At 43.1% G+C, this 144,179-nt stretch overlaps 7 protein-coding genes, 3 long non-coding RNA genes and 1 pseudogene across 11 annotated transcripts; all 11 read right to left on the bottom strand.

The window, feature by feature from the left end:
• Positions 1–3,644: 3,644 nt before the first annotated feature.
• On the bottom strand, positions 3,645–6,559 carry LOC127295990 (uncharacterized). Its single transcript, XR_007848209.2, has 3 exons — positions 5,981–6,559; positions 5,781–5,893; positions 3,645–5,285 (listed from the first exon to the last, which is right to left on the bottom strand). It is a non-coding gene; the product is annotated as an uncharacterized lncRNA (long non-coding RNA).
• A 29,715-nt stretch (positions 6,560–36,274) lies between these two features.
• On the bottom strand, positions 36,275–37,728 carry LOC127295986 (avenin-3-like; annotated as a pseudogene).
• A 20,605-nt stretch (positions 37,729–58,333) lies between these two features.
• Positions 58,334–59,819, bottom strand: LOC127295988 (uncharacterized). Its single transcript, XR_007848207.1, has 4 exons — positions 59,700–59,819; positions 59,227–59,589; positions 58,880–59,102; positions 58,334–58,798 (listed from the first exon to the last, which is right to left on the bottom strand). It is a non-coding gene; the product is annotated as an uncharacterized lncRNA (long non-coding RNA).
• Positions 59,820–69,808: 9,989 nt separating this feature from the next.
• Positions 69,809–71,396, bottom strand: LOC139830136 (uncharacterized). The gene has a single exon (XM_071819294.1). It carries the CDS (start codon positions 71,390–71,392, stop codon positions 69,977–69,979), a length of 1,416 nt encoding a protein of 471 aa, XP_071675395.1. The 5' UTR covers positions 71,393–71,396; the 3' UTR covers positions 69,809–69,976.
• Positions 71,397–73,563: 2,167 nt separating this feature from the next.
• Positions 73,564–76,373, bottom strand: LOC127295987 (uncharacterized). Of its 2 annotated transcripts, none has more exons than XR_007848205.2 (3): positions 75,513–76,373; positions 74,798–74,954; positions 73,564–73,889 (listed from the first exon to the last, which is right to left on the bottom strand). It is a non-coding gene; the product is annotated as an uncharacterized lncRNA (long non-coding RNA). The 2 variants fall into 2 exon arrangements; XR_007848206.2 differs by having other exon boundaries at positions 74,798–74,893.
• Positions 76,374–82,079: 5,706 nt separating this feature from the next.
• On the bottom strand, positions 82,080–83,525 carry LOC139829985 (uncharacterized). Its single transcript, XM_051326011.2, has one exon. It carries the CDS (start codon positions 83,484–83,486, stop codon positions 82,395–82,397), a length of 1,092 nt encoding a protein of 363 aa, XP_051181971.2. The 5' UTR covers positions 83,487–83,525; the 3' UTR covers positions 82,080–82,394.
• A 10,648-nt stretch (positions 83,526–94,173) lies between these two features.
• LOC139830678 (uncharacterized) lies at positions 94,174–95,652 on the bottom strand. The gene has a single exon (XM_071819292.1). The coding sequence runs from the start codon at positions 95,611–95,613 to the stop codon at positions 94,342–94,344; it is 1,272 nt and encodes a 423-aa protein (XP_071675393.1). The 5' UTR covers positions 95,614–95,652; the 3' UTR covers positions 94,174–94,341.
• A 3,168-nt stretch (positions 95,653–98,820) lies between these two features.
• Positions 98,821–100,282, bottom strand: LOC139830677 (uncharacterized). Its single transcript, XM_071819291.1, has one exon. It carries the CDS (start codon positions 100,216–100,218, stop codon positions 98,989–98,991), a length of 1,230 nt encoding a protein of 409 aa, XP_071675392.1. The 5' UTR covers positions 100,219–100,282; the 3' UTR covers positions 98,821–98,988.
• A 3,146-nt stretch (positions 100,283–103,428) lies between these two features.
• On the bottom strand, positions 103,429–104,145 carry LOC139830198 (avenin-3-like; the record flags this gene model as incomplete). Its single annotated transcript, XM_071818206.1, has 1 exon — positions 103,429–104,145. A coding segment is annotated over one exon (549 nt), but the record flags the coding sequence as incomplete, so codon positions are not given.
• Positions 104,146–104,148: 3 nt separating this feature from the next.
• Positions 104,149–105,017, bottom strand: LOC127295984 (uncharacterized). Its single transcript, XM_051326009.2, has one exon. The coding sequence runs from the start codon at positions 104,950–104,952 to the stop codon at positions 104,149–104,151; it is 804 nt and encodes a 267-aa protein (XP_051181969.2). The 5' UTR covers positions 104,953–105,017.
• Positions 105,018–108,163: 3,146 nt separating this feature from the next.
• LOC127295983 (uncharacterized) lies at positions 108,164–109,717 on the bottom strand. Its single transcript, XM_051326008.2, has one exon. The coding sequence runs from the start codon at positions 109,682–109,684 to the stop codon at positions 108,332–108,334; it is 1,353 nt and encodes a 450-aa protein (XP_051181968.2). The 5' UTR covers positions 109,685–109,717; the 3' UTR covers positions 108,164–108,331.
• Positions 109,718–144,179: the final 34,462 nt, after the last annotated feature.

Below are 144,179 nucleotides of genomic sequence, written 5' to 3'. Positions count from 1 at the left end.
CACAACCAAAGTACTTTGCCCCAACGAAACAGTGAGGTTGTCAATCTCACCGGCTTGCTGTAACAAAGGATTAGATGTATAGTGTGGAAGATGATTGTTTGCAGAAAACAGTAAAACAAGTATTGCAGTAGATTGTATTTCAGTATAGAGAATTGGACCGGGGTCCACAGTTCACTAGAGGTGTCTCTCCCATAAGATAAACAGCATGTTGGGTGAACAAATTACAGTTGGGCAATTGACAAATAGAGAGAGCATAACAATGCACATACATATTATGATGAGTATAGTGAATTTAATTGGGCATTACGACAAAGTACATAGACCGCTATCCAGCATGCATCTATGCCTAAAAAGTCCACCTTCAGGTTATCATCCGAACCCCCTCCAGTATTAAGTTGCTAACAACAGACAATTGCATTAAGTATTGCGCGTAATGTAGTCAGTAACTACATCCTCGAACATAGCACCAATGTTTTATCCCTAGTGGCAACAGCACATCCATAATCTTAGAGGTTTCTGTCACTCCCCCAGATTCACGGAGACATGAACCCACTATCGAGCATAAATACTCCCTCTTGGAGTTACAAGCATCTACTTGGCCAGAGCATCTACTAGTAACGGAGAGCATGCAAGATCATAAACAACACATAGACATGAATTGATAATCAACATAACATAGTATTCTCTATTCATCGGATCCCAACAAACGCAACATATAGAATTACAGATAGATGATCTTGATCATGTTAGGCAGCTCACAAGACCCGACAATTAAGCACAATGGGGAGAAGACAACCATCTAGCTACTGCTATGGACACATAGTCCAGGGGTAGACTACTCACTCATCACTCCGGAGGCGACCATGGCGGTGAAGAGTCCTCCGGGAGATGAATCCCCTCTCCGGCAGGGTGCCGGAGGCGATCTCCTGAATCCCCCGAGATGGGATTGGCGGCGGCGGCGTCTCTGGAAGGTTTTCCGTATCGTGGCTCTCGGTACTGGGGGTTTCGCGACGAAGCCTATTTGTAGGCGGAAGGGCAGGTCAAGGGGTGTCACGAGGGGCCCACACTATAGGTCGGCGCGGCCAAGACCTGGGCCGCGCCGCCCTATGGTTTGGCCACCTCGTGGCCCCACTTAGTCTCCTCTTCGGTCTTCCGGAAGCTTCGTGGCAAAATAGGACCCTGGGCGTTGATTTCGTCCAATTCCGAGAATATTTCGTTACTAGGATTTCTGAAACCAAAAACAGCAGAAACGACAAGCGGCACTTCGGCATCTCGTTAATAGGTTAGTTCCAGAAAATGCACGAATATGACATAAAGTGTGCATAAAACATGTAGATAACATCAATAATGTGGCATGGAACACAAGAAATTATCGATACGTCGGAGACGTATCATTGCACACTTAGCATCTTGTCAAGTGCGGATTTCCCTTCATGACGTTTTTCCAAGTCTTTCTTCAAAGAAAGGACTTGGGCCTCGAGCTCTTTGATTTCCTCTACATGGTTAGTAGGAATACAAGTACTAGAGGAAGTAGAATCTTCATTGTTAGAGCAACAAGGCAAAGCAAGTAATCCAAAACAAGGTCTATCACTAGTTTGACTAGATGGATTACTAGGACTAGCACATGGCAATATAGCATTTTGAGTAGAGGTTGTGCTAACATCCACATGAGGCTCACAAGATGTTACCTTAGTGATACTTGCCTCATGAGCAAACTTTAGCCCATCATAGGAAATTAGAAGATCATCATGAGAGCCCGAGAGCCTTTTATGACATTCTTCCAATTCCCTATAATTGCTAGTTAGCAACTCAAGTTGAGCCCTTAGCTCAACATTCTCCTTTAAGATAGATGCTTCACAAGAAGTAGAGTTAGTAGCACAAGCATCAACAATAGATTTTTCATTTTCAATCTCATAGGATTCAAATTTTTGTGTAAGCATAAAATTAGTATGCTTCTCATCTTTTAGCTCTTGCTTGAGGACATTGAATCTCATTCTCCCATTTTCAACATGGGACTCCAACTCCACTATGGTTTCCTTGTATTTATTCAAGGTTTCCATAGAGTTTTCGAGATTAGCACGAGCTTCTTTATTACCATGAAGAGAAGCGTATACCATTCCCATATCATGCAACAAGGTATTATATTCTTCATCATTATCATCATCATCACTCTCATCGTTAGAGGATGTGTTAGGAGTCAAAGTAGGAGATACCTTTGATCCATTTGCCATAAGGCACATGTGCATACCGGAGAATGAAGATGAAGATATTCTTGAATCCTCATTTGAAATCATGTCTTGATCCATAGAGTGTTCGGTTTCCTCTACATTGTTAGTCAACAACCAACTAGAGGGAATAGTAGCATTTTGATTATGGGACCAAGACAAGGCAAGCATATCATCATGAGTACAGGTGGCGATGGGGACGGGGATGGCCGGGGATGACTCCACTGTCCCCGCCCCGGTACCCGCCAATACCCATCCCCGCCAATCCCCGCCAGGCTACCGGGGAGGAAACTGTCCCCGTCCCCACCAATGTCGGGTATCCGCCACCCGCCGGGTATCCATGGGGACCTCGACGGCGATGAGGGAGAGGGCGAATTCTGATGCAAGAAGACGACGGAGATGAGTTGACTTTGATGTGGGACGTCGCCGGAGATGGGCCGATGCGGGACGACGCCGATGATGGGCTGAAGATGATACAGAAGACGCGCCCTTGCTGATGTGGAAGTGCGGAACGACGCCAGCGTGCTCTTGCCGGAAGCGTCGAGCACGGCGCACGCGCGCGAGCTCGTAGGTGCGGCCGCGCTATACTTGTTTCCCTGGAGAAGTGAGATTTGGGATTTGGGGAGATATTGAGGGAGTTGCGGCCGGGAGAGGTGGGGGTCGTGGTCTAGAGATTCAGATTGAATGATTGGAGTGGGCAGGGACCACGTGCAGGCAACTAAGCTACATTTTATGTCTCCCTAGCCCACGTATATGAGATTATCGGGTATCCACGGAGTCCCCGCGGGGGGAAATTGATCCCCGTACCAGCCCCGCCAGACTATCAGGTATCCGCCAGCCAATCCCCATGGGTAGAATTCGCCCCCCGTCCCCGCTTCGAGGCGGGTAAATCCCCGCGGGTACCCGCCCCCACGGGGAAAATTGCCACCTTGAATCATGAGATCTATGTAAGGAATCCACACATGATATGCAAGGACTATCAACACAAGCATGTAAATTATTTTCAATGCTAGATGTGTTTAAGTCCAAAGAGGAAGCATTGCAATGGGATAGAGATGAAGAATCATCACTGTTGAGCACAATATCAACATTACAATTTTCCTCACCACTCACCATATCATTACCTCGTGTCTTGCTACACGTTGGTGAAGTGGAAGAAGATGAGAACTCATCACGTCCGGAGGTGGAAGAAACTTGGAGCTCTTCATGATGTGAAGAGGTAGAGAGCTCCTTGGAGACACCACCGACCAAATGAGAAATGGATCCACCTGTGACGCCCCGGAACCGGTACCCTGAGGATTCCAGCGATCCCGCCGAAATCCGCACGATATCGATCCAGAGACGCCCTCCGACACGACGTGCGCGACAAATCACACACGTGATGCCAGAGGAATTAACACGAGCGGTAACATTACAACAGGATTACAATAGAGCCCACAAGATACATATATTACATCAACGACTCCAACGAGTCAAGATACAAATATACAATACAAAGATCCAAATCATACAGAAGATCGATTACGTCCGAGTACGGACAAGACGCAAATTGGACTAAGAGTCCTGAAGATAACCAGTGGCGTCCATAACCCTGCCCAGGCCAAGCCGGAAGGGTAACCTTGCTAACGTCGTCTTCATCGAGCATATCTTCATACCTGCCCGGTTATGTCCCGTAGAAGCAGCAATAAGTACGGGTTCGTACTTAACAAGACTTCAAGACGTATAAGCATTCGTCAACCAGTCGTCCTTTGTACTTGAGGCACGCAGGGGACTTAGAGGACGCAAGAGGAACGTCATAGGCAATATGGTGGAGTTAAGCGGCAGCGCAAGCACTAAAAACCTATAGAGACACTCTACAACATTCGTCTATTCAGAGAAGGTGAGAGAGCGCATAAGGTAATAGATAAATACTACACAAACATAACCCAGCCAGATACACATATCCCCTTCAACAATTGCGAAGAGGCAATGTAAAAGGCACTCAACGGTGGACAAGTTTTATTAGGTATCGGTTGTAGTAATGCTATATTACTACGCAAGTTATTAGCAGATTATTAGCAACAAGATAACGGTGTAAGTTGTTCTATGATCAAGCTATACAATTCCAAGTCGTCCATAACCGCGGACACGGCTTATCGATAAGATGTACACCCTGCAGGGGTTGCCCAAATGTAACCATACGCATGCTCGACCCACTTACGACAGGTGGATGTCTCACAACAAGACCGTTCCCAGTTCAACAAGAAAGTCTAGGGGGCCACCCGACTAAGCTACCCGTGACGAAGTCCGGCCGTACTCCGAGACGGACTCAGGGTTTGCGTCGGCAGCTAGGCGTGCAAACCACACGCTTCGCTAAACGTCCCGCGGGGTACAGTACAGAATATAAACACCCAAAGGCAACAGGAAGTAAACACCCGAAGGCAACAGTATATAAACATGCATGCGCCAAATAAAACCAAGGTTGTGGCCCCCTTTTCAACTGACTTGAGAAAAGGTAATGGGTGAGGGGGGTCCCAATAATCGTCCCCACGCATGGGTAGAGCGCTCAATCTCGGAACAGATAACAAGAACTCGGGTCCTAGGGGACATTAGCGAGTCAAAGTTCCGATGCTTTCGCAAAGGGGCTCACAGATGCCTCTGCTTACAATTTTAGTTGTTAACAATAAAGTAAAGCATGTGTATCTCCAACAACTGATATAGCATGTGATAACCGCCCAACAACCCAACATATCCCGATAAGATAACAACAACGGTAACGAGATAAAACAGCACTAGCATGCACTACGACTCGCAAGGCGGACCCGATAACCAAACAATAGCTGTAGGTGGTTGGTGGAGTCAATATAGGCTGCTTGAGGTAACAAGTGGAAGGGACACGTGACAAGAACGCAACTTAAGGATAGCATGAGAGAGAAGGCAAAATAAAATAGGTGAGCGACTCCTGCAGGGACAGGAGTATAAGGGAAAATGCTTGCCTGTTAAAGCTCGCCGAGGAACATTCGGAGAACTTGCCGTATCTCACCACACCACTTCGTGATCCTATCCGGGAAGAAGCAAATGCTACAACAAACATCGGATGCAAATCTTACTACTACGGAGAAGAATCGGCATGCTCCAGATATAATATGCATGCTGGACATGGCAAGGATGATGCGATGCACTTATCCAATTTAATCGGAGTCGGAACCCCAGACAAACAAATTAGGTTAGAGTTGCATTTTCTACCGGCAAATTTAAGTGTTGATTAGCATGGCATAACATGGCAGGGGTGCGCTACTTCAATATTAAACGTAGCGGGGAAGACCTAATTGGAATTCCGAAATACTCCGCATATATGTTAGGTGATTATGCAAAACTACCACGACGTGTCATGATGCGTGATGCAAACAGATGTATGGATGACGTATTTATGATCCTCATATTTTTCTGATCAAAATTCATATAAAATACATTTTAATCCGAGTTACGGTTTAGAAGATATGATTTTTGCAAGATTTTAACATATTCTGCAATTTTCCAGAAAACAGAAAAGGGGCTGGGACGAACTGGCTGAACCTGCGATATCTCTGGGCCGGATCTGGCCTGGAAGTGGCGATGGATAAGAGCTGGGCGCACGGGGAGACAGGCTGGGTCGGAGGATCTGGGTCAAGGCCCATCAGGCGCCGGATCTGGTCAAAGCAGAACAAAAAGGTGGGCTTAGTTGCAGCGGTGGGAATTGAACTCAGGATCTCCACATCCTGGAAGAATGGACGAACCAACTGGGCTGATGCATCTGCTGTTGGTCGAAAGGAGGTGTGCAGCCTTTTGAACCAGGCCAACGCGGAAGCTCCTGGAAGAACAGCCATGGTGGAGCTCGCAGTCGAGCGTCGATCTGGGAATTCCGAACGAACCAGGACAGGGCGAGATGGCGTCGGGGGTGCGGATTGACGCGCTGAACCTGATGGTGGTGGTGCCGGATCCAGGGGCTCGTCGGAGCATCGCCGGCGTCGAGCTCCTGCGGAGGTTACCGGTGGTCAACATCGGTAGAAAATAAACGAGGACGAGAACTAGACGGGGAAGAGGTCTAGAAGAACGAGCACATCACCAGGGAGCCGTGGATGAGGTCGGAGAGGACGGGGGAGGTCTCCAGCGGTCGTAATCGACGATGAACTCGCCGGAGTTGGAGAAGGGAACGGTGATTTTGTCGTTGATGGAGCCAGCCCCGGCTCGATTCCTTGAACCAGGTTAAAGAGGAGGACGAGGCGCATCCGCCGGTGCCCTCGGAACGGCGGGGGATGGTCTGTGGAGGCGGAGCCATGGTGAGGACGGTGGTGGCAGTGGGGGTTTCTTCTCCATCTCGTTTCTCTTGCAGAGGAAGAAAAGGGAAGGCGAGAGAGACGTGAGGGAGGAGGATGGGTGGTTGCAGCCTTGCAAAGAGGATAAGGGAGAGAGGGGAGGCGCAGGCGAGGCTGTGGGGCGTCGGTGGTGGAGGACCAGAGGCTCACGCAGCTCTCGTGAAGGAAGAAGACGACAAGGAGATCTTTCTCCTTTCGCTGAATGGGTACGGCGGGGTTGGGCCAGAGGAGAGAGATGGGCCGCCGGTGGGGGAAAAAGAAGAGAAGGCCAGGGAGAGGAAGGCTACGGGCCAAGGAGGGATGGCCTGGTTAGGTTAGAGGGAGGTTTTCTTAGATGAAAGAAAAAGAAGGGATTTTATTAAACCATATGAGAAGGAAAAGAAAAATAGTTTTTGTTTAGAAATAAATTTTATTTGATAAAATCTTGTGCATGATATGATGCATACACCATGATGATGCATAAAAGGAAAGCACAAACAAATCTAATTGGGATGCTACCCGGGGCCGTTACACCACCAAACATTTCCTTAAGCTTGATCCACATCTCATGAGACGACTTTCGCTTTATATATATCAAAAACCTACGAAAATCTGGTCTCAAGGAGAATAAAAGCTCATTAGATACTTGAGCTTCAAGATGTAAGTTTTTCTCATCCTCTAAAGATAGATTTTGAGGGTCCATCGGAGGAGAAAAACCTACATCTAGAAATCGCTCTATATTTGGACACAGGGTCCGAAGATTACAAAGCAAGAAATTTCTCCACAAAAGATAATGTGTGCCATTAAAGATTATTGTGTCATTGTGCACTATATTACTAGCCGACATCTTTACTCTCAAGGCGGTGAAGCCTTAAACAAGGAGAGACCTTGCTCTGATACCAATTGAAAGGACGAGATGTCGCCTAGAGGGGGGTGAATAGGCGTTTAAAAACTCTTGCGGATTTGCCTTGTAAGAATGCGGAATTAAACTAACGTTTAGTTTACAAGCACAACTCCTAAATATGCTAGGCTCAACTAAGTGCAACAATAACAACTAGAGCTAAGCAAGATAGGCACAAGATATATGAAGCACAAGTGATACCAAGATATATGTACTTCAAGCACGATGGCTATCACAAGGAAAATAAGGTCGGGTATAGAAATAACCGAGGCACGCGGAGACGAGGATGTATTCTCGTGTTCCCTTTCCTTTGCAAGAATGTACTTCACGTTTGGAGGAGTGGAGGTCCCACGAAGGAATCCCCAACGCCACGAAGGCTCACCCTACTCTCCGAGCCACACCCACGAAGGATAATGGACCTTTCCTTATGGTTAGCTTTTCCTCCACTCCGGAGATGGCAAGCTCCACAACCACATCACAAGCTCCACGAAGGAGAAGCTCGCGCCTCTTCACAATCTTCCTTGAAGAGATCACCGGAGAACCAACCGCCAAGCCAACTAGGAGGTCTCCCTCCAAGAGTAACAAGCTCACGGTCTCTCACTCGAACTAATCGTGGTGGAGAGCTCAACACTATGCAATGATGCAAAGCAAAAACACTAGAGGTGTTCAAATCCTTCACACTCAAATCCCACCCAAGCAACAAATGCTAGGATGATATTAGTGAGGAAGAACAATGGAGGAAATCAACAAATGACTCCAAGATCTAGATCCCAAGAGTTCCCCTCACTTAGAGGAGAAATGGATTGGTGGAGGTTGTAGATCTAGATCTCCTCTCTTAGATCCCTCAAGAATGAGCAAGAATCATGGGAGGGAAGGGAGAGGAAGCAAGCTCAAGAGGTTCAACAATGGTGGTCAAAACATGCTCAAGAACCCTAGAAAACTGTTGGGGAAGAAGCCCCTTTTATAGCCAAACGAAATATGACCGTTTGGGGCAGATCTGGGAGTTTTTCGTGCAGCCTGGCGTGAGAGCAGGTCGACCGGGCCAGGGACCGGGCCGCCTGGCGGGAGAGCCGGTCAGACCGGGCCAGGGACCGGGCGCCCCTGAAAGCCCCCTGGAAACCGTCCGGTTGGCACCGGTGTGGGAGCCGGTCTGTGCCGGACGAGCCGGTGAGACAGTCGGCGCCACCGGGCCAAACATGAAAACATGGTTTACAAAAACCATGATAACTTTTGCGTCCGGACTCCGATTTCGATGATCTTGGGCTTGTTGGAATGAGAACAAAAAGTCCTACAACTTTATGCATAGAAACATCACTGTCCACCCACGGAGTAAAAATCATAAGATGAATGTTTGGCCTATCTATAAAAGAGACACCGGTAAAACCTCCAAGCTTGAAAATGCAATAGAAGATGCATATGGATTCCGTTTTCGATGAACTTGGGCATGTTGTAAAGCTAGCAACAAGCTCAAGAACCTCACATAGAGAAACACCAAGAAGAAATAAGATTTATGGAATGCAAAGCATGCAAAGGGTTGAGCTCCCTAAGATGATGTGATCAAGTTACCCAACCGAAAGCCCCTCTTGATAGTGCGACTATGTATCCTATAACCCGGTCTCCCAACAACCACCTTGAGACCGGTAAAAGGAAAACCTAGAAAGGTCATACCTTTTCCTTGCGCATCCCGCTTGATCTCGATGATAGCTCTTCAAGCTCCACTCAAGCCGGAATGCCTCACTTGATCATTGTTGCTTCGTGAAGACTCACAAATGCTCCCCCATACACCATGATGGGAAAGCTCCATTGATGCACATCTTCACATGTACATTATCACCAAAATGGACGGCAAGATTCAAGCATATGATCCTCTTGAGATGCTCAATCTTGAACTTGCCCAAATCAACCTTGATGACGATCACCACTTGACGTCATCCTCTCATGGGCTATATGAGATCTCACTTTTGATGCATGCCCATGGAAAGATACCTAACCCACATAGACAACACAAGGGAACATATATGATGGGTTAGTTCATAAAACATAATTGACACGGCTTACCCTACCACATGACTTCTCGTGGCACATTCTTCATGCTTCATGTGTTGACCAAACTTGAATCTATTCTTCACTCTTTGTATTGGTCAACCTTGTATCTTCTCATGCTCTATCATACTATCTTGATGTGTATATAGAATTCTTCATTTGCTTGCATGCTCTAAATCTTAGTCAACCATAGCTCAACTTAAGAGACTATCATGACACTGACTTAGATCCATAACTTGAATTCTTCACTTGGAATCAAGCACTCATGATCTTGATCATTCATTGCTTATCACATAAGCTAGAGCATGGCTAATATTGAGTTCCACATAAGAACTCCATCTTCATTTCTTCTTCTTGATCATATCACATATATATCTTTAAATCGATGATCTTGATGCCAATACACAAGGTATATCTTTATCTTCATGGCATCCATACTTGAATCCAACACATGGACTACAAGTAGTACCTATGGAATATTCCTTCATATAAACTCAATGAAAACATTAGTCCATAGGGGTTGTCATTAATTACCAAAACCACACATAGGGGCAATATACCCTTACAATCTCCCCCATTTTGGTAATTGATGACAACCACAATAAGAGGGTTTATATAATGAATATTAGAAAAAATTATGCAACTTATCCGAGAATAAGTTGTATACAAGAGGTTGTATTTGATATGGTCAAGTAACATGAAGCTACTAGCCCATATCAAAACCAGCTCTACTCACACAACTACAACTAATGCAAGGGATGTGAGTAGAACAAACATATATAGAGAAAACTCCCCCACAATGTATGCACGTATGATGAACATGAATACATTGCATACATTGTCAAGATTAACCTTCAGGACAGTTTCCACTATATATATACAACCATGCAAGACATATAAATATGGAATGCGTGAGAGGAAAAACACTTAAGCACAAACCAAACTTAAGTATAAAACCATTCCCTTAAACCCTCTAAACTTTTCCCCCATTGGCATCAAGTGCCAAAATGGGTGAAAATTTTAGAAAGCCAATATAATGTGAGTTCCTCCCCAAGTGTGCACTTCTCTTAATTTGAGTAGAGTCAAATGCACATATCCAATGACGAATACTTGAAGGAAGTCAAACCATATTGAGGATCAAGGATTGCATAAAGATAACATGGTGACGAAGGCTTCAACAAATAAAGCAAGCAATCGAAGATCCAATTGGACAAACAACGATATCATGATAAGAGAGATATAGTGCTTTAAATAAAATAAGGAATCTCCCCAAGGTTCGTGCATAATTTATAGTGTTTGCATTTGAATACAATATGCACAAACATGGAATCCTTACTCCCTCTATATCATTTAGAACACAACCAAGATAAAGATAATATGCTTATCAAGAATAACTTGAGTCCAACAATTACGAGATATGAGTGCATGAAGAAAACAAATAAACCAAGCACTCATAAATCTTCTTTACCAACACCAATAAGAAACAAAAGGATAAAAGATGGTCGGCAAAGAACAAGGATATCAAGGTGATGGATTAACGCTCTTATGTATATAAGTTTCTAAAGTGGACAAAGTGATCCATAAAGAAACATGCACACACAAGAGGTTAACAAAATAGATAAGACAAGATATCCAAGATGAAGTCATAAAATATACCAAAGGATGTTTGTTTAAGAAGCATATATAGCCTATGGCTCCAATTTTCACTTATGTTATATGAATGAACTTCAACCAAGTTAAATCTCAAAGACATCACAACTAACAATAAGGGAAGTAAAGCTAGTTGGAATGTTTTGAGAGAGGCAACAAGTATCACAAATAGGGGTTTATTTCGTAATTTTATCAAAATTGCACATAAGTGTTCTTTGAGGAATTGATATGCAATAAATTGCTAGAGGGCATATTTGGGTAGGTGAATCATAAACATGATTTTATATATATTCTCAATATATGCATCTTCTCAAATTACTCAAATGTACAATAAGAAGTTTTATTTAAAAGGATTTTTCAATAACCTCAATAATTTCAAAATAAATAACTTCATGCCAAGATGCAACCTACAAGAGGTTGGATGCTATATGAGTAATGGCATGATGTAGTAGATAAGAGTTCATCGATCATTCTAGCTTGTATCCAATTCTCATATGGTGACAACACCTTCCTTATAGATGAGACAAGCCTCCATTGCATCTCCAATGTACCTAAAACAACATGCAAGTACATCTTGGCCCCAAAACTCATTGGGTCCAACATGGTTAGACTAACCACAATATATAGGACATACTCCATATAAATATGTGCATATTTAGATGAAATTTGAATTTCATGCACATCTTAGCCATTTAGGATTTGATGGAGTATACCCTATATAATGGATCAAAGAAAGAAAGCATGCTATAAATATAAATAAATTACATATAGGCATGCACAAAGACTTTTAAAGATCCAAGAAAGATACACTTTGGACAAAACACCAAATAAATTCAAGAAGACATAAAGATGTGACCAAACAAATTTGTTGTCCAAACTATATCAAAGAAGCAAATCACAAAAGATTTGTTCAACCAATTTCAACAAATGAACTAAGTAAAGATCATTGAGCATAAAAGATGAATAAAGCCACACATGCTCAAAGATTTATCTCATTAAAGCAAATAAAACATGTAAGAAGGAATGAGATAGCAAACACCCAAAAGAGCAAGGTTCGAACAAATAAACCAAACCCTCTACACTTTTCACAATGGCACAATGTACCGTAAAGAAAAGGTTTGTCTTCCAAAATGAATACTTGATATGAATCAAAATAATTTATCAAAAGATTTTTCAAAGGGACAAGGAAGACACATGGGAACAACCACTACTAGGAAAAGGCCTAGCCGTAAGACTGCCATCAGTGGCGCACCATGACTGCTGTGCGCCACTACTACTTAGCAGTGGCGCACCACAAAACGGTGGGCCACTGTTACAAAAGTAGTAGTGGCGCACCTTGATTCTGGTGCGCCATAAGTAAGTGGTGACAGGAGGCCAGGTCCTCCCCCAACCTAGTAGTGGCGCACGTCTCCGGGGTGCGCCACTGCTACATTCCTTACCTATGGCGCACGTTGTAGAGGTGCGCCACTGCTAGGAGGTGTCCAGAGCCCGTTTAGAGATGATAGGCTTAGCAATGGCGCACTGCTGTGGTGCGCCACTGCTACGTAGGTTACCTATGGCGCATGTCATTAGGTGCGCCACTGCTAGGGGGTGGCCAGAGCCCCTTTAGAGATGAGAGGCATAGCAGTGGTGCACCACTTTGTTGGTTTTATGCTTTGTGTGTGACCGGTTCCGATCGTCTTGCACACACACGTGTGTGTGCACATATATATGTTATGCGATTATTCTACACCGAGGAAAAGGACATGAAGAGCGATTATCAGAACTCCGGGGTAACGATGGAGTCCTACACCGGCCGGTGACGTCAAGCAGAGATACTACGGAAAGATCGAGGAGATCTGGGAGCTGAGCTACGCCGGAGAGAATGTGCCGATGTTCCGTGTCAGGTGGGCCAAGAACGTCATAAAAGAAGACCGGTATTTCACTACCATGGTTATATACCCGAAGCCAAATCCAAGACAGCGGGCGCAAAGGTCACCGCGAAATATGAGCCATGGGTACTAGCTTCCCAAGTGGACCAATGCTTCTTCATTACCGACCCGCAAAATTAAGCCCAGCCGTGTTGTCGTGAGGAGAGGCAAAAGGAGCATCATATCGGAATGGATGGAGCCGCCAACGAGCTAGACTTGACCAGTACGGCGATCCGAAGATGGAAGATGACGACGACGATGATGAAGAACCATACACAACAAGAAGAAGCGCGCAGGACCACCCTACCTAAAGGCCGTCCATTCAAGAGAAGAAGTCTAGGAGTTCCGGGGCTAAATTATTCAACCGCGAGAAAGAAGGGCAAGAAGATTGTGAAAAGATAATTATGTATCATTTTCTTGTATGAATAATGGATGTCATATTGTTAATCTACACATTGTACCAATCAAAATAGACATATAATTTATATTTTTGGATATTTTCTAGATTCTATAGTATTTTAAATATTCTACATAATTATAATTATTTATGCCTTTTATTTTGGTGTATTATGCTATTTTGGATGTTTATTATAGTGTTAAATCAATTTAAAAAGAAAAGTAAAAAAATTGGGGCCGCCAGGGTTCAAACCTGGGCGGCAGGGTTTGGCTCAAACCAACCAGGGACAGAGCCAATGCGGTACGATTCGGGATATGTCAATCCACCCAACGTTTTTCTTTTGACAAAACCATAAAGTGGCAGTGGCGCACCTCTAGAGGTGCGCCATTGTTAAGCCTCATAGTGGCGCACCACTAGAGGTGCGCTATTGCTAAGTGTGTCTGGGGACTTAGCCAAAATTCCCCTTCTCTTCCCCGTCCCGACCAGATCCATTCACTCCTCTCCGCCGGCGACGCCCATTCACCACTGCGGCCTCCTCTCCGACGCCACCTCACCGGCGACACGAGCGACGCCCTCCTATCCTCGCCACCCCGGCGACGCCCTCCTCTCCTCGCCACCGACGCCGACGCCCTCCTCTGCATCGTCACCGATGCCCCCTCGATCTTGATCTCCGACGTCGCGCAGGTACGTCCCCCTCGACGGCGGCCGCCTCCCCCTCGATTCACCTCGATCCCCACCCACCTCACGTTCTCTCCCCCACGCAGATCCTCTCAAGCTCGCCGCGGAGCAGGAGTAGCACGTCGGCGACCTCGTCTGTGACCCCCTTCGAACTCCGCCCCATCGAGCTGCTGGCCAACCCCGTGCTCACCTGCGCCACCGCGACCGACGCCGGCTACCCCAGCAACTTCTTCGCCAACCTGTTCCTCTACGTGCAGGTGAGCCACCTCCTCCTTCTGTCATTATGCTTCTGCATCAAATGCCTCTCCTTCATAGTTTAGATGAAACAATATAGCTTACTAAATTGACTAGGCAAGATGCTCTGTATATTTTTGAGAGAAAAACACAAACATTTGAGTTTAGCTTAGTTTTCTTTATATGACTTGAGCACTGGCATTCATTGATGCAACATAGCTTGGCCTAATCATTTTGTGATTCCTATTAATTTTCCTTAGAGGAGCAATACTGCTAGCATTACATTAGGATAAGGTGAATATATGACTCTGTTTAAGGTATTTTACATTAATATATCAAGTAGTATTGAGTGATTATTGAACTTGTATTCCACTATAAGAAAATAGGAGGAAAAGGTGAAACCATTCTTGAATGTGGGCATGTTCATATCTAGTTTTGTGGTTCTGTTCATACAAATAGCACACTTGCTTCATTTGGCTGATCAAAGAAATTCATGGTAAATATGTAGTTGGTGTTGTGTCTGTATTTGGCTGCTATAGTATATATCTTGCAAGGTTTTGTTTTGGAATGAACACCGTAAACTGCAGCATGAGGATTTCATCTGTATTCTAGGTACTATGTGCTTGCTAGGTTGCTTGCTGCTGCTGCTATGTGCTTGCTAGGTTGCTGCTATGTGCTTGCTAGGTTGCTTGCTTGCTGCTGCTGCTATGTGCTTGCTAGGCTGCTGCTGCTATATATGTGCTTGCTTGCTGCTGCTGCTGCTAGGTTGCTTGCTTGCTTGCTTGCTGCTGCTGCTAGGTTGTTAGGTGCAGGAATACTCTCTGTAATTTTGATTTCACAAAAGGAGTTCATAGGAATGCAGCTAGTTCTTTGTAGTTTAGTTTTACCATTTATTTTGTTGCAGATGTAGCAAGCAAGGAAGGGGGAAAAGATGTTTTAGTTCATAAAAAGAACAAGTTCATTCTCTGGTTTAGTTCATTCTCTGTTGCTGCTTGTCATATTCTTGTGCAGGGATCGACAGAGTTGCCCATTATCGCCGAAATGTTGATTCATTTCCGTTTCGGCGAAAATGGGGCACTCATATGTCCATAAATTAGCATAGGTCATGCCCAATTTTTCCGTGAAATCTTGCGCTAATTTTATGCATTTTTTCCTACTTAGTTCGAACATGGCCAACAACGAAGAGGCCGGCGGCAGCGGCAGCAAGCCGTTACGGATGCTAACCGATGAAATTGAGGTGATGGAGTCACAACCTCGCCGCGACGACAGGCGAGGATGATGGCCCCGATCCAGTACCGAGCGGACGATGCCGCCGAGGATGACACCAGTGATGGTGCCGCCGAGGATGACACCACGGATGGTGCCGCCGAGGATGACACCGGCGCACCGAAGAAGCTACGGAGGGAGCGTCGCCCGAATGTGCTCAGCACCGTGAAGCAAGCATTCACCAAAGTGAACGCCACTGGGCATCCAACGGCGCCCCCTGATTTAGTCAAAGGGTACTCTGCCCAACTCGGGTGCATCCTCCGGAGCACGGTCTCGATCAACACCGAGAACCTCAGGCATCCTGACCGAGCGAATTTGCGCACCCTCCTCTTCAAGAAGCTACACGAACGATACGAGTTCCCGGTGGACTGCTCAGAAAAGCGTCTCATGCGGAACAAAGTGCACAATGCCGCCCTCACGAAGATGAGCACCGCCCTCGCTAGTTGGAGGACCCGAGTGAAGAAAATGATTAATAATGGTGAGAGTTACGAGAAGATCAAGGAGTCAAATCCCTCGATCACCGAGCAAGACTACGCTGATTTCAAGATCAAGTGCGAGAGCGAGTCAACGTCGGATTCTAGTCAGTGGGGGAAGGACATGCGAAAACTGAACTTAGGCACCCACAAACTTGGTCTGGCGGTTTTAGGGTGGCGCAACCGAAATGGGACGCCGCGGATGAGGAGCGTGTGAAGAACGGCCTCGAGCCCCTCCTCCCGCAATACACAAACAAGCAAACCAGGAACTTTCTCCTGCCGGTGCACCGGATTGACCCGAACACAAAGGAGCTCACCACCACTCCGGATGTGAAGGAGTTTGAGGCTCTTCTGGTAAGGAATGCACCCGCTTAATTAGCTCCTTTATGGTTGCATTCTTATTGATGAATCCAAATTTCTAAATGGTTCATGGATGTTCCTCCCGTAGGCTAAGGAGATCGCTACGGAAAGTGAAAAGGAAGCTAGTAGCGGCGCGGGGTCCACGAGCTCCTCGCAGTGTGCCCCTTGGGACAACCCTTTAAATAGGGCGTTGAATGCCCACAAGAAGAGGGATCCATTGAGTAAGCCGACGTCGGCTGGTCGTGTGGTCGGCGAAGGATGCTCTATGAAATGGTCAGAATACTATAAGTCGGGGAAAAAGGAGAGAAAGGCCACCATCGATGAGAAGGAGGTCGCACAGCTCAAGGCACAAGTTGCGCAGATCCCGACATTGGTCGAGGAGCAAGTGCGGCAACAAGTGCAACAAATCGTGGAGACCCAACGAGAGGACGCAAAGACGGCAAGTGGAGGACCAAGTGGGCACGACGCTTAGCTCCCTCATCCCTACCTTGGTTGCCGGTCTGGACGCGTGGTATGAGGGAGGAAAAAGGGGCCTCCCGGTTCCCGGTTTCACGGGCAGCAACTCCCACAGCGTGGAGCCATCGGTGAGTCCGCAGGCGGCAACAATGGTGTCTCCGGCGGCGCCAACATTGGTGGCTCCGGCGGCGCCAACCTTGGTGGCTCCCGCGGCGCCAACCGTGGTGGCTCCCGCGGCGCCAACCTTGGTGTCTCCCGTGGCGCCATTACTTCAGCTCAATGCACCCGTCGCTGCGGATAATACGCCGCCCGGCACCGCGCCAACAAGCGGCCACTCCATCAGTTGCACGCCCGCCGCCGGCGTGCCTCGACCTTAGCCGAGCTGGACGCCATCACGGTAACCAACCCTTGGCCAATGACTTCCATATATATCCTTGCCTTTGACTAGCTAGCCATCCCTAACGCCCTACATGTTTTCCGCAGAGCTCCGCCGTCGACGTCCCATGCACTCTCCTGCAGTTTGTGAACGGCGAGTTGATCGATGTTGCCAAGGCCAAAATTGTTCAACCGAGCAACCGTCAGTTACACGGTAAACCCATGCAACCCGACGTGTATAGGATTCAACTGGCTCGGGTGCTTAGCGGCTACGACGACGTGCTACCTCCCTTTCAACCCCATGGTGCCGACGAAGATGAGGTCCTTACCCTCCAGCATTGCTTCAATTGGTCCATGGTTTGGCCAAAGAGCCAGATTCGTTTGGGGGCGAGGGACACCACCCCACGACAAGCACCCCCAGCCGTGCCGGTGCCAAGCCATGGCAAGACCACCCCAACGGTGCCGCAATCAGCTGATGTGGACATGCAGATGGCACAGGATCCGAACGATGGTCCGGACGAGGACAGTACGTTCGCCAACCTGGACTGCAACTTCGATTTTGGGGTGATGGACTACGATCTCAGTAGCCAACCCTCTCAAGCTGCCACCGAGGGGAAAACCTATTGCAACAAGCGGCGCCTATTCTGTTCTCAGGAGACGCCTCCAGCTGCCGATTTCACCGAGACTCAGCCGATAGCCGAGGTGAGAAGTGTTATCAGTCCTAACACACTGAAGAAGGCTTGCGAAGAGGAGAATGCAGTCCCAGTAAAAATGAAGCCGAAGGGACGGAAAAGAAAGAAGAAGGATGACAAGTCTGCCAGCCAGCCGTTACCTATCCGTGCTCAGGACGGGCCACCAGTGCCCAAGAATATAGAGGCGAGGGTGCATGTGTCGGGTGAGCGGATGCTAGTTCAAAGATTGTACGATGCTGCACCCGGTCCTATGCGATCTCTGGTTGACGGTGTTATGTTTATGGAGGAGCGGCGTCTCAGGGAGAAAGATAATGGATACCCAGTGTATGTTGCCAAGGTGCCCTCGGGCCATGGCTTTGTCGATAGTGGCTCCACGGAGAATATCTTCCTGCGGTATGATGACATCTTCGCCATGCTGAACAGTTATCCGCTGCACTACACCTTCATTCGCCTATACTCGCTCAGCAAGGCAATGCGGATCATTAGAAACAAGATCCCGGACATCGCGATAGCCGACCCCTTCTACATGCGTGCCGTCCACTTGGCCACCGCCGGAGACCGGGCAGTCGCGAGTGGATACCTCAAAGACTTCTTTCTAGCGAACCAGAAGAAGTGTAACATCCTCCTGCCTGTATTTCCCGAGTAAGTCACCCCCTCACCGTACCGTTCTTAACTCGTGATTTTTTTAGATTTCAATCGTCATGTTCTTAAACATTATGTGTTCTACGCAGAGACAAAACCTGCACACTCATCTCCATAACCCCGAAGCATTCCGTGGCCACATACCTCGATGCGGACGGTAAGTCAACCACGGACTACACGAATGTCAAGGCCGTACTTGATGATGCTCTCAATGGCTACGTCAAAGCGAAAGGCAACATGCAGAGGCCAAATGTTAGGTACGGGAAGCATGTGTTCAAGCACCAAACAAAGTTTCCCTGCGTCAAGAAGCCGCCTTCTAGTAACAAGGATGCCTACTACGCCCTCTATCACATGGATAAGTTCATACGGGACCAGCAGCAGCTTACGCTACCTGAGCATCTCAGAGACTTGTAACACCGTAACACTTGTCTAATATTTGAAATCTTGTGAATCATGGAGGCTAATGTGAAGAACTATGTATTGGTATACTGTGCTGTTGTATATATGTGTTATATATTCTGTATCTGTGCTGTTATACTGTGCTATACAACCTGTACAAATACATGCCAGAAATACAAAAAATGAAAATGAACTACTAGTAGTGGCGCACCAAAGCTGCCAGCAGTGGCGCACGTCTGAGATGCCACAGTGGCGCACCTAAACAAGCAGCAATGGCGCACCAGCTCGCCTTAACAGTGGCGCACCAAAAAGGCAGCAGTGGCGCACTGCTGCTGAACAACAGTGGCGCACCCCTTTGGAGTAGTAGTGGCGCACCAGTGTACCTATCAATGGCGCACGGCGCAGTGCGCCACTGTTACTTAGGGTAGTTGTGGCGCACCAGTAGTGCGCCACTACTGAGACTTAGCAGTGGCGTGATAGTAGTGGCGCACCAGCAGTGCGCCACTGATGGGGAATAGTGGTGCGCCACTGAATAGCTTTTTCCTAGTAGTGAACAAAGATTTCTTGGAAATAAAGTAAATAAATAAGAAGCAATCCAAGATGAAGATGATCCATAAATTCAACCACATACAAGGTTATCAATTGTCAAAGACAATGAGAATATTGGAATTAACTTCCGGTGATATATTTCAACAAGGATAGAAAGGATCAACTTCACAATAAAAGGCATAGGATCAGTATATAGGATTAAGCACTATGCACGGATGAAGATTCTTGATAGCTTTAGCTAGTCAAACAATCACGCACGGAAATGATTAGGATAACTTGAAGCAAACAGTGTCTCAAATAAGATATAGAGATATGTATTTGAGGAAAACCGTACCAAGAATTTCTTGCTCAAACAAGAACCATAAGATGAGCAATAAAAGCTTTTTTAATACAAGGAGAGCTTGTTTGAGCAAACATGCCACCTAGGATTAAGGTAATTAAGAGTTGTAGGGATTCGTTGCATAGAAAACAAAAAATTTCCTACCGCGAACACGCAATCCAAGCCAAGATGCAATCTAGAAGACGGTAGCAACGAGGGGATTATCGAGTCTCGCCCTTGAAGAGATTCCAAAGCCTACAAGATGAGGCTCTTGTTGCTGCGGTAGACGTTCACTTGCCGCTTGCAAAAGCGAGTAGAAGATCTTGATCACGGCGCCACGAACGGGCAGCACCTCCGTACTCGGTCACATGTTCGGTTGTTGATGAAGACGATGTCCACCTCCCCGTTCCAGCGGGCAGCGGAAGTAGTAGCTCCTCTTGAATCCGACAGCACGACGGCGTGGTGTCGGTGGTGGTGGAGAAATCCAGCGGAGCTTCGCTAAGCGTGCGGGATGTGGTGGAGGAGAGAAGGCCGCTAGGGTTTGGGAGAGGGGGGCGCCGGCCACTAGGGGGTGCGGCCACCTTGTGGTCTTGGGGTGGCCGCCCCCCTCCCCTTGGCCCCTCATTATATAGGTGGAAGCCCCAAGTGTTGGACTACAAGTCTTCGAATAAGACCCGAACCCAAAACCTTCCATGTGATAGGGAAACCTACCCAAGGTGGGAATCCCACTTGGGTGGGATTCCCCCCTTCCATGTGGGGGGGTGGCCGTCCCCCTTGGTGGAGACCAAGGTGGACTCCACCCTCCTAGGGTTGGCCGGCCATGGGAGGTGGAGTCCCTTCGGGACTCCGCCTTCCTTAGTGGTTTCTTCTGGACTTTTCTAGAACCTTCTAGAACCTTCCATAGAACCTTCCAGATCATTTTAAATCTTATAAAATGACTTCCTATATATGAATCTTATTCTCCGGACCATTCCGGAACTCCTCGTGATGTCCGGGATCTCATCCGGGACTCCGAACAAATATTCGAACTCCATTCCATATTCAAGTTCTACCATTTCAACATCCAACTTTAAGTGTGTCACCCTACGGTTCGCGAACTATGCGGACATGGTTGAGTACTCACTCCGACCAATAACCAATAGCGGGATCTGGAGATCCATAATGGCTCCCACATATTCAATGATGACTTTAGTGATCGAATGAACCATTCACATACGATACCAATTCCCTTTGTCACGCGATATTTTACTTATCCGAGGTTTGATCATCGGTATCACTTCATACCTTGTTCAACCTCATCTCCTGACAAGTACTCTTTACTCGTACCGTGGTATGTGGTCTCTTATGAACTTATTCATATGCTTGCAAGACATTAGACGACATTCCACCGAGTGGGCCCAGAGTATATCTATCCGTCATCGGGATGGACAAATCCCACTGTTGATCCATATGCCTCAACTCATACTTTCCGGATACTTAATCCCACCTTTATAACCACCCATTTATGCAGTGGCGTTTGATGTAATCAAAGTACCTTTCCGGTATAAGTGATTTATATGACCTCATGGTCATAAGGACTAGGTAACTATGTATCGAAAGCTTATAGCAAATAACTTAATGACGTGATCTTATGCTACGCTTAATTGGGTGTGTCCATTACATCATTCATACAATGATATAACCTTGTTATTAATAACATCCAATGTTCATGATTATGAAACTAATCATCCATTAATCAACAAGCTAGTTAAGAGGCATACTAGGGACTTCTTTGTTGTTTACATATCACACATGTATCAATGTTTCGGTTAATACAATTATAGCATGGTATATAAACATTTATCATAAACATAAAGATATATAATAACCACTTTATTATTGCCTCTAGGGCATATCTCCTTCAGTCTCCCACTTGCACTAGAGTCAATAATCTAGATTACATTGTAATATACCTAACACCCGTGGCATTCTGGTGTTGGTCATGCTTTGCCCTAGGGAGAGCTTTAGTCAACAGATCTGCTACATTCAGATCAGTATGTACTTTGCAAATCTTTACTTCTCCATCTTCGATATATGTACTCGCGAATCGAGTGATAACGCAGCTTGATATGCTTCAGCCTCTTGTGTGACCTTGGTTCTTGTGCATTGGCGATGGCACCCATGTTATCACAGTAGATGATTAATGGGTCCAATGCACTAGGAACCACACCGAGCTCTACAATGAACCTCTTCATCCATACCGCTTCTGATGAAGCCTCTGAAGCCGCTATGTACTCTGATTCTGTTGAAGACTTCGCCACCGTGCAATCGCTTTCGAGCTTGCCCAGCTTACTGCAGCACCATTCAATATAAACACGTACCCAGATTGTGACTTAGAGTCATCAGGATCAGTGTTCCAACTTGCATCGGTGTAACCGTTTACAACGAGCTCTTGGTCACCTCCATAACAAAGAAACATATCCTTAGTTCTTTTCAAGTACTTCAGGATATTCTTGACCGCTGTCCAGTGTTCCATTCCTGGATCACTTTGATATCTGCTAGACAAACTAACAGCATGTGCTATATCCGGTCTAGTACATAGCATGGCATACATGATAGATCCTACTGCCGAGGCATAGGGGATATTACTCATCCTTTCTCTTTCTTCTGTCGTAGCCGGTCCTTGAGTCTTACTCAAGACCTTGCCTGGTAACATAGGTAAGAACCCTTTCTTACTTTCGTCCATTCTAAACTTCTTTAAAATCTTGTCCAGATATGTACTCTGTGATAGCCCTATTAGGCGTCTTGATCTATCTCTATAAATCTTGATGCCTAATATATACGATGCTTCACCAAGGTCTTTCATTGAAAAACTATTATTCAAATAACCTTTTACACTGCTTAATAGTTCTATATCAGTCCCAATCAATCATATGTCCTCTACATATAATATCAGGAATGCTACAGAGCTCCCACTCACTTTCTTGTAAATACAGGCCTCTCCATGACACTGTATAAACCCGAAGTCTTTGATCACCTTATCAAAGCGTCAGTTCCAACTTCTTGATGCTTGCTTCTGTCCATAGATTGAACGCTGAAGTTTGCATACTTTATCAGCATTTTTAGGATCGACAAAACCTTTGGGTTGTACCATATACAACTCTTCCTCAATGTCTCCATTAAGGAACGCCGTTTTGACATCCATCTGCCAAATCTCATAATCGAAAAATGCAGCTATTGCTAACAAAATCCTCACAGATTTTAGCTTCGCTACAGGTGAGAAAGTCTCATCGTAGTCAACTCCTTGAATTTGTCGGAAACCCTTTGCGACAAGTCTAGCTTTATAGACAGTAATATTACCATCAGCATCTGTTTTTCTTTTGAAGATCCATTTATTCTCGACAGCCTTGCGGCTATCAGGTAAGTCTACCAAAGTCCATACTTTGTTATCATACATGGATCCCATTTCGGATTTCATGGCTTCTTGCCATTTGTTGGAATCTGGGCTCATCATCGCTTCTTCATACGTCGCAGGGTCCTCATCATTGTTATCCACAATCATGACATTTAGACAAGGATCATACCAATCAGGAGTGGCACGTTCCCTTGTCGATCTGCGAGGTTCAGTAGTTTCCTCGTTCGAAGTTTCATGATCATTATCATTAGCTTCCTCTGTTGCCGGTGTAGGCGGTACAGGTACAACTTCCGGTACTGCGCTACTCTGATCAACGAGTATAGATTCATCAATCTCATCGAGTTCTACTTTTCTTCCAGTCACTTCTTTACTGAGAAATTCTTTCTCAAGAAAGGTTCTGTTCTTAGCAACAAAGATTTTGCCTTCGGATCTGTGATAGAAAGTGTACCCTATAGTTTCCTTAGGGTATCCTATGAAGACGCATTTCTCCGCTTTGGGTTCTAGCTTGTCCGGTTGTAAATTCTTTACATAGGCTTCGCAACCCCAAACTTTAAGGAACGACAGCTTAGGTTTTTTATTAAACCATAATTCATACGGTGTCGTTTCTACGGATTTTGATGGTGCTCTATTTAAAGTGAATGCGGCTGTCTCTAATGCATAACTCCAAAATGATAATGGAAAATCAGTAAGAGACATCATAGAACGAACCATATCTAAGAGAGTTCGATTACGACGTTCGGACACACCGTTTCGTTGTGGTGTTCCCGGCGGTGTCAATTGTGAAAGTATTCCGCATTTCTTTAAATGCATGCCAAACTCATAACTCAGATATTCACCTCCACGATCAGATCGTAGAAATTTAATCTTCTTGTTACGTTGATTTTCTACTTCACTTTGGAATTCCTTAAACTTCTCGAAAGTTTCGGATTTATGTTTCATGAAATAGATATACCCATATCTACTCAGATCATCTGTGAAGGTTAGAACATAACGATAACCACCGCGCGATGCTACGCTCATTGGTCCGCACACATCGGTATGTATGATTTCCAATAAGTCAGTAGCTCGCTCCATCATACCAGAAAATGGAGTCTTAGTCATTTTTCCCATTAGACATGCTTCGCATCTATCAAGTGACTCAAAGTCAAGTGATTCAAGTAATCCATCAGTATGGAGTTTCTTCATGCGTTTCACTCCAATATGACCAAGACGACAGTGCCACATATAAGTAGAATTATCATTCAATTTAATTCGCTTAGCATCAATGTTATGTATATGCGTATCACTACTATCGAGATCTAACAGAAATAAGCCATTCTTTTCAGGTGCTCGACCATAAAAGATATTATTCATTAAAATAGAACAACCATTATTCTCAGACTTGAATGAATAACTGTCTTGCATTAAACAAGATCCAGATATAATGTTCATGCTCAACGCGGGTACAAAATAACAATTATTTAGGCTTAAAACTAATCCCGAAGGTAGATGTAGAGGAAGTGTGCCGACAGCGATCACATCGACTTTGGATCCGTTTCCAACGCGCATCGTCACTTCATCTTTCAGTAGTCTTCGTTTATTCTTTAGTTCCTTTTTCGAGTTACAAATATGAGCAACCGAACCAGTATCAAATACCCAGGTACTAGAACGAGAACCAGTGAGACAAACATCTATAACATGTATATCAGATATACCTTCTTTCTTCTTCTTGACAAGGCCGCTCTTCAGATCAGCCAGATACTTGGAGCAATTATGCTTCCAGTGTCCCTTCTCCTTGCAGTAATAGCACTCAGCATCAGGCTTAGGGCCGTTCTTAGGTTTCATAGGAGGCGTGGCAGCTTTCTTGCCATCCTTCTTGAATTTTCCTTAGACGTGCCCTGTTTCTTGAAACTGGTGGTCTTGTTGACCATCAACACTTGGTGCTCTTTCTTGATCTCAATCTCAGCAGCTTTTAGCATGCCAAAGAGTTCAGGTAACTCCTTGTTCATGTTCTGCATATTGTAGTTCATCACAAAGTTCTTGTAACTTGGTGGCAGTGATTGAAGGACACGATTAATCCCCAGTCTGTTAGGAATCACTATTCCCAAGTCACTGAGTTTCTTCGCATGCCCGGTCATGGTGAGCATGTGCTCACTAACGGAGCTGCCTTCTTTCATCATACAGCTGAAGAAATGTTTCGATGCTTCATAGCACTCCACGGCCGCATGAGTCTCAAAAATAGCTTTCAGCTCATTCATCAACTCATGAGGATCGTGGTGCTCAAAACGTTTTTGAAGATCGGATTCCAGACTGCACAGGATGGCACACTGAACTTGAGAGTACCGAGTTTTCCGAGTCGCGTAAACAACTTTTACTTCATCGGTTTCAGTTTCTACAGGAGGGTCACCTAGCGGTGCATCAAGCACATATTGCAGATTTCCGCCAGAGAGGAAGATCCTCACATGACGGAACCAGTCGGTGAAGTTGCTACCGTTGCTCTTAAGTTTTTCTTTCTCTAGGAATTGGTTAAAATTGATTGGGGACGCCATCTCTACAACATATATTTGCAAAAGGTTAGACTAAGTTTATGACAAATTGAGTTCAAATTTTAATTCAACATAATTAAAAATCTAGGTGAACTCCCACTCAAAACAATATCCCTCGCATTGTCTTAGTGATCACACGAACCAAATCCACCGCACCTAAGTCCGATCATCACGAGACAAGGTGTGATTTCAATGGCGAACACTCAAAGTGTTCATCATATCAACCATATGATTCATGCTCTACCTTTCGGTATCACGTGTTCCGAGACCATGTCTGTACATGCTAGGCTCGTCAATGCCACCTTAGTATCCGCATGTGCAAAACTGTCTTGCACCCATTGTATGCACTTGTTGATTCTATCACACCCGATCATCACGAGATGCTTCGAAACGACAAGTCTTGGCAACGGTGCTACTAAGGATGAACACTTTATTATCTTGAGATTTTAGTTAGGGATCATCTTATAATGCTACCGTCGCGATCTAAGCAAAATAAGATGCATAAAAGGATTAACATCACATGCAGTTCATATGTGATATGATATGGCCCTTTTGTCTTTGCGCCTTTGATCTTCATCTCCAAAGCACGGACATGATCTCCATCATCTTCGGGCATGATCTCCATCATCGTCGGCGTAGCGTCAAGGTCAATAGCGCCGTCTTCATGATTGTCCTCCATGTAGCAACTATTACAACTACTTTGAAATACTACTCAACATGAAATTTAAAGACAACCATAAGGCTCCTGCCGGTTGCCACAATACAATAATGATCATCTCATACATATTCATCACCACATTATGGCCATATCACATCACCAAACCCTGCAAAAACAAGTTAGACGTCTCTAATTTGGTTTGCATATTTTACGTGGTTTAGGGTTTTCGAGAGAGATCTAATCTACCTACGAACATGAATCACAACGTTGATACTAATGTTGTCAATAGAAGAGTAAATTGAATCTTCACTATAGTAGGAGAGACAGACACCCGCAAAGCCTCTTATGCAATACAAGTTGCATGTCGAACGAGGAACAAGTCTCATGAACACGATCATGTAAAGTTAGTCCGAGCCGCTTCATCCCACTATGCCACAAAGATGCAAAGTACTCAAACTAAAGATAACAAGAGCATCAACGCCCACAAAACCATTGTGTTCTACTCGTGCAACCATCTATGCATAGACACGGCTCTGATACCACTGTAGGGATTCGTTGCATAGAAAACAAAAAATTTCCTACCGCGAACACGCAATCCAAACCAAGATGCAATCTAGAAGACGGTAGCAACGAGGGGATTATCGAGTCTCACCCTTGAAGAGATTCCAAAGCCTACAAGATGGGGCTCTTGTTGCTGCGGTAGACTTTCACTTGCCGCTTGCAAAAGCGCGTAGAAGATCTTGATCACGGCGCCACGAACGGGCAGCACCTCCGTACTCGGTCACACGTTCGGTTGTTGATGAAGACGACGTCCACCTCCCCGTTCCAGCGGGCAGCGGAAGTAGTAGCTCCTCTTGAATCCGACAGCACGACGGCGTGGTGTCGGTGGTGGTGCTGAAATCCGGTGGAGCTTCGCTAAGCGTGCGGGATGTGGTGGAGGAGAGAGGGCCGCTAGGGTTTGGGAGAGGGGGGCGCCGGCCACTAGGGGGTGCGGCCACCTTGTGGTCTTGGGGTGGCCGGCCCCCTCCCCTTGGCCCCTCATTATATAGGTGGAAGCCCCAAGTGTTGGACTACAAGTCTTCGAATAAGACCCGAACCCAAAACCTTCCATGTGATAGGGAAACCTACCCAAGGTGGGAATCCCACTTGGGGTGGGATTCCCCCCTTCCATGTGGGGGGGTGGCCGACCCCCTTGGTGGAGACCAAGGTGGACTCCACCCTCCTAGGGTTGGCCGGCCATGGGAGGTGGAGTCCCTCCGGGACTCCGCCTTCCTTAGTGGTTTCTTCCGGACTTTTCTAGAACCTTCTAGAACCTTCCATAGAACCTTCCGGATCATTTTAAATCTTATAAAATGACTTCCTATATATGAATCTTATTCTCCGGACCATTCCGGAATTCCTCGTGATGTCCGGGATCTCATCCGGGACTCCGAACAAATATTCGAACTCCATTCCATATTCAAGTTCTACCATTTCAACATCCAACTTTAAGTGTGTCACCCTACGGTTCGCGAACTATGCGGACATGGTTGAGTACTCACTCCGACCAATAACCAATAGCGGGATCTGGAGATCCATAATGGCTCCCACATATTCAACGATGACTTTAGTGATCGAGTGAACCATTCACATACGATACCAATTCCCTTTGTCACGCGATATTTTACTTGTCCGAGGTTTGATCATCGGTATCACTTCATACCTTGTTCAACCTCGTCTCCTGACAAGTACTCTTTACTCGTACCGTGGTATGTGGTCTCTTATGAACTTATTCATATGCTTGCAAGACATTAGACGACATTCCACTGAGAGGGCCCAGAGTATATCTATCCGTCATCGGGATGGACAAATCCCACTGTTGATCCATATGCCTCAACTCATACTTTCCGGATACTTAATCGCACCTTTATAACCACCCATTTACGCAGTGGCGTTTGATGTAATCAAAGTACCTTTCCGGTATAAGTGATTTATATGATCTCATGGTCATAAGGACTAGGTAACTATGTATCGAAAGCTTATAGCAAATAACTTAATGACGTGATCTTATGCTACGCTTAATTGGGTGTGTCCATTACATCATTCATACAATGATATAACCTTGTTATTAATAACATCCAATGTTCATGATTATGAAACTAATCATCCATTAATCAACAAGCTAGTTAAGAGGCATACTAGGGACTTCTTTGTTGTTTACATATCACACATGTATCAATGTTTCGGTTAATACAATTATAGCATGGTATATAAACATTTATCATAAACATAAAGATATATAATAACCACTTTATTATTGCCTCTAGGGCATATCTCCTTCAAGAGTATCAACTCTAAGTGGCAAAACCTCAAATGTTCACATTTTCTAGGCTTGTGATATGTACAAAACATATTACTCCCCCATAATGTGATAAAACATTTCTTCTAGTTAAGAGACAATTAAAATTTGATTAGAGATAATTAAATGTACATTAGAATTTGAATTTCTCATGAGTATGACACACCACATAGTGACTAGATAATCTTGCAATATCAATCCACTAAGTGGTGATACCCATGTACACACATTTTAGAGAAAGAGAGATGCACAATGCATATCACTCCCCCAAAATGGGATGTTCCATTAATCACTCAAAGAGAGCCAAATAAGATGTCATCAAGATGCAATAGGCTGACAACAATACACAAGTATATGATGAGTCAAATAAACATACTTGAATATACAAGATAGGTAAGTAAGACACAACACATACAAACACATATTTGGTACAAAACCAAACATGCAAAGGGGCAAGTAACTTACAATAAATATGATGAGTTGAAGTACAAGTTACCGCAAAGAGAAACATTGGATATAAGATATAGATGATAATCCTTATGACTTGGCTTGATAAAAGTATAATATATGAAGATCCCTTAATTCTTCATGAAGTAGCCAAGTCTCTAATGCCCTCCACATGCACCTATTGATCAAGTTTGAGCTTGTTGGTCCCCAACAAAGTTGGGTCCTAAGAGGTTAGTCACAATAGGCTTGGCAACCCAAATGGTTCTTTTCTTGAAGCCACTTTGAGTTCCAACAAACTTGGCAAACACATTGCCATCCTTATCCTTACCAATAGAATAATCATTATCAACAATGATAGGGTTGGATAAGGTACCACTTAAACATGAAGAAGCAAAGTGCCCCTTCTCACGGCATAAGTAGCAAGTGTTCCACTTTCTCTTCTTTATTGATTTCTTCTCTTGGGGAACTTTATCTTGATTCTTCTTGGGAAGTGGCCTATCTTCAACTTGAGGTCGAGCATGAGCTTGACATTGACCTTGTGACCATTTCCCTTGTTGTTTCTCACTCAAGTGCTTCTTCTTCTTCAATGTGCGTGATCTAACATGATGCCCTTCAACTTTGCTATTGAAGCAAACCAACTTGGCCGGATCCTTGACTTTGTCTTGGCCCTTCTTCTTGTTGTTCATGCCTTTGGACTTGTTCTTGTTATTGGAGTTGAATCCAAGTCCACTTTTGTCATTGGGGGATTGTTGCACACTTAGCATCTTGTCAAGTGCGGATTTCCCTTCATGACGCTTTTCCAAGTCTTTCTTCAAAGAAAGGACTCGGGCCTCGAGCTCTTTGATTTCCTCTACATGGTTAGTAGGAATACAAGTACTAGAGGAAGTAGAATCTTCATTGTTAGAGCAACAAGGCAAAGCAAGTAATCCAAGTCTTTTCTGTTTTTTTCGTTCTTAAGATTTAATTTTTAAATTTAAATAATATTTAAATGTAAAATGTTTTATCTTAAATATTCGAGAAAATTCAAATTCAAAAATTGTTCAAATAACAAAATTGTTCAAATGCAAAAATTGTTCAAATAATTTTTTCCAAATTCGAAAATTGTTCATATAAAAAAATAATAAATTTTGAAGTTTTTTGTTGCATTTTAAAATTTGTTCCAATTTAAAATTTGTTCCAATTTGAAAATTGTTCCAATCTAAAAAAATGTTCAAATTTTAAAAAAATTAAATTTCAGAAAAACTAAAATAATTTTAAAAATTGGGTCTAAAAAGAATTAGCTTTTAAAAAAATAAAAATAAATAGAACAGAAAAACAAAAAAGCAAAAGAAACAAAAAAAGAAAGAGTGGGAATGTTGGGCCGGCCCAACAACCCGCCTGGGTGTGTGCGGCGCCTGGTCCTCACCGACCAGGTCGGCGTATAGCACCCGAAATTCCTATACACCGACCAGGTCGGCCGTTACCGCGCGCCGCATACCCCCGCGCGTGCGGTATGGGCATGCCTGGTCACCCAGTTCGTAGTGTACTTCGTTTTCTGTTTCTTTTTTTTTTTTTTTCTGTTTCTTTTTCTTCTTTTTTGTTTCTTTTTATTTTTTGAGATCGAAAAATTAAGATTTTGAAAAGTATTCATATTCAAAAAATTGTTCATATTTTTAAAAATAGATTTAAAAAAATGTTCAAATCTCAAAAGATGTTCAATCCCAAAAAATATTCACAGATAAATATTCATATTTTGAAAAAAATCAATCTAAAAAAATGTTCAAATTTAAAAAATGTTCAAATTTTAAAATGTTCAAACATCAAAATTGTTCAATTTTTGAAAAAAAAAATCGAAAAAAATTCAAAATATAAAACTGTTCAAAATTTAAATATTCATATTTTGAAAATATCTGAAAAATAGTTTCATAAATAATGTTAGATTTTGAAAAAGAAAAATATTAGTAACAGAAAGGAAACAGAAAAAAGAAAAAAAATCCTACCTGAGCTGCTGGGCCGCGGCCCAGCCTACCCAACCTGGTCGCTGGGGTGTGCGGCACCCGGAACGAGCCAACCAGGTCGGCGTATAGCAACTCCCGGAGATCGTGGCGAGCAGTTGGGACGAAGGAGTGGAGCGGCTGGGCCGATGGGGGTGCGGCTCGGCCGACTGGGCCGCCTTGGCCTGGTCGGCCCAGGGGGGAGAAGGGGAGGTGGGCGCGGGGGTGGCCTGGTGGCTGGCTGGGCCGCTGGGTCGGCCCAGTTGGGCCGCCTCTTTTTTTTCTTTCTTTTCTTCTATCTCTTTCTCTCATTTGAAAATGCATTTGAGGCACCAAAATTAAGCGAAAAAATACAAATGAGATATCGTTGGATTCCTTGTGAAAAAGGCCGTTACTTTGAAACCACTTTTTAAACAAAATAAAATCTTTTATAAAACCAAAAATTGGCATACATGCCTATGTGGCTATATTGCCATTTTAGGGTTCGGGGTTTTGAAACGAATTTGAATTTAAAATTTTCACTAAAAAGAAATGATGACATGATGCAATGCATGCAATGCATGAAGTTTAAAATTTTAAAATTTGGGATGTTACATTTAGTGTATCCATTATTATACTATATGTCTACAGTATTCAGGACAATGTCAGCAATATAATTCTCTTCAACATCTCATGATGAGTCCTAGCTTGCCAAATAAATTTTGACACAAGATATGGCTTAAATCATTTACATATACTAGCAGGAATGGGCACGGCGGCACGCCGCGCCGACCGTGTAATGTGATGGTGTTAATAAATTTAAGACCACACTTGAATTGATAAAAGTAATTAATACTTGTTTTTTAAACAATGGGTTTTAAGGTGGTTGAAACAAAATTTGATAGAACATACATCGAAATAATATGCATGAAAAGTTAATGATTCCGAGAATCAAGTAAATAAGCGAACATCAGAAAGACACAAAAATTAAATCTAGTAATAATAAGTCTCTTGTATATTGATCATCGTACTGTACATAAGAACATGTACTGTACGTAAGCACACCACTCCCCTGAGGCAGCATTGGTGGTTATGAGGAGTTTGTCACAACATTGGTGAGGGGTGACACATAGGAGGGAAATCCCACTTATAAAATAGAAGTTAGCCTCCGTGTTAATATATACTTGGAACTTCATTACATAGTTCATGGAATTGTCCTGTATAGACCATAAATTCTATTTAGTATACATGATAACATTTTTCTAGCGAGAACAGCTAAGCAGAGATGCTAAAGTGGCACCTATGGTGGGTCTTGTCAGTGTTCCCATGTCTTTGGGTCGTTAGTGCTCAGCGCCGTTAGCTTCATGGTTGGAGGAGGGGATGGTGAGCTCTTTCACTTGGTGCACCATCTTCTTTTTTAGTAATGTGATAAGCACTTCTTAGGTAGACCAGTATGTGTCATATTGAGAACCGATAAACAGACCAGTTGATGCAAAAAAAAAAAATCCTTCTCAGCTCCTAGTGCCTTTATGATCTTTTCATCCGTAGACAAATGAATGGTCATATCACTGGAATAGATTTGAATTAATGTACAAATTGAGAGGGGGAGTCGACCACATAGCGTTCCTGACTCATAGCCTCATACTTGGCCTGTACAACAAAAAATATAATACTCCATATGAAAATTTAGATTGTGTGTGAAATGGAAAAAAGGTAGTCGAATTCGAAGAATTGAATAAGCAGTAAAGAAAAAAATTGGCACAAACAATTTCAGGGCAGGGGCATCAAAGTAGTAAAAATAATAATCTAGGCATATGACAAACATTTAAAAAGTATAAAGGAACAATTGTTCTTATGAGGGCGTGAAGCAAATCAAAGTAGTATGTACATGCCTGGAGTACAATTAAGAATAGAGTAAAAATGATGAAAGACACGGGTTACATATTAAGAAAAAGTGATTTAGCACCATTGTAGTGAAGCAATAAAAGATGTAGGTTGCTTGCTGAATAACAGCACAATGTATACAAAAATACCTTGGCTCCTCTCTTGAATTTGGGCAACTGACGTCTAAGGCCAACATATGCATGTGGTGTGCACAACGATGTGTTGTTTTGTCCTGTAGAGCATTGGACATGCAGCTTGCCACTCCCAGGCGTTGAAGGTCACCATGGCTGCAGGCCTAGCACTGGTGCTCTCCACATTTCTTCTTTCTTGTTCATTCCTGCAGTTCACTCAGATCATTTCAGCTCAGCTAGCTAATAATCAAGCTCCCATGGAAATGGTTCATCTGAGCAAGTGTCTTTTCCACAGTTTTAAAAATCGTACACATCAGGTTCTCTTTAATTACCAAACTCATTGGATTAGCATATGCCGCAAGAGAAAAAAATTCTCTTGCTCAATTAGCCAATTTAAACATAAAAAATTGCACCCATTGCGCACAATTGCTAAGGTTGGTCACACTTCTAGTGTATCAGTCCATCACAATGTGACTGTAAATAATTAACTATTGAAGATGTACCAACTGAGGCTGAGCTCAGTTTGAAGATATTGACGATTTTCTGACACTAATTCCCAGAAGCTACACACAAAAAATTAAAGGAGGCGGTGTTCAGCTAGACATAAAAACAATATGTATGTTCACATCAAATAACTCAGAATCATTATAGTGATTAAATGTTACACCAAGAGAAAATCTAATGCATAGCCACTGGAAATACATACAACGCTTGCAGACAAATGGATATAAGAGGAGCTATTACACATGAAAACTTGGCTATATTAAAAATTTGAGTAAATAACAAAGTACATAGAAACCTGAGTGTGTTAACATGAATATAAGAGCATTGCATATCCAACTTTCAGAAGAAGAAACACTTTAGCTCTTATTTGCCAGGAAAATGGCTGATCACACTATGGTTCTATCAACCAACAACTTATCTCCTCATGATGTAACTAATTTTTGAGATAGAGAAGTATAAAGCGTCAGTGGGAAACAACCTGGTGAAAAGTCATGTTAGTCAATCCGTGAATGTCTAAAAGCCAGGGTAAATTTATAATATTTTACCTTGCCTTGTCATGCCATCAAAACTCAAATGAACCTTACTGGAGAAAAAAATGGCCGGTCTTGACAGTTCTGACATGTATATTATCATACGTTCAGAAAATAAGTTTGGCACAATCAAGACTGGATTTCATAATTTATCTGCATGCAGTACCACCATATGTAATGCCCCAATGGCCCCAAGAGCCAGTGTGATGACCAAAAGAAATACCAGACGCCAACCCTATAAGTGCCAATATGACGACTTGGCACAATTTAACCCGGACACACATTGCTCACATATTTTGTATCGAAATGACCAACCATTGGACTTGAAATTAGGTACTTCTCTTGACAAACAACTAACACTGCAGGATTCCCCACAGATAGGTATTAAAAGGAAGCAAAACGCCAAAACCTGATATATATCTGAACATTGTATAATTTGACATGTAGCTGTGATTTTTGGCTGTACAAACCTGAACATGGTATAGTACATGCTGCTGTGATCTTTGGCTATATAATAATGTCTCGAATTTGCCATCAATCAGGATGAAGACCACAACCTGAAAAAATTACACCTGATTTGAATGAAGGAACTGACCACAACTTTTTACTATCAAGGACTGTTGATGTGAATTTGCAAAATTAAGGTAAAAGTTCATCAGAAACTTGATCTAAGATTTCAAGTAATAAATGGGAAGAGCTTAGCTACCTTATGCAGATCTTCCAATTGCACAACCTCACTGCCCAACGCCTGGGTGGAGATGCTCTGCACCGGCTGGGATCTCTCACGGGAGCCCTACAACGACCGGCGCTCGGTCTTCTACCTCCGCGGTATGCTTCGTCGTTGGACGCTGAGTTCGTGCAGTACGTCCTGCTAGTGTCCCCGGCGCGCTCATCGCCGCCGCCCTCGCGCGCATCCAGCACAGCCGCCGCCGCGTCCGTGGGCAGCTCGGAGAGAGGAGCTCGCGGCCAGGAGGGCTCGGTCGATGAGAGCTCGGGCAGGGGGATCGAGTAGGGAGGAGATCATGTGGGGGCGGGAGAGGCCGGTGGAGATGCATATCCGCCACTGGTGGCGATTGGCCGCTCCGCCGCTGACATCTTGGTGTCGCTGGGATGCTCCCGGCTCCTACATCTCCCCTGCTTTCTCATGGTGGCGGCCGTTCGTCGGAAGGCTGAGTTGCTCTATCGAGGGGAAACTCGAGCATGGAGCGGAGGCGCGGCCAGGTCGGAGATGAGCATGGCCAGACAACTCATCGGCGGCGACCTCCACTCAAATCCTAGAAATTGAAGGACTGTGGACCTCTAGGATGCCGAGGGTCACGCGCGTGGAGATTTCATTGGGGCATGGAAGATATGGTGGGGGATTTAGGAGAAGGAAGATGGTGATGAGCTGTCTGGATTGTCCGCCAAAATATGCGAGACCGCTTTAACTAATTCCCACAAAACCAGGATGTCCCACCACCGCTCAACCTATCTCTCAGCTACAGCCACCCAAGTGATATACCAGGACAGCCAACCATCAAAGAAATACTTTAGCCGAAATTGCTATGCAACACAGAACTGCACACAGAAGAACCACCACAGTAATTCAGAGGAGGTCTCAAAATTCTGAGAAAAAAGAAGTTTGTTGCTTTTTAATATAGTAGTTATGTAAAGTCTGGTTAACGAATTATTTATCAAACAACGAGCAGTTTACACGTTGGAGGCATCTCGGTACATATATACGGATGTGTGGGTATTCCATATATCATGTAATATGTTCGGAATTCCTCGTATAGTATTTTCATCCGTATGAAAATTATGTGCTTATATTTAACTTTATCATAAACTTTGAAGAATGGAAAGAATCTTGTATGAATTTGCAATGCATGAAAATTTCATATAATATTTCCTTATCTTGTGTGTAGCTTTCGCTTCTTGTTGCAAATAGGGAAAATAACGAGTTATCAGATAAATAATGGGTGGAAGCGCCTGAAACGAACACAAACAAGTGATCTTATGCAGAAAGAACTTTATTTTTCTTTTATTCCCAAGTTTGAACTAGTACGGGTCGGGGTCATACATGACGGTGCATTGCACTTTATTTCTCACCACTACACCAATCGGTCCATCCTCTATATAGTGATGGGCCGTATAATGGTGCCCGAATGGCGTAGTGTTGCTTTAATAGTATGGTGGGACTTGCACTTTGCATATTGCCGGTAGGGTCTTTAGCGCTAAAGCCCTTATTGCCTCTAACTGAGCTAGCTGTTGCGGCTGGAGTATACCCTGAATGAGAATGTATTGTTGTTGTTGCTGGATGGACAAACCCTAACCGCATTGTTGTTGAGGATGGAATAAACCTTGAACAATCTGATGCAGCTTCTGAGGTTGCAAGAAAGCACCTTACTTCTGTTGTTGTTGTAGGAAGATTGCTTCCACAACACCATGGATTGCAGGTAACTGGGAATTCTCAGGGATCTGCGCTAGCTGTTGGCAACATTGTTGTCGCATCACTTGGCAACTACTCTGCTGCAAGATCCACGACCGGAGGAACGTCACCATTGTTACTGGGTTGCACTGTTGTAGGACGAAATCCCTGCATGGGTTTAATTGTTGTAATTGCGGAAATGATTGTTGTTGCATAGGAAATGGTTGTTGTTGCCAGGGAAATTGGTGATGTTGCCCGGGAAATTGCAGTTATTCCCCGGGAATCCGATGTTGGTCAGGAAATGGTTGTAATTGCCCGGGAATTAGTTGTTGTTTCCCGGGAAATGGAAATTGTTGACCTGGATTTTTTTGTTGTTGCTCAGGAAATGGTTGTTGTTGTCCAGGAAACGGTTGTTGCTCCCCAAGATATTGCAATTGTTGCCCTGGAATTTGTTGTTGTTGGTCGGGAAATGGTTGTTGTTGTCCAGGAAATAACTGTTGTTGGCTGGGAAATGGTTGTTGTTGCCCGGGAATATGTTGTTGTTGGTCGGGAAATGGTTGTAATTGCCCAGGAATTAGTTGTTGTTTCCCGAGAAATGGTTGTTGCTGCCCGGGAAATGGAAATTGTTGCCCGGGATTCTGCTGTTGTTGGTCGGGAAATGGTTGTTGTTGCCCAGGAAATGGAAGTTGTTGGCCGGGAAATGGTTGTTGTTGGTCAAGAAATGGTTGATGTTGCCCGGGAAAAGTCTGTTGTATCCAAGGAAATGGAAATTGTTGGCCGGGAAATGGTTGTTGTTGGTCGGGAAATGGCTGTTGTTGCCCCGGAATTAGCTGTTGTATCTCAGGAAATGGAAGTTGTTCCCCAGGAACTTGCTTTTGTTGGTCGGGAAATGGTTGTTGTTGCTCAGGAAATGGTTGTTGTTCCCCGGGAAAGGGTTTTTGTTGCCCAGGAAATAGATATTGCTGCCAAGGAAATGGTTGTTGAGGTTGATACTGGCAACCATGTTGAAATTGCTCATTGGCGGTGGCAATGGTTACCACCATGGCAAGGAGGGTAAAGATGAGAAAGGTCTTCATGGTGGATTTCTGTTTACTAGTGCTTGTGAGGCTTTGATGTTTGTGTTGTAGTTGATGGAATATGATCATCCTAGTGCATGCCTATTTATAGCTACCATGGCATGGTTTATTTTCATCTTTGCATAAGCTTTCTCTAAAAGTGCTTGGACTCTTGTTGAACTGATCATTTGGTATGTTGTGTTTGGTGACACTACTTACAACATTTAATTTTGGATTAATGATGAAAGTTGTTAGGTCCTTTCATATCATTCGATTCTTAGATAGGCTTCATAATTGGTAATGACTCATGTTCTTAACTTTACATGTCAACTATTATCTAGATTGCGTTGTTTTCCTAAAATAAATTTCTATAGATCTACAAGATTTCAGGTAGAAACAAGATAGCCGTGACCTATTGACGAGGGATCACCTCGCCAATGCCTACGTATTGTAGACTTGGGTTTCGGGAGAGTGCGACGATGGAGATTCCGGGAGCGAGATTAGGCACACGACGTACCCAGCTTCGGGTCCCCTCGGTGGAGGATCCATACGTGCTGTTAGCAATCTAGTATATGATCATAAATATGTTTACAGGGTGCCGCCGTAGGCGGAGCAATGTTGTCTATCTGTTGTCCCCTTCTCTCGGATGCCCTGGCTGGCTTGATATATGCAACCAGCCTAGGGTTTTACAAGAGTCCTAGTCGACTACTTCTTCGGGTTGCCTTGTTGGGCCTTCTCCATATTGGGCCGAGCCAAACCAGGCATACTAATAATGGGTACCCGAAGGATATGCGCATGACAATTGCCCTCGAGTATGTAGGGAAGTCGAAGACTTGCGTAGAGACTCCAATCATAATCATCTCCGAAGTCGAAGAAATAAAAGGCGAGGCCATTGATCCGGAAATATATCATGTCAATGTCGTAGATCACGTGTAGCATAGATGATGTAGACGATTCTCGAAGTTATTTTTCTATCGGGTGCACGGTCAGCGCTCCCGATGGGAGTAGCCCTCGAGTCTATGGGCAAGTGCTTGCACTTGGGCATAGACTCAAGTAGTACTACTCGATGAAGAACTTGACTATATTTCTGTGCGCAACCCCTCTTTTTATCGACTCCTGTTGGAGGACTTAATGAAATCCGTGTGCTCCAGATGGGAATAGGCTCTACTCGAGTCGCAGAGTCGAGTTGAGTCTACAAACCTTTACATATTTACAGAGTCGAATGAAATTTCCATGCTTTTTCTACTTTTCGAATTCTTCGAGACCAAAGAGACACTATATTTTCTTCGTCAAATATATTGTATAGGGATATTGGTAAATGTGGCTAGTTCATCTGACGGATCAGGTACCAGTTAATTGCTCTAGTGGCAAATCCGGATAAACCTACTTCAAACTCGCGTCCCCGGAAACAAATTCGGGATACTGGCGTAATTCACAACGTGCCGCTTTAGGACTTGTCAAAACTGAATTCCAGCAAAAGTATCGGGTCCACAGCGCGTCCGCCGGGATTTTTCTTCACATCTGTTGATGTGGAAAAAAGTGGTAGAGCGCATTCGGGTGCGATGCCACACCATAGGATGGATCCTGGGGTCTAACCTTCGTGACCTTTTTACGAGTCACGGCATTCGGAGTTTTTATCGCGGCGGACGCGCTCCTAGAATATATTGTCTAGTGCCTTGTTCGGCTGATGTAATGCCCCATTTTTCGGGCTCTTCTATATTTTTCGCGGCGTGATGGGATAGCCGAATATATTGGGTTCTTCTATATTATCGCCAGGTACCTCGCCAATTGACGAGGGATCACCTCGCCAATGCTTTTGTTCGGAATAAATAACGAGTTAATGAACCCGAAGATTTTTCCACCCTTTTTTTTGGCTTTCTCCTTGATGAAAATTTCGTCGAGTTCTCCTTGAGAACAATTCTTCGGGTCCTCCCTGAGGATAATTCTTCGGGTCCTCCTTGAGGACAATTCCGATGGGAGTAGCCCCCGAGGCTATGGTCGGGTGCGCGCATCCGGGCATAGGCTCAAGAACTTGTATACTTTGAAATTTGCTTTCTCCTGCAAAAATAAACCAACCTTTTTCTATCTTTTCCTTGACTCCCTTTTTTGCATGTGGTGTGAGATGCTCGGATTCGATGATATGTAAAGTAAATTTATGCCGCACAACCCCTGAGTGTCGTGTGCGGCAAAAGTAAATGATAATCAACTTTTGTAAATTAAAAGGAAACACTTAGCTTATTAGATACAACAGAGTCAACGCGCAATAAAGTCTTCGACTGCATAGAAGAAGTCGGGCCGAAGTAGAAACCACCAAATATCGATAATAGATGCCGCCAAATTGTTTGATGAAGAAATAGCCGATCCCCCGAGCGCTGTTGGGGTGATATCATGATTATTGCTTATACGCCGTGTTCCAGTTGTGACCCGGGGCGAAGCCATTGTCGAGCCCCCGAGTGTTAGCCATGATGTCGTAAGAGGTTGACGGAGTCACAGCGTCATATAAGGTGAAACAATTTATGATGAATCCATTGACAAATATGAATCCAGATGAATCCAAGATGAAGTATTTGAGATGAATCCACATTGAAGATTACGCCATTAAATATGAAGCATATATTGAAGATGAATCCGCCGATATCATAGAGGATGAATCCATTTACCCGAAGAAAATAAATCCAGTAATAACCGTAGAAGATGAATCCATTGACCCGGAAACGCGCCGGGTAGTAATTTTATAAGAGTAAACCAGTAATATCCATATAGATGAATCCGAATAAAATAAATTCACTGACCCGAAGAAAATAAATCCACTTGCTTGTGACCCGGGAATGCGTTGGGTAGTATTATATTCGAGGAAATCAATGATAACCTTATAAGATGAATCCGACGAAGACAAAATCCAGTCAACCGAAGAAGATGAATCCACTTAGCCGAAGAAGATAATTTCACTAAGACGAACAAAATAAATGCACCGAGCCGAAGGAGATATATCTAGAGCCGAAGAAAATAAATCTATTGGTGTATTTGCGGTAACGATGTAATGGCGCAACCCCTAATGTCGGGTGTATTTGCTGTAATATTGCAATGGCACAGCCCCGAGTATTCAGGTATGACGAAAGTAAATAAATAATTGAATCTTGGAGTAAGAGGAAAACTTAGCTTTTTATCCAGTGCGGCGAAACCGATGTGGACGCAAGTCGTGCCTCGGACGCAGTCTGTAGTCACGCGGCGCCTAGCCGGAAGTAGTAGATGTGGCTGATACGCGTACAGCACGCGTCCGTTGGGAACCCCAAGAGGAAGGTGTGATGCGTACATCGGCAAGTTTTCCCTCAGTATGAAACCAAGGTTTATCGAACCAGTAGGAGCCAAGAAGCACGTTGAAGGTTGATGGCGGCGAGATGTAGTGCGGCGCAACACCAAGGATTCCGGCGCCAACGTGGAACCTGCACAACACAAACCAAGTACTTTGCCCCAACGAAACAGCGAGGTTGTCAATCTCACCGGCTTGCTGTAACAAAGGATTAGATGTATAGTGTGGAAGATGATTGTTTGCAGAAAACAGTAGAACAATTGCAGTAGATTGTATTTCAGTATAGAGATGTTATCACCAGATTTTGGACAAATCCAGAGGTGGGCCGTAAGAGAGATGGGCTTGGAAGACTACACGTGGAAGATCTCTGAAGCGGCCTTGTACGGAGAATTTGGGCTAGTTTGCCCGTGTATCTTTAATTATAGTAGATTATATCTTAGATCAAGATTTAGAGTTTGTATCGCACACGGTGGGATATTCCCACGTTAGAAAGTCCCCTGGACTATAAATATGTATCTAGGGTTTATGGAATAAACAACAACTCACGTTCAACCCAAAACAAACCAATCTCGGCGCATCGCCAACTCCTTCGTCTCGAGGGTTTCTATCAGGTAAGCGACATGCTGCCTAGATCGCATCTTGCGATCTAGGCAGCACAAGCCCCACGTTGTTCATGCGTTGCTCGTACTGAAGCGTCTTTGATGGCGAGCAACGTAGTTATCATAGGTGTGTTAGGGTTAGCATAGTTCTTCATATAACATGCTTACGTAGTGCAACCCTTGCATGTCTAGCCGCCCTCACACCTATCTCAGGTGTGGGGGCGGCACCCCGCTTGATCTTTATTTAGTAGATCTGATCCGTTACGATTGCTCCTTGTTCTGCAAGGATTAGTTTAATATCTGCAATAGTTAGGCCTTACAAAGGGGTGGAGGATCCAGCGGCACGTAGGGTGGCGTTCGCAAGTCCTAAACAGGATGTTCCGAGGATCAACTTCATGTTGGTTTTTAGGCCTTGTTTAGGATCGGCTTACGATCACCGTGCGTGGCCGCGAGGCCCAACCTGGAGTAGGATGATCCGATTATGCGGTGAAAACCCTAAATCGTCGTAGATCTAATTAGCTTTATCTTGATCAAGCAGGATCACCATATATTCGTGCACCCCGTACGAATCATGGGTGGATCGGCTCTTTGAGCCGATTCACAGGATAACCTGAGAGCCGATCGAGGCTCGTATTTAATGTTTACGTGTATGCCCTGCAGGAAACTAAGCGAGGCATCCCCATCACCTTCCTGACCAGGTATAGGTCAGGTGGCACGCCCTTGCACTTCGCATCGCCGCGTGTGACCAGAAGAGCATTGCGGGCCGTCGCTCGGAGGGGTCTCAGCCAGCCGCAGCTCTAGGCTCTTCCCGGCTCTACAGTGTTGACAGGTCGCTGCCCGCCGGTGGGTTTTGGCAGTCAACACATTTTGGCACGCCCGGTGGGACAATCGTCTACATCAACCACATCGCCATCTACATCTGAGATGGCGGACGGCACGCCAGTCACCTACGAGGAGCTGCCTGACGAGCTCAAGAAGAGATACGACGAGATCAAGGTCACCCTCGAAGCCGACCTCATCGGCTCTTTTCAGAGAACCCGTTCCCATGGCATCAGATGGAAGGGATTCTCACCGCAAGGTGCACTCGATGGGATAGACCTCTCTGCCCCGTCGGAGGAACGCACCAGGGGCCTGCGGCAGGAGATCAACTACTTGGTGGCTCACTCGCTACACCGCCACTCTGAAAACTTGGTCAACGTGTTGGAGCGTCTCGCTCTGCGCGTGATCCAGGAGATCATGAGCCACCAGTACTCGCCGTCAGGACCAGCTCTCGGGACGCATCAAGGAGAGTTACCACTCCAGTCCCGTCCACCGCTGCCATATGCGTTGGCAGCACCAGCTGAAGTGCCGGCTACACTGGCATTCGTCGTCTACAAGATCGGTGGTGACCCCAGTGACTACCAGTTCTTGGCTGAGGCGCCTAAGGAGATCCCTCCAGGATACGCGTGCACGTATGTGCCAGATTGTGGCAACTGGGCACTCTCAAACCAGGCCACAACATCAGGGACTCCGGCGAAGACAGGAGGAACGTCGCCGACGAGCTTGAGAAACGGACGTGGCTAACTAAGTACGCCACCCCGACGAAACTCGAGCCCAGCTCCTGCAGCTTGGCTCAGTAGCTGGAAAAGCAAACATGGCTGGCTAAGTACGCCACCCCGGCGAATCTTCGTAGTGCAACTCCTGCAGCCCAGCACAATGGATCAGATCAGTACCATACTGAGAGACCAGTTCGGCATGGTGCCGAAAAGAAGGGCAATCGGCTATTCCAAGCCGTACCCCGACGAGTACGAGATGATCCCGCTGCCACCTAAATATCGGCTCCCTGACTTCTCCAAATTCAGTGGATCAGATGGCTCCAGCTCCATCGAGCCCGTCGGCCGATATTTGGCGCAACTAGGACCGGCTTCAGTGTCGGATCAGCTACGCGTGCGGCTCTTTTCACAGTCCCTCACGGGATCGGCTTTTGGATGGTACACCTCTCTGCCAGCAAACTCCATCCAGTCTTGGAAGCAATTGGAAGAACAATTCCATAAGCAATACCATTCAGAAGCTTCCGAGTCTAGCATTGCCGATCTAGCACAACTACGTCAGAAGCGCGGAGAAACGGTGACAGAGTACATCCAGCGCTTCAGGAATCTTAGGAACCGATGTTATTCGGTTCGTATCACTGAAAAGGAAACGATCGAGTTGGCGATAGCTGGCCTTGCAACACAGCTCAAGGACATGGCCTCCCAAGCAGATTATCCCTCGCTGGCGCACATGGTTCAGAAACTATCAGCATATGAACAGCGCCACCCGGACCTGTACCAAGACAAGTTCAAGCGTGCAGTAGTCCTGGTCGATGCGGAGGAAGACGAAGTTCCGGTGGGAGACCAAGAAGTAGCAGTGGCTGAGTGGACTCGGGGAGGAACCCCCGTGTCCTGCGAATGGGTAAAGCCACCAGGGCCGCCCAGGGGATTTGATTTTGACGTGACCAAGACTGAACAAATCTTCGACCTCCTGCTCAAGGAGAAACAGTTGACGATTCCTGAAGGTCTCAAGTTCCCCACGGCGCAAGAGCTAAACGGAAAGCCGTACTGCAAATTCCACAACTCGCTCTCCCATGCCACCAACGACTGCAGGGTGTGGCGTCAGCACATCCAAGCGGCGATAGAGAAGGGGCGTTTAATTTTCAACCAGTACGCCATGAAGGTCGACACCCAACCCTTCCCCGCCGTTAACATGGTGGAAGTCACCTACCCTGAGGGTTGCCAGCCAGGTCCCTCGTTCAGTATCAACATGGTAGGACCTGGAAACCACTCTGGCAAGGATGGAGATGAGGGCAGCTGCTCTCATAGCAAGGACACAAAGGAGGCCGCTCCACGCGATCGGCTCCATCATGATGGCAAGCGCTACGTCACAGAGGGAGAGGTGAAGAATATAAGATATCAACGACCTCTCTCTGATCACCTCCTCAACAAATATGTGAGTCAGTATGACCAACGCCGACGGTCCAACTATGATGATGAAGGAGATCGTCTGGCTAGAGAAGCCAGAAGACATCGTCGGCAGGATCGCGATGAGGAGGAGTGCGAGCGCCATGCCACGGACAGGTCAAGGGAGCAAGATGACAACGCCAGACACTGGGACTGCCCTTTCTTCAGACACTGCTGGGATTCAGGAATGAGCCGATTGCCCACAATCGGCAATTGCCCAGAATGCAACAAGAAGAAGAAGGAGGCAGCCAACGTGTCTGTGTTCGAGCGATTAGGGCCTCTCCCGCCACAGAGCAAACATGCTGAGTCACCTCGTTGGGCAGATCTTGAGGATTCCGAAGACGAGGGACTAGAAGAAGAAGAAGACAGGTACCACCGTCCAAGGTGGTGCCCTGACGGACTCAGCCGTTCACAAAAACGCAGGGTTCAGCGGTTGCGCGGCCTGGAGGAAGCCGAAAGGTTATACCTGCATACGTTAAGGAAGGCACGGCCTGATCTGGCTGCAAAGGTTCAGCGAGCCCTGGATGAAGAGGGTCATCCACGGAGAATGGAGTGGCGTCCCAAGCAAAAGAAAGCCGATGATGAAACATCGGCTGGCACAAACATGGTGCTCGTCTTGCCGACAGAGCTTAGCGCTCCACGAGTCTACGATGCACTCAAGGTGGACGACAGCAGGTGCATCAAGTCAGAGGTTGGGTTGGTTTTATCCAGCCTGACCGAGTAGCAAGATTAAACCAATGAGCAAACTGTGCGAGGCTGATCCTTGTGATCGGCCCCAAAAAAATTTATGGAGGAACATCACAAAACCTTCATCGAACAAGCAATGTGGAGGCCGATTCCAGCAATCGGCCAAAATTATTCTCTGCACATATTCTGCTTGTGTTCAGCAACGATCCACTGGGCGGCGGCCACGTCAGCAGATGAAAGTCAGCATGAATCTTTGCGAAGCCGACGCGCAAGAGGAGTGCCCTGACTAACCATGAAGCCGATATCTGCAATCATTTGGCAAATATTGGCTCGGGGGCATATAGTCAGATAAACATGTGCAAACGTGCGTGCAGTGGAACATTGGGGGCCGATTAAGAAAAAGTCGGCCAAATAAAAAAAAAAATCCCACGAAGCGAAGCCGATGCGCGGCCATCGACTAGTACAGTCACACAAGACCAAGACCGGCTGGTTATATGCTCAAAGTTCACATCGACATCAACGGTCAGTGCAGGGAAGGAGCCGACCTGGCCTGCAAGGCGCGAAAAGTAGACTGAAGAAGCTCGGGGGGCAGCTCACCCTGGAGGTTCTCTGCTTTGGGGAGCCGATTTTGTTGAAATCGGCTAACTCTGCATAGGCGGCACATTCGGCTGATCCATTACCGTTCTTGCCTCGACTGAGACTCGGGGGGCAGCTGGCTTGGTGGCTGCTTTGTTTTGGAGAGCCGATTGAAGTCGCATCGACTGGCCCTGCATTGTGATCTCCTCTGGATCGGGTTAGAAGGCCGTCGGCTTTTTGCAAGTTGGACCGTCCTGTCGCTGCAAAAGGAAGAAAGGGACTAGATTCTCAAAATAGCCGATGAGTAGTCATCGGCTAAGGGATTGCGAAAAATTGTGGTCGTATACCAAATCGCAGCCTGAAATTGAGAAGTTTTTGGCCTACGAGCTAACTGACATGGGGTCCGGCTTCATGGGCGTCCAAAAGAAGAGAAATCCGATACGCTACTATCGGTCTTGGCATGACAGGCGGGAGGAATGAAATTGGAATAATTGAAGGCTGAATCAAAAGACCGATTTCATTAATTCAGAGGAGCGGCTTTACAAGAAAGAGCCGATGGCTCTCAAAAGAGGGATCTAGTGCCTAGTACACTGCTACTACTAGTCCTATTCTACTAGTCGTCGCTGTCCTCGTCATCACCGCCGTCGATGTCGTCGGCGCTGCTCCCAGGGAGCTCCTCGTCGCTGCTGCCCCAGCCCGTGGCCGGAGCCTCTTCCTCCTCGTCATCATCATCATCCTCGCTGTCCGCCCAGGAGCGGAAGCGCTTGGTTGGCGGGTACCCGGCGGAAGAGGAAGATTCATCTTCCTCCTCTTCTTCTCCTTCTTCCTCGTCATCTTCGTCCTCGCTGTCCGCCCACATACGCGAGCGCTTCTTCGGCGGGAGCTTGGTGGAGGGAGAGGTCTTGGCCTTCGCTACTTCTCCTTTTTTCTTCTCATTATCGGAGGAGAGGGGGTTCACCTCGGAATGAGGCTTGTCTTCGTTCTTCTTCTTCGGCGAGAATTGGGGGAAGAGGTTTGAGAAGGAGGAGGAAGAGGAAGACATGGCTGAGGGAGAAGAGGGTTTTTTGGGTGCCGATGGCTGGAACAAAGGAAGGGGATGAAGAAAGCTAATCGGTCGGCACAGTTAAATAATGAGGAGCCTGGTGGAAATTTAATGTCATTACGCTTTCCAAGGAGATGACGCGTAGCTATCGAATTTTGCGAGAGAAGCTGAGAAGACGGGCGTAATGATAACGGATACCGCAACAGCTGCTTCGCCACGACATGACCCGACGAAGGAAGGCATAATGATTTTGGAAAAATTATTTCCAAAACCAGGGGGGCATGTGTTATCACCAGATTTTGGACAAATCCAGAGGTGGGCCGTAAGAGAGATGGGCTTGGAAGACTACACGTGGAAGATCTCTGAAGCGGCCTTGCACGGAGAATTTGGGCTAGTTTGCCCGTGTATCTTTAATTATAGTAGATTATATCTTAGATCAAGATTTAGAGTTTGTATCACACACGGTGGGATATTCCCACGTTAGAAAGTCCCCTGGACTATAAATATGTATCTAGGGTTTATGGAATAAACAACAACTCACGTTCAACCCAAAACAAACCAATCTCGGCGCATCACCAACTCCTTCGTCTCGAGGGTTTCTATCAGGTAAGCGACATGCTGCCTAGATCGCATCTTGCGATCTAGGCAAAGACAAGCCCCACGTTGTTCATGCGTTGCTCGTCTTTGAAGCGTCTTTGATGGCGAGCAACGTAGTTATCATAGGTGTGTTAGGGTTAGCATAGTTCTTCGTATAACATGCTTACGTAGTGCAACCCTTGCATGTCTAGCCGCCCTCACACCTATCTCAGGTGTGGGGGCGGCACCCCGCTTGATCTTTATTTAGTAGATCTGATCCGTTACGATTGCTCCTTGTTCTGCAAGGATTAGTTTAATATCTGCAATAGTTAGGCCTTACAAAGGGGTGGAGGATCCAGCGGCACGTAGGGTGGCGTTCGCAAGTCCTAAACAGGATGTTCCGAGGATCAACTTCATGTTGGTTTTTAGGCCTTGTTTAGGATCGGCTTACGATCACCGTGCGTGGCCGCGAGGCCCAACCTGGAGTAGGATGATCCGATTATGCGGTGAAAACCCTAAATCGTCGTAGATCTAATTAGCTTTATCTTGATCAAGCAGGATCACCATATATTCGTGCACCCCGTACGAATCATGGGTGGATCGGCTCTTTGAGCCGATTCACAGGATAACCTGAGAGCCGATCGAGGCTCGTATTTAATGTTTACGTGTATGCCCTGCAGGAAACTAAGCGAGGCATCCCCATCACCTTCCTGACCAGGTATAGGTCAGGTGGCACGCCCTTGCACTTCGCATCGCCGCGTGTGACCAGAAGAGCATTGCGGGCCGTCGCTCGGAGGGGTCTCAGCCAGCCGCAGCTCTAGGCTCTTCCCGGCTCTACAGTGTTGACAGGTCGCTGCCCGCCGGTGGGTTTTGGCAGTCAACAAGAGAATTGGACCGGGGTCCACAGTTCACTAGAGGTGTCTCTCCCATAAGATAAACAGCATGTTGGGTGAACAAATTACAGTTGGGCAATATACAAATAGAGAGGGCATGACCATGCACATACATATTATGATGAGTATAGTGAGATTTAATTGGGCATTACGACAAAGTACATAGACCGCTATCCAGCATGCATCTATGCCTAAAAAGTCCACCTTCAGGTTATCATCCGAACCCCTTCCAGTATTAAGTTGCTAACAACAGACAATTGCATTAAGTATTGCGCGTAATGTAATCAATAACTACATCCTCGGACATAGCATCAATGTTTTATCCCTAGTGGCAACAGCACATCCATAACCTTAGAGGTTCTTGTCACTCCTCCAGATTCACGGAGACATGAACCCACTATCGAGCATAAATACCCCCTCTTGGAGTTACTAGCATCAACTTGGACAGAGCATCTACTAATAACGGAGAGCATGCAAGATCATAAACAACACATAGATATAAATTGATAATCAACATAACATGGTATTCTCTATTCATCGGATCCCAACAAACACAACATATAGAATTACAGATAGATGATCTTGATCATGTTCAGTAGCTCACAAGACCCGACAATTAAGCACAATGGGGAGAAGACAACCATCTAGCTACTGCTATGGACCCATAGTCCAGGGGTAGACTACTCACACATCACTCCAGAGGCGACCATGGCGGCGTAGAGTCCTCCGGGAGATGATTCCCCTCTCCGGCAGGGTGCCGGAGGCGATCTCTTGAATCCCCCGAGATGGGATTGGCGGCGGCGGCGTCTCTGGAAGGTTTTCCGTATCGTGGCTCTCGGTACTGGGGGTTTCGCGACGAAGGCTATTTGTAGGCGGAAGGGTAGGTCAGGGGGCGTCACGAGGGGCCCAGGAGACAGGTCGGCGCGGCCAAGGGTGGGGCCGCGCCGCCCTACCCCCTGGCCACCTCGTGGCCCCACTTCGTTGACTCTCCGGTCTTCTGGAAGCTTCGTGGCAAAATCGGCACCTGGGCGTTGATTTCGTCCAATTCCGAGAATATTTCCTTACTAGGATTTCTGAAACCAAAAACAGCAGAAAACAGCAACTGGCTCTTCGGCATCTTGTTAATAGGTTAGTTCCAGAAAATGCATAAATATGACATAAAGTATGCATAAAACATGTAGATATCATCAATAATGTGGCATGGAACATAAGAAATTATCGATACGTCGGAGACGTATCAGCATCCCCAGGCTTAGTTTCTGCTCGTCCCGAGCAGGTAAACGATAAACAAAGATAATTTATGGAGTGACATGCCATCATAACCTTGATCATACTATTGTAAGCATATGTAATGAATGCAGCGATCCAAACAATGTAAATGACATGAGTAAACAACTGAATCATATAGCAAAGACTTTTCATGAATAGTACTTCAAGACAAGCATCAATAAGTCTTGCATAAGAGTTAACTCATAAAGCAATAAATCCATAGTAGAGGTATTGAAGCAATAAAAAGGAAGATTAAGTTTCAGCGGTTGCTTTCAACTTATAACATGTATACCTCATGGATATTGTCAACATAGAGTAATATAACAAGTGCAATATGCAAGTATGTAGGAATCAATGCACAGTTCACACAAGTGTTTGCTTCTTGAGGTGGAGAGAGATAGGTGAACTGACTCAACATAAAAGTAAAAGAATGGTCCTTCAAAGAGGAAAGCATCGATTGCTATATTTGTGCTAGAGCTTTGATTTTGAAAACATATAGAGATCATAAAAGTAAAATTTTGAGAGGTGTTTGTTGTTGTCAACGAATGGTAGTGGGCACTCTAACCCCCTTGCTAGACAAACCTTCAAAGAGCGGCTCCCATTTTATTTTTATTTTTGTGTGGCACTCCTTCCAACCTTTCTTTCACAAACCATGGCTAACCGAATCCTTCGGGTGCCTGCCAACAATCTCATACCATGAAGGAGTGCCTCTTTATTTTAGTTTGATTATGATGACACTCCTCCCCACCTTTGCTTTCTCAAGCCATGGCTAACCGAATCCTTCGGGTGCCGTCCAACAATCACATACCATGGAGGAGTGTCTATTTTTATTAATTAATTTGGGACTGGGAATCCCATTGCCAGCTCTTTTTGCAAATTTATTGGATAAGCGGATGAAGCCACTAGTCCATTGGTGAAAGTTGCCCAACAAGATTGAAAGATAAACACCACATACTTCCTCATGAGCTATAAAACATTGACACAAATCAGAGGTAATAATTTTTGAATTGTTTAAAGGTAGCACTCAAGCAATTTACTTTGGAATGGCGGAGAAATACCATGTAGTAAGTAGGTATGGTGGACACAAATGGCATAGTGGTTGGCTCAAGTATTTTGGATGCATGAGAAGTATTCCCTCTCGATACAAGGCTTAGGCTAGCAAGGTTATTTGAAACAAACACAAGGATGAAGCGGTGCAGTGAAACTCACATAAAATACATATTGTAAACATTATAAGACTCTACACCGTCTTCCTTGTTGTTCAAACTCAATACTAGAAATTATCTAGACTTTAGAGAGACCAAATATGCAAACCAAATTTTAGCATGCTCTATGTATTTCTTCATTAATAGGTGCAAAGCATATGATGCAAGAGCTTAAACATGAGCACAACAATTTCCAAGTATCACATTATCCAAGACATTTTAGCAAATTACTACATGTATCATTTTCCAATTCCAACCATATAACAATTTAACGAAGAAGAAACTTTCGCCATGAATACTATGAGTAAAGCCTAAGGACATATTTGTCCATATGCAATAGCGGAGCGTGTCTCTCTCCCACACAATGAATGCTAGGATCCATTTTATTCAAACAAAACAAAAACAAAAGCAAACCGACGCTCCAAGCAAAGCACATAAGATGTGATGGAATAAAAATATAGTTTCAGGGGAGGAACCTGATAATGTTGTCGATGAAGAAGGGGATGCCTTGGGCATCCCCAAGCTTAGACGCTTGAGTCTTCTTGATATATACAGGGGTGAACCACCGGGGCATCCCCAAGCTTAGAGCTTTCACTCTCCTTGATCATGTTGTATCATCTCCCTCTCTTGATCCTTGAAAACTTCCTCCACACCAAACTCAAAACAACTCATTAGAGGGTTAGTGCACAATCAAAATATACATGTTCAGAGGTGACATAATCATTCTTAACACTTCTAGACATTGCAAAAAGCTACTGAAAGTCAATGGAATCGAAAAATCCATCGAGCATATCAAAACATGCAATGCGAAATAAAAGGCAGAATCTGTCAAAACAGAACAGTTCGTAAAGACGAATTTTATTGAGGCACCAGACTTGCTCAAATGAAAATTCTCAAATTGGATGAAAGTTTCGTACATATCTGGGGATCACTCACGTAAATTGGCATAATTTTATGAGTTACCTACAGAGAATTTTGCCCAGATTCGTGACAGCAAAGAAATCTGTTTCTGCGCAGTAATCCAAATCTAGTATGAACCTTACTATCAACGACTTTACTTGGCACAACAAAACACTAAACTAAGATAAGGAGAGGTTGCTACAGTAGTAAACAACTTCCAAGACTCAAAATAAAAACAAAGGTACTGTAGTAAAAACATGGGTTGTCTCCCATAAGCGCTTTTCTTTAACGCCTTTCAGCTAGGCGCAGAAAGTGTGTATCAAGTATTATCAAAAGATGGAGCATCTACAGCGGAGTTTGGAGTTTTCTCAACCATGCATAGTATGTTGGATACATAAGTTTTAGCGGCTCCCTTTTCATTAGTCTTGGGCTTGCTACTCTCATCAAACAAATTTCCAGGAACAAGCCAAGCATAGTTATTTCCTAGTGCGTCATTCATCGCTAGGAGCTTACATGGTATTGGTGCTTTGATCTCCCCACCATCATTAATATTATTAGTGTACCTTACTCTCTCCATGTCCATCTTTCCAAGGAGACTAACAAAATTGGTATAAGAACCAAGCATCTTATATTTAATAAAGACCTTTCTAGCCTTTCTTGCTATTCCACCAAATTCTCTAAGAAGGGTTTCTAAAACAAAATCTTTCTTTTCCCCTTCTTCCATATCACCGAGTGTAAGAAACATGTGTTGGATTATAGGATTGAGATTAACAAATTTATTTTCCAACATGCGAACTAAAGCAGCAGCAGCAATTTCATAAGTAGGAGCAAGTTCTACCAAGTGTCTATCTTCAAAATCTTCAACGGTACTAACATGATTGAAAAATTCTTCTATATTATTTCTCCCAATTATAGACCCGCGTCCTACCGGCATGTCTTTTACGGTAAAATTAAAAGGAAACATGTTGAAATAAGTAAAGTAAATGCAAGTAACTAATTTTTTTGTGTTTTCGATATAGCAAACAAGATAGCAAATAAAGTAAAACTAGCAACTAATTTTTTTGTATTTTGATTTAGTGCAGCAAACAAAGTAGTAAATAAAATAAAGCAAGACAAAACAAAGTAAAGAGATTGGGATGTGGAGACTCCCCTTGCAGCGTGTCTTGATCTCCCCGGCAACGGCGCCAGAAAAAGATCTTGATACGCGTACAGCACGCGTCCGTTGGGAACCCCAAGAGGAAGGTGTGATGCGTACAGCGGCAAGTTTTCCCTCAGTATGAAACCAAGGTTTATCGAACCAGTAGGAGCCAAGAAGCACGTTGAAGGTTGATGGCGGCGAGATGTAGTGCGGCGCAACACCAGGGATTCCGGCGCCAACGTGGAACCTGCACAACACAAACCAAGTACTTTGCCCCAACGAAACAGCGAGGTTGTCAATCTCACCGGCTTGCTGTAACAAAGGATTAGATGTATAGTGTGGAAGATGATTGTTTGCAGAAAACAGTAGAACAATTGCAGTAGATTGTATTTCAGTATAGAGAATTGGACCGGGGTCCACAGTTCACTAGAGGTGTCTCTCCCATAAGATAAACAGCATGTTGGGTGAACAAATTACAGTTGGGCAATTGACAAATAGAGAGGGCATGACCATGCACATACATATTATGATGAGTATAGTGAGATTTAATTGGGCATTACGACAAAGTACATAGACCGCTATCCAGCATGCATCTATGCCTAAAAAGTCCACCTTCAGGTTATCATCCGAACCCCTTCCAGTATTAAGTTGCTAACAACAGACAATTGCATTAAGTATTGCGCGTAATGTAATCAATAACTACATCCTCGGACATAGCATCAATGTTTTATCCCTAGTGGCAACAGCACATCCATAACCTTAGAGGTTCTTGTCACTCCTCCAGATTCACGGAGACATGAACCCACTATCGAGCATAAATACCCCCTCTTGGAGTTACTAGCATCAACTTGGCCAGAGCATCTACTAATAACGGAGAGCATGCAAGATCATAAACAACACATAGATATAAATTGATAATCAACATAACATGGTATTCTCTATTCATCGGATCCCAACAAACACAACATATAGAATTACAGATAGATGATCTTGATCATGTTCAGCAGCTCACAAGACCCGACAATTAAGCACAATGGGGAGAAGACAACCATCTAGCTACTGCTATGGACCCATAGTCCAGGGGTAGACTACTCACACATCACTCCGGAGGCGACCATGGCGGCGTAGAGTCCTCCGGGAGATGATTCCCCTCTCCGGCAGGGTGCCGGAGGCGATCTCCTGAATCCCCCGAGATGGGATTGGCGGCGGCGGCGTCTCTGGAAGGTTTTCCGTATCGTGGCTCTCGGTACTGGGGGTTTCGCGACGAAGGCTATTTGTAGGCGGAAGGGTAGGTCAGGGGGCGTCGCGAGGGGCCCAGGAGACAGGTCGGCGCGGCCAAGGGTGGGGCCGCGCCGCCCTACCCCCTGGCCACCTCGTGGCCCCACTTCGTTGACTCTCCGGTCTTCTGGAAGCTTCGTGGAAAAATAGGCCCCTGGGCGTTGATTTCGTCCAATTCCGAGAATATTTTCTTACTAGAATTTCTGAAACCAAAAACAGCAGAAAACAGCAACTGGCTCTTCGGCATCTTGTTAATAGGTTAGTTCCAGAAAATGCATAAATATGACATAAAGTATGCATAAAACATGTAGATATCATCAATAATGTGGCATGGAACATAAGAAATTATCGATACGTCGGAGACGTATCAGTGGCCGACATAGTCGATGAAGAGGACGCAGTTGATGTGGTGGATCTGCGGCTGGTTAACACACGAGTGTGTTGGGTCCATGATGTCGAGTCCGCGACAGACGAGCCCCCGAGCATGGCGGGTGCGTGATGGCAGACACAGTCAGCCTGATCTGTAGTACAAAGGCGCAAAAACTGCCCGCAAATAACAGCACAAGCCGAAAAAATAGTTAAAACATAAATTTTGTGAGTAGAAATTAATTGGAAATATAACACCTGAGACATGTAGTAAAGAGTAATCCTCGATGTGTCCCGCATGTATGTTGACTGTAATAAGTGCACCCGCACTGATATCCGTGTAGTTGAAGTAGAACGCGTCGGCCGTCGGGTCATTGAACCATGTGCGTGTCTGCTGCCATGAACGTGGTGTTTGACGGAAACATTTGCTAATAATCTCCGCACGGCAGCTGGCTCTCTCATAGTTTTCCGGCTCTGGCAGGCTTTGCCTTCGAGCTAAATTTTTTTTAGAGCAGCCGGCAGGAGCACTGCCTTTTCATTAAGCAAGAGGGAACAACAAGGTCCAAACTGTACAAAGAGAGGGCATTTTTAGATTAAGGTGGTAAAATGCCCAGAACCCACCATGAAGGAGAAAACTAATCCGGATCGGCCGGGATGGCCGGGCCGAAGCCATTTATAGCACGATCCCTTTGGAGGATATCCTCGTTTTCTATGCTTGCGACCTCAAGGTAGGTAAGACGTTGCCCAGTGAAAATGCGCCGGTTTCGTTCCTTCCATGCGTTCCAGAGTACATATAAGAACCGGCCGCTGATGCGCTTCTTTTCTTTCTGTGACTTTTCCTTTATCATGTCGTTCCACCAGTCAGATATGGATTGGAAGTCAAGGCGTCGGTCATCAGAGGAGTCGCCATCGCAAGATTTGACAAGGTTCCAGACAACCGCCGTGAACGGGCAGTTTCTGCAAAGGTGGTCAGCTGTCTCAGGCTTGCTGAGGCACAATGGGCATCGATGGCCGTGAGGCCATCCTCGGATGGCAAGCATATCGGCGGTAAGGAGCTTTCCATGAAGGGCTAGCCAGCCAAACAACTTGCATTTGGACTCGGCGTGTGCAAAAGCAAACACGAAACATCGATACGTGTGGATGAAGAATCAGATCCAGACAAAATAAAGAATCCATAAAATAATAAATGATAATTTTTTTTGGATGGCTAGCAAGATCCTGTAGGAGGCTGCCAACTCCAGATTTTTCTTGGGACTTTTTCTTACGACACAACTGCGACACCTCGGAAATCATGCATCGCGGCGAACGATTGTGTGGATACTACCAATTAGTTCGGATCAACCAGTCGCTGATCCATATGCTAGCGCAAGCCTTTCATCCCACCACGAATTTGTTGCTGTTGATGACGGAGTAGGATCTGCTGAAGAAAACGAGTCCGCCAGATGTGATCTGACCGCCATTGATGAAGAGGGGTCCCGCCCGGATGACAAAATCAAGTCGCCGCATTTTCCACATATGGCGCCAATTGACGAGGGATCACCTCGCCAATGTCTACGTATTGTAGACTTGGGTTTCGGGAGAGATCGACGATGGAGATTTCGGGAGCGAGATTAGGCACACGACGTACCCAGCTTCGGGTCCCCTCGGTAGAGGATCCCTACGTGCTGCTAGCAATCTAGTATATGATCATAAATATGTTTACAGGGTGCCGCCGTAGGCGGAGCTATGTTGTCTATCTGTTGTCCCCTTCTCTCGGATGCCTTGGCTGGCTTTATATATGCAACCAGCCTAGGGTTTTACAAGAGTTCTAGTCGACTACTTCTTCGGGTTGCCTTGTTGGGCCTTCTCCATATTAGGCCGAGCCAAGCCAGGTATACTAATAATGGGTACCCGAAGGGTATGCCCATGACACCTATGTGGTACTGATTTTGTAGTCGTGTATGTGTTGTTAAGGTAGATCCCACTAGTACATGATAGGGTTGTTCTAGAGTCTGTTTTCTTTAGCTAAACTAACTAACTTTGTAGTGTTGTACATGATACTAAGATGAACTAGTAGATTGTTCACTTTCTTGAATCATAGAATTCCATTTTTACTTCCATAATTGTAGTGACGTATATGTTATTAATACACATCTGATTAGTATGTATTTATGCAACTTCGCTTAGCTCACTCTTATTAACTACATACTAGATGACCCGGTGCGCCCCGGCGCACATGCAAAAGCAGGACAGTAATGTTCAAGAACAAATGGCAAAATCAAAACCAATTGTTCAAGAACAAATGGTAAGGACGAATGTTCAATAATTGGTCTTAAACATTGTAAACTGATAGGGGTACTTTATGTACATGGATGGGAAATGCCTTTCTTTAATATTATTCTATATTTTTTTGGAGGTGGATTGGAGATAATATTCAATTTATTTGTTGTAACAATACTGATTTAAACCTTACTTTTGACAATTGTAATCATGCGTTGTAAAAGTAAGGATATGGAATTGGGAGGTATATTCTCCCTGACTTTTCCCTAACTCTGAGTCAATTGACACAGCCCTCGCCTGCAGGTGAGCTAAAGTAACCGGTATGAATCATATATGCTGTTGGAAAACAAAAATAAAATAAAATACAGTTGGGTAGCTGATATATTGCACATAGGTCAAGTGTGCTAGCATGGATTTCCAAATAGATAAACATGAGTAGTCCGTAGCAAAATATTACATAACATGAGTCACAGGGAACCAAGGTGCTTGTACAGAAATATCTTTAAGTCTTATTGATTCAGTCTTACAACTAACATTATTCCATTGATCGACCAGGATGCATCTTATTCCGATACAGAGCAAAAGAAACGCGGGAGTTCGCCTACATAGTTTGCAAAATAATCTAACTCAGTCTAGAGCGATAAATTTATAACAAATTCATGTACATTATAACAAATTTATACCAGGAAAGTAGACATGATGCATCTTATTCCGATACAGAGCAAAACAAAGATGGAACATCCACTACTCTGAAATCTTATTTATTAATATAGTTAGCCAACATGGAGCATGGAATAACTAATTTGAACACGGAAAAGAGATAGCTTAATCATTAAAGAGGCAAATACTGCCCACACAAAAAAAGGCAAATATTGAAAACACAGTGATTATTGTAGGATTCTATTTCTCTGCTGAAAATCTTTATGGACTACAAAACGTATAGTGTGTCATGCTGCCATCAAAGTCCACCCCCTGCTAATGTCACCATTTAAATGTCTGAGTTAGTTGTAAAAATTTATTTAACAACAAGCTTTAACCCTTGAGCAACAACAAAAGGTATGTCTGACTAAAAGCATAAGGAGCATAGTGCTGTTTTTTTGAAAAGAGAATGTAATAAAATATACTAATGTCTCTGTCTGCCATCCTACCGCAAAATGGTACGAAAAATTAGAGACACTAAATATGAAGCAACTCTTATGAGAAATAGAGGAGTTTGCATGAGCTAAGAAAATGCAATCAAATCCATAAAGAAATGTTCACATGAGTGGATTGACTTAGTACACCTTATATTTTGGAGTTCCTTTTCAAAAAACTATACACCTTATATCAAGAAATGGAGAGAGTATTAAGCAACTCCAACCTAATATTATGACTGCTACCCATTTGCTTTAGATCCACTCCGCGAACTGCTCCTTCCGGAGTAAACCGTCAAGCTGGATGCAAGGAGCACACAAAAATGCAAGAAAATCACTGCAAGCAAGGGCTAGAAATCAATAACAAAGCATATTCAAATATACAGTTTGACCACAATTCATGATAACGTGAAAGCATCGTAACTGAAGATAATATAAGCTGCTGCTATTTCGTAGAATACAGAACCCAACGACTGCCAACATCTTGTGACCCACTAAAATCATCACCAAATATATGCAGAGCCAGAGAGCTCTGCTGTTTGGTAATATCATACAATCATTTCATCAAACATCTCGTGGGTCGCTAAATAATCATATATAGACAACGTCCGACAGCAGCACACCTTCTATAATCTGTAGCTGTGCTTATTCTCTTCTACTTGCATCAGGTAGGGTGAGATTTGCGGCAGTAGAGGGAGATCAAATACATATGCCTAGATAACAATGAACTCGCTGGGCATTATTGGAGACCATCAGGAACACCAAAGAAAGTAAGCTAGTGTCGTCTAGCACCACCCAGCTCGCATGCGCTTGCTCCAACTTGCGGCCACCACGTCACAAAAAGGCGACACCTCACACCGCAATGATCCTGACGTTCACGTCTATCTGCAGTGGATTAAACAGCATGAGATACTAAAATGAAGAAAATTTAGTGGATGGAGTAGAGTAACAGCTGAAGTGGCAAACCACTGCTGGCCTTGCTCGGGTCCTAGAGGTCACGGAGGCTCAACATCATCAGTGCGCACAGCCGGATACGTCTGATGTGTGCACCGCCGCCGCCCCATGGCCGCATCACGCAACCCCTCAGGAACAGCGGGAGTCCCCATGACTTTTTGCATGTCGATGTGCCATCTCGTCAAGCTCGTCGATGCGCCATCGCGGTCGCCACCGCCAGTCTGGAGGATGTGTTCTGAGTTATGACAGCAAAACCAACATGTATATTAACACTACGAAATTACTGAAGGGAGAGCCGCTATATTTTAGAGAATAAAAGTGCAATACAACAATTGATACAAAGGTTTTGTAAAGCATACCCCAAAATCCATCTTCTTATGTGCCACTATCTTGGCGTAATTATCAATTTCATTGCTGATCCCTTGACAAAATGATAGGTAGAAATGGCCGAGTTCCCTCATTCTAAAGGCTTTAGAGAACAAACTTCTTTGCAATGTGTCACCAGCCCCTGTCTCATTCCCAAAGAGCATGATCATTTTGACATAGCCCACCATGGAACGGAGCTCTCAGCGATAGTGGATTGTACTGCATCATGTCATACGTTATTCAAGGGCCAGCAGCTTGTGCACTTTAATCCGGGTGGAGTACAAACTAAGCACATAGCACACAAAATTCTACCATTTGTCCCCTTCGTATATCTCTGAAAGAAGGGTGTAAGCCATCTACAAAGAGAAAGTATTGTTAGCAAATGAAACAGAAGGAAATGAAAAGGCAAGGCACAACGTACAGAAAAGATGCACACAATGAGAGCTACTAATGTCAGAAATTGTACCTAGTAATACATACGAAAGTAGTGCGTAAAACAAGAATATATCCTCCATTACATATCTGTCCATGGTAGAAATGAAGAGATATACAATGGTAGTCTGATCAACAACAACAACAACACATGCATCTGCAAGGACATACAATCGAATAAGCTTTGTCTCCTTCAATCAAGTAAATTTAGAGGATATGAGAAGTAACTGGAATGCAAGAGAAAAGATGCATTCAAATACATTTCTTGAAATACTAAGGAAACAAGACAGTGCATATTTTAATATACTCCCTAGAAGTGTGGAGCCAGCTAGACCATATGCTTATCACACACTTAGGAGTAAGTACCAAACGATATGCCAGCAAATTAATCGTACAAAATAGGAGACGCGTGACTTTAGGGCTAGTATAATAAATATAGGCAAAGTACTAATATATCGTATCTAATGTGGTAAAGAAAATTTTCAAATCAGAAAGAAAATATCGAGTACTATAAAAGTGAGGTCATTTCTTTAATGGAGAGCAGAGTGGCTAAATAATTGTTTTATCATCAATTTATTTATGTTTGACACTGTATTTACCAGATGGAATCTCTCCAAGATATGTTTTGCCAGTATTGTCCAAACAAGCAATGTATCCACTAAATCCACCAGACCTACAACAAGAAAAGTAGAAACTGGTAAAATAGGCAACTGGAAATGTGGATTAGCAAAGAGCAGCTTGACGTGACAATTCCAATGTCAAAAAAGCTACAACCGATTAAAGCTCAATCCTCTCAATTACAGCTATTGATGTGTTTTCTTTGGTAACAACCACTTTACTCTGCCTAAAAAAACCCTGCTCTTTACCTTACCAAAAATACAATTCTGCAGAAAAAAAGGGGAGATGTACCTTGATGCCTTAGTGGTGCTTGATGGGAGGGAGGCGTGGTGGTGCTCGATAGTTCCCAAGAGGAAGCAACTATGTTGATGTGGTAACCAACCCACGACAGCAACAATCAAACCGAAAAACAGGACACAAATTAAAGCAGATGAATCTCGGGATCAAGAAATCAAAGGGGGAAGTAGGAACTCACCAATGGTTTGGGGCATTTTTCTAGTGTGCTTTCAGTGGCCTTAATCCCGCCGCACGGCATCCTCCTCCTCTCGCCGTGGTCGGGACACCCGGCCTCCTTTGAATACCTCCTGGACGAGGTCCTGAAATTTTTTCGGGCGAGGTGGATGCCTCCTTCAACCGGTCCCTCCAGATCCTGCTTGTCCACGGCTTCCTGCAGCGACGCCGGCTGTCGGCGGCTTCAGCAGCGCATGATTCCGGTGAGCAGCGGCGCCTAGGGCGAAGACCACTGAACACCACAGCCGTTTCCATGCACCGATGCAGCGCATCGCGGATGAAGGCCCACAGTGGCTCGCGTCACCTCTTCCGGTGCATCCTGCTGGCTGGAGACATCTCACCGGCGTTCAGCTGACCGCATCATCTTGATATGTGCTGCGCCATTCCTACCGGTCGATCTGGTGTGAGATGCTCGGCAGGGAGCTGGGGACGGCTGGGGAAAGACGGGATGGCTCCGGAGGGGCCGGGGACGGCGGCGGATTCGGGAGGAGGCGGGCGGAGGCGTGGATTGGGGAGGAGACGAATCACGGGATTGGGGAGGAGAGGATGCTCTCGTTGGCTAGGTTTTCACCGTGTTTCACTTTCTCAGCGACGCAAAGATGGACGCTCGCCGTGTTTGACAACCTGCCCCAAGCACGCATGGACCCATATGTCATGCACTCAAAACGAGCAGCTACAGGTGACAAAAAAAACAACCGCATCGGACGGCTCAAGGTAAAAGCGGGGTCGAAGTTTTACCGTTACGGGGTAAACGTGCGATGCAGATTCATTTGCCCCCAGCAGAGGCCTCCAATGGGCGGGTAGTGCAGCAGCCTTTTAGAAGAGAAATGGAGTTTCATTCTGAATTTGTTTATTATTGAACTACTTAAGTTAGTTTCTACCTATAGCAGAAAAATTATTCAGATAATCTTTAGTTTTCTTACGCTAAAATTATTATAGAATAAATAAATAGTTTCCGTAGCATGTACACATAAGAGAGACCCATATAGCAAATACTAAAATGAGTATATTTGTAAAACTCGTAAAAATAGCATTTGCACACATAGTAAAATAGCTTTGTACACGAGCAGATTAAATATAAACCTATGAAATCCGTAGTAGAAATAAAAACAAAGATAAGCCAATATAGCAAATGTTGATCCTTTGAATCGGGTCTTTTTGCAAAGCTTGTAAAAAATTAGCATGTGCACGCGTAATTTGTAGTTTCTCTTGATATTTTAATACAATTATTGTAAATATTCGGTAAAGTCAATTATAAAAGTCAAAAGTTAGGAGGATCAGAGCTCAAGCTCCCAAAAAATGTTTTGATTTTCATCCTCGGAACTAAACTTATTCTATCTTTCATGTTTTTTGTATTTCAAAAAAGTCAATTAAAATTGATTTGATATTGTGGAGTTGGTGATATATACATGTTATTCTACATCTTGAAATATTTTTAAAAAATACTCTCATGAAAGACAACAGTGGTCGGATGCAACACATCCTGAAATTACGTCTTTTATATCCTTTTTTTTGAAATATTAACACGACGGAGCTAGTTATAGAGGCTCGGGCGGTGCCCTAGTATGTGTACCTAGTTTAAGTGGGGAAGTATATTCGACACTAAGAAGGATATGAGGGCTAGATGCGGGACGACCCGCAATTCTCTTTTATTTTTGTCGATGCACCATGGGTGCCCGCATATGTAATTAAGTGGGCTTGATTTTGCGGCGCCGCAAACTTCCCCCTCCGTTTGCACCCTGAATCATACCAAGTGGTCTCTTCTATATATAGAAATTATCAGTTAACCATGCCCAAGTTCTTAGCTCAAGTAGAGTTTATTAGAATTTACATGTACATAAAACTGCATCCTAGCCTTCCCTCATGGAGAGAACGAGGCACACAAATTGGCAGTTGGTTGGCCAAGTAGTCTGTGCAAAACCCAACCACCTCCTCGGATGTATAACCTTCGAGAATGCTGGCCTCAGGTTGATATTGGTTACGACAATAGTGCTTCAGTATTCCCATGTACCGCTCGAAAGGGTACATGTTGTGGAGAAACACGGGACCAATATAATGTATCTCATACACAATATGTACATGAGATGAACCATGATGACTACCGGAGAAAGGCTTACCAGTGACGGATTTTACTGGCTCACAGCTAAAGAAGATGCTGACAAGTTGGTAAAAACCTGCCGAGGTTACCAGTACTATGCTACTCAACCAAATGCTCCAGCCCAAGAGCTGAAGACCATACCTATCACCTGGCCGTTTGCGGTCTGGGGGCTCGATATGGTTGGTAAGTTAAAAAGATCATCTCCTGGCGGTTTTGAATACCTTTTGGTCGCTGTTGACAAGTTCAGCCAATGGATCGAGGCTAAGCCAGTGAGAAAAGCCGACGGTGCTACGGCACTAAAATTTGTCTGCAGCCTCGTGATGAGATTCGGCATCCCACACAGCATAATCACAGATAATGGCACAAACTTCGCTCAAGGAGAGTTGAGGGATTATTGTGAGACAGTAGGGATTCGGCTGGACCTTGCATCTGTGGCTCACCCACAATCCAATGGTCAAGTTGAAAGGGCTAACGGCCTAATATTATCAGGAATTAAGCCACGCCTTGAAGAACCGCTGCGACGAGCAGCTGGAGCTTGGGCTGACGAGTTGGAAGCTGTATTGTGGAGTTTGCGAACTACCCCTAACAGGTCAACAGGGTTTACCCCATTTTTCCTGGTATATGGATCCGAAGCCGTGCTTCCCTCCGACATCATTCACGATTCACCGCGAGTTTCCGCCTACAATGAAGAAACAGCTGACGAGGCCAGACAGCTATCTGTGGACCTGATCGAGGAAGCTCGGAATTTAGCTGACCAGCGCTCCGCCATCTACCAGCAGAAGCTCCGACGCTATCACAGTCGTCGAGTTCGGAATCGCTCCTTCATGGCAGGAGACCTGGTCCTCCGCCTTCGACAGGTGAAAGACCATAAGCTGCAATCTCCATGGGAAGGACCCTTCGTCGTTAGCAAAGTGCTTCATAACGGGTCATACTACCTTGTTGATTTCCGCGAGCTGAAGGATAGACCTGCTAATTGGCACCGGAAACGCAAGCGTGAGGATCCGGATGACATCTACGACGAGACAGATCGCCCTTGGAACATCGCACAGCTACGTCCTTTCTGCACTTAGCATATTTTTTCCGGGTTACAAACTCTGTAATAGTTATACATGATCAATGAAATAAAGCTTATGGTTCACTCTTTGAGTCTTTTACCTCCTTTACTTGTTCATTTTAGATCGTGTATGTTTTTCCGACTAAAACCGCAGAGCTGGATGTTTCCGCCTAGGCGTGTATGAAAGTTGTGATTTTCAAAATCGTCCTTTAGGACGTAAGCCTAAGTTTTCTGGTGGAAATTTTTTTTGTTGCGAACTCGTGGATTCCTGGTAGCGACTTCCGGCACCTAGGCTGGGGGCTTGTTTCCGCGGTTATGGACGGACGCCATTGGGTTTCGTCACCGCAGGCGAGCGTTTCCGGCCAAAGGTTTTCCGGCTCGTGGAAGGTCAAACGAGTAAGCCGGAAAATTAACAAACCAGCACTTGCTTTTAACAAACGAGACATGCAAATAATTCTAGCGGATAGCAGGATAAGTTTTCCGCCCACGCATAATTGTTTCGTCCCTACATACTTAAGAATTAAAGTTATATTACAAACCCTCGCTGGGGCCAAAATGATGCATTGTTTTTTCGCAGGACTAAGTTTTTACTTCTCCTTAACCGGAGAAATTTCCACGTTGGCATCAGCTCCCCCTGCGTCAGTCGGAGCTTCCTTCTCTGCGTCTTTGGCAGGCGAAGAGACATCTTCATCTTCTTCCGCTCCAGCTGCAGTCGGAGAAGCAGCGCCACCTTGGTTCTTTGAGCTTGTCCACGTATACTGGCTTCCGGATTGGGCGGGTCTGTTTTCCGCTTCGCGATCCTCCAAAAGCTCAGCTTCGAGAGGTTCGTCAGCAGGAAGAACCACCTTCTCATAAAATTCATCATGGCGGATCCTCCGAGCAATGCATGTATCATAGCCGCTAACCGCGTCAAGCAGCGCATTGACATCACATTCCGGAGGAACGCCAGAAGTCACCCGGTCCAGGTTTAAACTCGGATTATGCGCTAAGCACATAGCCAAGGACATGGCAGCTGCACCCCGTGCTGAAGAGGATTGCAGGTCCACAACCAGCTCCGGAAGCAAATCCATCCTCTTGATGAGCTTGCGCACATCGCAGGTTCGGCTCTTCTTGATGTTGAGGTTGTGACAGATTTTCCTAGAGGCGGAGATGAGGTCCTTGCAGTCTTCTCCGGCCAGCTGAAGCAGGTCATCGCGCGGGAACTGGCTCCGACGTTCCTCGTCATATCCGAGTGGATCTGGAAGATGCAAATTTTGTTAAATACAACAAGTTACACATATGCTATCGTATAAGTTTCGAGGACGTACCCATGACGTCGGAGTTGAGCAGGTCCCAGCAGCTCTCTGCTGTTTCCATATACTTGCGAAGACCTCCAATTTCTCTTTGCTGCTTCTGGATGATGTCGCTGTCAGTTTGTCTTTTCAGCTCAAACTCACCAGTTTTCCGAGCAAGCTCCGAGTTCTTCTCAGAAATTTTCTGTTCTGCCACTGCGAGTTTTGCTTCGAGATTCTTTTGTGAAGCACGTAGAGTCTCCAGCTCGGAGGAAGCTGCAGCAAGAGAAGAGGAGGCACCTGCTCATAGTTATATAAAGCATCAAGGTCGGAAAGTGCGGGACATAACCCACAATCGTCAGATGATCGGAAACCAACCTTGAGCTTCTGAAAGTTGTTTCTTCAGATCCGCATTCTCCGCCTGAAAGCACTGGATTTTCTCCGCCTGGCTGATGGTCACACGACGCTGCAGCGCAATGTTTTTGTGCAACTCGTAATGCAGGGCTTTTTGTTCCTACAAACACAGTCAGAAACGGAGTGAATTCCGCCATCATGGTTTAAGTCTTTCTAAAGCATTGTCGCTGGAAATTCTTTCCGCCATCATGTTTGGGGGCTACCATGACTTTTAAAACTTTCCTTTCAGATTGAGTTCTCTAAAAGTATTCAGACGCTAACTGATAGAGTTTCCGCCTAAATACTTGGGGGCTACTGGGGAGTTACCTTTTGCTTGCAAACAAGCTTGTCGAAGAATTCGCCAATGTTTTTCTTGACGTCCTGGATCTCCGACGTTTCAACGTCCGGTTTGCCCCAGGCATTGTTTAGCATAGCATTGAGCAAATCTTGCTCCAGCTCCCACTTCTCTGCCTCCGTTAATTTGTTAAAAAACTTCGTGGCATAGGCTTTCGGGGTGGAAGTAAGATCAGCCGGATCTCCAAAGTTTTTGGGGAAAATGACCATATCACCTGTGGTGGCTTCAGCTTTGCCAGAGGAATTAACTTCTGCCTCCCCCTGGTTTCGTCCTTCAGTTTCATCGTTGATGGGACCCTTGCCGCCGGAACCATCTCCGCTCGCTCTGTCGCTGCTAACCGGAATTACTTCCGGTGGAGTGGGTGCGGCAGGAGTTGGAGACTGGTCTGCGGGAGGAGGAGAAGGTTGCAGGGGGGCTTGTGGAGCGCTCGGCGGAGCTGGCGTCAAAGGGCCAACGGCGGGAGATTTCTTCTGCATATACTTAGTGATATGCTCCTAAACATTGGTCCGCGCGGTGGTAGGGTTCGGATTCCTGTGAGCAAGTAAAAGAAAAGTATACATAACACAGCTTACCAAGATAAACAACGCATGTTACTCGGAAGGTTACGCTGCGCCCGGAATGTTGGGACGTGAGGGTTTCCCTGCTGTCGAAAGCATCTTCAGGCGCTGGCGCTCCGCCTTCCTGGAGTCAAGCGGAGGTGGTTTGATCACCCTGGGTTTCTTGGCGGAAGCCTCGCCACTACCTCCGGCATCGGAGCCAGAGACTTTGGCGCGGGAACGCATTGTAGGTCGAGGAGCAGCCTTTCGGGGCACTCGTTCTTCTTCCTCCTCAGGGTCTTCCGGATCCTCTTCCACCGAGTCACCGCTAACGGGAACTCGGAGTATGGCGCGTAGGTTTTCCTCCGCCAGAGAGTCAAGCTGCGAAAAGGGTGAGCAGAATAAGTTAAACACTTAGAAAATTGTGAAAGGATAAAGGAATGCGAAGGATTAAGTGCTTACCGGAGGACATTTGTCGTGTGTGCTAATATCCTTAATCAGTTCCGGGACCTGTTGGCCCCTAGCAATTTTCACCAATGTCTTGAACCTTCTCTTGAGGGAGTCGGCCGGAAGATCGTGGCGAGTGACTCGGAGGAGATCGTCCGCCCCAGTGTAAGCGCACATCAGGCGTGCGTTGTAGCGCAGGGGTTGGATCCTCCGGGTAAACCAGCTGAGGGTGAGCTGGGCCCCGGTTAGTCCATCATGAACTAACCAGGAAATCCTCCGCGCAGCCTTCTCCAGTATGGGTGATTGGGCAAGCGAGGGGATGAAGCTCCAGCTCGCCAATTCTTCCGGAGGCGTGTTGCTGAAGGGCGGGAGTCCATCGTGGACGCTCGGAACTGACGCGTTCTTCACATAAAACCATCCGGCGTTCCAGTACCGGACGGATTCGTGGGAGTCATGAGGAGGATACATCCGACCAGAGCGGAGCATGAACGTCATACTTTCGCAGTTTAGCATAGCCTTGTCCTTCGTCTCTTTCTTCACTCGGAAAAAGAATTGCCATAGTTTGATGTCGGGTCGGATTCCGAGGTGCCCCTCGCAAAGAGTTGCGAAGTTCGAGAGCAGGAGGTAGGAGTTGGGGCAGATGTTGTGGGGCTGGAGCCCGTACGTGTCGAGGACGGAGAGGAAGAACTCCGAGCAAGGGAGTGATAATCCGCGCTCGACCCACGCCTTTGTCATAACGCGTTCATCCGCGTCGGGTTTGGGAACGTCGGAGTCGCGCGTGAAACTCCAATGCTCGGAGATCATGCATTCGTTTTGAAGCTCCCGGAGCTCCGCGTCAGTTGTCTCGCAGAGCCACCATTGACCCCGCACCCCTTCACGGCTCCGGGCCTTGGAAGCTTTCTTGTTTTCCGCCTCTTGTACCTTGGCTGCCATTCTAGCTTGGCCTTGTAGCTCCTCTTCGAGCTCTTGGGCTGTTGGGATCCGGCCTAGTAAAGTACTGGAAGAGGCGGAGAACGGTTGAGCAAGCCTAACGTCGGAAACATATGGTGGTAGATACGCAATGGGATCCGGGCAAAATGGTTCCACGGCACTGGGATCCGGGCTACTAGGAGAACTACCAGTGCAGTGAGGAGAACCATGAGGCATGCTTCCGGCTGCACCCATGCGAGCTAAGTTGAGTAACCGTAAAATCTACACTACAACTACTTTTTCTTCTACGAGACCGGTGCACGTACCGGCAATGGCGCGACGGTCCAGCGAAGCTCCGGCGAAGTAGAGGTCGATGAGCTAGCAGTTTCGAGCCTCCGATGACCACGAATCGGCGGCGGAGTTGATTTCCTGGTCAACCGTGGCAATCTTGGTTCGAGGAGAGGTTTGGGATGGCGGCGCGCGAAGCTCGCTGTGGCAAAGTTCGCCGGAGTTGAGATCCGTCGGGCGGCGCGGCGCGAGGAGGAAGATGAAGTGATGAGGAGCGGTGAAAGAATGAAGGGTTACCGCGGGCGAGGGTTATATATAGACCTCGCGCGGAGATTCGTGTTTCGGATCTGACGGTAGAAACTGAACAGTCACGCCGTTGGATGATCGACACGTGTCTTAGGTCAAATAACGGTAAAATGACGTGGAGGTAACTTAACTGTGCGCTCCCGAAATTTCCGGCTAGAAGATTTGTATCTCCGAAAATTAGCGCGGGAAAAAAGGAAGTTGTGCGCGGGAAAAGTGGGCTTTCCGTTTCATTACCAGTCCAGAAGAAAGGAAGATTTCCGAATAGATGATACCGGAAACAAGTAAAGGTTTTTGAAGCTTTCCAAGATTCTCTTCGGATCCAAGCTGAAGGAAGTCGGAGGAATGATGAATCTCGGAAAACTTCGGGGGCTACTGTTGTGGGTATACTTTATGGGTATATCGACGACATGGCCCGGATCCAGGCCATGTCGTCGATATACCCATAAAGTATACCCACAACATCTGACTTACCTCACCTAGTTTGCTTAGTTACATTTAGATTTCCACAAAGCCTTAAATTGCAAAACAATTTAAAGAAAACTATTAGAACCTATTGACCCCATCTAGGTTACATTCTCTATCCTTTCGCCTGCTGCAACTCTAATGTTCTAACGGGTAAGTAACGAGTTGTAACCAACCAAGAATTTAGCTAATAACTATAGATCGCATAGCATGTGCAATCATGCACGTTTTTTAATTCTACCTGAACTAATCATCTGATGGTTTACTTACTACTACTGATATTGTTTATTTACATGATGGCGAGCAAAATTCGGTGTTACAAATGAAAGCAATATGAGATGCTAAAGCCGTCTATCTACCACCCTTTTTTCGTACTAGATTGTTTCCATCCCAGGTTTTAGTGTATCCATTATTATATTGTATGTCTACAGTATTCAGGACAATGCCAGCAATATAATTCTCTTCAACATCTCGGATGATGAGTCCTAGCTTGCCAAATAAATTTTGACACAAGATATGGCTTAAATCATTTACATATCTATAAAGTATGGTTAACAAAAATTTTATCAAAAAACAAGCAGTTTACACGTTGGAGGCATCTCGGTATCAATATATATACGGATGCGTGGGTATTTGTATATCATATAACATGTCTGGAATTCCTCGTATAGTCTTTGTCATCCGTGTGAAAAATATGTGTTTATGTTTAACTTTATCATAAACTTTGAAGAATGGAAAGAATCTTGTATGAATTTTCAATGCATGAAAATTTCATATCATGTAATATTTCCTTATCTTGTGTGTAGCTTTCGCTTCTTGTTGCAAATAGGGAAAATAACGAGTTATCAGATAAATAATGGGTGGAAGCGCATCAAACGGACACAAACAAGTGATCATATGCGGAAAAGAACTTTATTTTTCTTTTATTCCCAAGTTTGAACTAGTACGGGTCGGGGTCATACATGATGGTGCATTGCACTTTATTTCTCACCACTACACCAATCGGTCCATCCTCTATATAGTGATGGGCCATATAATGGTGCCCGAATGGCGTAGTGTTGGTTTTAATAGTATGGTGGGACTTGCACTTTGCACATTGCCGGTATGGTCTTTAGCGCTAATGCCCTTATTGCCTCTAACTGAGCAAGCTGTTGCGGCTGGAGTATACCCTGAATGAGAATGTATTGTTGTTGCTGGGTGGACGAACCCTGACCGTATTGTTGTTGAGGATGGAATAAACCTTGAACAATCTGATGCAGCTTCTGAGGTTGCAAGAAAGCACCTTGCTTATGTTGTTGTTGTAGGAAGATTGCTTCCACAACACCATGGATTGCAGGTAACCGGGAATTCTCAGGGATCTGCGCTAGCTGTTGGCAACATTGTTGTCGCATCACTTGGCAACTACTCTGTTGCAAGATCCACGACCGGAGGAACGTCACCATTGTCACTGGGTTGCATTGTTGTAGGAGGAAATCCCTGCATGGATTTAATTGTTGTAATTGCGTAAATGATTGTTGTTGCACAGGAAATGGTTGTTGTTGCCCGGGAAATTGCTGATGTTGCCCGGGAAATTGCAGTTCTTGCCCGTGAATCTGTTGTTGGTCAGGAAATGGTCGTAGTTGCCCGGGAATTAGTTGTTGTTTCCCGGGAAATGGAAATTGTTGACCTGAAATTTGTTGTTGTTGGTCAGGAAATGGTTGTTGTTGTCCAGGAAATGGTTGTTGCTCCCCGGGATATTGCAATTGTTGCCCTGGAATTTGTTGTTGTTGGTCGGGAAATGGTTGTTGTTGTTGTTGTCCAGGAAATAACTGTTGTTGGCTGGGAAATGGTTGTTGTTGCCCGGGAATATGTTGTTGTTGGTCGGGAAATGGTTGTAATTGCCCAGGAATTAGCTGTTGTTTCCCGGGAAATGGTTGTTGCTGCCCGGGAAATGGAAATTGTTGCCCGGGATTCTGCTGTTGTTGGTCGGGAAATGGTTGTTGTTGCCCGGGAATTAGTTGTTGTTGCCCAGGAAACGGAAGTTGTTGGCCGGGAAATGGTTGTTGTTGGTCAGGAAATGGTTGATGTTGCCTGGGAAAAGTCTGTTGTATCCAAGGAAACGGAAGTTGTTGGCCGGGAAATGGCTGTTGTTGGTCAGGAAATGGTTGATGTTGCCCGGGAAAAGTCTGTTGTATCCAAGGAAATGGAAATTGTTGGCCGGGAAATGGTTGTTGTTGGTCGGGAAATGGCTGTTGTTGGCCGGGAAATGGTTGTTGTTGCCCGGGAAAGGGTGTTTGTTGCCCAGGAAATGGATATTGCTGCCAAGGAAATTGTTGTTGAGGTTGATATTGGCAACTATGTTGAAATTGCTCATTGGCGGTGGCAATGGTTACCGCCATGGCAAGGAGGGTAAAGATGAGGAAGGTCTTCATGGTGGATTTGTGTTTACTAGGGCTTGTGAGGCTTTGATGTTTGTGTTGAAGTCGATGGAATATGATCATCCTAGTGCATGCCTATTTATAGCTACCATGGCATGGTTTATTTTCATCTTTGCATAAGCTTTCTCTAAAAGTGTTTGGACTCTTGTTGAACTGATCATTTGGTATGTTGTCTTTGGTGACACTACTTCCAACATTTAATTTTGGATTAATCATGAAAGTTGTTAGGTCCTTTCGTATCATTCGATTCTTAGATAGGATTCATAATTGGTAATGACTCATGTTCTTAACTTTACATGTCAACTATTATCTAGATTGTGTTGTTTTCCTAAAATAAATTTCTATAGATCTACAAGTTTTCAGGTAGAGACAAGATAGCCATGACCTATGTGGTACTGATTTTGTAGTCGTGTATGTGTTGTTAAGGTAGATCCCACTAGTACACGTAGGTTGTTCTAGAGTCTGTTTTCTTTAGCTAAACTAACTAACTTTGTAGTGTTGTACGCGATACTAAGATGAACTAATAGATTGTTCACTTTCTAGAATCATAGAATTCCATTTTTTACTTCCATGATTGTAATGACGTATATGTTATTAATACACATCTATTTAGTATGTATTTATGCAACTTCGCTTAGCTCACTCTTAATAACTACATATGGAGTTTCATTCTGAATTTTTTTATTATTGAACTAATTAAGTTAGTTTCTACCTATTGCAGGAAAATTATTCACATAATCTTTAGTTTTCTTACGTTAAAATTATTATAGAATAAATAAATAGTTTCTGTAGCATTTACACATAAGAGAGACCCATATAGCAAATACTAAAATGAGTATATTTGTAAAACTCGCAAAAATAGCATTTTCCCACATAGTAAAATAGCTTTGTACACGAGCAGATTAAATATAAACCTATGAAATCCGTAGCAAAAATAAAACAAAGATAAGCCAATATAGCAAATGTTGATCCTTTGAATCGGGTCTTTTTGCAAAGCTTGTAAAAAATTAGCATGTGCACACATAATTTGTTGTTTCTCTTGATATTTTAATACAATTATTGCAAATATTTGGTGAAGCCAATTATAAAAGTCAAAATTTAGGAGGATCGGAGCTCAAGCTCCCCAAAAAAGTTTTGATTTTCATCCTCAGAACTAAACTTATTCTATCTTTCATGTTTTTTATATTTCTAAAAAATCAGTTAAAATTGATTTGATGTCGTGGAGTTGGTGATATATACATGTTATTTCTACATCTTGAAATATTTTTTTAAAATACTCTCATGAAAGACAACGGTGGTCGGATGCAACACATAGTGAAATTACGTCTTTTATATCCTTTTTTTTTGAAATATTAACACGACGGAGCTAGTTGTAGAGGCTGGGGCGGTGCCCTAGTATGTCTACCCAGTTGAAGTGGGGAAGTCTATTCGAGACTAAGAAGGATATGAGAGCTAGATGCAGGACGACCCGCAGTTCCCTTTTTTTGTGTCGATGCACCATGGGTGCCCGCATATGTAATTAAGTGGGCTTGATTTTGCGGCGCCGCAAACTTCCTCCTCCGTTTGCACCCTGAATCATACCAAGTGGTCTCTTCTATATAGAAACTAGTTAATTGCCCATGCGTTGCAACGGGTGCATAAAATATTCTTGTGGTTTATAATAATATGTCCAACATGTAATTTAGGTTCCTCCTGTAATTCAGTTATCAGTGTCACGTGTGTTGCTACGGTTCACGTAATGGATTTAATATTTTCACTTCACATGATTCAACATGCATAAAAAAGGACTTAGCAAATCATCTCTTATTAACTAATTCAACATTATGGGAAGGGACTATTTTTTTTCTTTGGCTCCATCAGATGAGTTTGGTCACTCTAAACTTACATAATCACAATATCAAAACCACATACATTATATTCAGCTCCACATTTGTAATATGTAATTCTGCGACATCACAATTAGTTGTCACTCCCAACAATATATGATGCTCTTATAAAGGAATAGATGATATTTTCTTCGACTGTCTTGATTTAGCATGGGCATTATATACGAACATAGTATAATATTACATAAAAAAATATGGCAGCATAACAACCATTTATGTTAGATGGATTTATTCCATTAAACTGAAAGTTGATAGAGAAAAATAAAATCTCTTAATGTAAGGTCATGCAACACTCAAGAAACGGCCATACCAAGACGAATTGATAAATAATATTTACTCAATCATGCATACATCTTGCTGGTGGGAATTTGTTTCAACTACAGACTAACAGTATGCATTTTCTTTGGAGAACAAAGCACTCTATTTTTTCCAACAAACAATACCACAGTTTCAAATGTCACGATACCGCAGTTTCAAATGTCACGATTCCTAACAAATGCCAAAGCCAGGGGTAGGTTCACCATGAGCATTTATAGGAAGAATAATAGAAGATGCATCGTTCATTATCTCAATAACATTTTTTACAAATAACTTCCTGGCCAATTGTTCCCTTCGCCCTTGTTCTCCCCTTTAATCTAGACCAGTGTGGGTCTATTTCCCCAGCAGAGAGGTCCCTAGAAATATAATAGTTGAAAAAATAAGTAAAGGGTCCAAAAATATACAATACATTGTGTTTGGTACCAACTACAAGCATAGAAAAATCTCTGTATTATCATTAAGTAATGGTTATAGAAGTGAAAATTATACAACTTCCTTGCCCAGGTCAGAGAAACTGGAAGTGGAACATCAAATATCGTCAACACTGATCACACAAAAGCATGTATCAACACATAGAAGTTATAGCTTGCAACCTGCTAACCAATTATTTTTGGGCAAAAAGATGATGTAAGTAGGATGATGAGATCAGTAGTTTTTGTAGGAGGCATGGGCCTAACAAATTCTCACAAAAACAAGTGTGCATCCAGCATCATGAAGCATGTGAGGTGGGTCAAATAGGTGATGCACATTGACAGTGCAAGTTCGTAAAAGCAGTTGACATTGCACTTGGTGCACGCGTGCACGGACGCGCGCACACACATAGCGCAAACCTTCTAGCACTCCATATTTAGCTGCAAATCCATTTTTTAATGCAAAGGCCTCAAACATTCAGGTTTGCACTTGTAAATCAGGGAATGCATCCTTGCAGATTAACATGATAATCACTAAGCTGTTCTTGTTAAAGGAATCATGGCACCAGTTGCATTCAAGGCAATAAATCTTAACTTTCAAATAACCGACATGCTTGATAGTGATCTAAATAACATCATTTGTTATATATCTGACCAAGTTAACTTTCAGAAAGCAATGATGATCTGAATTGCATTCTTTGATATATCTGCCAACCATAATAACATAAGAACTGATGACATAATTATCCTTTCATATATGTAGAACCACCTAAAAAGATGATTGGCAAGTGCTACTGCATAGGATGAATGCAAATCGAACAATATTGAACATGTGAGAGCGGAAGAGTCAATACCATGCAGTCTTTACGTTTCCATCTCAAAGGGAAAATAGTCCTTTAAGATGTGCCAGGGCATATCGTCAAATATGCGAAAGGTCCTGGTATACGCACCTACAACATAGTTTAATCCACGCCTAAATATGCAGCAAGTTAAGTCTCGGGTGACAAATGTCTGTCAACAAATTCAGAGAGGACAAAGTCAGCAGTACTGTAGCGTTGCTGATTTATCTCTTTCAAGTCAGCGAATTCCAAGGTCTTCATACTCAACTAAAAATTCTTTCAGAAATATTATTGGTTTTAAGATATCCATGATGTACATGAACAAGTCCTAACACCTGAGGACTGTTTGAGGACTGTTTGCTGCAGATACAGAATTACTGCTTCAAAAAGAAAAACAAGAGGATCTTATTTGTAGAAAAGAGGACGACAGAAGATAATTCATTTCCAAGTTACCCTTACATTTGTAGAACACTTCACTGTAAGTATTACCTAATTATCTGCATTGACGTCAAATACCATAAACTCTAATTAGGCGAGGAGCCTAATTGTCTGCTTATACTTGCTATAGGAAGTACCCTACAGCAGCTAAGCGGCCTCTTGTACTGAAAACAGTGGCGAACTCGGGAATAGTGTGTAATCATTGCATAAAGAAACCTAGAGAATTTGTAGGTGTGTAAAAGCTAATCGTACTTCAATATCATACAGCCACTACATCACAAGATTTATTTACCTTGGAGAAAAAGTTCATAAACAGATGCAAGCAATCTGCTAGCCGGCTTTCTCATCTGCTAGTTGTCCACATTGCTCCGCCTTAGAGATCCGCTGAAACAAAGAACGAAACCAAGTAGACGATGAACCCTTGCAGCCTTCAGATGTGACAAATTGTATAATATTATTTGCAATTCATTTCCATTGAGATTTTTTGCATAAAAGATTGAATGGAGTGGCAGAAAGATTAATAATAGCTTAATATTGTTGTAACCAATATCATCCGAAGATTGGTAAAAAACAACTTATAATTTCAATGGCATGTAAGCATAGAATCAGAATTTCAGAGTAGCAGTCCCACTGAATAACAATAAGAGATATGTAGGATGCTGCAGTGAGCCAGAGGCGGCTGCATTAGAGCATGACCTATACTTGCAGCGATTCTGCGCGGCGAGATCGTCCTCCTCCGTATATGCCCTTCTTCCCCATGTTCTTGCGCTGCTTTTGCTGCTTGGGTCAGCCATGGAGGAACTGAGGGAGACCACAACGGGGAGGCACGGGTCGGATAGCAGAGTGGCGTGCAGGTCCAACAGAGGCAAGAGCAGATCGATTATGGCCGGGGATTCGTGGCAGTGCGACGGGTACATGGTGCCGTCGTGGCTGGAGCAGATCCATTATGGCTTGAAACCATGGCGGCGCGGCCGAGAGGAAGGGTTGGGGTGGCCGCAACAGAGTTGGTCGGGATTGGTCGCCGCGCATCCGGATGAGTGGGGGACGCGACGAGCTCAAGGCGTCGGGATGAGCTGAGGTGCTAGCGGTGGCCGGGGAGCGGCAGAAACCTACCTTCGTCCGCCTCTCTGCACCGATAGAACTGCTGAGGAAGACAAACGTCGGGGAAGGAAAAACTGTGGGTTAGTTTCCGAATTTGTAAGGGACCAAAATGCAAAAGGCACAGAGACGCGCGACGAAAAGTCGGACGAAGAGGAGCAACGGACCGATTGACGACGGAACAGAGATTATCAGTTAACCATGCTCAAGTTCTTAGCTCAAGTAGAGTTTATTAGAATTACATAAAACTGCATCCTAGCCTTCCCTCATGGAGAGACCGAGGCACACAAATTGGCAGTTGGTTGGCCAAGTAGTCTGTGCAAAACCCAGCCACCTCCTCGGATGTATAACCTTCGAGAATGTTGGCCTCGGGTTGATACTGGTTACGAGAATAGTGCTTCAGTATTCCCATATACCGCTCGAAAGGGTACATGTTGTGGAAAAACACAGGATCAATATAATGTATCTCATACACAATATGTATATGAGATGGACGATGATATAGAGATAGAAGAGGGGAAAAACATGTCTAGCTGGCATATGAACTTTACAAGACCACCGAAACGCTTCTCCCTTTATTATTAAGTATAGATTTAGATATAGAAAAGGACAAGGATGGATTTTATAGAACCATATGAGAGGAAACAACTATATAGTTTTATTTGCAAATAAATTTTATTTTTGTCAAAACATAATTTTTATGATGTATGCATGATAGTGATGATTTTTGGAACGGCGCGAAAAAACGAGTAGCGGACGTTTGAAATGCCCATCACTGGTACACATTACCAGTGGTTGTATACTCGTGACGTCAACCTTTAACGTCAGCAGTGTGGACAACACATCCGTCACCGGTAAGCCTTTCTCCAGTAGTCTACCTTTTATCATCATCTGACTTACCTCACCTAGTTTGCTTAGTTACACTTAGATTTCCGCAAAGCCTTAAATTGCAAAAGAATTTAAGAAAATTATTAGAACCTATTAACCCCATCTAGGTTACATTCTCTATCCTTTCACCTGCTACAACTCTAATGTTCTAACGGGTAAGTAACGAGTTGTAACCAACCAAAAATTTAGCTAATTATTATAAATCGCATAGCATGTGCAATCATGCATGTTTTTTAATTCTACCCGATCTAATCATCGGATGGTTTACTTACTACTACTGATAGTGTTTATTTACACTAGTCAGCGACCCGTGCAACGCACGGGCTAGTTGTTTTGTATATACTACTTAACATTAGAAAAGAGATTATTACTCAAGACAGGGCATGTTGTTTTAATTACCCTGTTCCATAATAAACATTTGAAATACTTTAAAACACCATAGTGTGTTTTGCTGGAATACATTTATATTTTTTTCATCTGATGAAATATAGATAAATTTAAATGCTAAAACTAAGTTTACAATGTTGTTATCGAATAGGCAGCAGAATTGCTCTAATAGACATATAATTTGTGAGTCCGTGACATTCCAAACATTCAGATATCCCTTGCTGCATGCTCTACTCGCTAGTGAAACCCATCCCATAGTACTTCCGAATTTTTTGTGACAACAATCCTTGAGTTGTCTCTGCAAATCCTCAATAACTCAAGGTGCGGCCATGCTTATTTCATAATATAAGTTTAAAACTGTGCCGGAAAAGAAAGGAGCCTACTATTAAGTTTTTGATTCATCTAATCTAAGAAACACGTAAAAAGAGAGGCAAGAATGCGAAGTAAGTACAAAATGTAGTGATTTAATAACGTACAGAGTTATCACATGTCAGGACTAATTAGTGACACTTAATAGTTTGTCACATATAATAGGATAACACTCGTTCATTGACATGTGCTCACTTTCCATTAATTATATATGAATAAGACCAATTTGAAGAAAAAGGAAAATATATAGGACTAATGTTTCCAAAAACTAAAAAAAAACACTGTGGAATCAGCTATTATTCAAATAATGCAATGGATTGCAAATAAAAGACTGCTAAGAGGATATGAATATGCATAGCTTCAGATGTTTGGAAGAACTAACTCTTTCAGAAGAGATGCATGATTCAGCAATCTGAGTATGATCTCCCACTGAAATATATACACATCTAGTGCATCACACGAATCTGATACAAACCATGTTGGGAGTAATGTAGAACCATCTAACACAGGACATATGAGCTTACCAAACATATTTATAATCTGAAGCAGACATGTGGTACCTGCAAGAGAATCAAAGACTGTAGAATCAAAAACTCAGCACCTAATCTACGATAAACTTTGGCCTATCCATATCACAAACCATTTTTTCTTGAAAATTATTTGTTCTTAATAGGCTAACGTTTTGGCTCTAGTCTAGAACACCATGTTATTTATGGGTCAAGCAACTTTTTTTTTGTTACTGACAACCATATTAGAGTCTGAAGAAGGTGAACAAAGGTATCCCAAACTGCCAAAATATTATCAAGTAGAGATGGGAGTTTTTTACTTGAACCTGCACTGGAGAGAAGGGCAGACTGTAGTTTGTATCAAGTGTATCACCAGTTGTTGCAAGGCAGGGATCCGATCAATTCATTGATATAGATAAATATGTAAATCGACATGCTTCCAGCTGTGTCACCTTTAAAGTACGCATAACTGAGGGAAATACCATAATATTAATTGTATGAATAGAGGACCTAAATTCTGCAATTACATTCAGTAGATATGGCTTCAGTTTTTTACTACAAAATTGTGTGTTAACAACTGCATACATGTTTGCTAAGTCGAGCCAATATCAATCTTTACAAACCAAACTAAGTAGTTTAGATATTAGAAAAGAATAATGAAAACAGAAAGCATTGCGGTAAAGCAGCCAGATCGATTCTGCTGTCCAATCAGTCACAGTCTCTAGGACCTGGTCATCAACACACGTAATGACTGAGTATATGACACCATGATGAGAGAAAACCAATCGGAAGAGTAGTCATGTGAAAAAATCAGTTACCGTTAATGCCTCCCACTATCCAAGCCATCTGATTGTCTCAGATTTAAACCTCGGTGGAAGCACTGCCGGTGAAGCTATTAACAATGGTGGTGGAGATCCTCACGAAACAGATTGAAAAGGAAAAAAATGAATACTTACCTGAGACCGGATGAATGCTCCCAAAGCAAATTCCAGCCCTGTGGTAGGTCACTAAAGCAGATGGATGCACGATCTTGGAATTGGCCGGCTCCTCTTCAACCTTTGGCTGTCGCCCGAGTAGTGGGCTATCCAGACGACAATGCAGCTGCTGGCTGCACGATCTTGACATTGAACGCCTCTCCTGCAACTTTCAGGTATCGCTGTGCAGAAGGTTGCACGATCGGTAGAGGCACCGGAAGGCAGGAGGTGGAGGCGGCAGCGACGGCCGAACTTTTGCCGTCTAGATCAAGGAGGCGGCGGTTGAACTTGAGGCCACATCGATTGGAGACGATGGTCTTGTTTTTTTTTTTCACAGGAGTTCGCTTCATGTAGGGTGGGGTTAATTATCTAACGACTAAATAAACCTGTTCAATAAAACAAATCGATGGACTATATTGTTTAATATGTAGGATTAACCTGGTGCCTATCTTAAGACAAAATTAAAAAAACCAAAGTAAACATTGGAAAAGGCACAATATGAGCAGATCGACGCTCGGAGCAACCAAGCGTTTTCCCAACATGCAGCTCTTTCAAAGTAAAACATATTTTATTGTTTGTTCCCGTGAGCCGACAATGAATTTTTTTATACAGAATATATGGAAGATAAGAAAATTGTTGGCAGTGCTTCATGGTAAGCGTAACATATTTACGTCCGATTCAGTCTCGGACTGACTGGAAAAGTAATACTCTCTTCCCGGACTGACTGGAAAAGTAATACTCCCTCCGTTTACTAAAATAAGATATTTTAGCATTTTGTAGATTCATCTATTTTTGTATATATCTAATCTACTTTTAGTATCTAGATTCACTCATCATGGTGTATATTTAATTCAGTTTAAAATATCTAAAACATCTTATATTTGTGAGCAGAAAGAATATTTCTTAAAACAAAAGAGCTGCATAATACCAATGAGCTCTTCTGCTCATCATCAGAAAAATTCTGACGTTACAATAGTATTAAGGCATTTGTAGAATTACCAAACAGAAGATACAGTCAACTCACCCGACCCTTTTCTGGTTTGAAGCAGTTTGTCCTACTGAAGAGAAAAAACCACATGAGCGATCCGCAAGTGAGTCAACGATTATTCTCATGTGCATTTCACCGAACAAATGCATACGTATTTATTGTAGTAGAAAACATCAGTGCCTAAACAAAGCTAGATTTTCAAGATAATTATTTTTAGATGTATATTTTTCTATCAAAGAATAAGCTTGTCATTATTTATGTGCCTTGCACAAAAAAGAAACAGCAACGCAGCGTATTGGATGAGTAGATATCAGAAACATGACCGGAACTTACAGGGCATATTGCAGATCCCCAGACCCTCAAAGGTTTTATCGATCTGATCACAGATTTGAAACCTTGTGTATGTGAGCAATTCATTCGTACGAACAAACCTGAGAATCTCCACTTAGTGTGTTTTCTCTCAATCAAACCATCAAAGCAAGAAACCGATCTGACAGGGGAGTAGGGAGAGCAGATTACATGAGATCAGACACCTGGCTAGAGCCAAGTATAGAGAGCACGATGGAAAAGAGGATGGCTGCCACCTGAAACGATCTTAGTGCCGAGGAAGCCACGGCGCCCTGTGGACTCGCACGATTAATATGATCCGGCGAGGCTGCTACGCCCCGCGGACGCTGCACACACGATTAATATGGTCCGGCGAGGATTTCGTAGCTAGAGGCGAATTACCACCATGCATCAGCACAACGTGATTTAATCGGACGCAAAGTCCAGGGTCAGCTGCCTCATTGATCACCTCCTGCTAGATTGAGTTAGATGCGGCAATTAGGGAAATCTATTATCCTTTTCTAGTTGGCCAGCGAAGAAAGAAAACGAACAGGATTTCTGTGGGCCTCACACGGGTTGGGTTGTGCGTCCTAATTAATCTGACGGTTATAGGTGGATTTTGATTCCATCCAATGGGTAAAAATTGTTAGCCTCTAGGATTAACGTGGTAACTCCTAGGGAGTCTCCAATTAGTAAATATATATATATATATATATAAGATGGTGGCGAGCAAAATTCGGTGTTACAAATGGAAGCAATATGAGATGCTAAAGCCGTCTATCTACCACCCTTTTTTTCGTACTAGATTGTTTCCATCCCAGGTTTTAGTGTATCCATTATCATACTATATGTCTACAGTATTCAGGAGAATGCCACCAATATAATTCTCTTCAGCATCTCGGATGATGAGTCTTAACTTGCCAAATAAATTTTGACACAAGATATGGCTTAAATCATTTACATATCTGTAAAGTCTGATTAACGAATTATCTATCAAACAACGACCAGTTTACACGTTGGAGGCATCTCGGTATCAACATATATACGGATGCGTGGGTATTTGTATATCATGTAACATGTCCGGAATTCCTCGTATAGTCTTTGTCATCCGTGTGAAAATTATGTGCTTATGTTTAACTTTATGATGAACTTTGAAGAATGGAAAGAATCTTGTATGAATTTTCAATGCATGAAAATTTCATATCAAGTAATATTTCCTTATCTTGTGTGTAGCTTCCGCTTCTTGTTGCAAATAGGGAAAATAACGTGTTATCAGATAAATAATGGGTGGAAGCGCATCAAACGAACACAAACAAGTGATCTTATGAAGAAAAGAACTTTATTTTTCTTTTATTCCCAAGTTTGAACTAGTACGGGTCGGGGTCATACATGATGGTGCATTGCACTTTATTTCTCACCACTACACCAATCGGTCCATCCTCTATATAGTGATGGGCCGTATAATGGTGCCCGAATGGCGTAGTGTTGGTTTAATAGTATGGTGGGACTTGCACTTTGCACATTGCCGGTAGGGTCTTTAGCGCTAAAGCCCTTATTGCCTCTAACTGAGATAGCTGTTGCGGCTGGAGTATACCCTGAATGAGAATGTATTGTTGTTGTTGCTGGATGGATGAACCCTAACCGCATTGTTGTTGAGGATGGAATAAACCTTGAACAATCTGATGCAGCATCTGAGGTTGCAAGAAAGCACCTTGCTTCTGTTGTTGTTGTAGGAAGATTGCTTCCACAACACCATGGATTGCAGGTAACCGGGAATTCTCAGGGATCTGCGCTAGCTGTTGGCAACATTGTTGTCGCATCACTTGGCAACTACTATGTTGCAAGATCCACGACCGGAGGAACGTCACCATTGTCACTGGGTTGCACTGTTGTAGGAGGAAATCCCTGCATGGGTTTAATTGCTGTAGTTGCGGAAATGATTGTTGTTGCACAGGAAATGGTTGTTGTTGCCCGGGAAACTGCTGATGTTGCCCGGGAAATTGCAGTTCTTGCCCGTGAATCTGTTGTTGGTCAGGAAATGGTTGTAGTTGCCCGGGAATTAGTTGTTGTTTCCCGGGATATGGAAATTGTTGACCTGGAATTTGTTGTTGTTGGTCAGGAAATGGTTGTTGTTGTCCAGGAAATAGTTGTTGCTCCCCGGGATATTGCAATTGTTGCCCTGGAATTTGTTGTTGTTGGTCGGGAAATGGTTGTTGTTGTCCAGGAAATAACTGTTGTTGGCTGGGAAATGATTGTTGTTGCCCGGGAATATGTTGTTGTTGGTCGGGAAATGGTTGTAATTGCCCAGGAATCAGCTGTTGTTTCCCGGGAAATGGTTGTTGTTGCCCGGGATTTTGCTGTTGTTGGTCGGGAAATGGTTGTTGTTGCCCGGGAATTAGTTGTTGTTGTCCAGGAAACGGAAGTTGTTGGCCGGGAAATGGCTGTTGTTGGTCAGGAAATGGTTGATGTTGCCCGGGAAAAGTCTGTTGTATCCAAGGAAATGGAAATTGTTGGCCGGGAAATGGTTGTTGTTGGTCGGGAAATGGCTGTTGTTGGCCGGGAAACGGTTGTTGTTGCCCGGGAAAGGGTGTTTGTTGCCCAGGAAATGGATATTGCTGCGAAGGAAATTGTTGTTGAGGTTGATATTGGCAACTATGTTGAAATTGCTCATTGGCGGTGGCAATGGTTACCGCCATGGCAAGGAGGGTAAAGATGAGGAAGGTCTTCATGGTGGATTTGTGTTTACTAGGGCTTGTGAGGCTTTGATGTTTGTGTTGAAGTCGATGGAATATGATCATCCTAGTGCATGCCTATTTATAGCTACCATGGCATCGTTTATTTTCATCTTTGCATAAGCTTTCTCTAAAAGTGTTTGGACTCTTGTTGAACTGATCATTTGGTATGTTGTCTTTGGTGACACTACTTCCAACATTTAATTTTGGATTAATCATGAAAGTTGTTAGGTCCTTTCGTATCATTCGATTCTTAGATAGGATTCATAATTGGTAATGACTCATGTTCTTAACTTTACATGTCAACTATTATCTAGATTGTGTTGTTTTCCTAAAATAAATTTCTATAGATCTACAAGTTTTCAGGTAGAGACAAGATAGCCATGACCTATGTGGTACTGATTTTGTAGTCGTGTATGTGTTGTTAAGGTAGATCCCACTAGTACACGTCGGTTGTTCTAGAGTCTGTTTTCTTTAGCTAAACTAACTAACTTTGTAGTGTTGTACGCGATACTAAGATGAACTAATAGATTGTTCACTTTCAAGAATCATAGAATTCCATTTTTTACTTCCATGATTGTAATGACGTATATGTTATTAATACACATCTATTTAGTATGTATTTATGCAACTTCGCTTAGCTCACTCTTAATAACTACATATGGAGTTTCATTCTGAATTTGTTTATTATTGAACTAATTAAGTTAGTTTCTACCTATTGCAAGAAAATTATTCACATAATCTTTAGTTTTCTTACGTTAAAATTATTATAGAATAAATAAATAGTTTCCGTGAAATGTACACATAAGAGAGACCCATATAGCAAATACTAAAATGAGTATATTTGTAAAACTCGCAAAAATAGCATTTTCCCACAAAGTAAAATAGCTTTGTACATGAGCGGATTAAATATAAACCTATGAAATCCGTAGCAGAAATAAAAACAAAGATAAGCCAATATAGCAAATGTTGATCCTTTGAATCGGGTCTTTTTGCAAAGCTTGTAAAAAATTAGCATGTGCACACGTAATTTGTAGTTTCTCTTGATATTTTAATACAATTATTGTAAATATTTGGCGAAGCCAATTATAAAAGTCAAAATTTAGGAGGATCGGAGCTCAAGCTCCCAAAAAATGTTTTGATTTTCATCCTCAGAACTAAACTTATTCTATCTTTCATGTTTTTTGTATTTCTAAAAAATCAGTTAAAATTGATTTGATGTTGTGGAGTCGGTGATATATACATGTTATTTCTACATCTTGAAATATATTTTTTAAAATACTCTCATGAAAGACAACGGTGGTCGGATGCAACACATCCTGAAATTACGTCTTTTATATCCCTTTTTTTGAAACATTAACACGACGGAGCTAGTTATAGAGGCTCGGGCGGCGCCCTAGTATGTCTACCCAGTTGAAGTGGGGAAGTCTATTCGAAATTAAGAAGGATATGAGGGCTAGATGCAGGACGACCCGCAGTTCCCTTTTACTTTTGTCGATGCACCATGGGTGCCCGCATATGTAATTAAGTGGGCTTGATTTTGCGGCGCCGCAAACTTCCTCCTCCGTTTGCACCCTAAATCATACCAAGTGGTCTCTTCTATATATAGAAATTATCAGTTAACCATACCCAAGTTCTTAGCTCAAGTAGAGTTTATTAGAATTACATAAAACTGTATCCTAACCTTCCCTCATGGAGAGACCGAGGCACACAAATTGGCAGTTGGTTGGCCAAGTAGTCTGTGCAAAACCCAGCCACTTCCTCGGATGTATAACCTTCGAGAATGTTGGCCTCAGGTTGATACTGGTTACGACAATAGTGCTTCAGTATTCCCATGTACCGCTCGAAAGGGTACATGTTGTGGAGAAACACATGACCAATATAATGTATCTCATACACAATATGTATATGAGATTGTTGCGGTCAGAAACCCACCGGCGAGCAACGACGGACAACACAGGAGAGCCGGGAGCAACTTAGGGCTGCGGCTGGCCCTGGTCCCTCCGAGCGACGGCCCGCAAAGACTCCGGCACGCACGTCCGATGCTGGTGCAAGGGCGTGCCACCTGACCTATACCTGGTCAGGAAGGTGATAGAGATGCCTCGCTTAGTTTCCTGCATGGCATACACGTAAACATTAAATACGAGCCTCGATCGGCTCTCAGGTTGTCCTGTGAATCGGCTCAAGGAGCCGATCCACCCATGATTCGCACGAGGTGTACGAATATATGGTGGTCCTGCTTGATCAAGATAAAGCTAAAACGATCTACGACGATTTAGGGTTTTCACCGCATAATCGGATCATCCTACTCACGATTGGGCCTCGCGGCCACGCACGGTGATCGTAAGCCGATCCTAGACAGGGCCTAAAAACCAACACGAGGTTGATCCCCGGAACATCCTGTCTAGGGCTAGCAAACTACACCCTACGCGCCGCTGGATCCTCCAACCCTTTGTAAGGCCTAACTATGCAGATATTAAACTAATCCTTGAAGAACAAGGAGCAACCATAACGGATCAGATCTACTAAATAATGATCAAGCGGGGTGCCGCCCCTACACCTAAGATAGGTGTAAGGGCGGCTAGATGTCTAAGGGTTGCACTACGACAGCATATGATACGAAGAACAATGCTAACCCTAACACATCTAAGATAACTACGTTGCTCGCCATCAAAAAGGCTTCAGTACGAGCAACGCATGAACGACGAATAAACTTGTACTGCCTAGATCGCAAGATGCGATCTAGGAAGCATGATGCTTACCCGGAAGAAACCCTCGAGACGAAGGAGTTGGCGATGCGCCTAGATTGATTTGTGGTGAACGTGATTGTTGTTTATTTCATAAACCCTAGATACATATTTATAGTCCGTAGACTTTCTGACGTGGGAATAATCCCCACCGTGCACGAGACAAACTCTAACTAACCGACACGTATCCTACTATATTACATATACACGGGCCAACTAGCCCAAACTTCGCATAAGAGGCCGATTCACGTATTTCTTCCATGTATATTCTTCAAGTCCATCTTGATCGCGGCCCACCTCTGACTCGGTCAAATTCTGGTGATAACACATGCCCCCTGGTTTTGGAATTGATAATTCCAAAATCACTCTGCTTTTTCTCCGTCGGGTCATGTCGTGGCAGAGCAGAACCGTCGCAGTATCCTTCATCGTGATGCCTTGTCTTCTCAACTTCTCTGCAAAATTTGATAGCTTTAGCATCACTTCCTCGGAAACTGCAATGGCATTAAATCTCCACTAGGCTCCTCCTTATGTAACTGTGCCGATTGATTAGCCCTCTTCATCCCCTTCCTCTGTTCTAGCTATCGGCACCGAAAAACCCTCTTTCCCTGTAGCAATGTCTTCCTCTTCCTCCGTCTCCTCCGGCCTCTCCCTCCAGTCTTCCTCCTCGAGCGAGCCGGAGTGGAACTTCGATCATGTGCCAGACGGCCCACCCGAAGCACTCGTCGGGTCAGATGGCGACCTGCCTCTGACCGATGGGGAAGACGACCTCAAGTTCCTCATCGAAGGGGAGCTGATAAGCGAAAGCGAAGACGACCTGCATCCCTGGGTGAAACCCACCTCCTCCGACGGGAAGGAGGAAGAAGAAGAAGTAGAGGAAGAAGAGGAAAAGGAGGAGGATGATTCCTCCTCCCCCGCTAAGCATCCGCCGGCAAAGCGATTCCGCGCTTGGGCAGACAGCGAGGATGATGATGATGACGAGGAGGAAGAGGAGGAGGATGAATCCTCCTCCTCCGCCGGATATCCACCGGCAAAGCGCTTCCGCTCTTGGGCGGACAGCGAGGATGATGATGATGACGAGGAAGAAGAAGCTCCGGCCGAGGGCTGGGGCAGCAGCGACGAGGAACTCCCTGGGAGCAGCGCCGACGGCAGCTACAACGGCGGCGATGAGGACAGCGACGACTAGTAGAGTAGGACTAGTAGTAGCAGTGCACTAGGCATCAGATCCCCCTTTTGAGAGTTATCGGCTCTTTCCTGTAAAGCCGCTCCTTTGAATCAATAAGAATTGTTCTTCTAATTTGTCTTTCAATTAATCCAATTTCAAGCCTTCCGCTCGCCACACCAAGACCGATAGCAACATATTGGATTTTTTCTTTAGACGCCCATGAAGCCAGACTCAGATATTGATTAGACCGTCAGTCAAGCACTTCTCAAATTCAGACTGTGATTTGATACCTGACCATAATATTTCGCAATCCTATAGCCGATGGCTGTTCATCGGCTATTTTAAGAATCCAGTCTCCTTCATTTTCTTGCAGCAACAGGACGATCCAACCCTGTAAATGACGACGGCTTCCCTTTCCGGCTCCTCTCCGTAGCTCTAGCAGTCTTCTTCTGCAACAACTCACCGCTTTCGGAGAGGGTTATGATGCAGGGTCAGCCGATGCAACTCCAATCGGCTCCCAAAAACAGAGTGTTTACCAAATCAGCTGCCCCCCGAGCCTCAGTGAGAACAGTGGCGAGGATGCACAGTTCAGTCCAAGGGCCCTGAACTCAGGCCAATTGAGACAGCCGCCATGCAGAGGTCCTAACCACGCCTACGAGCGCAGCTGGGAAAGTGGCCAACTTAGCCAGGTCGACAGTAGACGCACCAGAGCCGATCACCCTTCCTCCTTCGAAAGCCGATATTGCAGATGAAGTACCAACGGCTTAATGAGCAAAGAGCTGCCTTGTGCGAAAACTGACATTTCTGCTAGTACTGCTGAACTGGTGCAAAGGGTTTGGAAGCCCTCGACGAGAAGGCTCAGGCACCAACATCGGCTCATTGCAGCTGAGGAAGCTCTCGTTGTTCACTCCCTCGAGGACGCAGAAGGCCTCACAGCTGAACTGGACTTGGTGAAGATCCGTGTCTTGAACAAGCCGCAAGTAGATCATTGTAGCCGCGTCTTGAACTAGAGTCGATGGCTGTGCATCGGCTTTGTTTCTTAGCTCTAAAGTCGATGTCCTTGCATCGGCTGTATACCCACTATGAGAATTTTTTTTTTACTGGCCGGTTATTTCTATCGGCCCCCAATATTTCGCTGCACACATGTTCATCTGCACATGTTCATCTGACTAAGTGCCCCCCCGAGCCGAATCTGCCAGGTAACTGCTGATATCGGCTCTGTAGTTAGCCAAGGCACTGTTATTCGAATGTCAGCTCCGTTAGGACTAATGTTGGCTCTCGTCAGCCGACGTAAAAACGCTGCCCATCAGATCGATGTTGAACATGGGCAGAATGTGTGGTGAAGATAATTTTGGCCGATTGCTGGAATCAGCCTCCCTATTGATCGAAGCGCTCAATGAAGGTTTCGTAATGTTCCTTCATAGATCTTTGGGGCCGATCCCAAGGATCGGCCTCGCCATGTTTGCCCATCGGTCCGTTCTTGCTACACGGTCAGGCCGGTGGATAAGACCAGCCTAACCCCATCCTTTGTCACGTCGATGCGCTCGCCGTCGTCCAAATTGAGCGCATCATTTAATCCTGGAGCTCAAAACTCCATTGGAAAGATGAGTACCATGTTTGTGCCAGCCGATGTTTCATCATCGGCTTTCCTTTGCTTGGGGCGCCACTCCATTTTCTGTGGTCGACCCTCTTCATCCAGGGTTCGCTGAATTTTCGCGGCCAGATCAGGCCGCGCCTTCCTTAGCGTGTGTAGGTATAACCTTTCGGCTTCCTCCAAGCCGCGCAATCGCTGAACCCTATGCTTTTGGGAACGGCTGAGTCCATCAGGGCACCACCTTGGCCGGTGGTACCTGTCTTCTTCTTCTTCATCGTCTTCCAAATCCTCGAGATCTTCCACCCGAGGGGACTCAGCGTTCTTGTTCCGAGGCGGGAGAGGCCCTAGACGTTCGAACACGGACACGTTAGCTGCATCCTTCCTCTTCTGTCTACATTCTGGGCAGTTGCCGATTGTAGGCAATCGGCTCATTCCTGAATCCCAGCAGTGTCTGAAGAAGGGGCAGTCCCAGTGCCTATCCTCGTCGTCTTGCTCCCTCGATTTCTCCTTGGCACGGCGCTCGTACTTCTCCTCATCGTGATCATGCCGACGATGTCTCCTGGCGTCCCTAGCCAGACGGTCTCTATCATCATCGTCGCTGGATCGTCGGCGTTGGCTATATTGACTCACGTACTTATTGAGGAGGTGATCAGAGAGAGGTCGCTGATATCTCACGTTCCTCACTTCTCCCTCTGTGATATAGCGCTTGCCATCGTGCCGGAGCCGATCGCGTGGAGCAGCCTCCTCTGTGTCCTTGCTACGAGAGCAGCTGCCCTCGTCTCCATCTTTGCCAGAGTGGTGTCCAGGTCCTACCATGTTGATGCTGAACGAGGATCCTGGCTGGCAACCTTCAGGGTAAGTGCACTCCACCATGTTAACGGCGGGGAAGGGGTGGGTGTCGACCTTCATGGCGTACTGGTTGAAAATCAGACGTCCTTGTTGTATCGCCATTTGGATCTGCTAACGCCACACCCTGCAGTCGTTGGTGGCATGGGAGAACGAGTTATGCCATTTGCAGTATGGCTTTCCGTTCAGCTCCTGTACCGTGGGGATTTTGAGGCCTTCGGGTAACTTCAACTGCTTCTCCTTGAGTAGGAGGTCGAAGATTTGCTCAGTTTTAGTCACGTCAAAATCGAACCCTCTGGGCGGACCTGGTGGCTTCACCCATTTGCAGGACACGGGGGTTGCCCCCCGAGTCCATTCAGCCACTGCTACCTCTTGATCTCCCGCAGAGCCTTCGTCTTCATCTGCCTCAACCAGGACTACCGCACGCTTGAATTTGTCCTGGTACAAGTCCGGATGGCGCTATTCATATGCTGACAGTTTCTGAACCATGTGCGCCAGTGAATGGTAGTCTGCTTGGGAGGCCATATCTTTGATTTGTGATGCAAGGCCCACCACTGCCAACTCGACTGCTTCTTTTTCAGTCACACGAGCAGAATAACATCGGTTCCTTAGATTTCTTAAGCGTTGGACGTATTCTGCGACAGTTTCTCCACGCTTCTGACGTATTTGTGCCAGATCGGCAAGGCCAGACTCGGAAGCCTCTGAGTGATACTGCATGTGGAACTGTTCTTCCAACTGCTTCCAAGTCCGGATCGAGTCCTGTGGCAACGAAGTGTACCACCCGAAAGCTGATCCCGTGAGGGACTGTGCGAAGAACCTCACGCGTAGTGGATCCGACGCTGAGGCCGTTCCTAGCTGTGCCAAATATCGGCTCACATGCTCGATGGAGCTAGAACCATCTGATCCACTAAATTTGGAGAAATCAGGGAGCCGATATTTGGGTGGTAGCGGGACCAACTCGTACTCGTTGGGGTACGGCTTGGAGTAGCCGATTGTCCTCCTTTTCGGCAACATGCCGAACTGGTCTCTCAGGATCGTACTGATTTGATCCGCGGTGCTGGCTGCAGGAGTCGAACTCTGAAGATTCGCCGGAGTGGCATACTTAGCCAGCCATGCTTGTTTTTCCAACTCTGAGCCAACTGCAGGAGCTGAGCTCTGGAGGTTTGTCGGAGTGGCATACTTAGCTAGCCACGTCTGCTTCTCAAGATCTGTTCCCGACGTTCCTCCTGTTGTTCCAGAAGTCCCTGCTGTTGCGGCCTGGTTTGTGAGCGCCCAGTTACCGCAGTCTGGCACGTATGTGCACGTGTACCCGTGAGGGATCTCCTTAGGCGCCTCATGCAAGAACTGGCAGTCACTAGGGTCACCACCGATCTTGTAGACGACGAATGCCGGTGAATTCGGCACTTCTAGTGCTGCCAACGCGAATGGCAGCGGTGGACGGGACTGGAGTGGCATCTCTCCTTGGTATGTCCCGAGAGCTGGTCCTAACGGAGAGTACTGGTGCCTCATGATCTCCTGGATCACCCAAAGAGCGACACGCTCCAAAGTGTTCACCAGGTTCTCAGAGTGGCGGTGTAGCGAATGAGCTACCATGAAGTTTATCTCCTGACGTAGGGACCTGGTGCGTTCTTCTGACGGGGCGGACAGGTCTATTCCATCGAGCGCACCTTCAGGTGAGAACCCTTTCCACCTGATGCCATGTGAACGGGTTCTGTGAAAAGAGCCGATGAGGTCAGCTTCGAGGATCGCTTTGACCTTGTCATACTTCTTCTTGAGCTCCTCGGTCAGATCCTCGTACGTGACTAGAGTGCCGTCCGCCATCTCAGATGTAGATGGCGATGTGGTTGATGTCGAAGATTGTCCCACCGAGCGTGCCAGAATGTGTTGCGGTCAGAAACCCACCGGCGAGCAACGACGGGCAACACAGGAGAGCCGGGAGCAACTTAGGGCTGCGGCTGGCCCTGGTCCCTCCGAGCGACGGCCCGCAAAGACTCCGACACGCACGTCCGATGCTGGTGCAAGGGCGTGCCACCTGACCTATACCTGGTCAGGAAGGTGATAGAGATGCCTCGCTTAGTTTCCTGCATGGCATACATGTAAACATTAAATACGAGCCTCGATCGGCTCTCAGGTTGTCCTGTGAATCGGCTCAAGGAGCCGATCCACCCATGATTCGCACGAGGTGTACGAATATATGGTGGTCCTGCTTGATCAAGATAAAGCTAAAACGATCTACGACGATTTAGAGTTTTCACCGCATAATCGGATCATCCTACTCACGATTGGGCCTCGCGGCCACGCACGGTGATCGTAAGCCGATCCTAGACAGGGCCTAAAAACCAACACGAGGTTGATCCCCGGAACATCCTGTCTAGGGCTAGCAAACTACACCCTACGCGCCGCTGGATCCTCCAACCCTTTGTAAGGCCTAACTATGCAGATATTAAACTAATCCTTGAAGAACAAGGAGCAACCATAACGGATCGGATCTACTAAATAATGATCAAGCGGGGTGCCGCCCCTACACCTAAGATAGGTGTAAGGGCGGCTAGATGTCTAAGGGTTGCACTACGACAGCATATGATACGAAGAACAATGCTAACCCTAACACATCTAAGATAACTACGTTGCTCGCCATCAAAAAGGCTTCAGTACGAGCAACGCATGAACGACGAATAAACTTGTACTGCCTAGATCGCAAGATGCGATCTAGGCAGCATGATGCTTACCCGGAAGAAACCCTCGAGACGAAGGAGTTGGCGATGCGCCTAGATTGATTTGTGGTGAACGTGATTGTTGTTTATTTCATAAACCCTAGATACATATTTATAGTCCGTAGACTTTCTGACGTGGGAATAATCCCCACCGTGCACGAGACAAACTCTAACTAACCGACACGTATCCTACTATATTACATATACACGGGCCAACTAGCCCAAACTTCGCATAAGAGGCCGATTCACGTATTTCTTCCATGTATATTCTTCAAGTCCATCTTGATCGCGGCCCACCTCTGACTCGGTCAAATTCTGGTGATAACAGAGATGGACGATGATATCAGAGATAGAAGAGGGAAAAACATGTCTAGATGGCATATGAACTTCACAAGACCAGTGAAACGCTTCTCCCTTTATTATTAAGTATAAATTTAGATATAAAAAAGGATAAGGATGGATTTTATAGAACCATATGAGAGGAAACAACTATAAATTTTATTTGCAAATAAATTTTATTTTTGTCAAACATAATTTTTATGATGTATGCGTGATAGTGATGATTTTTGGAACGGCGCGAAAAAATGAGTAGCGGACGTTTGAAATGTCCATCACTGGTACACATCACCAGTGGTTGTATACTCGTGACGTCAGCCTTTAACGTCAGCAGTGTGGACAACACATCCGTCACTGGTAAGCCTTTCTCCGGTAGTCTACCTTGTATCATCATCTTACTTACCTCACCTAGTTTTCTTAGTTACACTTAGATTTCCGCAAAGCCTTAAATTGCAAAAGAATTTAAGAAAATTATTAGAATCTATTGACCCCATCTAGGTTACATTCTCTATCCTTTCACCTGCTACAACTCTAATGTTCTAACGGGTAAGTAACGAGTTGTAACCAACCAAGAATTTAGCTAATTACTATAAATCGGATAGCATGTGCAATCATGCATGTTTTTTAATTCTACCCGATCTAATCATCGGATGGTTTACTTACTACTACCGATAGTGTTTATTTACATGGTGGCGAGCAAAATTCGGTGTTACAAATGGAAGCAATATGAGATGCTAAAGCCGTCTATCTACCACCCTTTTTTGTACTGGATTGTTTCCATCCCAGGTTTTAGTGTATGCATTATTATACTGTATGTCTACAATATTCAGGACAATGCCAGCAATATAATTCTCTTCAGCATCTCGGATGATGAGTCTTAGCTTGCAAATAAATTTTGACACAAGATATGGCTTAAATCATTTACATATCTGTAAAGTCTGATTAACGAATTATCTATAAAAACCGAGCAGTTTACACGTTGGAGGCATCTCGGTATCAACATATATACGGATGTGTGGGTATTTGTATATCATGTAACATGTCCGGAATTCTTGGTATAGTCTTTGTCATCCGTGTGAAAATTATGTGCTTATGTTTAACTTTATGATGAACTTTGAAGAATGGAAAGAATCTTGTATGAATTTTCAATGCATGAAAATTTCATATCAAGTAATATTTCCTTATCTTGTGTGTAGCTTCCGCTTCTTGTTGCAAATAGGGAAAATAATGTGTTATCAGATAAATAATGGGTGGAAGCGCATCAAACGAACACAAACAAGTGATCTTATGCAGAAAAGAACTTTATTTTTCTTTTATTCCCAAGTTTGAACTAGTACGGGTCGGGGTCATACATGATGGTGCATTGCACTTTATTTCTCACCACTACACCAATCGGTCCATCCTCTATATAGTGATGGGCCGTATAATGCTGCCCGAATGGCGTAGTGTTGGTTTAATAGTATGGTGGGACTTGCACTTTGCACATTGCCGGTAGGGTCTTTAGCGCTAAAGCCCTTATTGCCTCTAACTGAGATAGCTGTTGCGGCTGGAGTATACCCTGAACGAGAATGTATTGTTGTTGTTGCTGGATGGACGAACTCTGATCGCATTGTTGTTGAGGATGGAATAAACCTTGAACAATCTGATGCAGCATCTGAGGTTGCAAGAAAGCACCTTGCTTCTGTTGTTGTTGTAGGAAGATTGCTTCCACAACACCATGGATTGCAGGTAACCGGGAATTCTCAGGGATCTGCGCTAGCTGTTGGCAACATTGTTGTCGCATCACTTGGCAACTACTCTGTTGCAAGATCCACGACCGGAGGAACGTCACCATTGTCACTGGGTTGCACTGTTGTAGGAGGAAATCCCTGCATGGGTTTAATTGCTGTAGTTGCGGAAATGATTGTTGTTGCACAGGAAATGGTTGTTGTTGCCCAGGAAACTGCTGATGTTGCCCGGGAAATTGCAGTTCTTGCCCGTGAATCTGTTGTTGGTCAGGAAATGGTTGTAGTTGCCCGGGAATTAGTTGCTGTTTCCCGGGAAATGGAAATTGTTGACCTGGAATTTGTTGTTGTTGGCCAGGAAATGGTTGTTGTTGTCCAGGAAATGGTTGTTGCTCCCCGGGATATTGCAATTGTTGCCCTGGAATTTGTTGTTGTTGGTCGGGAAATGGTTGTTGTTGTTGTTGTTGTTGTCCAGGAAATAACTGTTGTTGGCTGGGAAATGATTGTTGTTGCCCGGGAATATGTTGTTGTTGGTCGGGAAATGGTTGTAATTGCCCAGGAATCAGCTGCTGTTGCCCGGGAAATGGTTGTTGTTGCCCAGGAAACGGAAGTTGTTGGCCGGGAAATGGTTGTTGTTGGTCAGGAAATGGTTGATGTTGCCCGGGAAAAGTCTGTTGTATCCAAGGAAATGGAAATTGTTCGCCGGGAAATGGCTGTTGTTGGTCAGGAAATAGTTGATGTTGCCCGGGAAAAGTCTGTTGTATCCAAGGAAATGGAAATTGTTGGCCGGGAAATGGTTGTTGTTGGTCGGGAAATGGCTGTTGTTGGCCGGGAAATGGTTGTTGTTGCCCGGGAAAGGGTGTTTGTTGCCCAGGAAATGGATATTGCTGCCAAGGAAATTGTTGTTGAGGTTGATATTGGCAACTATGTTGAAATTGCTCATTGGCGGTGGCAATGGTTACCGCCATGGCAAGGAGGGTAAAGATGAGGAAGGTCTTCATGGTGGATTTGTGTTTACTAGGGCTTGTGAGGCTTTGATGTTTGTGTTGAAGTCGATGGAATATGATCATCCTAGTGCATGCCTATTTATAGCTACCATGGCATGGTTTATTTTCATCTTTGCATAAGCTTTCTCTAAAAGTGTTTGGACTCTTATTGAACTGATCATTTGGTATGTTGTCTTTGGTGACACTACTTCCAACATTTAATTTTGGATTAATCATGAAAGTTGTTAGGTCCTTTCGTATCATTCGATTCTTAGATAGGATTCGTAATTGGTAATGACTCATGTTCTTAACTTTACATGTCAACTATTATCTAGATTGCGTTGTTTTCCTAAAATAAATTTCTATAGATCTACAAGTTTTCAGGTAGAGACAAGATAGCCATGACCTATGTGGTACTGATTTTGTAGTCGTGTATGTGTTGTTAAGGTAGATCCCACTAGTACACGTAGGTTGTTCTAGAGTCTGTTTTCTTTAGCTAAACTAACTAACTTTGTAGTGTTGTACGCGATACTAAGATGAACTAATAGATTGTTCACTTTCTAGAATCATAGAACTCCATTTTTTACTTCCATGATTGTAATGACGTATATGTTATTAATACACATCTATTTAGTATGTATTTATGCAACTTCGCTTAGCTCACTCTTAATAACTACATATGGAGTTTCATTCTGAATTTGTTTATTATTGAACTAATTAAGTTAGTTTCTACCTATTGCAGGAAAATTATTCACATAATCTTTAGTTTTCTTACGTTAAAATTATTATAGAATAAATAAATAATTTCCGTGAAATGTACACATAAGAGAGACCCATATAGCAAATACTAAAATGAGTATATTTGTAAAACTCGCAAAAATAGCATTTTCCCACAAAGTAAAATAGCGTTGTACACGAGCGGATTAAATATAAACCTATGAAATCCGTAGCAGAAATAAAAACAAAGATAAGCCAATATAGCAAATGTTGATCCTTTGAATCAGGTCTTTTTGTAAAGCTTGTAAAAAATTAGCATGTGCACACGTAATTTGTAGTTTCTCTTGATATTTTAATACAATTATTGTAAATATTTGGCGAAGCCAATTATAAAAGTCAAAATTTAGGAGGATCGGAGCTCAAGCTCCCAAAAAATGTTTTGATTTTCATCCTCAGAACTAAACTTATTCTATCTTTCATGTTTTTTGTATTTCTAAAAAATCAGTTAAAATTGATTTGATGTTGTGGAGTCGGTGATATATACATGTTATTTCTACATCTTGAAATATTTTTTTTTAAATACTCTCATGAAAGACAACGGTGGTCGGATGCAACACATCCTGAAATTACGTCTTTTATATCCCTTTTTTTGAAATATTAACACGACGGAGCTAGTTATAGAGGCTCGGGCGGCGCCCTAGTATGTCTACCCAGTTGAAGTGGGGAAGTCTATTCGAAACTACGATGGATATGAGAGCTAGATGCAGGACGACCCGCAGTTCCCTTTTACTTTTGTCGATGCACCATGGGTGCCCGCATATGTAATTAAGTGGGCTTGATTTTGCGGCGCCGCAAACTTCCTCCTCCATTCGCACCCTAAATCATACCAAGTGGTCTCTTCTATATATAGAAATTATCAGTTAACCATGCCCAAGTTCTTAGCTCAAGTAGAGTTTATTAGAATTACATAAAACTGCATCCTAACCTTCCCTCATGGAGAGACCGAGGCACACAAATTGGCAGTTGGTTGGCCAAGTAGTCTGTGCAAAACCCAGCCACCTCCTCGGATGTATAACCTTCGAGAATGTTGGCCTCAGGTTGATACTGGTTACGACAATAGTGCTTCAGTATTCCCATGTACCGCTCGAAAGGGTACATGTTGTGGAGAAACACATGACCAATATAATGTATCTCATACACAATATGTATATGAGATGGACGATGATATCAGAGATAGAAGAGGGAAAAACATGTCTAGATGACATATGAACTTCACAAGACCAGTGAAACGCTTCTCCCTTTATTATTAAGTATAAATTTAGATATAAAAAGGGATAAGGATGGATTTTATAGAACCATATGAGAGGAAACAACTATAAATTTTATTTGCAAATAAATTTTATTTTTGTCAAACATAATTTTTATGATGTATGCATGATAGTGATGACTTTTGGAACGGCGCGAAAAAACGAGTAGCGGACGTTTGAAATGCCCATCACTGGTACACATCACCAGTGGTTGTATACTCGTGACGTCAGCCTTTAACGTCAGCGGTGTGGACAACACATCCGTCACTGGTAAGCCTTTCTCCGGTAGTCTACCTTGTATTATCATCTGACTTACCTCACCTAGTTTTCTTAGTTACACTTAGATTTCCGCAAAGCCTTAAATTGCAAAAGAATTTAAGAAAATTATTAGAATCTATTGACCCCATCTAGGTTACATTCTCTATCCTTTCACCTCCTACAACTCTAATGTTCTAACGGGTAAGTAACAAGTTGTAACCAACCAAGAATTTAGCTAATTACTATAAATCGGATAGCATGTGCAATCATGCATGTTTTTTAATTCTACCCGATCTAATCATCGGATGGTTTACTTACTACTACCGATAGTGTTTATTTACATGGTGGCGAGCAAAATTCGGTGTTACAAATGGAAGCAATATGAGATGCTAAAGCCGTCTATCTACCACCCTATTTCGTACTAGATTGTTTCCATCCCAGGTTTTAGTGTATGCATTATTATACTGTATGTCTACAATATTCAGGACAATGCCAGCAATATAATTCTCTTCAGCATCTCGGATGATGAGTCTTAGCTTGCAAATAAATTTTGACACAAGATATGGCTTAAATCATTTACATATCTGTAAAGTCTGATTAACGAATTATCTATAAAAACCGAGCAGTTTACACGTTGGAGGCATCTCGGTATCAACATATATACGGATGTGTGGGTATTTGTATATCATGTAACATGTCCGGAATTCTTTGTATAGTCTTTGTCATCCGTGTGAAAATTATGTGCTTATGTTTAACTTTCTGATGAACTCTGAAGAATGGAAAGAATCTTGTATGAATTTTCAATGCATGAAAATTTCATATCAAGTAATATTTCCTTATCTTGTGTGTAGCTTCCGCTTCTTGTTGCAAATAGGGAAAATAACGTGTTATCAGATAAATAATGAGTGGAAGCGCATCAAACGAACACAAACAAGTGATCTTATGTAGAAAAGAACTTTATTTTTCTTTTATTCCCAAGTTTGAACTAGTACGGGTCGGGGTCATACATGATGGTGCATTGCACTTTATTTCTCACCACTACACCAATCGGTCCATCCTCTATATAGTGATGGGCCGTATAATGGTGCCCGAATGGCGTAGTGTTGGTTTAATAGTATGGTGGGACTTGCACTTTGCACATTGCTGGTAGGGTCTTTAGCGCTAAAGCCCTTATTGCCTCTAACTGAGATAGCTGTTGCGGCTGGAGTATACCCTGAATGAGAATGTATTGTTGTTGTTGCTGGATGGACGAACCCTGACCGCATTGTCGTTGAGGATGGAATAAACCTTGAACAATCTGATGCAGCATCTGAGGTTGCAAGAAAGCACCTTGCTTCTGTTGTTGTTGTAGGAAGATTGCTTCCACAACACCATGGATTGCAGGTAACCGGGAATTCTCAGGGATCTGCGCTAGCTGTTGGCAACATTGTTGTCGCATCACTTGGCAACTACTCTGTTGCAAGATCCACGACCGGAGGAACGTTACCATTGTCACTGGGTTGCACTGTTGTAGGAGGAAATCCCTGCATGGGTTTAATTGCTGTAGTTGCGGAAATGATTGTTGTTGCACAGGAAATGGTTGTTGTTGCCTGGGAAATTGCAGTTCTTGCCCGTGAATCTGTTGTTGGTCAGGAAATGGTTGTAGTTGCCCGGGAATTAGTTGTTGTTTCCCGGGAAATGGAAATTGTTGACCTGGAATTTGTTGTTGTTGGTCAGGAAATGGTTGTTGTTGTCCAGGAAACGGTTGTTGCTCCCCGGGATATTGCAATTGTTGCCCTGGAATTTGTTGTTGTTGGTCGGGAAATGGTTGTTGTTGTTGTTGTTGTTGTCCAGGAAATAACTGTTGTTGGCTGGGAAATGATTGTTGTTGCCCGGGAATATGTTGTTGTTGGTCGGGAAATGGTTGTAATTGCCCAGGAATCAGCTGTTGTTTCCCGGGAAATGGAAATTGTTGCCCGGGATTTTGCTGTTGTTGGTCGGGAAATGGTTGTTGTTGCCCGGGAATTAGTTGTTGTTGCCCAGGAAACGGAAGTTGTTGGCCGGGAAATGGCTGTTGTTGGTCAGGAAATGGTTGATGTTGCCCGGGAAAAGTCTGTTGTATCCAAGGAAATGGAAATTGTTGGCCGGGAAATGGTTGTTGTTGGTCGGGAAATGGCTGTTGTTGGCCGGGAAATGGTTGTTGTTGCCCGGGAAAGGGTGTTTGTTGCCCAGGAAATGGATATTGCTGCCAAGGAAATTGTTGTTGAGGTTGATATTGGCAACTATGTTGAAATTGCTCATTGGCGGTGGCAATGGTTACCGCCATGGCAAGGAGGGTAAAGATGAGGAAGGTCTTCATGGTGGATTTGTGTTTACTAGGGCTTGTGAGGCTTTGATGTTTGTGTTGAAGTCGATGGAATATGATCATCCTAGTGCATGCCTATTTATAGCTACCATGGCATGGTTTATTTTCATCTTTGCATAAGCTTTCTCTAAAAGTGTTTGGACTCTTGTTGAACTGATCATTTGGTATGTTGTCTTTGGTGACACTACTTCCAACATTTAATTTTGGATTAATCATGAAAGTTGTTAGGTCCTTTCGTATCATTCGATTCTTAGATAGGATTCATAATTGGTAATGACTCATGTTCTTAACTTTACATGTCAACTATTATCTAGATTGCGTTGTTTCCCTAAAATAAATTTCTATAGATCTACAAGTTTTCAGGTAGAGACAAGATAGCCATGACCTATATGGTATTGATTTTGTAGTCGTGTATGTGTTGTTAAGGTAGATCCCACTAGTACACGTAGGGTTGTTCTAGAGTCTGTTTTCTTTAGCTAAACTAACTAACTTTGTAGTGTTGTTCACGATACTAAGATGAACTAATAGATTGTTCAATTTCTAGAATCATAGAATTCCATTTTTTACTTCCATGATTGTAATGACGTATATGTTATTAATACACATCTATTTAGTATGTATTTATGCAACTTCGCTTAGCTCACTCTTAATAACTACATATGGAGTTTCATTCTGAATTTGTTTATTATTGAACTAATTAAGTTAGTTTCTACCTATTGCAGGAAAATTATTCACATAATCTTTAGTTTTCTTACGTTAAAATTATTATAGAATAAATAAATAGTTTCCGTAGCATGTACACATAAGAGAGACCCATATAGCAAATACTAAAATGAGTATATTTGTAAAACTCACAAAAATAGCATTTTCCCACAAAGTAAAATAGCTTTGTACACGAGCGGATTAAATATAAACCTATGAAATCCGTAGGAGAAATAAAAACAAAGATAAGCCAATATAGCAAATGTTGATCCTTTGAATCGGGTCTTTTTGCAAAGCTTGTAAAAAATTAGCATGTGCACACGTAATTTGTAGTTTCTCTTGATATTTTAATACAATTATTGTAAATATTTGGCGAAGCCAATTATAAAAGTCAAAATTTAGGAGGATCGGAGCTCAAGCTCCCAAAAAATGTTTTGATTTTCATCCTCAGAACTAAACTTATTCTATCTTTCATGTTTTTTGTATTTCTAAAAAATCAGTTAAAATTGATTTGATGTTGTGGAGTTGGTGATATATACATGTTATTTCTACATCTTGAAATATATTTTTTAAAATACTCTCATGAAAGACAACGGTGGTCGGATGCAACACATCCTGAAATTACGTCTTTTATATCCCTTTTTTTGAAATATTAACACGACGGAGCTAGTTATAGAGGCTCGGGCGGCGCCCTAGTATGTCTACCCAGTTGAAGTGGGGAAGTCTATTCGAAACTAAGAAGGATATGAGGGCTAGATGCAGGACGACCCGCAGTTCCCTTTTACTTTTGTCGATGCACCATGGGTGCCCGCATATGTAATTAAGTGGGCTTGATTTTGCGGCGCCGCAAACTTCCTCCTCCGTTTGCACCTTAAATCATACCAAGTGGTCTCTTCTATATATAGAAATTATCAGTTAACCATGCCCAAGTTCTTAGCTCAAGTAGAGTTTATTAGAATTACATAAAACTGCATCCTAACCTTCCCTCATGGAGAGACCGAGGCACACAAATTGGCAGTTGGTTGGCCAACTAGTCTGTGCAAAACCCAGCCACCTCCTCGGATGTATAACCTTCGAGAATGTTGGCCTCAGGTTGATACTGGTTACGACAATAGTGCTTCAGTATTCCCATGTACCGCTCGAAAGGGTACATGTTGTGGAGAAACACATGACCAATATAATGTATCTCATACACAATATGTATATGAGATGGACGATGATATCAGAGATAGAAGAGGGAAAAACATGTCTAGATGGCATATGAACTTCACAAGACCAGTGAAACGCTTCTCCCTTTATTATTAAGTATAAATTTAGATATAAAAAAGGACAAGGATGGATTTTATAGAACCATATGAGAGGAAACAACTATAAATTTTATTTGCAAATAAATTTTATTTTTGTCAAACATAATTTTTATGATGTATGCATGATAGTGATGATTTTTGGAACGGCGCGAAAAAATGAGAAGCGGACCCGTTTGAAATGCCCATCACTGGTACACATCACCAGTGGTTGTATACTCGTGACGTCAGCCTTTAACGTCAGCAGTGTGGACAACACATCCGTCATTGGTAAGCCTTTCTCCGGTAGTCTACCTTGTATCATCATCTTACTTACCTCACCTAGTTTTCTTAGTTACACTTAGATTTTCGCAAAGCCTTAAATTGCAAAAGAATTTAAGAAAATTATTAGAATCTATTGACCCCATCTAGGTTACATTCTCTATCCTTTCACCTGCTACAACTCTTATGTTCTAACGGGTAAGTAACGAGTTGTAACCAACCAAGAATTTAGCTAATTACTATAAATCGGATAGCATGTGCAATCATGCATGTTTTTTAATTCTACCCGATCTAATCATCGGATGGTTTACTTACTACTACTGATAGTGTTTATTTACATGGTGGCGAGCAAAATTCGGTGTTACAAATGGAAGCAATATGAGATGCTAAAGCCGTCTATCTACCACCCTTTTTCGTACTAGATTGTTTCCATCCCAGGTTTTAGTGCATGCATTATTATACTGTATGTCTACAATATTCAGGACAATGCCAGCAATATAATTCTCTTCAGCATCTCGGATGATGAGTTTTAGCTTGCAAATAAATTTTGACACAAGATATGGCTTAAATCATTTACATATCTGTAAAGTCTGATTAACGAATTATCTATAAAAACCGAGCAGTTTACACGTTGGAGGCATCTCGGTATCAACATATATACGGATGTGTGGGTATTTGTATATCATGTATCATGTCCGGAATTCTTTGTATAGTCTTTGTCATCCGTCTGAAAATTATGTGCTTATGTTTAACTTTCTGATGAACTCTGAAGAATGGAAAGAATCTTGGATGAATTTTCAATGCATGAAAATTTCATATCATGTAATATTTCCTTATCTTGTGTGTAGCTTTCGCTTCTTGTTGCAAATAGGGAAAATAACGTGTTATCAGATAAATAATGGGTGGAAGGGCATCAAACAAACACAAACAAGTGATCTTATGCAGAAAAGAACTTTATTTTTCTTTTATTCCCAAGTTTGAACTAGTACGGGTCGGGGTCATACATGATGGTGCATTGCACTTTATTTCTCACCACTACACCAATCGGTCCATCCTCTATATAGTGATGGGCCGTATAATGGTGCCCGAATGGCGTAGTGTTGGTTTAATAGTATGGTGGGACTTGCACTTTGCACATTGCCGGTAGGGTCTTTAGCGCTAAAGCCCTTATTGCCTCTAACTGAGATAGCTGTTGCGGCTGGAGTATACCCTGAATGAGAATGTATTGTTGTTGTTGCTGGATGGACGAACCCTGACTGCATTGTTGTTGGGGATGGAATAAACCTTGAACAATCTGATGCAGCATCTGAGGTTGCAAGAAAGCACCTTGCTTCTGTTGTTGTTGTAGGAAGATTGCTTCCACAACACCATGGATTGCAGGTAACCGGGAATTCTCAGGGATCTGCGCTAGCTGTTGGCAACATTGTTGTCGCATCACTTGGCAACTACTCTGTTGCAAGATCCACGACCGGAGGAACGTCACCATTGTCACTGGGTTGCACTGTTGTAGGAGGAAATCCCTGCATGGGTTTAATTGTTGTAATTGCGGAAATGATTGCTGTTGCACAGGAAATGGTTGTTGTTGCCCGGGAAATTGCTGATGTTGCCCGGGAAATTGCAGTTCTTGCCCGTGAATCTGTTGTTGGTCAGGAAATGGTTATAGTTGCCCGGAAATTAGTTGTTGTTTCCCGAGAAATGGAAATTGTTGACCTGGAATTTGTTGTTGTTGGTCAGGAAATGGTTGTTGTTGTCCAGGAAACGGTTGTTGCTCCCCGGGATATTGCAATTGTTGCCCTGGAATTTGTTGTTGTTGGTCGAGAAATGGTTGTTGTTGTTGTTGTTGTTGTCCAGGAAATAACTGTTGTTGGCTGGGAAATGGTTGTTGTTGCCCGGGAATATGTTGTTGTTGGTCGGGAAATGGTTGTAATTTCCCAGGAATCAGCTGTTGTTTCCCGGGAAATGGTTGATGTTGCCCGGGAAATGGAAATTGTTGCCCGGGATATTGCTGTTGTTGGTCGGGAAATGGTTGTTGTTGCCCGGGAATTAGTTGTTGTTGCCCAGGAAACGGAAGTTGTTGGCCGGGAAATGGTTGTTGTTGGTCAGGAAATGGTTGATGTTGCCCGGGAAAAGTCTGTTGTATCCAAGGAAATGGAAATTGTTGGCCGGGAAATGGTTGTTGTTGATCAGGAAATGGTTGATGTTGCCCGGGAAAAGTCTGTTGTATCCAAGGAAATGGAAATTGTTGGCCGGGAAATGGTTGTTGTTGGTCGGGAAATGGCTGTTGTTGGCCGGGAAATGGTTGTTGTTGCCCGGGAAAGGGTGTTTGTTGCCCAGGAAATGGATATTGCTGCCAAGGAAATTGTTGTTGAGGTTGATATTGGCAACTATGTTGATATTGCTCATTGGCGGTGGCAATGGTTACCGCCATGGCAAGGAGGGTAAAGATGAGGAAGGTCTTCATGGTGGATTTGTGTTTACTAGGGCTTGTGAGGCTTTGATGTTTGTGTTGAAGTCGATGGAATATGATCATCCTAGTGCATGCCTATTTATAGCTACCATGGCATGGTTTATTTTCATCTTTGCATAAGCTTTCTCTAAAAGTGTTTGGACTCTTGTTGAACTAATCATTTGGTATGTTGTCTTTGGTGAAACTACTTCCAACATTTAATTTTGGATTAATCATGAAAGTTATTAGGTCCTTTCGTATCATTAGATTCTTAGATAGGATTCATAATTGGTAATGACTCATGTTCTTAACTTTACATGTCAACTATTATCTAGATTGCGTTGTTTTCCTAAAATAAATTTCTATAGATCTACAAGTTTTCAGGTAGAGACAAGATAGCCATGACCTATGTGGTACTGATTTTGTAGTCGTGTATGTGTTGTTAAGGTAGATCCCACTAGTACACGTAGGGTTGTTCTAGAGTCTGTTTTCTTTAGCTAAACTAACTAACTTGTTAGTGTTGTACACGATACTAAGATGAACTAATAGATTGTTCACTTTCTAAAATCGTAGAATTCCATTTTTTACTTCCATGATTGTAATGACGTATATGTTATTAATACACATCTATTTAGTATGTATTTATGCAACTTCGCTTAGCTCACTCTTAATAACTATATATGGAGTTTCATTCTGAATTTGTTTATTATTGAACTAATTAAGTTAGTTTCTACCTATTGCAGGAAAATTATTCAGATAATCTTTAGTTTTCTTACGTTAAAATTATTATAGAATAAATAAATAGTTTCCGTAGCATGTACACATAAGAAAGACCCATATAGCAAATACTAAAATGAGTATATTTGTAAAACTCGCAAAAATAAGATTTTCCCACATAGTAAAATAGCTTTGTACACGAGCGGATTAAATATAAACCTGTGAAATCCGTAGCAGAAATAAAAACAAAGATAAGCCAATATAGCAAATGTTGATCCTTTGAATCGGGTCTTTTTGCAAAGCTTGTAAAAAATTAGCATGTGCACACGTAATTTGTAGTTTCTCTTGATATTTTAATACAATTATTATAAATATTTGGCGAAGCCAATTATAAAAGTCAAAATTTAGGAGGATCGGAGCTCAAGCTCCCAAAAAATGTTTTGATTTTCATCCTCAAAACTAAACTTATTCTATCTTTCATGTTTTTTGTATTTCTAAAAAATCAGTTAAAAATGATTTGATGTTGTGGAGTTCGTGATATATACAAGTTATTTCTACATCTTGAAATATTTTTTTAAAATAATCTCATGAAAGACAAATGTGGTCGGATGCAACACATCCTGAAATTACGTCTTTTATATCCCTATTTTTGAAATATTAACACGACGGAGCTAGTTATAGAGGCTCGGGCGGCGCCCTAGTATGTCTACCCAGTTGAAGTGGGGAAGTCTATTCGAGACTAAGAAGTATATGAGGGCTAGATGCAGGACGACCCGCAGTTCCCTTTTACTTTTGTCGATGCACCAAGGGTGCCCGCATATGTAATTAAGTGGGCTTGATTTTGCGGTGCCACAAACTTCCTCCTCCGTTTGCACCCTGAATCATACCAAGTGGTCTCTTCTATATATAGAAATTATCAGTTAACCATGCCCAAGTTCTTAGCTCAAGTAGAGTTTATTAGAATTACATAAAACTGCATCCTAACCTTCCTTCATGGAGAGACCGAGGCACACAAATTGGCAGTTGGTTGGCCAAGTAGTCTGTGCAAAACCCAGCCACCTCCTCGGATGTATAACCTTCGAGAATGTTGGCCTCAGGTTGATACTGGTTACGACAATAGTGCTTCAGTATTCCCATGTACCGCTCGAAAGGGTACATGTTGTGGAGAAACACATGACCAATATAATGTATCTCATACACAATATGTATATGAGATGGACGATGATATCAGAGATAGAAGAGGGAAAAACATATCTATATGGCATATGAACTTCACAAGACCACCGAAACGCTTCTCCCTTTATTATTAAGTATAGATTTAGATATAGAAAAGGACAAGGATGGATTTTATAGAACCATATGAGAGGAAACAACTATATATTTTTATTTGCAAATAAATTTTATTTTTGTCAAACATAACTTTTATGATGTATGCATGATAGTGATGATTTTTGGAACGGCCCGAAAAAACGAGTAGCGGATGTTTGAAATGCCCATCACTGGTACACATTACCAGTGGTTGTATACTCGTGATGTCAGCCTTTAACGTCAGCAGTGTGGACAACACATCCGTCACTGGTAAGCCTTTCTCCGGTAGTCTACCTTGTATCATCATCTGACTTACCTCACCTAGTTTGCTTAGTTACACTTAGATTTCCGCAAAGCCTTAAATTGCAAAAGAATTTAAGAAAATTATTAGAATCTATTGACCCCATCTAAGTTACATTCTCTATCCTTTCACCTGCTACAACTCTAATGTTCTAACGGGTAAGTAACGAGTTGTAACCAACCAAGAATTTAGCTAATTACTATTAATCGCATAGCATGTGCAATCATGCATGTTTTTTAATTCTACCCGATCTAATCATCGGATGGTTTAGTTACTACTACTGATAGTGTTTATTTACATGGTGGCGAGCAAAATTTGGTGTTACAAATGGAAGCAATATGAGATGCTAAAGCCGTCTATCTACCATCCTTTTTTTGTACTAGATTGTTTCGATCCCAGGTTTTAGTGTATCCATTATTATATTGTATGTCTACAGTATTCAGGACAATGCCAACAATATAATTCTCTTCAGAATCTCGGATGATGAGTCTTAGCTTGCCAAATAAATTTTGACACAAGATATGGCTTAAATCATTTACATATCTGTAAAGTCTGATTAACGAATTATCTATCAAACAACGACCAGTTTACACGTTGGAGGCATCTCGGTATCAACATATATACGGATGCGTGGGTATTTGTGTATCATGTAACATGTCCGGAATTCCTCGTATAGTCTTTGTCATCCGTGTGAAAATTATGTGCTTATTTTTAACTTTATGATGAACTTTGAAGAATGGAAAGAATCTTGTATGAATTTTCAATGCATGAAAATTTCATATCATGTAATATTTCCTTATCTTGTGTGTAGCTTTCGCTTCTTGTTGCAAATAGGGAAAATAACGAGTTATCAGATAAATAATGGGTGGAAGCGCATCAAACGAACACAAACAAGTGATCTTATGCAGAAAAGAACTTTATTTTTCTTTTATTCCCAAGTTTGAACTAGTACGGGTCGGGGTCATACATGATGGTGCATTGCACTTTATTTCTCACCACTACACCAATCGGTCCATCCTCTATATAGAGATGGGCCGTATAATGGTGCCTGAATGGCGTAGTGTTGGTTTAATAGTATGGTGGGACTTGCACTTTGCACATTGCCGGTAGGGTCTTTAGCGCTAAAGTCCTTATTGCCTCTAACTGAGAAAGTTGTTGCGGCTGGAGTATACCCTGAATGAGAATGTATTTCTGTTGTTGCTGGGTGGACGAACCCTGACCGCATTGTTGTTGAGGATGGAATAAACCTTGAACAATCTGATGCAACATCCGAGGTTGCAAGAAAGCACCTTGCTTCTGTTGTTGTTGTAGGAAGATTGCTTCCACAACACCATGGATTGCAGGTAACCGGGAATTCTCAGGGATCTGCGCTAGCTGTTGGCAACATTGTTGTCGCATCACTTGGCAACTACTCTGTTGCAAGATCCACGACCGGAGGAACGTCACCATTGTCACTGGGTTGCACTGTTGTAGGAGGAAATCCCTGCATGGGTTTAATTGTTGTAATTGCGGAAATGATTGTTGTTGCACAGGAAATGGTTGTTGTTGCCCGGGAAATTGCTGATGTTGCCCGGGAAATTGCAGTTCTTGCCCGTGAATCTGTTGTTGGTCAGGAAATGGTTGTAGTTGCCCGGGAATTAGTTGTTGTTTCCCGGGAAATGGAAATTGTTGACCTGGAATTTGTTGTTGTTGGTCAGGAAATGGTTGTTGTTGTCCAGGAAACGGTTGTTGCTCCCCGGGATATTGCAATTGTTGCCCTGGAATTTGTTGTTGTTGGTCGGGAAATGGTTGTTGTTGTTGTTGTTGTCCAGGAAATAACTGTTGTTGGCTGGGAAATGGTTGTTGTTGCCCGGGAATATGTTGTTGTTGGTCGGGAAATGGTTGTAATTGCCCAGGAATAAGCTGTTGTTTCCCGGGAAATGCTTGTTGCTGCCCGGGAAATGGAAATTGTTGGCCAGGATTTTGCTGTTGTTGGTCGGGAAATGGTTGTTGTTGCCCGGGAATTAGTTGTTGTTGCCCAGGAAACGGAAGTTGTTGACCGGGAAATCGCTGTTGTTGGTTAGGAAATGGTTGATGTTGCCCGGGAAAAGTCTGTTGTATCCAAGGAAATGGAAATTGTTGGCCGGGAAATGGTTGTTGTTGGTCGGGAAATGGATGTTGTTGCCCTGGAATTAGCTGTTGTATCCCAGGAAATGGAAGTTGTTGCCCAGGAATTTGCTTTTGTTGGTCGGGAATTGGTTGTTGTTGCTGAGGAAATGGTTGTTGTTGCCCGGGAAACGGTGTTTGTTGCCCAGGAAATGGATATTGCTGCCAAGGAAATGGTTGTTGAGGTTGATATTGGCAACTATGTTGAAATTGCTCATTGGCGGTGGCAATGGTTACCGCCATGGCAAGGAGGGTAAAGATGAGGAAGGTCTTCATGGTGAATTTGTGTTTAGTAGGGCTTGTGAGGCTTTGATGTTTGTGTTGTAGTTGATGGAATATGATCATCCTAGTGCATGCCTATTTATAGCTACCATGGCATGGTTTATTTTCATCTTTGCATAAGCTTTCTCTAAAAGTGTTTGGACTCTTGTTGAACTGATCATTTGGTATGTTGTCTTTGGTGACACTACTTCCAACATTTAATTTTGGATTAATCATGAAAGTTGTTAGGTCCTTTCGTATCATTCGATTCTTAGATAAGGCTTCATAATTGGTAATGACTCATGTTCTTAACTTTACATGTCAACTATTATCTAGATTGCATTGTTTTCCTAAAATAAATTTCTATAGATCTACAAGTTTTCAGGTAGAGACAAGATAGCCATGACCTATGTGGTACTGATTTTGTAGTCGTGTATGTGTTGTTAAGGTAGATCCCACTAGTACACGTAGGGTTGTTCTAGAGTATGTTTTCTTTAGGTAAACTAACTAACTTTGTAGTGTTGTACACGATACTAAGATGAACTAATAGATTGTTCACTTTCTAGAATCATAGAATTCCATTTTTTACTTCCATGATTGTAATGACGTATATGTTATTAATACACATCTGTTTAGTATGTATTTATGCAACTTCGCTTAGCTCACACTTAATAACTACATATGGAGTTTCATTCTGAATTTGTTTATTATTGAACTAATTAAATTAGTTTCTACCTATTGCAAGAAAATTATTCAGATAATCTTAAGTTTTCTTACGTTAAAATTATTATCAAATAAATAAATAGTTTCCGTAGCATGTACACATAAGAGAGTCCCATATAGCAATTACTAAAATGAGTATATTTGTAAAACTCGCAAAAATAGCATTTGCGCACATAGTAAAATAGCTTTGTACACGAGCGGATTAAATATAAACCTATGAAATTCGTAGCAAAAATAAAAACAAAGATAAGCCAATATAGAAAATGTTGATGCTTTGAATCGGGTCTTTTTGCAAAGCTTGTAAAAAATTAGCATGTGCACATGTAATTTGTAGTTTCTCTTGATATTTTAATACAATTATTATAAATATTTGGCGAAGCCAATTATAAAAGTCAAAAGTTAGGAGGATCGGAGCTCAAGCTCCCAATTTTTTTTTTTTGATTTTCATCCTCAGAACTAAACTTATTCTATCTTTCATGTTTTTGTATTTGTAAAAAATCAGTTAAAATTGATTTGATTTTGTGGAGTTGGTGATATATACATGTTATTTCTACACCTTGAAATATTTTTTTAAAATACTCTCATGAAAGACAACGGTGGTCGGATGCAACACATCCTGAAATTACATCTTTTATATCCTTTTTTGGTAATATTAACACGACTGTCAACACCCGGATTTTTAATTCTAGATGCCTATTATGCCATACATCGCAATCGCATGAATATTGTTTTTGCGATACATAATAGATTGATATCACAGAACATCATTCATTACAAGCCATAATTGTATTACATCAAAGGATCACATGATCCAGTCTTAATACAACCTAGTGGTTCTAAGGATCCAATACAAAACACACAGCGGAAGTAGCGTAGTAGCGGTCCATCTGTTCCACAGGCAACTGTTGACGTCAGGAGTAGTCCTAGTTGTCATAGACGTCTTGATGTCCATCTTCATGGTACTGGTTCTACTCTTCATAGTCTGGCCATTTGAATAGCCAGGGACAAAGCCATGAGTACTTTAAAGTACTCGCAAACTAATACTAGTGTAAGCATTATCAATTATCTCAATGGGGTTCTAAGCTCTAGGTTCATAAGCACTTAGTAATAAAAGACTCTTTATTTGCCTAATTAACTCAAGTGGAAACATTAGTGTCATTCCACAACTCTTTTGTGATTCAAGTCAAATTCATCTTTCAAGTTCAAATCACAAGTCACCAGTCACATGTAAAATTTTGAAAAGTTCTGATGACGGAACAGTATGACCTTTCCAACCGTCCATAACCGTGGACACGACTATTCGAGTAGGTTTACCCTCTGCAGAGGTTGTACATTTGTGCCACAACTTTTGATTACATCCGTCAGGGATAACCCTGAATAATCATACCCAGTATGCGGATCATCAACCATAACCTTTCACTGACATACCCTAGTATATATAGGCACCTCTCCCCATGAGCTTGGCCTCCCAGTGACGACAAACCGCCAACCTGGGAACTGCACAGGTCTTGGGTCGGACATTCACCTCATTTAATGTCATTTCACTTTCAACGGAGGCAGCCTCGGCATAACCCCTATGACGCTTGTTTAGAGGGAACCCATACTAAAGTGCATAAATTTTCAGTTAAGCCCTACCCATAATCAGGTATTGTTGGGGTACTCAAAAATTGGAATGGTATCGCATCCGAACCCAACCATCAGTTTTTGTAAAGTTCACCATGTCTTTCACCAGTCATATTCACCTTCAAAATCTTTCAATAGAATGACTCATCATTCTAAGGTTTTCACATGTTCCCATCTAGAGTAGTCAATTTTAGTTTAGCACTAGCAACTAATCATGAGGGGTGCTAACTACTTGTAGCTCTCTAGGCATATCTTAATGTTCTTGTAATACTCTATACCTAGACCAAAATTAACTATAAAGGTAATCTTTAATAATCAAAGTAAAAGCTAGCAAGAATAAAGACTTGGGATTGGATCCTTAAACACAAAATAATGATGTCTTGCTCTAGTAGAGCTTTGAATTAGGGTAGCTTGGTAAAAACTTGCAATAATATAGCTTCCTTGATTGGTACAGTGATCAAAGTTCTCTTCTTCTTCCTCGAAGTAGACCTCCCCCTCCGGGTATTCCTCGGTACTAGCGTCTATAAACGGATACAAGGTATACAATCACCAAACAAATCTTAAGGGCTAGACTAAACACACAAATGGTTCACACAAGCTATTCTAGCATCACCTCCTTATTAACATGGTGGTTGACTTTGTTTTCTTTTTAAGAAAAATAATTTCCTCTCATTGAAATATTTATTAGGGTTTCTATTTATTATCTTTTAGAAATTATTTCCTCTCATTGAATCTTGTTAAGATTTAATCTCCTCAAATAATAATAAGGTATGAATACATGTTGACCAAGGTCAACACTTCATATTTATCATTTGGGAAAATGATTTAAATGAGGTATTACACCTCATGCAACTTAACACTACCTTAGTAATAATTTAATATCACCAAATAATACAATATGAGATTATATAGACCAAGGTCAATACCTCATGTTGAATTACTTGAGACAAAGATTTAAATGAGAGGGTACCTCTCATACTATTTAATAAATAGATTTGGGTAATTTAAATGGACTAGATATAGCCACATAGCCATTATTTATTCTAGCCCATGATCATATGAAACAACCATGTCATATTTTTACATATTCTGATAGACAATATGAATTGTGATTTATGAGAGTTGGAATCAACTCAAAATCATTTATGGTTGATTTTTAATAAATTTTGAAGTTCTAAAAGACCCTGCTTTGTTATTTTTACTACCTGAGTTCTACATTAAATCTAGGGTTGAGACCAGTGTAGTTGTTTAGAGGATTTCCTAAGCTTTCCAACAATATAAAATTCATCAAATTTGGCTCAGTAGATTTGATTCTATTAAATTTTAAATAAGGCATCTGTATGGAATTTAAACCAAATTGATTTATTCAAATTTGAAAACGTGGGCTCGCGCGGGAAAACTAAATGGGCCAGCCCATTGTGCTCCAGTGCGCAGCAGGCTGCCTGACAGGAAGGTCCCCACCTGTGAGCGGGTCTTTAAACCCGAATCGGTACACGCGAGTTGTGGCCGTTGGACTAAAAGGCGATCTAACGGTCGAGACTCGTCTCCTTCCACGACAGAAGGGCGACGGGTTCGAACCCTATCGGCGGCAGTGAGGGTCGACAGCGGCTCACCTAGGCTCTGGCGAGGCTCGGCGAGGCGGGCGATCGAAGTGGAAGACGACGGTGAGCTCAGCGAGGGTCGCGGCGGCTCCAGGGGTGCTCGGGATCGACGACGAGCTTGCAGGGTGCTGGCGGGGCTCCAGCGGGAAATTGGGGCAGCGCTGGGGGCAATGTAGAGGAGGAAGGGGTCGAGGAGGCTCAGAAGGGAGAGGGGAGGTGACTGGTGTGCTCAGATAGCTCGGGGGGAGGCTCCTTTTATAGCGGTGAGGGGTGGCCGAGGCGCATGGGGCAGGTCATCGACGACGACGTTGCTACAGGGGCTCAACTGCGTGGGCGAGGACGCTGCGATGTTCCTTGCGTCGCGGCGATCACGATGGGCGTGATGGCATTGGAAGTGGTGGACTGTGGTGGTCATCATCGTCGTGCAGCCGTGCTGTACCGTGGCGGAGGACGGTGACGATGGCATCGGCTATAGGGCACGGGCGAGCCAATGAGGATGTCTGGGAGGTAGGTGGCATCGTGGTGAAGCTACGGGCGAGAGGAGATGTCGAGAGGTGGTCGGAGTCAGCGGGGCGACATCACACACTGGCGCGTCCAGGGCGTGTCCTGGCTCGCTCTGGCGCGCTGTGGGCGTCACTGAGCGCGTCGTGTTCTGGGCATCGTCGTGCTCTTCTTCGTCCTTGGCGAGTACGATCATGACCAGAGGAGTGAGGGCAAGGTCCAGGACAAGCTGACGGTGAGAGGAGAGGGCTAGTGAGAGGGGTTGGCATGAGGATGACATGGTGGCTCGGCATGGTGATGTCCTTGATGATTTCATGCATGACCATTGGTCTCTGATGCTTGGCATTGTCTCCTGGGTGCAAGAGGGTGTTGAAGTTGACCAGAGAGGTGAGGGTGTGGGCTTAAAACCTCTGGATATTGGAGTGTGTGGAGTTGGTAGATAAATGCACATAAGGTGTTTGTGTTAATGGCCGCAAGAAAATTGTTTTTGGATTTTGCAAAGATTTTTGGTGGAGTTGATTCAAATATTATTTGGCACACAATGGTGGTGGTGGTGTGCAAAATGAAGTTGATTTGTGAAAATCCATAATAGACATGATCTAGAATCTGCTTTGATGTTGCTACTTTGCTTGATGATATTAAGGAATTTAGGAAGAATTTGCAGGGGTGGTCTTTACCAAACTTGTTCATCTTGATGATGTCTTGGATGAGGTGCAAAGAATTGGGAATGTTTAGTTTAGAAATTTCTTAATACAAGGGCTCGAAGTGGGTATCATGATATAAATGGCAGATTTGACCATTATCACATGTGAGTAGGTTTTGCTATTTCTTTTGATTTGATTTGTGTTTCTTTGATTCAAAAGTGGTTCTTAAGTGTTTAGTAACATTTCCAAACCATTCAAACAAATTAAAATGGCCTAGGTTAAAGTTTTGCAAAAATGGCCATAAGCACATATGTGATGCTATTTTGCTTTTTTTTCTTTTCTTTTTCTTTATTTCTCTTTGATCCAAATGATCATTGTTTTAGATTCATTAAGTGTTAGGTTAAGTTTGTTAAAGGTTTCAAACCATTGAAGTAAAGTAAAAAATGGCATAGTTCATTATTTGCAAATATGGCTATTTGCTCTCATATGCTTTTTCTTTTATTTGGTTTTTTTCATTTTGTTTCTTGTTGACTCAAAGAGCAAGGTTTAGGGTTTAGGAGCATTGTTAATCAACTTCAAACAATCATTATAGCAAGATCACAACATATAAGCATGAGCACTATGCACAACCTCTAACTCAATTAAAGTTTTTGTTGGTTCCAAATTTTGGAAATAGGGAAATTCATTTTCTCTTTGTTTTAAAATTTGGGATGTTACAAACCCTTCCCCCTTAAACAAAATCTCATCCCGAGATTTAAGAAAAGTTAGGTTCCTAAGAGAGATTGGGCAATTGGGTTAATAGTAAAACATACTTGGCATGGCATGAGGTGCTTCCTGTGCTTCTGTTGCATTCATGTGGTAGAGATGGTCGTTGCGGTTGTTCGGGTTACTTCTAGCTGCGAAGCAGCACTGTTGCTGGGCAGGTGCAGCGGTATTGGGGGAAGTCTTGGCTAACCTCTTGGGACACTCATTGGAGTAGTGACCCACAATTCCACATTCATAACAAGTCACTGTTGACTTGTCCTTTGGGGTGATGGGGACAACATTGCTTCCAATCCTCGGGGCAGTGTTGGGGTTATTGTTGTTACCATTCTGGTTGTGGTTGATGTTGTTGTGGTGGTTGTTTTTGCTGTTGTGGTTGTTGCTATTGTTGTTGCCTCCGGGCTTCGGGGGTCCTCCATTGTTGTTGGTGTAGTTTGGGCGGTACGTCTGAGCAGGTGGCTTGTTGGTTCTTAGGGCAAATCCTCCAGATGAATTGTTGCGGTACTTCTCTGCATTGTTGGGTCCATTCTGGTGCATCATTCTTCGCTTGCGGTTCTCGTTGGCTTGGTGCAGCTTTCCTTCCATCTGGATGGCTGAGTCCACAAGGGCTTCTAGGTCAGCAAACGGGATGTTCACTAACACCGTCTGCATCTCATCGTGCAGTCCATTCAGAAATCTTTCCTTCCTCTTCTCGTTGGTGTCGGTCTCATCTGGGGCGTACCTAGACAGAGTGAGGAATCTGTCACGGTATTCCACCACCGACATCCTTCCTTGGTTGAGTTCCCTGAACTCGTCTCTCATCTTCTTGATCAGTCCCTGGGGCACATGATACTTGCTGAACTTGAGTTTGAAATCCTCCCAAGTCATCATTTGTCCAGCATTCATTGTGCGGGCACTTGTCCACCAAGCTCTGGCAGGTCCTGCCAAATAGTGGGTGGCAAACAGCACTTCTTCAGCAGCTTCTACTCCTGCAACTTCTAGGTTGTTCTCCATTGTTTGGAGCCAGTCATCAGCATCTAGGGGCTCTTCTGTCTTGCCGAACATGGGAGGGTTAGTGTTTTGGAAATTCTTCAACTTGGATCCAGGGTGATCCTGATGTCCATGTCCTTGGTTGTTCTGGGCCTGCTGTTGCAGTACGACAAGGTTGGCTTGTTGTTCAGCTCTTTCGACTTCTCGGTCTGCCATCATTATCTGTAGCATCTGCACCATTGCATCTTGGTTGGTGCTGCGGGTCGGAGGAGCCATCTGAATATTGAGGTAGATCATGAGATAAGAGGGAAATTTCTATGGTTTGTTTGGTTTAAGTTTAAAAAGTTCAAAACTTGAAAACTTGAGTAGTGTTGAGGGGGTAAAAACCAACAACACTTTTTCATTGATACCAAACATCACACATTACAAAACTAACACACCGTTGGTTTTAAGAACCATTCATTCGTTCTACAATACAAGGGGACAGATACAAACTCACACCTACGAGAGTGCTCTAGTGATACTACTCTTCATCCGGAATGGTAGGTTCCTTCATCTTCATGGGTAATGGGCTTGGCGAAAGGCGCAGGCGTTGTCCAACTCCTTGCGGGTTTTGTACAGCATGAAGTCCAGGTATGTAATATAGTGGTTCATCCCCGGGTGCGGTGGCATGGTTATTGGTCTTCCCATGGGATCATGTCTTGGGTAGTAGAATAAGCGAGTGTTCTTGATCCTATTCACATTCTGTCCACACAGACGGGAAATTGCTTCTTGCATGGCTTTGGCTATTCCTTCCTTCCAAGTGTTTCCCTTTACAGAAAACCATATGGTTTCCCAAATTGGGGCTCCCAGCTTTCCTCTTAGATCTGCAGTAACTTCCCACTGAGGTTGTCTTCCTGACTGATTATTGAGTGGCACTCCAAAGAACTCGGGATACGGGCTTCCTAAATATTCAACTAGTTGTTCCAAATCCTTCTCGGACATTAGGTCTCCTCCGTGGCCAAGCTGGTAAGACTCATAGTGGTACACCATCTGTGAGCAAATAGGATGAGTAAGTTAGAGAAGTGATCCAGTGTGCAAAATTTTATGTAGGATTACAAGGAAAAGTGGAGCATGGATTTCTCATTTTGAAAAAGAAATCTCAAGGATAAGAGTGAGAATAAGTTTTCATAAATATTCACTTCATTTGTTTTGGAAACTAAGTTTTTTAGGCGCCATTCTAACTAGGGCCTCCTAAGGTCAAACAATGGCTCTGATACCAACTTGTCAACACCCGGATTTTTAATTCCAGATGCCTATTATGACATACATCGCAATCCCAGGAATATTGTTTTTGCGAGACATAATATATTGATATCACAGAACATCATTCATTACAAGCCATAATTGTCTTACATCAAAGGATCACATGATCCAGTCTTAATACAACCTAGTGGATCTAAGGATCCAATACAAAACACACAGCGGAAGTAGCGTAGTAGCGGTCCATCTGTTCCACAGGCAACTATTGACGTCAGGAGTATTCCTAGTTTTCATAGACGTCTTGATGTCCATCTTCATGGTACTGGTTCTCCTCTTCATAGTATGGCCATTTGAATAGCCAGGGACAAAGCCATGAGTACTTTAAAGTACTCGTAAACTAATACTAGTGTAAGCATTATCAATTATCTCAATGGGGTTCTAAGCTCTAAGTTCATTTGCATAAAGCCCGTTTTATTTCGTAAGCACTTAGTAATAAAAGACTCTTTATTTGCCTAACTAACTCAAGTGGGAACATTAGTGTCATTCCCACAACTCTGTTGTGATTCAAGTCAAATTCATCTTTCAAGTTCAAATCACAAGTCACCAGTCACATATAACATTTTTGAAAAGTTCTGATGACGAAACAGTATGGCCTTTCCAACCGTCCATAACCGTGGACACGGCTATTCGAGTAGGTTTACTGTGGTGACCCGGCATACCACTGCATGGTGTAGTATGCAAGTATGATATAACTCCAATGAAACAACGTTCCACTAGTATTATATCGCTCAGAGTGGTACAACAGAAACATATGCGGGTCCAAGGCATGTCTATAGAATTACAACATCGACTCTGTTACATAAGATCATCACAGCCTCCTACTTTACAATGAGGTAAAACTGCAATTAAACTCCAGAAGAACGACTCGTAGTCTAGTCTTATCACGAACTCTATTTGTAGAGTATTTCACTAACTACAGAGGCTAAGAATAGACTCTAGCTAAATAGGAGCTAGGTTTAGGAAGCTAGTTCCCTTCTATGGCTAAACTAGGTTTTCTCCTTGTTGGATGTGGTATCTGACTCCTCTGACAAGGTCCTGTCTTGTGAAGTAGTTGTTGACTCCTCGGCCTTCGAGTTGTACTGTAGATCCTCCTTCGATGCCTCCATATCTAAGCAGGGGATTTAAGAGTGGGATGAGTACGAGCGTACTCAACAAGTTCATTATAGGAAAGAGGTGTTTAATGCACTAGCTACAGCATTAGACCAGAAAGTCTAATACCAATGCAGGTTTTCATAACCATTTCTTCAAAAGGTTGCTTTTATTCAGAAGAACTATGTCCGTCAACCTTCACCGGTTTACTAGAACTTCATGGAGCTCCTTTCCGGCCGCGTTCGCAGTTCCATATCCCGGAACAGGGAGTGACAGGTCACGGTTCTTTACACTCTGCAGAGGTGTGTTGCTTTACCCATAAGAGATCTTAACCTTGGTGCCAACCGGGCAATTTCCCCGTCCACACTTCCTATGGTGTGAGGCCCGGTATAAGTTCTAGCCAATCATGTTCCTCCGCTACCTCGAACACCCACCCGTTGTTGCATGCGCCGACCCTGGGTCCACGTCGGTCCCATTATTCCTGTAGATTTCAAGGTGGACCCCGACCACGACGACAGTGCTGGACTCTACCATACACTCCTACGCCGGTAGCTGCAACCCATCATAGACCGCAATACCGTAGGGACTTAGGACTCCCCAGCCTCACCGCTTGCTCCTTCGGGTGACAAGTGTACTATGGACTATACCGTGGGGACTTAGGACTCCCCAGCCTCACCGCTTGCCCCCTTGGATTACAAGTGTACTACGGTAAAGCGCATCCGTTGATGAACAAGAGGTGGAAACACTTTTGACTACTCCGTCCCACTCCGGATCTTATGGTTAACACGGGTATTACGGCACAAGAATCATCAAGACATTTGTTGTTTAATCCTAGATGGATATAAACCCTTGCAATGGAACCTCCACCATATCAACACAATCCATGGTTCCATTGCCCACCACATAGTCATATTCATAGTTATGAAAATAGTGGTTTTGGTTTTTATGCAATAGTGATAATCATAGTACTTTGCAAGTAATTTGATAAAGATACTCAAATGACATGAGCAAGTGATGAACTTGCCTTTCTTGACTGCAAGATTATGCAGGCAAGGTCTTCGATACGCAATAACTCCAAATTCTGAAATAGTATCATCGTCCGGTAAGGACGATGTTTAAAAGATTGGCAAGGATGCAATAATGCATAAGAATGAGATGCAATCGCTCTAAGCGTGACCTAACCCCGATGATTTAGGATCAGTGAGTTGTAATGATTAGTTCAGGGTGTGTTGCACTTTTAGAGTGATTTACAAACAAGGTTCTTATTCAGGGTTGTGTTGTTTTAGAATTATAAGCAGGTGGCAAAATGAATAGTAACAATCGTACACAACCAGGAATAGTAGCTGTATAATAAGTAAAGAGCAGTTGTCAATTTTAAGTCCTATAATGCATGGTTGATGATTACTTATTATATAATTCAAAAGAATAACTTTTGAAGAACATGTTCTTTGATGAAGAACAAGTATGATAATTAGGTTTGTGGGGTTCTATGGTTTTCTATGGTTCTAATTGGTTTCTGGAGTAATTAGTGGATGGATCACAACCTAGTTGGATTCATCAACACCAAGGGCTTGTAAGGTTGAGTTAAGCCTGGCATTCTAAGCAATTATTCATACAAGGTTGTTATCAGGATTGGTTCATCTTGTTGGTGATGGCTAGCTAGGGTTTATAGGTTCTTATAAGCAGGGTTGATGATGATTCTTTATTTTCTTCAAAAGAATAACTTTTGAAGAACATACTTCTTAAATAATAAGAAGTATATCAATTAGGGTTGAGGTTGTCTTGTATTAGCTATTGGATCTCTAAGTAGAGAATAGTTGGTTCCTAAATAGGATGGTTCATAAGTATCTCACACTAGTAGGGTTTAATGGAACAGGTTTATGTAATGTAAAATAGTGGGTATGGTTGCTATTAGGGTTCATCACAATGGTGTGATGCTAAATAGGGATAAATAATGATGGTGGCTTTGGTAATAGGATCTAGGGTTTTTTACTTGATTAACCCTACTTGATTATTTAGGTCTGATGAAAATGAACACATGGGATACCCATATATTAGTGTTAGGTCTTCTACATTTTATGTGGCAAGGCAAGTATTTAGTTGCTACTATGTATCTCTGGATACAAAGTAAGTATTATGATCATAGGTTCCAACCTAGGGTTTAGGTTGGAGGCAAATTAAGGTTCTCATGTGATAATAAAGCTAGGTTTCTAAATGAACCTAGGGTTTAGGATTACACATGAAATGATAAATTCCTGTTTTCTACCATATGGACTAGGGTTTTCTGGTTACCCTATAATTCTTTGATTAATAACTCCATTAAGGAAATTGAAGTTATTAATAACTTTGAAATAAAAATAATGTTGGATTTGGCATTTTATTATTTTTAATGAATTAATAATTAAGGTAATTATTAATTAGGGTTTAAATTTCTACTAATAAAGATTTATCAAAATAACAAATAAATAAAAAAAACTTTAATGTTTTCTTTATTTTCTTACTGGTTTTTTATTTATTTTAAAAGGTTTTCCTAATTATTGAATTTTAATTCAATTTAGAATTAAAGAAAAGGCTTATTTAATAAGCACTAAATAATTAAATTTTTATTTTTAACAAAAATTTCATTTTATATTTTTATTGGATAGAGTTTTCTTTTCTAGGAATTTTAATATCTCATTTACATTTTTCTGATTTAAATTGGATTTTCTAAATTTATTTTAAGTTGCAGTAATTTACTAGAATTAATAAACGACTGGAAATACTAAACGTACCCAGACTAAGCCTACCCGCGGTGACAGACATGTGGGGTTAGTGCCAAGTTGGCTGCCACATGGGGCTGACCAAGTCAAAATTGGTTACGTGGCCAGGGAAGGTTCTGGCCGGCGGTCAAACGGCGACGGCGCCGGCGTTGGGCTACCCCCGCGGTGGAACTGCTGGGCCTAATCGACTCAGCGTGATGCGGTGAGCCATATGGTGGCGGCGCCGCTCCGATTGAGTCACCGGAGCTTGCTCGCCGGCGAGGCCGAGCGGTGGCGTGGACAGGAACACGGTGCGGCGGCACTACGGCGGGCTAGAGAGCAAAGCGGGCATGTCAGGGGGTTCAGCATCTCACCAGAAGGACGCAGGGCGTGACGGCGAGGTCTATGGAGGTCGGCATCGCCGGATTTTATGTCGCCGGCCGACGAAGGGAAGAGCTCGATGGCAAGGCTATAGCTCGCCCCGGTCCGATTCCTTTTTCCCCGAGAGCATGTCGAGGACGGTGGAGACAATGGTGTGCTCAGCTCAGCTCGGGGGCGCTCCAATCGCCGGCGGTAATGGTGACCGGCGCAGCTAGGGTTTCGGGTGTGGGGAATTTTTAGGAGAAGAGGAAGAATTCGGCGCTCGTTTTCGTCCTGGAGCTTTTATACTGCGTTGGAGAGGGCCTCGTCACGTCGTCGTTCAAGGAGAGATCACCAGCGAGAGGAGAAGAACGAACACGCCTTCGTGTTGGCGCCCATGCGAAGGAAGGGGATGAGGACGATCTCGTCCTCGAGATTTTTAGACGAAGGGGTATCGGGCTGGTTTGGGCCATGGTTTGGAGATGGACCATGGGCTGCTCATGGGCTGCCACGGCCAGGCTGCTGCTGGGCTCCTTCGGCTGGCCAGGTCCAGGTAAGCTTCTCTCTTTTCTCTTATTTATTTTCTATTTTTTTTCTTTTTCTTCTTATTTTCTGTTTTGTATTTGCCCATTTGAATTGATATTTGAATTCTATTATTTTTGCAGGTGTCTCAATTATGTTAATTCCATTTGGATGTTGTGAAATGACTATTACACCCATAATCCATTTGAAACAAGTATTTTATAAAGCATTATATTACATACTTGTTTTTTATTCAAAATAGCAAATGAGCATGACTTTATATCCTCATTTTATTTTTATGTTTTTCTTGTGGATCAATCTATTTGAAGTATTAGAGTTGGTAAGTCCAGCTCAAGGTATTTTAGAGTTTATCATTAGGACTTGTTATTTTATTTAAGAAGTTGGTTGTACACATATGATTTTATGTGAGTATCAATCTGTTAGGGTTTTTATGATGTCTATTACAACCCCCTTATTAAAGATAATCTTAACATTATATTTGAAAGGATCTAAGTAAATATTGGTTCCATCATAATTGATCTTGGTTACAAAGATAAATGGTTGATCACTACTTATGTGGTTTTAATTATGGGACTTAGCATTAGGTGGCTCTTAGGTCTTATAATTGAAGCATAGGATTTAATTAATGAACCATTAGGGTTCCAGTCATATTCTCCTAATGACACATGGTTTGAGTCTCAAATAAGGTTTAGGTTTTTAGTTATGATCATCCAAGTGATGCATAAACTAGGGTTGAGGTTTAATTCTAGGTTTTGAGATGAGGTGACACCATATTGCATGTGCTAGGGTTTAATCTCCCCTAACCATGATAAAGTGGTTACTTGCTTAATATTTCATGTGCTTCTCTAATTACTAAGGATTTGAGAATTGGTTTTATCTTCCACCAATTAACTTCTAATATTAACCTCAATTTATCATTGAAGTAACTATATTGATTATAGTTCTTTTTATAGTTAACTTTGGTCATATGAATGAATGGTTTCTTACCATATATAGTATAGAGTTTTACTCTAAGGTTTTATTGTGGTTTTGAAGTGAAGGATAAGTGGAATGTAGATGTGGTAGAATTGTACTTATGATCACCAAGTGATTCACAAGTTAAGGTGGGGATATAAATTTAGGGTTTCTTACTAGTTACCTCCCTATGATTTCATGTGGTAAATGATATTTGTTTATCCTATTAGGGTTTAACTTATCCTCACATATCTCAAAAGTATGATCATGGATTAGACATGATCAACTTGTTCTTTTTATCTCTACCTCAAGTTCTTAGGGTTTATGATCATCACTCAATTTATAATGATCAAGGTTTGGATTCCTAGGGATCTCTCATTAAATGGGTTCTCTCTTCCATGATCAAGTATTGTCCTGGTCAATCGAGGTATAGCACTTCTAATTTACCTTCTTGACTGGGACTACTATGATTGCCTCTATAGTTTATATCCCAGGAGAATGCCTGAGATATTATGTTAGGGTTCTACTCAACAGTGATGATATGATCATCTGGTAATAAGAATAGTTCTCTCCCTCAAATCCAGGTGCTGCCTCAACTATCTTGAGTGTAACACCAGATCTTGAGCTCTCTTATATAGGAGTGGATTATTCTAGGGTTATGGTGTACTCACAAGATCTCAATAGGTATTTAGTCTAAAACTCCACTTGGCTATCTTGGTTGAGTTAATCTCCTCCTTACTTTATCAATTCATGGATATGGTATTATTCCATGTGATGTTAGGTTGTCTCACCACTCCAAGATGAAATGGTTAATCTCCTAATACTTCAGTTCCAAGGTTGTCCTTTATTCTTAAATAGGTAAATCTATTATTGGTATGAGTGGTCTCTCTCTCATTTGGAAAGGACTTTAATTCCACCCTAAGATTAAGTTCCATAGAGAATGATATGATCACCATTTTCTATGTTCCACATAAATGTTGTCTCTCTCTAAGGAATGTCTTGAATAATACTCTAGGGTTCCTCTTAAAGATGATGATTTGAATACTTGGATGTATATCCAAGGTTTAGCTCCAGGTTTGTTAATGCTTCTCTAATAATTATAATAGAACTCTCACCTCTCTAGGTTTGATGCTTAACTATTTGGAATAGAGAAGAATATATATTTCTAGGGTTGATCTCCTTGTCATGTTTCCAAGAATGAAGTACAACAAATACCATGAGGTTCATGGTAGGATCATGGATTTGTTTAAGACATGGAAAAGATAAGTGAAGAATAGTTTCTCCAATTATTGTTACTTGATTTCCAATTGAATGGATGTTCATATGTTATGGCAAGGAATGTCATGTTGTGATCTTTAATAAGATCAAGTAGTTGATCCTTGATTAATAAGTTCTTGTGTTGATTTTAATTCCATTTGATCTAACCCCTTAGATCAAATCATCTCTACCCAAAACAAAGTTTTGGCAAAGTCACATTGAGGTTTATAGCGCTTGACTTGATGAGCTACTTCAATTCCACCAAGGTCAAGTGAAACTTCAGTTACTGTGACTGTTTTACTTTAAAGCGCGAAAATTCCCCGGATTTTCTATGCATGAATGCAATGCACACATCTGTTTCCTCTATTTCTGTAACCCCATTACCTGGGATATTACATTTACACTCTGCAGAGGTTGTACACTTGTGCCACAACTTTTGATTACATCCGTCAGGGATAACCCTAAATAATCATACTCAGTATGCGGATCATCAACCATAACCTTTCACTTACATACCCTAGTATAGGCACCTCTCCCCATGAGCTTGGCCTCCCAGTGAGGGCAAACCGCCAACCTGGGAACTGCAGAGGGCTTGGGTCGGACATTCACCTCATTTCACGTCACTTCACTTTCAACGGAGGTAGCCTCGGCATAACCCCTATGACGCTTGTTTAGAGGGAACCCATACTAAAGTGCATAAATTTCCAATTAAGCCCTACCCATAATCAAGTATTGTGGGGGTACTCAAAAATTGGAATGGTATCGCATCCGAACCAAACCATCAGTTTTTGTAAAGTTCACCATGTCATTCACCAGTCATATTCACCTTCAAAATCTTTCAATAGAATGACTCATCATTCCAAGGTTTTCAAAGTCATTTGATTTCACATGTTCCCATCTAGAGTAGTCAATTTTAGTTTAGCAGTAGCAACTAATCATGAGGGGTGCTAACTACTTGTAGCTCTCTAGGCATATCTTGATGTTCTTGTAATACTCTATACCTAGACCAAAATTAACTATAAAGGTAATCTTTAATAATCAAAGTAAAATCTTGCAAGAATAAAGACTTGGGATTGGATCCTTAAACACAAAATAATGATGCCTTGCTCTAGTAGAGCTTTGCATTAGGGTAGCTTGGTAAAAGCTTGCAATAATATAGCTTGCCTTGATTGGTACATTGATCAAAGTTGTCTTCTTCTTCCTTGAAGTAGACCTCCCCCTCCAGGTATTCCTCGGTACTAGCGTCTATAAACGGATACAAGGTATACAATCACCAAACAAATCTTAAGGGCTAGACTAAACATACAAATGGTTCACACAAGCTATTCTAGCATCACCTCCTTATTAACATGGTGGTTGACTTTGTTTTCTTTTTAAGAAAAATAATTTCCTCTCATTGAAATATTTATTAGGGTTTCTATTTATTATCTTTGAGAAATAATTTCCTCTCATTGAATCTTGTTAAGATTTAATCTCCTCAAATAATAATAAGGTATGAATACATGTTGACCAAGGTCAACACTTCATATTTATCATTTGGGAAAATGATTTAAATGAGGTATTACACCTCATGCAACTTAACACTACCTTAGTAATAATTTAATACCACCAAATAATACAATATGAGATTATATAGACCAAGGTCAATACCTCATGTTGAATTACTTGAGACAAATATTTAAATGAGAGGGTACCTCTCATACTATTTAATAAATAGATTTGGGTAATTTAAGTGGACTAGATATAGCCACATAGTCATTATTTATTCTGGCCCATGATCATATGAAACAACCATGTCATATTTTTACATATTCTGATAGAAAATATGAATTGTGATTTATGAGAGTTGGAATTGATACGTCTCCGATGTATCGATAATTTCTTATGTTCTATGCTTGTTTTATGACAATACCTACATGTTTTGTTCACACTTTATATCATTTTTATGCGTTTTCCGGAACTAACCTATTGACGAGATGCCGAAGTGCCAGTTCCTGTTTTCTGCTGTTTTTGGTTTCAGAAATCCTAGTAAGGAAATATTCTCGGAATTGGCCGGACGAAATCAACGCCCAGCATCTTAGAATCACACAAAGCTTCCAGAACACCCGAGAGCCACCAGAGGAGGGCCTTGTGGGCCCCAGACGCCAGGGTGGCGCGGCCCAGGCCTTGGCCGCGCCCCCTAGTGTGTCACCGCCTCGTCAGCCCTCCGACTCCGCCTCTTCGCCTATTTAAAGGTCCCTGACCTAAATCTTCGATACGGAAAAGCCACGGTACGAGAAACCTTCCAGAGCCGCCGCCATCGCGAAGCCAAGATCTGGGGGATAGGAGTCTCTGTTCCGGCACGCCGCCGGGACGGGGAAGTGCCCCCGGAAGGCTTCTCCATCGACACCGCTACCATCTCCACCACCATCTTCATCACCGCTGCTGTCTCCCATGAGAAGGGAGTAGTTCTCCATCGAGGCTAAGGGCTGTACCGGTAGCTATGTGGTTCATCTCTCTCCTATGTACTTCAATACAATAATCTCATGAGCTGCCTTACATGATTGAGATTCATATGATGATGCTTGTAATCTAGATGTCGTTATGCTAGTCAAGTGGATTTTACTTATGTGATCTCCGGAGACTCCTTGTCCCACGTGTGTAAAGGTGACAGTGTGTGCACCGTGTGGGTCTCTTAGGCTATATTTCACAGAATACTTATTCACTGTTATGAATAGCATAGTGAAGTGCTTATTTATATCCCTTTATGATTGCAATGTGCTTTGTATCACTATTCATCTATGTGCTACTCTAGTGGTGTTATTAAAGTACTCTATTCCTCCTGCACGGTGTAATGGTGATAGTGTGTGCATCGTGTAGTACTTGGCGTAGGTTATGATTGTAATCTCTTGTAGATTATGAAGTTAACTATTGCTATGATAGTATTGATGTGATCTATTCCTCCTTTCATAGTGTGAAGGTGACAGTGTGCATGCTATGTTAGTACTTGGTTTAGTTGTGTTGATCTATCGTGCACTCTAAGGTTATTTAAATATGAATATCGAATATTGTGGAGCTTGTTAACTCTGGCATTGAGGGTTCGTGTAATCCTACACAATTAGTGGTGTTCATCATCCAACAAGAGAGTGTAGAGTATATCATATATCTATTTATTCTGTTATGTGATCAATGTTGAGAGTGTCCACTAGTGAAAGTATGATCCCTAGGCCTTGTTTCCAAATACTGCTATCGCTGCTTGTTTACTGTTCTACTGCATCTGTACTACCTGCAATATCACCACCATCAACCACACGCCAGTTGTAGCATCAAGCTATTTTCTGGTGCCGTTACTACTGCTCATATATATTCATACCACCTGTATTTCACTATCTCTTCACCGAACTAGTGCACCTATACATCTGACAAGTGTATTAGGTGTGTTGGGGACACAAGAGACTTCTTGCTTTGTGGTTGCAGGGTTGCTTGAGAGGGATATCTTTGACCTCTTCCTCCCTGAGTTCGATAAACCTTGGGTGATCCACTTAAGGGAAACTTGCTGCTCTTCTACAAACCTCTGCTCTTGGAGGCCCAACACTGTCTACAAGAATAGAAGCACCCGTAGACATCAAGCACTTTTCTGGCGCCGTTGCCGGGGAACGAAGGAAAGCTACACCATTTCCTCCCTCGTCAACTACGCGCCAGTCCTGGACAGCAAGACACTTTTCTGGCGCCGTTGCCGGGGAGGAAAGGTAAAAGGTACTCACACTCCGGATCTCGGCTACTAAGCTATTTTCCGGCGCCGTTGTAAGTACTCGAAGCTATTTCCTTTAGATCCTGCAATTGCATCTTTTTGTTTCTTGTTTACACTAGTTAGGCATAATGGAAAACAACAAAAATATGAGAGATCTTTATGAACTTTATCTTGAATTAGGACATGATGTGTTTGAAGAGAGAATTAAAAAACCCATGAAACTTTATATGCATGCTAATGGGAATGTTATTAATATGAATGCTTTGAACACTATTGTTGCTAATGCTATGGAAAATTCTAAGCTTGGGGAAGCTGGCTTTGATGAGCATGATCTTTTTAGTCCCCCAAGCATTGAGGAGAAAATTTTCTTTGATGATACTTTGCCTCCTATTTATGATGATTATAATGATAGTAGTCTTTTGGTGCCGCCTGTTATGGAGGATAAATTTGATTATGATTATAATATGCCTCCTATATTTGATGATGAGAATAATAATGATAGCTACTTTGTTGAATTTGCTCCCACTACAACTAATAAAATTGATTATGCTAATGTGGAGAGTAATAATTTTATGCATGAGACTCATGATAAGAATGCTTTATGTGATAGTTATATTGTTGAGTTTGCTCATGATGCTACTGGACATTATTATGAGAGAGGAAAATATGGTTGTAGAAATTTTCATGTTACTAAAACACCTCTCTATGTGCTGAAAATTTTGAAACTACACTTGTTCTATCTTCCTATGCTTGTTACTTTGCTCTTCATGAACTTGTTTATTTACAAGATTCCTATGCATAGGAAGTATGTTAGACTTAAATGTGTTTTGAATTTGCTTCTTGATGATCTCTTTTGCTTCAAATACTATTTCTTGCGAGTGCATCATTAAAACTGTTGAGCCCATCTTAATGGCTATAAAGAAATAACTTCTTGGGAGATAACCCATGTGTTTATTTTACTACAGTACTTTTGTTTTATATTTGTGTCTTGGAAGTTGTTACTACTGTAGCAACCTCTCCTTATCTTATTTTGTTGCATTGTTGTGCCAAGTAAAGTCTTTGATAGTAAGGTTCATACTAGATTTGGATTACTGCGCAGAAACAGATTTCTTGCTGTCACGAATCTGGACCTAATTCTCTGTAGGTAACTCAGAAAATTATGCCAATTTACGTGAGTGATCCTCAGATATGTACGCAACTTTCATTCAATTTGAGCATTTTCATTTGAGAAAGTCTGGTGCCTCAATAAAATTCGTCTTTACGGACTGTTCTGTTTTGACAGATTCTGCCTTTTATTTCGCATTGCCTCTTTTGCTGTGTTGGATGGATTTCTTTGTTCCATTAACTTTCAGAAGCTTTGGGCAATATCCAGAAGTGTTAAGAATGATTGTGTCACCTCTGAACATGTGAATTTTTGATTATGCACTAACACTCTAATGAGTTTGTTTCGAGTTTGGTGTGGAGGAAGTTTTCAAGGGTCAAGAGAGGAGGATGATACAATATGATCAAGAAGAGTGAAAGCTCTAAGCTTGGGGATGCCCCGGTGGTTCATCCCTGCATATTTCAAGAAGACTCAAGCATCTAAGCTTGGGGATGCCCAAGGCATCCCCTTCTTCATCGACAAAATTATCAGGTTCCTTCTCTTGAAACTATATTTTTATTCGGTCACATCTTATGTACTTTACTTGGAGCGTCTGTATGTTTTTGTTTTTGTTTTTGTTTGAATAAATGCTTGTGTGGGAGTGAGACACGCTCCGCTGGTTCATATGAACACATGTGTTCTTAGCTTTTAATGTTCATGGCGAAGGTTGAAAGTGCTTCGTTCATTGTTATTTGGTCGGTTCAGGAAATGCTACATGTGGTAGTGGTATAGTGAAACACTTGCATAATCTTGTAGATCATTGAGCTTTGATAACTTGATTCTTGGAAAATGTTTTGAGGTATTTAGATGGTAAAGCTTGCTGGATGAATAAGTTAAAATTAGTAGTGGATTGTTGTCTTTAAAGCTTGTGCCGTACTACAAACTCTATTTAAATAGTTGAAGGTGTAGTTGGACTTGATAGCTTTCCATATCTAAGAGTTCATCGTAATAACTAAGTTGTGCTGAAGGTCGAGGGAGCTAGCGGGGTACTTGTGCCACTGTGAATGGCCCTCCTTGGAGTAAATTTTAATCATGCTCTTAATGATGAACCTGCTAGTTGTTTGCAATAAGCTTGTGAGTTCTTTTTGACTAATGTTAAGCTACGGTTTTTGGCACTTCCACCATCCAAATTTGCTAGCCTCTTCGGTACTGTGCATTGCCTTTTGCTCACATTGAGAATTGTGCATACTTCGCCGGTACATCCAAACCCGTGGGAGGACTTTCTCTTGTCCACCTACACATAAGCCCATACATCTCCTCAAAACAGCCACCATACCTACCTACCACAGCATTTCCATAGCTGTTCCAAGATATATTTCCATGAAACATCCATTTTACATTACATGTCACGTTGTCATTTATTATTTATATATTGCTTTGCATGATCATATACAGCTGATGTGTGGTTTACCCATGTTACGCTAGATCATTGCACATCCTGCTACACTGGCAGAGGCATACAGTTTCATACATCATGTTTTATTTATTATGAGTTATTTGTACCAAAAAGTGTGTTGTCATATTAGGATGTTGCCCCTAAAAGTGAAAAGAGCCATGGAGGCCATCAAAAAGAGAAAAAGAAAAGAAAGAAAAAAATAGAAAAGAAAAAGAAAAGAAAAAAAGAGAATAAAGAAAAAGGGGGCAGCATTACTATCTTTTATCCACACTTGTGCTCATGTTTTAGCACCTGCAGTATTCATAGTCATCATTTGTGCTCATGTTTAGCACCTATACTCCATATGAGAGAGTTTTCATGTTTTACTAGTATAACTATGTGGGGAATTTACACTATAGAACTTGGGTTGTATATTCCAATGATGAGCCTCCTCAAAAGTGCTCTAGGTCTTCGTGAGCAACCAAGTTGGATGCACCCCCACTAGTTTCATTGGAGAGCTTTCATACACATATAGCTCTATGTGCATCCGTTGCATGGCAATCACTACTCCTTGCATAGCTTCGATCATAAGGCTTCCTCTTGTCTAATGGTCACTTATAGCTTTGCAAGCCTTTCTTCCATTTGGCCTTCCAAACCCCCATTAACGTTCTTTATGCCATAAAATCCTGGTGCTAATACCAAATGGGCGCTCACCAGTTGAGTAGACTTCGAAACAGTTGATTCATGACTTTCATGTTTATGTTTACTTGACTGAATCCTTCTTATGTTGTGAAAATTTACTTGATGCTTGGAATGAAGGATAGAACTTCTACGCTGAATACTTAACACATCTTTAATGAACTTTGTACGGTTTCATGTCTTTTAAGCAATAGTTCATGAAAACTTCTAGCTTGTTTAACTCTTGCATTATCATCTCTTATATCAATATAGACATTTGCTTTGAGTGATTTGATCTCAGTTCATATGCTTTACATTATTACTGGATCAAGATTATGTTGGTAGCATGTCACTTCAAAAATTATCTTTGTTATCGTTTACCTACTCGAGGATGAGTAGGAACTAAGCTTGGGGATGCTGATACGTCTCTGACGTATCGATAATTTCTTATGTTCCACGATTGTTTTATGAGAATACCTTCATGTTTTGTTCACACTTTATATCATTTTTATGCGTTTTCCGGAACTAACCTATTGACGAGATGCTGAAGAGCCAGTTCCTGTTTTCTGCTGTTTTTGGTTTCAGAAATCCTAGTAAGGAAATATTCTCGGAATTGGACGAAATCAACGCCCAGCATCTTAGAATCACACGAAGCTTCCAGAACACCCGAGAGCCACCAGAGGAGGGCCCTGTGGGCCCCAGACACCAGGGTGGCGCGGCCCAGGCCTTGGCCGCGCCCCCCTAGTGTGTCACCGCCTCGTCAGCCCTCCGACTCCGCCTCTTCGCCTATTTAAAGGTCCCTGACCTAAATCTTCGATACGGAAAATCCACGGTACGAGAAACCTTCCAGAGCCGCCGCCATCGCGAAGCCAAGATCTGGGGGACAGGAGTCTCTGTTCCGGCACACCGCCGGGACGGGGAAGTGCCCCCGGAAGGCTTCTCCATCGACACCGCTGCCATCTCCACCGCCATCTTCATCACCGCTGCTGTCTCCCATGAGGAGGGAGTAGTTCTCCATCGAGGCTAAGGGCTGTACCGGTAGCTATGTGGTTCATCTCTCTCCTATGTACTTCAATACAATAATCTCATGAGCTGCCTTACATGATTGAGATTCATATGATGATGCTTGTAATCTAGATGTCGTTATGCTAGTCAAGTGGATATTACTTATGTGATCTCCGGAGGCTCCTTGTCCCACGTGTGTAAAGGTGACAGTGTGTGCACCGTGTGGGTCTCTTAGGCTATATTTCACAGAATACTTATTCACTGTTATGAATAGCATAGTGAAGTGCTTATTTATATCCCTTTATGATTGCAATGTGCTTTGTATCACTATTCATCTATGTGCTACTCTAGTGATGTTATTAAAGTACTCTATTCCTCCTGCACGGTGTAATGGTGACAGTGTGTGCATCTGTAGTACTTGGCGTAGGTTATGATTGTAATCTCTTGTAGATTATGAAGTTAACTATTGCTATGATAGTATTGATGTGATCTATTCCTCCTTTCAAAGTGTGAAGGTGACAGTGTGCATGCTATGTTAGTACTTGGTTTAGTTGTGTTGATCTATCGTGCACTCTAAGGTTATTTAAATATGAATATCGAATATTGTGGAGCTTGTTAACTCCGGCATTGAGGGTTCGTGTAATCCTACACAATTAGTGGTGTTCATCATCCAACAAGAGAGTGTAGAGTATAGCATATATCTATTTATTCTGTTATGTGATCAATGTTGAGAGTGTCCACTAGTGAAAGTATGATCCCTAGGCCTTGTTTCCAAATACTGCTATCGCTGCTTGTTTACTGTTCTACTGCATCTGTACTGCCTGCAATATCACCACCATCAACCACACGCCAGTTGTAGCATCAAGCTATTTTCTGGTGCCGTTACTACTGCTCATATATATTCATACCACCTGTATTTCACTATCTCTTCGCCGAACTAGTGCACCTATACATCTGACAAGTGTATTAGGTGTGTTGGGGACACAAGAGACTTCTTGCTTTGTGGTTGCAGGGTTGCTTGAGAGGGATATCTTTGACCTCTTCCTCCCTGAGTTCGACAAACCTTGGGTGATCCACTTAAGGGAAACTTGCTGCTGTTCTACAAACCTCTGCTCTTGGAGGCCCAACACTGTCTACAAGAATAGAAGCACCCATAGACATCAAGCACTTTTCTGGCGCCATTGCCGGGGAACGAAGGAAAGCTACACCATTTCCTCCCTCGTCAACTACGCGCCAGTCCTGGACAGCAGGAATCAACTCAAAATCATTTATGGTTGATTTTTAATAAATGTTTGAAGTTTGAAAAGACCCTGCCTTGTTATTTTTACTACTTGAGTTCTACATTAAATCTAGGGTTGAGACCAGTGTAGTTGTTTAGAGGATTTCCTAAGCTTTCCAACAATATAAAATTCATCAAATTTGGCCCAGTAGATTTGATTCTATTAAATTTTTAATAAGGCATCCGTATGGAATTTAAACCAAATTGATTTATTCAAATTTGAAAACGTGGGCTCGCGCCGGAAAACTAAACGGGCCGGCCCACTGTGCTCCAGTGCGCAGTAGGCTGCCTGACAGGAAGGGCCCCACCTGTCAGCGGGTCTTTAAACCTGAATCGGTACGCGCGAGTGGTGGCCGTTGGATTAAAAGGCGATCTAAAGGCCGAGACTCGTCTCCTTCCACGACAGAAGGGCGACGGGCCCGAACCCTACCAGCGGCAGTGAGGGTCGACGGCGGCTCACCTGGGCTCCGGTGAGGCTCGGCGAGGCGGGCGATCAAAGTGGAAGACGACGGCGAGCTCAGCGAGGGTCGCGGCGGCTCCAGGGGTGCTCGGGATCGACGACGAGCTTGCAGGGTGCTGGCGGGGCTCCGGCGGGAAATTGGGGCGGCGCTAGGGGCAATGTGGAGGAGGAATGGGTCGAGGAGGCTCAGAAGGGAGAGGGGAGGTGACTGGTGTGCTCAGATAGCTCGGGGGGCTCCTTTTACAGCGGCGAGGGGTGGCCGAGGCGCACGGGGCAGGTCATCGACGGCGACGTTGCTACAGGGGCTCAACTGCGTGGGCGAGGACGCTGCGTTGTTCCTTGCATCACGGCGATCACAATGGGCGTGATGGCATTGGAAGTGGTGGATGGTGGCGGTCGTCATCGTCGTGCGGCCGTGTTGTACCGTGGCGGAGGACGGTGACAATGGCATCGGCTATAGGGCACGGGCGAGCCAATGAGGATGTCTGGCAGGTAGGTGGCATCGTGGTGAAGCTACGGGCGAGAGGAGAGGTCGAGAGGTGGTCGGAGTCAGCGGGGCGACGTCACGCACTGGCGCGTCCAGGGCGTGTCCTGGCGCACTCTGGCACGTTCTGGGCGTCACTGGGCGCGTCGTGTTCTGGGCATCGTCGTGCTCTTCTTCGTCCTTGGCGAGTACGATCATGACCAGAGGAGTGAGGGCAAGGTCCAGGACAAGCTGACGGTGAGAGGAGAGGGCTGGTGAGAGGGTTTGGCATGAGGATGACATGGTGGATAGGCATGGTGATGTCCTTGATGATTTCATGCATGACCATTGGTCTCTGATGCTTGGCATTGTCTCCTGGGTGCAAGAGGGTGTTCAAGTTGACCAGAGAGGTGATGGTGTGGGCTTAAAACCTCTAGATATTGGAGTGTGTGGAGTTGGTAGATAAATGCACACAAGGTGTTTGTGTTAATGGCCGCAAGAAAATTGTTTTTGAATTTTGCAAAGATTTTTGGTGGAGTTGATTCAAATATTATTTGGCACACAATGGTGGTGGTGGTGTGCAAAATGAAGTTTATTTGTGAAAATCCAAAATAGACATTGTCAACACCCGGATTTTTAAGTCCAGATGCCTATTATGTCATTCATCGCAATCCCAGGAATATTGTTGTTGCGAGGCATAATAGTCGAATATCATAGTCATCATTCATTACAAACAATATTGTCTTACAAATTCAGATCATATGATCCATATTACACAAATAGTTGATCTATTGATCAACGAACAAACACAAGTTCATAGCGGAAGCGTAAATAAAATGGACTCTCTAGTCCATAGGCCAACGCTTGACGTCGGAAGACTCCTAGTTGCCGTAGGCGTCCTGCTGGTCATCACCTTGGTAGTTCTGTTCATCTTCATACTCTGGCCATTTGAATAGCCAGGGACACAGCCGTGAGTACTTTAAGTACTCGCAAACTAATACTAGTGTAAGTGCTAACATTTCTAGTAAGGGGGTTCTAAGCTCTAGTTTATTTGCATAAAGCCAATTTTAGTTCACAAGTATTTGCATAAAAGACTTATTCATGTGCTAACTAACTCAAGTGGGAACATTAGTGTCATTCCCACCACTCAGTTGTGATTCAAAAACAAGTCACCATTCACCATTCACTTCACCAACATTTTCAAGAATCTGACACTGGAAACTGTATGGCCTTTCCAACCGTCCGTAACCGTGGACACGGCTATTCGAATAGGTTTACACTCTGCAGAGGTTGCACACTTGTGCCACAACATTTGATTTCATCCGTCGAGGATAACCCCAAATCATCGTAACACAGTACGCGGACAATCAACCATAACCTTTCACTTACATACCCTAGTATAGGTACCTCTCCCCATGAGCTTGGCCTCCCAGTGAAGACCAACAGTCAACCTGGGAACTGCACAAGGCTTGGCCGTACAATTCACCTCAATTCACATCATTTCTCATACAACGGAGGCAGCCTCGGCATAACCCCTATGATGCTTGTTCAGAGGGGACCCATACTAAGATGTATAAACTTCCAGTTAAGCCCTACCCATAATCAGGTATTGTGGGGGTACTCAAAAATTGGAAAGGTATCGCATCCAAACCAATATCAGTTTTAGTCAAAATTCACCAACTCATTCAAGTCATATTCACCTTCAAAAACTTTCAATGGAGATGACTCCTCATTCCAAGGTTTCAAATTCATTTCAAGTCACATGTTCCCATCTAGAGTAGTCACTTTTAGTTATTAGCACTAGCACTAATCATGAGGGGTGCTAACTTGCTTGGCCATCTTTGAGACTAACTTTGCTACTCTAGTAATACTCTTAACTTAGACCAAAGTTAACTATAAAAGTAACTCTTTAATAAATCAAGTAAAAACTTGTACGGTAAAAACTTGGGATAGGATTGTTGTAAGTAAGGTATGACTAATGGTGCCTTTCCCCAAAGGGCTTTGCACTTTGCAAGAATATTAGCTTGCCTTGGTGAGGGTAGTGATCAAAGTTCTCCTCTTCCTCCTCTTGGTAGAATCCTTCCTCTTCCTAGTATTCTCCGGTACTAGCGTCTAAAAACGAATACGAGATACAATCACCCAACAAGTTCAAGAGCTATACTAAGCACACCATGGCTTCACACAACTATTCTAATAACACACATAACACAATTAGGTGCATTGGTTTTCTTTCTTGAGGAAAAATAATTTCCTCTCATTACATATGTAAATGATAGTTTCCATTTAGTGTTTGAGGAAATAATTTATTCTCATTGAATCTTCTGAAGATTTAATTTCCTCAAACCATCCTGCATGAAATCATGTTGACCTAAGTCAACCATTCATCATCATCATTTGGGAAAATGATTTAAATGAGGTAGAATACCTCATACCATTTGACAATACCAATTATGATTTAATATCACCAAGTATTTCATGTGAGAGTATTTAGACCAGGGTCACAACTTCATATGAAAGTACTTGGGACACGATTTAAATGAAGTAAAACACTTCATAAGATTTACATAATAGTTATGGACAATATCACTTAACTAAACTAGCAATATAGTCCTTTATTTAAACTAGGCCATGATCACTCAAAGTAACCATGCCATGTTTTTGCAGAAACAATTAGTGTAAGTGAAATGTGAGCTATGAGAGTTGAAATCAACTTAATATCACTTTTGGTTGATTTTTAATAATTATTTGAATGTGCAAAAGTCCCTGACTTGTTATTTTTGTCAAATTATTTCTACAAAGAATATCACAGAGACCAGTGTAGTCTTTTAGATCTTTTTGCTAGCTTTCCAACAATATAAAGTTTGCTAAATTTGGCCAAGCCAATTTGAATCTATTGAATTTCAAACACAGGGCCAGTATTGAATTTAAACTAAATCTGGAAATTCGAATTTGAATACTTGGGCCTGGCGGGAAAGACTAACGGGCCAAATTTAAAATTAAACAGCCTGCCCAGCCCACCACGGTCCACAGACGCGTGGGCTGCCTGACAGGGTGGGGCCTTCCTGTCAGCGGCCCAGCCAACCCGAATCGGTACGGGGCGACGTGGAGCGTTGGATTAGAGGCGGATCTAACGGTGCTGGTTCATCGTCGTCGCCGGCGAGAAGCTCGCACTGGCGCGGCGGCAGTAGGGGGTCGGAGGGCTCACCGGGGCTCCAGCGACGGTGGGCAGTATGCTCGGTGAAGTGGTGGTCGACGGAGAGGCGACTGGTAGCAGCGGCACGTCCTGGGGAAGCTCCAAACGGCGGCGAGCTTCCGCGGTGGCGTGCGGCAGTGAGGTGGCGATTAGGCGGCGGCAGTGACGAATGTCGACGGTGGAGTGGCTCAGGCGGTCGAGGGAGAAGAGGGGAGGCTGCTGGTGTGCTCAGATCGTCGAATGTGCGTCTCTATTTATAGGCGCGCGACGAGGCCGTGGTGCTGCGGCGAACTCGACAAGGGCGCGGCGTCCCCGGCGGTCTAGCGAGCTAGGCGAGGGCGCGGCGGAGGTCATGGGTCGTGGTCGCGCGTTTTCCGGCGAGCTTCGGCGTCCTCCTCGACAACGGCGTGCATAGGTGATGCGTGTGGTTGGCACGTCCGTTGGGAACCCCAAGAGGAAGGTGTGATGCGCACAGCGGCAAGTTTCCCTCAGTAAGAAACCAAGGTTTAATCGGACCAGTAGGAGTCAAGAAGCACATTGAAGGTTGATGGCGGCGAGATGTAGTGCGGCGCAACACCAGTGATTCCGGCGCCAACGTGGAACCTGCACAACACAACCAAAATACTTTGCCCCAACGAAACAGTGAGGTTGTCAATCTCACCGGCTTGCTGTAACAAAGAGTTAACCGTATTGTGTGGAAGATGATTGTTTGCAGAAAACAGTAGAACAAGTATTGCAGTAGATTGTATTTCAGTAAAGAGAATTGGACCGGGGTCCACAGTTCACTAGAGGTGTCTCTCCCATAAGACGAACAGCATGTTGGGTGAACAAATTACAGTTGGGCAATTGACAAATAAAGAGAGCATGACCATGCACATACATATCATGATGAATATAGTGAGATTTAATTGGGCATTACGACAAAGTACATAGACCGTCATCCAACTGCATCTATGCCTAAAAAGTCCACCTTCAGGTTATCATCCGAACCCCCTCCAGTATTAAGTTGCTAACAACAGACAATTGCATTAAGTATTGCGCGTAATGTAACTAGTGACTACATCCTTGAACATAGCACTAATGTTTTATCCCTAGTGGCAACAGCACATCCATAACCTTAGAGGTTCTTGTCACCCCTCCAGATTCACGGAGACATGAACCCACTATCGAGCATAAATACTCCCTCTTGGAGTTACTAGCATCAACTTGGCCAGAGCATCTACTAATAACGGAGAGCATGCAAGATCATAAACAACACATAGACATAGCTTTGATAATCAACATAACAAGTATTCTCTATTCATCGGATCCCAACAAACGCAACATATAGAATTACAGATAGATGATCTTGATCATGTTAGGCAGCTCACAAGATCCGACAATGATAGCACAATGGGGAGAAGACAACCATCTAGCTACTGCTATGGACCCATAGTCCAGGGGTAGACTACTCACACATCACACCGGAGGCGACCATGGCGGCGTAGAGTCCTCCGGGAGATGATTCCCCTCTCCGGCAGGGTGCCGGAGGCGATCTCCTGGATCCCCCGAGATGGGATCGGCGGCGGCGGCGTCTCTGGAAGGTTTTCCGTATCGTGGCTCTCGGTACTGGGGGTTTCGTCACGGAGACTTTTTATAGGCGGAAGGGCAGGTCAAGAGGCGGCACGGGGGCCCCACACCACAGGCCGGCGCGGCCAAGGGGGGGGCCGCGCCGCCCTATGGTTTGGCTCCCCTGTGGCCCCTCTTCGTCTCTCCTTCGGACTTCTGGAAGCTTCGTGAGAAAATAGGCCCCTGGGCTTTGATTTCGTCCAATTCCGAGAATATTTCCTTACTAGGATTTCTGAAACCAAAAACAGCAGAAACAAAGAATCGGCACTTCGGCATCTTGTTAATAGGTTAGTTCCAGAAAATGCACGAATATGACATAAAGTGTGCATAAAACATGTAGATAACATCAATAATGTGGCATGGAACATAAGAAATTATCGATACGTCGGAGACGTATCAGCATCCCCAAGCTTAGTTCTGCTCGTCCCGAGCAGGTAAAACGATAACACATATAATTTCTGGAGTGACATGCCATCATAATCTTGATCATACTATTTGTAAAGCATATGTAGTGAATGCAGCGATCAAAACAATGTATATGACATGAGTAAACAAGTGAATCATATAGCAAAGACTTTTCATGAATAGCACTTCAAGACAAGCATCAATAAGTCTTGCATAAGAGTTAACTCATAAAGCAATAATTCAAAGTAAAGGCATTGAAGCAACACAAAAGAAGATTAAGTTTCAGCGGTTGCTTTCAACTTGTAACATGTATATCTCATGGATATTGTCAACATAGAGTAATATAATAAGTGCAATAAGCAAATATGTAGGAATCAATGCACAGTTCACACAAGTGTTTGCTTCTTGAGGTGGAGAGAAATAGGTGAACTGACTCAACATTGAAAGTAAAAGAATGGTCCTCCATAGAGGAAAAGCATCGATTGCTATATTTGTGCTAGAGCTTTGATTTTGAAAACATGAAACAATTTTGTCAACGGTAGTAATAAAGCATATGCATCACGTAAATTATATCTTATAAGTTGCAAGCCTCATGCATAGTGTACTAATAGTGCCCGCACCTTGTCCTAATTAGCTTGGACTACCGGATCATCACAATGCATTGTTTTTACCAAGTGTCACAAAGGGGTACCTCTACGCACTTTGTACAAAGGTCTAAGGAGAAAGCTCGCATTGGATTTCTCACTATTGATTATTCTTCAACTTAGACATCCATACCGGGACAACATAGACAACAGATAATGGACTCCTCTTTTATGCATAAGCATATAACAACAATTAATAATTTTCTCATTTGAGATTTGAGGATTATTGTCCAAAACTGAAACTTCCACCATGGAGCATGGCTTTAGTTAGCGGCCCAATGTTCTTCTCTAACATATGCATGCTTAACCCTATGGTGGTAGATCTCTCTTACTTCAGACAAGACGAACATGCATAGCAACTCACATGAAATTCAAACAATGAAAAGTTGATGGCGTCCCCAGTGAACATGGTTATCGCACAACAAGCAACTTAATAAGAGATAAAGTGCATAATGACATATTCAATACCACAATAGTTTTTAAGCTATTTGTCCCATGAGCTATATATTGCAAAGGTGAATGATGGAATTTTAAAGGTAGCACTCAAGCAATTTACTTTGGAATGGCGGAAAAATACCATGTAGTATAGGTAGGTATGGTGGACACAAATGGCATAGTGGTTGGCTCAAGTATTTTGGATGCATGAGAAGTATTCCCTCTCGATACAAGGTTTAGGCTAGCAAGGCTTATTTGAAACAAACACAAGGATGAACCGGTGCAGCAAAACTCACATAAAAGACATATTGAAAACATTATAAGACTCTACACCGTCTTCCTTGTTGTTCAAACTCAATACTAGAAATTATCTAGACCTTAGAGAAACCAAATATGCAAACCAAATTTTAGCATGCTCTATGTATTTCTTCATTAATGGGTGCAAAGCATATGATGCAAGAGCTTAATCATGAGCACAACAATTGCCAAGTATCACATTACCCAAAACATTTATAGCAATTACTACATGTATCATTTTCCAATTCCAACCATATAACAATTTAACGAAGGAGAAACTTCGCCATGAATACTATGAGTAGAAACCAAGGACATACTTGTCCATATGCTACAGCGGAGCGTGTCTCTCTCCCATAAAGTGAATGCTAGGATCCATTTTATTCAAACAAAACAAAAACAAAAACAAACCGACGCTCCAAGAAAAAGCACATAAGATGTGATGGAATAAAAATATAGTTTCAGGGGAGGAACCTGATAATATTGTCGATGAAGAAGGGGATGCCTTGGGCATCCCCAAGCTTAGACGCTTGAGTCTTCTTGATATATGCAGGGGTGAACCACCGGGGCATCCCCAAGCTTAGAGCTTTCACTCTCCTTGATCATGTTGCATCATACTCCTCTCTTGATCCTTGAAAACTTCCTCCACACCAAACTCGAAACAACTCATTAGAGGGTTAGTGCACATTATAAATTGACATATTCAGAGGTGACACAATCATTCTTAACACTTCTGGACATTGCATAATGCTACTGGACATTAGTGGATCAAAGAAATTCATCCAACATAGCGAAAGAGGCAATGCGAAATAAAAGGCAGAATCTGTCAAAACAGAACAGTTCGTATTGACGAATTTTAAAATGGCACCAGACTTGCTCAAATGAAAATGCTCAAATTGAATGAAAGTTGCGTACATATCTGAGGATCATGCACGTAAATTGGCATAATTTTCTGAGCTACCTACAGGGAGGTGGACCCAGATTCGTGACAGCAAAGAAATCTGGAACTGTGCAGTAATCCAAATCTAGTACTTACTTTTCTATCAACGGCTTAACTTGGCACAACAAAACACAAAACTAAGATAAGGAGAGGTTGCTACAGTAGTAAACAACTTCCAAGACACAAAATAAAAACAAAGTACTGTAGGTAAAAACATGGGTTGTCTCCCATAAGCGCTTTTCTTTAACGCCTTTCAGCTAGGCGCAGAAAGTGTGTATCAAGTATTATCAAAGGATGGTACTTCTACAGCGGGGTGTGAGCTTTTCTCAACCAGGCATAGTATATTAGATACATAAGTTTTAGCATCTCCCTTTTCATTAGTCTTAGGCGTGCTACTCTCATCAAACAAATTTTCAGGAACAAGCCAAGCATAGTTATTTTCTAGTTCATCATTCATAGCTAGGAGCTTACATGGTATTGGTGCTTTGATCTCCCCTCCATCATCAATATTATTTGTGTATCTTATTCTATCCATATCCATCTTTTCAAGGAGACTAACAAAATTAGTAGGAGAACCAAGCATATTAAATTTAGCAAACACCTTTCTAGCTTCTCTTGCTAGACCACCAAATTCTCTAAGAAGGGTTTCTAATACAAAATCTTTCTTTTCCCCTTCTTCCATATGGCCAAGTGTGAAAAACATGTGTTGGATTATAGGATTAAGATTAACAAATTTAGTTTCCAACAGGCGAACTAAATGCGCAGCAGCAATTTCATAAGTAGGCGCAAGGTCTACCAAGTGTCTATCTTCAAAATTTTCAATAGTACTAACATGATTGAAAAATTCTTCTATATTATTTCTCCCAACTATAGACCCACGTCCTACCGGTATGTTTTTTGTGGTAAAATTAAAAGGAAACATGATGAATAAAGTAAAGTAAATGCAAGTAAACTAATTTTTTTGTGTTTTTGATATAGCAAACAAGATAGCAAATAAAGTAAAACTAGCAACTAATTTTTTGTATTTTGATTTAGTGCAGCAAACAAAATAGTAAATAAAACTAAGCAAGACAAAAACAAAGTAAAGAGATTGAGAAGTGGAGACTCCCCTTGCAGCGTGTCTTGATCTCCCCGGCAACGGCGCCAGAAATTTGCTTGATGCGTGTGGTTGGCACGTCCGTTGGGAACCCCAAGAGGAAGGTGTGATGCGCACAGCGGCAAGTTTCCCTCAGTAAGAAACCAAGGTTTAATCAGACCAGTAGGAGTCAAGAAGCACGTTGAAGGTTGATGGCGGCGAGATGTAGTGCGGCGCAACACCAGTGATTCCGGCGCCAACGTGGAACCTGCACAACACAACCAAAATACTTTGCCCCAACGAAACAGTGAGGTTGTCAATCTCACCGGCTTGCTGTAACAAAGAGTTAACCGTATTGTGTGGAAGATGATTGTTTGCAGAAAACAGAAGAACAAGTATTGCAGTAGATTGTATTTCAGTAAAGAGAATTGGACCGGGGTCCACAGTTCACTAGAGGTGTCTCTCCCATAAGACGAACAGCATGTTGGGTGAACAAATTACAGTTGGGCAATTGACAAATAAAGAGAGCATGACCATGCACATACATATCATGATGAATATAGTGAGATTTAATTGGGCATTACGACAAAGTACATAGACCGTCATCCAACTGCATCTATGCCTAAAAAGTCCACCTTCAGGTTATCATCCGAACCCCCTCCAGTATTAAGTTGCTAACAACAGACAATTGCATTAAGTATTGCGCGTAATGTAACTAG

This window comes from Lolium perenne, chromosome 4 (assembly GCF_019359855.2).
Source record: "Lolium perenne isolate Kyuss_39 chromosome 4, Kyuss_2.0, whole genome shotgun sequence".
Taxonomy (NCBI): Eukaryota; Viridiplantae; Streptophyta; class Magnoliopsida; order Poales; family Poaceae; genus Lolium; species Lolium perenne.
The sequence above is the reverse complement of the archived record's forward strand: the minus strand, read 5'-3'. Positions and strand labels throughout refer to the sequence as shown.

Coding starts and splice junctions, on each gene's coding strand:
- LOC139830136 (XM_071819294.1), bottom strand. CDS start 71,392: ATGATCATATTCCATCGACTTCAACACAAACATCAAAGCCTCACAAGC.
- LOC139829985 (XM_051326011.2), bottom strand. CDS start 83,486: ATGAAGACCTTCCTCATCTTTACCCTCCTTGCCATGGCGGTAACCATT.
- LOC139830678 (XM_071819292.1), bottom strand. CDS start 95,613: ATGAAGACCTTCCTCATCTTTACCCTCCTTGCCATGGCGGTAACCATT.
- LOC139830677 (XM_071819291.1), bottom strand. CDS start 100,218: ATGAAGACCTTCCTCATCTTTACCCTCCTTGCCATGGCGGTAACCATT.
- LOC127295984 (XM_051326009.2), bottom strand. CDS start 104,952: ATGAAGACCTTCCTCATCTTTACCCTCCTTGCCATGGCGGTAACCATT.
- LOC127295983 (XM_051326008.2), bottom strand. CDS start 109,684: ATGAAGACCTTCCTCATCTTTACCCTCCTTGCCATGGCGGTAACCATT.